Genomic DNA, 120700 nt, shown 5'->3' with positions numbered 1-120700 from the left:
AGCTGTTCTTCGTTAACGTGATGTAAATAGGTTCTAATGATTTTCATTCAGTCAGGACTTTACGCTGACACTAGCCACATGCATTGCAGGTAGACTGTAGTAAAGCATTGATTAATGCCTGGTTTTAAAATTAGTTCACTGGACTTGTAGCCATTATTTTGTAGCCATTGTTGGACACCACACGGCAAGAACGAACCCGATCGAACCTTTATACCTAGGATTTCTGTCAGCTAATGTGTGGTCTGTCAGGTTTTGAAAATGGGCGACAATCGGCCGACAGCTCTAAGATCGTAGTGTGCGCTGGGCTTTACACTAAGGAAATGAGGAAGGGAGGTGTCAGTGGAGAGCACCGGAGTTGAGCCTTTTTTCATTCGGTGTCATCAACAGAAAGAGAAAAAGGCCAGAAGAGAGATAATGCCTATAATTGAAATGACGTTGATAGTTTTAATTTATCGTACGATTAATTGATTTATCGTTTATAGCGACAGGCCTACCCATGAGTTTAGTCCAAAGCCTTTTCTGCTAAAATAAAATCTTTAGTGTATGTCAGATACAGACACATTGCACATTGATCTGTTTAGCTAACGTAAGACTGTGTAGCAGACAGGCTTCAAGGTGTAGAAGTTGTATCAGTACTGGCATTATGCTGTACTTGGCTAACGGGAAGCGTGTGTTTGCGAGACGGCGGTAGCCACGCTAAAAATAGAATGGGCAACAGCCAATGAAACGTGGCCCCTGTGGTATGGTCCATGATAGAATGTCAGAACTACAGAGATGTTGGAACTCTCACTTACTACACAGGAGGATTGAGGTGGCAATTAAAAACTACAATGATGGTGGAACTCTGAGTTACTACAGAAGGAGGCTGAGCAGAATGTTAGAACTACAGACATGGCAGAATGTTTTGGGCATTGTATAACTCAGCGGTCCCCAACCTTCTTAGTCGCGCGGCCCGGTACTGGTCCGCAGCCCGGTGGTTGGGGACCACTGGTATAACCCAACCACTGTTACACATTGGATTAGTTTGGCCATTTAAAATTAATCTTACTGAAAATTTCAAAATAAAAGCCTCAATATTGTTCTCAGGTTAATGCACCGTCATACGCGGTGCAATAATATTAGCCTGTATTATCTTTTTCTCTCAGGTTAATGCACTAACATTAGCACAAACATTAGCATTTCACTGCCCCCCACTAGTGCATTAGCATTAGCCTTTTCCCTAAAATAAGCTATTAGATATTTTACTTATTTATTAGACATGTTTAACACACTGAATGGAGCAAGTCCATGTAGGACAACATGCTATTGATATCCCACATGCTATTGACAGCATTCACACTAATATTAGCATTTTGGCTAATTTGAGTGGATTCATTCATTTTAATATACTGAAGGGTGCAAGTCCAGGTTAGTTAACATTCTTGTGATTCCCCACATGCTATTTTGTAATTGTTAGCTAAACTTAGCATTGATGCTAATGTTTAGTGTCAGAACACTGGGTTCAAACCGACAGGCACAATTTGGCAGGCTCCGGTTAAATTTCTTCAGGAATTTTCTAGTTTATTACTAATGTGTACCTTGTCATGCTATTTTCTTTTAATTTTCTACAAAAGACTGGAAGAAACAACAAAACATTGGCAGCAATGAATTTTGGGTAATACACTTCGCTGAAATCCGTAAAAATGTGGAATTCGTGCAAGGGCGGAAATAGTACCCAAAATGGGCAGGGCGAAGGGCGGATGTGGAGAATGTGAGACAAACACTACGCACAAACCAGTGGAAAAGGGGCATTAGACTAAGTTCTCTGAAGCAATAAATCACATTAAACCACATCCTGTAACTTCTTGCTCTAAGAGAGCTGGTAATAGGAACAACAACAAATTAAGCTAGTGAATTGTTTTTATTAATCAATACAAAAACATGACTGTAGTCACTAAATTGGTGCACTATGCCCAACAAAGTATAATGATTATCCACCTACTCCTCTCCCCACAACCCACAAGAATAGCTCAAAATAACTTTCACACACAAAGTCAAGGTTTGCACATAACTAAACCTAAAAGTTACAAATTAGGAAATAAATCCAAAGGCTTTACAAAACTACCTAACAAACATGCCCAATTAGTTCAACAGGTAAAGATGAAAGGAATATTTATAATCTCTTAACTGCATCATCAATTTCTGACATTTGTTCTTTTAGCTGGTTCCACTGTTCAGGATTCAAGGAGATGCCTAAAAGCCACAAACAAAACAAAGGAGAATAACCATGTGTGCAAAAGCAATACTAACATCCAATAGTAATAATTTATCTGTAACATAACCGAAACTTTCTGATGGGATTACCTTTCTTCCCTGGCTTCATCTCCCCATCTTGGTTCATCCAGTATTCCCTGATGTCAATCAGGACTTTGCCCTTGAAATCTCGAACGCTGACATATCTCATCTTACCGATCTGCATGTACAAGAATAGAGTCAATCCTGCTTCAGAACTTAAACACGCTTCCTTTTTTAAGTCCAGAGTCAAAAAGGGTATTGCATGTTCTGCATGAGCAGTTTGTGATCATGTTAGAGGCCAGGAGTCATAGACATAGATTTCTGTGGAATTATCAGGAAACATCAAAAACCATGAGAGCTAGGCAGCAGTAGGAGTCAGCCATCCATCTGCCAAATGTTTGTTTTTTTGTGTTGAGCTGCCAGGAAAAATTTGGACTGCATCTTTTCAGGAAAATATCCAAAGCTTTCACTCCACCATCCATCTATTAAAACGGTGATGGATAGCTCTGTGTCTAATTTATTTGGAATTGATGTACAGCTCACAAAATACATAATCTCCCCATATTCAGGGTGTTGTCCTTATTGTTTTTTTCTTATGTCTATTTTAGGTATCTAGCATAAACTGATGGCCAGACAGAAAACTAAAAAGACTTGTATTATTATTCATTCAGTTAGTCATGAACACAAATAACTAACATACAGAGAACCTTAAAGTGTCACTCACACAAAAAAACACTTGATTTAAAAGATGCAATATGTTTTCATTCTGTGTACATAAAAGCTGTTAATAATAAATATTTCACACAGACTGATAAATTCCACTACATTTCAGAGTTGTGTTGTTTCTGTCTGTAGTAATCAGGTCAAACGCTGGCGCCGTCTTGTAATGATGGTAAGTCAAAACATGCACAACTAAAGCTGAGTACACAGAAGCGGAGGATGCTGTAAGTTTCAGCAAAGACTTGAGCGATTTATGTGCAGTTCTGGAGGAAGAGGCTGGATGAAGTGATGAAGAAAAAGGAGCTGGTTCTAATGAAGGAGTGCAACCTTGTTTATTTGAGCCATATAGTTCAGGAAGAAACAATGACTCCATTTCTGGGGAGGAAATGTTGGAGCTGGGCATCTGTCGCCTCCAAATCACCGAATGGTAATAAACAGATCTGTGTATATAATAATTATTCATCCTTAATTCTGGTTTAATTCAAGTAATCCAGTTACTTTAAAGTAACTGGTACAAGTTCTGCATATGTTCCAACATATAAATGTTCTGAGCATGGCGTTCAGTGACCAGCCCTGCTATTCCTCTTATTTCCAAGTTTTGAGTTAATTTTTCTACTTCTCACAACCATAAAGTATTTCTGTTAAAATCTTGTACAGTATAGAGGGATTGCAAGTAGTTTTATCACACCAGTGACACTTTAAAGTGTCTCAGCAGGTATAAAATCCCAACTGCCATGCTACAGTAAAACAGGTTCATTTCACTGCCCACTGTGGGTTTTCTACTTCCTTTTTGACCTTCATAGCTTTCAATTATCTCATAGGGACTGAAAGTAAAGTATTATGAGAACCATCTCCCTTCTCCCTCATGTATCAGTACACAGGAATCAGACACCTGTCAGAATCCTGCAGAGAACTAGTTCAAATATTAAATTTATTCCACAAGTCACCACTTGCTATGCCATATATATTCACAATATATAATATAGGTTGCCACAGAGAAACTGTTTAGATATTTTTACTTGACCTTTTTAATTCAGGATAGCAGAAGACAACAAGAAGTCATTCTGTATCAAGGATGTACATATGAGACAACACTATGTGCTAAACCTACAAATGCATAACTAATCTGTGTTGAGGCCTTTCTGCTTTTCAGATCTGGCTTGGATACAATGTCTACGGGCTCAGTCTGAGTAAGGTTGATTCTTTAGGTCTAATCTAAACTCTAGCGCACATCTCTCCTGTGAGGCTGTGTGTGGGGGGTCCACTGTAATGGATCTAAACCCAATACTGTAATACTGTGCAAGTTTTAGAACTTCTGTAAACAGGTTTTCTCTATGATTACAAGTTGAATAACAAACCATGGACCATCACAAAATTTACAATCCACAACCTGAAAGAGCGCATGCATGCTGATGTATTTTTTTCAAAACTTTATTCTTTTGACCTTAGCATACAGGAAAAACTTTAAAATTATAAGGAGGCTCAAATCACCACTTACTACCCTGACTGTGTCAGTGCAACAGTCTGCAGTTTCAGTGGCCATCTTCTTGTGTGTATCAGCTAATATTTGTGTTTTGTAACTTGTGATCTTACTGCAACTCACCTGGAACATGTTGTCTCCATCACCACTGCCTTTGGAGGAGCTACCAGGTTTTGAGCTCTCTCCACTTTTTTGTTTCTTGGCTGGTTTTTCTGGTGCACTTGGCTTCTTTCTTTTTGCCTAGGAACAGATGTTACCTGTCATTATATCCAAACATAGCAACTACACAGAAATTATTTCAAGCTCAACTTGTGCACAATGGTTGAGAAAAGATTTGTCTAAAAAAAATAATATTAATAAGAACAGTTAAGGTAACAGAAACTACAAAAACACACTAAACCAACTGTGTATAGATGTGCACATCAGTTATCTATATATACACACATAAATACATACACGCACACACATATATATTACATCAGACAAGTTAACAAATAAGTTTGCATTTACGATCAAACCTTAGTCTCTACTTCACTGTCAGAATCACTTCCAGATGTGGATGACAGCACTTCCTTTGATTTGGGCATTCTGCTGAAATAAATTTTAAAGTTCAGATCTATTGCATAGAGAAACACACTTCAGATAGGATTAGTACAATTAAAGTTACCTCTTAATGTATAATCATATTTAACCATGAGTTATATTATAATAATCATCCTGGTGGATCTGAGTCTAACGATATCCAACTCTGCTCTCTGTTGTTGACTCAAGGTGTTTGGTTTTAATGTGATCTATGCTGGAACAAACTGCTAGGATGCACCAACTTATCTGAATTCTAAGAATATTTCAGAATAAAAAATAGGAAGGTAGTTGGGAAAAAAAAACAACTTGCATTTTTAGACAGGTCAATTTCACTTTGTTCATCTTGTTCCTAAGGTCAGTCATACCTTCAGCTTAGCTCTATGTGTGCGTGTTCTCTTCCAATCATTTGACCCTGAGCCTGGGTGTGTGCTCCTGGCTCAGACTGATCATAAGCCTGAGTCTGGCTGCGTGATAGTGAGCTCAACCTAGACCTGGCTGGCTGCCTGAGCCCTGTGATTCTGAGATGGTGCCTTGGATCCGAGTCCTGTTCCGCTTCAGATCCTCAAGATATATTGAAGTGACTTCAACGGGAAAATGACTGCCGGGCAGAGGGCACACGGCTGCCAGTTGGCCCCGTAACACATGCTACTGCCATTGTGAACAGGCTAGCCCTGGGAGCTAAATTTACAGCTAGCTTGTCGGGTATTTCACATTAGCTTTCTATCCTCCTTCCCAGTTTTACGAATAAAACTGGGAAGCAGTTTGTTTATCTGGTAAACTTAAAACAACTCAAAAATATGTGGAGGAGAAAAATCAAAATGTAGAAGCTTACATGATGCGATGTTGTAGCGCGGATCTTTTAACAGGAAACGGAAGTCTGACTTGTTCTTCTTCTTTGCCCTGGCTGCTCCTACGCAGCTATGTCGCCCCCAATCCAGATGGTGACCATCATACAGACCAGATGATGGACGACAACTTTTACTTTTACATATTCTGCCACTTTTTTCATTGAAACTAAGTCTATATATGTTTGCAAATCTGTTTTAATTCGTTTAGATCACAGGTGTCAAACTCCAGTCCTAAAGGGTTGGTGTCCTGCAGTTTTTAGATGTGCCACAAGTACAAAACACTGGAATGAAATGGCTTAATTACCTCCTTCTTGTGTAGATCAGTTCTCCAGAGCCTTAGTGACCTAATTATTCTATTCAGGTGTGGTGCAGCAGAGGCACATCTAAAAGTTGCAGGACAGCGGCCCTTGAGGACTGGAGTTTGACACCCCTGGTTTAGATGAGTCAAACTTTTATTGCTTAAAAATGCCAGGTGTTCCCCATTTGTTTTACTGCATAAAACTAATAGACAAGGGTGGGGCATAATCCTCCCAAATTTGGAAAAGTCTAGAATTGTGAAATGCTGATGTCTGATCAACATCTGATCAATGCTGAATCAATGTATGCTGTTTGGTCGCACCTATTCATCGGCGCTCTGGGTGGGAGCATTTTATTATTGAGGTAGGGTTATCACATTTTAAATTAAGCACTGTTGAGAATAGTGGGTTGTGATTCCTTTTTGTACATTTTCTTACTTGTCCATAAAAATTATTACTGACTGTTTGTGCGTGATATCTTGACACAAAAACGTCTACAACTTACTACAAGGAGTGGAGTGGTCCTCCCCCACTATTTACATGACTGGGATCTCCCAACCACACAGCCACCTTGCTGTTGGCTTGTTTGCTAAAGATGTTAATTCAATGTTGAATTATGATCACAAAGGTTGAATTTATGGTTAAGGGTGACGACTGATGATGGATAAACCATTAAGCAATCATTCAATTCTAGCTAATTAACTGATGTTGAAAAGATGTCATTGAATCAATGTTTTGTGGTTGAATTTTAATAGTTGGTTTTGCTGAATTGAAAACATGCAGGTCAGTTTGCCTTGAGGACCAGTGTCTAATTAATTTTGAATCCAAGTATGCTATTTGTTGCACCCCTCCTCACCTCCTTCTCATCTCCCCCTACTCCCCTCCCAAACCTTCCCCACTTTTCATCCCCCCCACCAGCTCCTCCCAGCCTTCCTCTCTTTACACCCCCCTTCCTCTCCCTAGTCCCCTAACCTTTCCCTCTTTATTTTCCCCGTACCCCTCTCCCTTCCTCAATGGATGTGCCTCTATTCCAGAACAGCTGAGTTGGATGATTGCATGATCTCTTCTGTAGCCATCAAGAACTGCAGAAGGCTGTTAATCACCCACAGATTCAATCCAGGTGTGTGGCAGAAGGGAAACACCTAAAACATGTAAGGCAGGTGAAACACTGATCTAAACCTGCTAAAGACTGATTCAGTCTGTTGATTCCTGGATTGGTAATTGGTTAAACTAAATTTGACTATTACTACTTGTGCGGGATCTTTATCAGAATATGGACATTTTTGAATGAATTTAATCATCAACTTATTTGGAAATGTTTGATTAATGGAAGATTGAACCAGTTATTTGATGGAAGTTTATCCTGTAAATATTATAAATAATTTTTCCAACTACAGTACAAATCACCTTTTGCTCTGTTTTTCTGTCTTTAGTGTGTTAAATCAACCCTGATCCTCTCTGAGTTTTATCTTTAGATCTTCTGATAAACAGCTATTTATTTTTAATATTGATTCCCTCATTTTAACATGAGTGCAATATGAGTTTGAAACTGGAGGGACGGGCTGAGCGTTATGAGTTTATGCTGCAGGTTGATGGATAAATGTAATTGTATATGTCAACTAACATTAAGATAAATATTAATGAATATTCATTAGCGTGTCCTTATTTTAACTGAGTGTACATGGGCAACTGTACGGTTTGTTTGTTGTTAGACCTATAACCGATATACTATTTAATATTTCAATGACTTTCAGAACTTTTCAAATGTTTATCATCTTTTTATCGGTGCCTTCCTCACTCTTAATTTTGTGTTTTTCAGCTGCTGCTCTGCAGTTTGACCCAAAGCTGACTGACTGCAGTAAAACTGTCGAGAAGTGGCTTCATTATGCGCCAGAACGGGAGGAAGGAACCAAAGTTGGGTTACCCCAACTTGTCCTGTTTCCCTGGTTCACCCAGTACAAGGCTTAACTTCATGGACGCTGTTCTTCCATGGACAGTAGACTGATATTTGACAGTCAAAGGAGTCAAATATGTTTAAAGATCTATCCCTCTTTTCTTAAATAAAATGTTATCAATGCCATGTTATCATTTTTAACCTTTTGTACACACATTTTTGGAAATATGTCAATGTAAGATAATTTTGAACGACATATACCCATGATACCCATCATCTGCCAATAAACGTGTGTGTTTAACACCAGTGAAGAAACTTTTAGTGGTATGTTATGATGTAGAACTATCAGACCAAAAAATTCAATCAACATTGTTTCCTAACATTGATTCAATATAAAATCAACATAAATCTGCATGCAGATACACAGTCAGATGATGGTTGAATCAGCATTGATTCAATGTAAAATCAACACAAATATGCATGCAAATTGACATACAAAAATGATGGTTGAATCAACATTGATATAGTGTCAGTTATGGTTGCAACCCTAACATTGATTCAACATGTAAGTCACCGACCAATTTCAATTCCGTTTCAATGCCAGGCTTCAACATAGATTAAATGTCTTTGCCTGACATTGTTTCAGTGTTGTTTCAGTCATGTTGTGCTATCTGGGTTGTATTTGTATGAAATTGAGTTTTAACTTAAAATGAGTAGATTCTCGTTGTTGGCCCTGTATATTACTGAGGTTTTTTAGCTTCAAAACGTGTTTGATAACGTTTTACGTTTGATTCTCAATGTTTGATACTCAATGTTTGATATTCCATCCATCCATCCATTTTCTGTTCACCCTTGTCCCTAATGGGGTCGGGAGGGTTGCTGGTGCCTATCTCCAGCTACGTTCCGGGCGGGAGGCGGGGTACACCCTGGACAGGTCGCCAGTCTGTCGCAGAGCAACACAAAGACATACAGGACAAACAACCATTCACACACACACTCACACCTAGGGAGAATTTAGATAGACCAATTAACCTAACAGTCATGTTTTTGGACTGTGGGAGGAAGCCGGAGTACCCGGAGAGAACCCATGCATGCACAGGGAGAACATGCAAACTCCATGCAGAAAGACCCCGGCCGGGAATCGAACCCAGGACCTTCTTGCTGCAAGGCAACAGTGCTACCAACTGCGCCACTGTGCAGCCCATGTTTGATATTGTCTAGCAAAATGTTTTGACATCAGGCTACATGGGTACTGCATTAATATATCAATGCATTAAATATTGCCAACTAAGCTGTAGTTGGCAATATTTTGTTTGCTGCTTTGCATGATAATTTATGTATCTAAAACAAACAGTATTTTACATGAACTTCTAAGTTATGCAAAACGTCTCCAATTAAAATTGTTTGAAGGCACAGAATCAATTCGGTACCGGTGCACATTCTCAGATGAGAAACACTCACCTGGTATAAATAAAATTTGTATCTATTGTAATTACACCTAAGAGAATTTAATTTAATCAAAAAATGTCATGAATATGTGTGTGTGTGTGTGGGGGGGTGTGTGTGTGTGTGCGTGTGTGTGTGTGTGTTATATCTAAAGTTGGGGTGCACCAATTGCAGTTTTTCAGCCATTCGCCGATTATCAATCTTTAAAAAGCCTGACCTGCCCTTTTTGATTTTGGCCGATACCAATTTTTTTTTTGTCTGAAATGTTCCTAAATGGCTGCACAGTGGCGCAGTTGGTAGCACTGTTGCCTTGCAGCAAGAGGGTCCTGGGTTCGATTCCCGGCCGGGGTCTTTCTGCATGGAGTTTGCATGTTCTCCCTGTGCATGCGTGGGTTCTCTCCGGGTACTCCGGCTTCCTCCCACAGTCCAAAAACATGACTGTTAGGTTAATTGGTCTATCTAAATTCTCCCTAGGGGTGTGTGTTGTGTGTGAATGGTTGTTTGTCCTGTATGTCTCTGTGTTGCCCTGCGACAGACTGGCGACCTGTCCAGGGTGTACCCCGCCTCCCGCCTGGAACGTAGCTGGAGATAGGCACCAGCAACCCTCCCGACCCCATTAGGGACAAGGGTGAACAGACGATGGATGGATGGATGTTCCTAAATGTAGCAAGAAAGACACTGAGTTGGCAACAGTGGGGTGAATATTGTTAACTGCACACATGCAGACATGATCTGGTGGGCCAGTCTGTCAGTCAAACCTCTCATTGCAGAGCAGAAGAGGACAGTGGCTGATTTCTAAAGCTTTGCTGACGAAGATTAGATCAGTGGATAAGATTGGCTTCATTTAAGCATAGGCTGATCACCAATACCCCAAAGTTAAGGGCCGTTAAATCAGCCAATAAATGTATCCTATATTATACGTGGATATAATGAGACATCACTATCAGAGATGCAATAAGTTTATAGTAGGTGTGTGAATAATCTAATAATCTGACTTTTGATTGGAGCCAGTCCACATTATTAGGAGAACTAAAGGGCCCTAAAACCAAATTTCGCTTAAGGTCCATGGAGGCTTGGGCCGGCCCTGCTTTTAGCTCAAAAATGCACAATATATCTATAAATAATTTTGGACTATTGATAAGAAGTACTGAGGTATTCTGTTTTCCAATGAAAATAGCATCTTTACCGCACAGTGGCGCAGTTGGTAGCACTGTTGCCTTGCAGCAAGAAGGTCCTGGGTTCGATTCCCGGCTGGGGTCTTTCTGCATGGAGTTTGCATGTTCTCCCTGTGCATGCGTGGGTTCTCTCCGGGTACTCCGGCTTCCTCCCACAGTCCAAAAACATGACTGTCAGGTTAATTGGTCTCTCTAAATTCTCCCTAGGTGTGAGTGTGTGTTGTCAAGAAAACTGGTATGGGGTTTGAGATCTATCCAGGTACACGCAGAAAAAGGTGCATGAAGGCCTGAAAGAAATAACGCAATCTTGTGTTTTGATTTATAATGATTAAGTTGGACATGTATGAGTACAATTGGTAGAATGTGTATGTGTATAAGTAATCACTGAATGGTTCTGAAATATATGAATAATGATCTGTAATGATAACACCAATGAGACAATGAGATGATTATGTTTGATGATTTAGGATAAGAGAAAGAGGTGATTAATTCTTAATGAATATCAAAGTTGTGATGATTTGAAAATTGATGCAAAAGGTTTTTAATATAGGTTATGGGTTGACTGTGTTTAATGATTAATGACATAAAAAATAGTGAGTGGAAAGAGAAGGGGAACTTGTGAGTTCCTGCTGTCGCAAGCAGTTCTGAACAGATGGCCAGAACGCACAGGATGGGTGGTGCGGTATGGTTGGCTAAGATCAACACGCTGAAGGAAGGACGGGACTTTCCACCCCAGTCAGCAGACAGGAGGGGCCGAAGGGGGTTTCCATGAAAATCAGCAGATGTTCAGGAAACCACGTAAACTACAACTCCCCATACACATACATGGCAGAGAAACGTATAAAAGCAGACGAAAAAGGAGAAGTAAGGGTTCTTTGTCCGCGGCGCTGAAGGAGTCGAAACGGGGAAGCAGAGGAAACAGCAACGGACCGCACCCTGGAACCACGGGAGACTTGATACTCAGCGCCGCCAAGAAGGGACAAGTCCCGAACGCCCAAGCCCGAGTTCCTGATTCGACCGTCGGTCTTGCCTCAACCCAAATACATCGCAACAGACTTGGAGAAAAGACAAAGGTCCCGGAGGGATAAAAAGCTGGGTCTTTAAAGGATTTAATCCCGTTCTACTTTGCTACTATTCTAAAGAGGATTTTTCCGCATAAGGATAAAGAGTCTGACCAAGGCTCCTGGATGTTCCTGCTGCTAAAGATCCATCAGCAACTGGGTGTGAGTTGAATTTCCCCCCAAAATCTATCTCAGAACTTGTGACATAAGTTAGGGAAAGGAGACGGCATGGTATGGTTATACATGTAGATCTTATTATACTGTTCTCAAATTTATATACAATTGATTATTGATTTGTATGTCACATATCCCTGCTTAAGCTTGCTTAATAAATGCATACTCTAAAATTCTAATGAGGTTGGTGGACATTGGAATTAATTGTGTCGTTTAATCATTCTTCAGTTCTTCTAATAAAGGTAAAATTAATGTACATGGTTCTAGAAAAGAGGAGGCTTCATAATTTCCTTTGGCGATAGTAAAATAATGACCCAGGGACTTACATCCAAGTCACTAAATATAGTCTAGCCGGTTCCAAGAGCGAGTTATATTTTAGAAAGCGAGCTACCGTTAACAGAAGTGGTTATTGGAATTATGCAGCTGTGAGGGCTACTCAGCTGATTGTTTCTTAACTGAAAAGGGTCGTAACTTCTGGATTGGAGGTAGTTAGAGCTAGACGAATCGCTTTCGACACCAGTTTGAATAGATTATCTCTTATAGATCTCATTTAGGGTAATACCCAGGTCTTAGAGATTTTCCGGACCTGTTAGACAGAGAACTGGTCAGTAGTCAGCCCCGGAGGGTTGTGATGAAGTGGGTGGGGCTAGCTATTGCAGGATAACGGACAGTGTGTGCATGGTTGTTTGTTCTGTATGTCTCTGTGTTGCCCTGCGACAGACTGGCGACCTGTCCAGGGTGTACCCCGCCTCTCGCCCGGAACGTAGCTGGAGATAGACACCAGCAACCCTCCCAAACCCATTAGGGACAAAGGGTGAACAGAAAATAGATGGATAACATCTTTACCACCTTCAACACAAGCACAGCAACAAATATTCAGAAGATTAGACTCCAAACAAAACTCAGATGACCTAACTTTCAACCAGTATTGAAACGCACCACTTAAACACAAATCTGAGGCTGTTGGATATATGGAGTGAAAATAGTCTCAAAATTCTTGTGCACTTGTAACCTGATATGTGCGTAAATGCAGTTTTGTCTGTGTGTATCAGACAACTCGGGCAAACTTATTTAACATTTGTAGGGGTAGGAAAAGGTTTGAGTTTGTAATTATGAGATTTGTGAGTTTGAAGTTAAAAAATCTGTGTGTAGAAATTTTATATTTGTAGAAGGTACATTTGTGTGTGTGTGTGTACTTATATTTTGCTTTCATAATTTATTAATATTTGTGTATGCATACAACCACATATTTACAAGTACCCGGAGTTAAAAAAAAAAAAAATTCTTACGGTTTATAAGTCATGTTTCACATATAAAACTATCCAAATTTACACACAAACATCCTTACACGGATTACAAATCCAGTATTACATATGCACAGGTATTTTGAGACTATATTCTCTCAGCCAGCGTGGGATGGAGTCCATCAGTCTGTGGGACTGTTCAGGTGTTATGTGAGCTCAGGTTGCTGTCATAGTGACATTTTCTGAATTGTTGAGTCTGGAGTCTCACAACTTCCTCTTCATAATACCCCACAGATTTTCTATGGAGTTATGGTCAGACAAGTTTGCTGGCTAAAAAAGAACAGGGGTGCCATGGTTCTAAAACACCACTGTGTTAAGCACTGTGTGTGAGTACCAAGTCCTGTTGGAAAATGACATTTCCATCTCCATAAAGCTGGTCAGCAGCAGGAAGCATGAAATGCTCTAAAACTTCCTGGAGGGGTAGGGTTAGGTGGCTGTGTTGACCTTGAGCCCCAGAAAACACAGTTGACCAACACCAGCAGATGACATGGCACCCAAACCGTCACTGACTGGGGAAACTTTGAATGGACCTCAAGCAACATGGATTCTGTGCCTCTGCTCTCTTCCTCCAGACTCTAGGACCTTGAGTTCTACAGGAAATGCAAAATTTTCATCAAAGAACATAACTTTGGACCACTGAGCAGCTGTCCAGTCCTTTTTCTCTTCAGCTCAGGTGAGACACTTCTGATGCCAGGAGTGGCTTGACACAAAGAATGAAACAGCTGAAATCCATGTCTTGCATATGTCTGTGTGTGGTGGTTCTTGTAGCACTCCAGCTGCAGTCCACTCTTTGTGAATCTTCCCCACATTTTTAAATAGATTTTGTTTCACAATTCCAGTGTTGTATAGTAACGAAGTAAAAATACTTCACTACTTTACTTAAGTATATTTTGGAGTACTTCATACTTTCCTCGAGTATGAAAATTTTTGATGACTTTTACTTTTACTTCACTATATTTCCGAACTTAATTGCGTACTTTTACTCCGATACATTTTCAATGTGTGGTTTAGTTACTCGTTACAAAAAAGCGAGAGAGAGAAATGCAAGTGTTTTGATCCCACCTACTGATTAGCGAGTAGCAAGTAGGCTACCGAACAAAGTCCGTAGCCTACTTGCCTGGGCTTGTTCATCACCACCAATAGGATACACCTGTTTCGCTTCTCCCATTAAACACAAAGCAAGTCTCGCAATCAGCAGCAGTCACATGGAGGAGGAGACGGAGACCACAACGACTGCAACTACGTCGGACACGGCTCCAGGGGAACCACCAGCTGGTGATGAGAGCCCATGGCCTTATTTAAACACAATACACTCTTTCGTGGGTGTTAAAGATTGGTCGTACCGCATGCAGTTTATGTTATTCCTGCCCAAAGATGTTGAAATTCTATCTTACAAAAACTCCCCGTCCAACTTGAAGAAACACATCGAGGTAACTTCTTATGAAATGGTTATAATCCTCCTGTTTCAGTAACTATAGCTTGGTCACTAGGCACTACTGTATTGTGAAACGTTGACCATAAATGAACTTTGTTTGGCATTATTTCAGTTCCACACGTGGTGTATTTAGCTTAGGCCTAATGTTGACTGTAGCAGGCTACCTAGACTCCTCTGTTCAAGGGGGGACAGAAGCCATAGCGATAGCAATTTAGACTAAATTTAACGAATATAGGAAAGGCATGCAAGTTCAAAACCAGGTTTACAGATGCCAATAAGCTGCATTTCCCTCCCAATTATTTTTTTCTTTTGCATAATGACCAGTTGTGTGCACCACCTACTGACTGTAGCATTGACTGATTCACTGATTTGTGAAGTAGAGTAATCGTAACAGCTCTTTTTCTTCATGTTGGCCGCATTTTCTGTACTATTTATTTTTCTCATTTTCAGCACTGACCTTACTTGAAGGGAAAACTTAAGGCTTACAAAAACTTTGTATTTTCTGTCCTGGAGGGTATACTAAGAAGCTGGTTCAGTTGTAAAGCAGGTTAAGTTAACCTTGTGCTATAGGTAAAGCACCTAATTTTCTTAACTAAATGATGCCTGCAGGTATATCTATTAGCAGGTTTAATTTTGCCTGCACTTGATGGTGTGCATTATTTTAAGTGTATTTGACAAGTTTACCAAAATATAAAAAATGTCATTCAAACTGCATTTGCTTTGTTTTACTTTTTACTTGTACTTTTCATTACATTACTTGAGTACATCCATTTTTACAGTAATTTCCATACTTAAGTACAAGACGTTTCAGATACTTTAAGACTTTAACTCAAGTAACATTTCAGTCAGTGACTTGGACTTTTACCAAAGTCATATTTTGGAGAGGTACTTATACTTTTACTTGACTCTGAGATTTCAGTACTTTATACAACACTGCACAATTCTTTTCAGGGTGTGGGTATCCCGACTAGTTGTACACTTTTTCCCTACCACATCTTTTACTTTCTTTCACCTCTCTGTGAATGTCTTTGGACACAGAGCTCTGTGAACAGCCAGCCTCTTTAGCAATGACCTTTTGTAACTTGACCTCCTTATGCCAATGGTCATCTTTTGGATAAGTGTCAAGTCAGCAGTCTTCCCCATGATTGTGTAGCCTACAGAACTAGACTGAGCGACTTCAGGAAGAACCGGCCCAGCCACGCTCCACTGCTCATCAACAGCTCGGCTGTGGAGGTGGTCAGCAGCACCAAATTCCTGGGGGTGCACATCACAAACGACCTCACCTGGACTGTGAACACCACGTCTCTGGTCAAGAGGGCACAGAAACGCTTGTATTTCCTGCGGAGGATGAGAAGAGCACACCTGCCCCCGCCCATCCTCAAGACGTTCTACAGAAGCACCATAGAGAGCATTCTGACCAGCTGCCTCTCTGTGTGGTGTGGAGGCTGCAGCGCCTCCGACTGGAAGAACGTGAGGAGACTGGTGCGGACAGCAGAGAGGATCATCGGGGCCCCCCTTCCCTCCATTCAGGACATTTCATCCCAGCGCTGCGTGTCCCGAGGCCGAAACATCGTCAGTGACCCCTCACACCCCCACCATGGACTGTTCTCCCTGCTGCCCTCTGGAAAGAGGTTCCGCAGCATCCGGTGCAGGTCCACCAGGTTCCGAAACAGCTTTTTCCCACTTGCCATCAGACTGCTGAACTCTTAACTGGACTGCACTCAAAAACTGGTCTCCACTTCATACCTTGCACATGTACATAGCTAAATAACTTCTATTTTACTGTCATTCCTGCACTTTATATTTTATATTTATATTCATATTTTATATTGTATTTTATTCTGGAGTAACCTCATAACATTGGAACCTCAAAACATTGTTCTGAGCCATATGCAACGAGATTTTGTTCTGTATACACCCTGTGCATGCAAAATGATAATAAAGTCAGTCTAAGTCTAAGTCTATTTAAAGACCTTTGAAGGTGCTTTGAATTAATTCGCTAATTAGAGTGTAGCACCAGGTGTCTTCAATATTGAACCTTTTCACAATATGCTGAATTTGGGGTTCTCATTAATTGTCAGTAATAATCATCCATACCAAAAGAAAAACATTTGAAATATAACAGTTTATCTAATGAATGAATATGATATACGCATATGATATATGATATGATTCAAATGTAACTTTTTAAATGGAATTACTCATTTAAATCAACGTTTACCAATATTCTAATTTCATGGCCAGCAACTGTATATTAGGAAGGTGACAATAAAATACTTAGACTTACAAGTTGTTTATTTTGTATCTGGCTCTATCTGTAAACCAGCTAATGGAAAACCTCTGTGAAGCCACACATCAGGAAGACCAACTTTCACATGTAGACATAACTTGGCAAAGTAATTCTGTTAAAGGGCATTTTAAATAATCCCCAACAGTGTAGGAATTTAGAGAAATCAAAGATTATGAAGATTTTTTTTTTGATCAGTGTATTGTAAGATGTAGTACTGGGGAATAGATGGATTGCCCACCCACCATCTACAGGAATATGCTTCCAACTCTTCAAAGCTCCAAAGAGGGAAAACTGGAAATAAGTAGACCTGCAATGAGTTTTACAAGTCACCAATAATGTTACAATCTCAGAAGTAAAACCAAAAACATTCTTTTGCTTTAGACACATCAACATTGAGTGGTAGTTTCCTGCATATGCAGATCAGATTGATAAACAGGAACATGATATGGCATCTAAATAAATAAGAATACAAATATGACTGGTCATTTAAAATGGAAAAGCAATCAGTTATAAAAATGAATGAGAAACTCTTTAGTTGAAAGAGCTTTAATCAAACAGTTAAGTGTAATGTACAGAATTGCACGCTAGACAACGGAATCTATGCACTCCAACAGTGTTCATGTTTATGATTCATTTGTGGCTCTTCATGTCAAGCAACAGCCAGCAATGAACAGAGAGAGGTGCGTCTACTTTTCAGGTCCTAATCCTCTTGCAAGGTTGTCGCTGGTTTCAGCAGCGTCCTTTAAGACTTGCATCAGCATGGCATTCCTCTGCCTCGTCTCTTCCATCCTCACTGGGTTTGATTCAGGGAGGTTCTGGTGGGTAGTGGACATAAAAGAACCCAGGTAATTCATGATAAACTGAGTTCATTTGATTTGAAAACAAACAAAAAAAAAAACTAAAAACGTACAATTATAAAAAACAGAACAAAAGATTTTTTTCTTCAACAAAATATTTGCTAATGTAAAATGTAAGGTAAAAAACAATCTGGAAGCACAAAAACCTTTAAATTACAGACCTTTGTACAGAAGACTCATGTTCACTGATAGAAAACTCCAATCTAACGTTTTAAACAAGAACTTGAAAACCCTTACAAATAGTCAAAGATTATTTCACTTCATAAATGTGTGTAAGTGACAGTCATTAAACAAATGAGATTTGGTGTGTTTTAATTATAAACTGACAGTTCTCATCTGTATTAGGAAATAAAGAGCCCTATTTGGCAGGCTTGGATCTGCCTAAGATTCCTTCCTCAAAGTGAGGGACAATTGTGTGATTTTTGACAATCAGGAGGACATTTAGGACTTTTCACAACTGTTACTAATTGCACTCCTACATTTTGAGTATGTTTGATACAGTTTTAATTGTGAAAGAATACCGACAGTATGTAACAGGTCTGTACATACAGTGCGCATGCATAGACAAGTCAATCATTCAAACACAGAACTGTGATTTAATTAGTGGCTGGACTAAGATGTGAAGAATAAACTCCCTTGATTTTCATACCTGACTAAAAAGATCAAGGCTTAAGTTTAAATAATGTCCTGCAAACTGCAAATAGGCAAAGCGTTAAATCCACTGACTGGCTGTCCAGGTAGGAAAACAAGCCTCTTAAACAAGGTTGTAATGATTTTCATTCAGTCAGGACTTTACGCTGACACTAGCCACATGCATTGCAGGTAGATTGTAGTAAAGCATTGATTAATGCCTGGTTTTAAAATTAGTTCACTGGACTTGTAGCCATTATTTTGTGCCCATTGTTGGACACCACACGGCAGGAACGAACCGATTGAACCTTTATACCTAGGATTTTTGTCAGCTAATGTGTGGTCTGTCAGGTTTTGAAAATGGGCCGACAATCGGCCGACAGCTCTAAGATCGTAGTGTGCGCTGGGCTTTACACTAAGGAAATGAGGAAGGGAGGGTCAGTGGAGAGCACCGGAGTTGAGCCTTTTTTCATTCAGTGTCATTAGCTGAAAGAGAAAAAGGTCGGAAGAGACGATAATGCCGATAATTAAAATGACGTCGATTGTTTTAATTCATCTTACGATTAATTGATTTATCGTTTATCGCGACAGGCCTATACAGCATCACTAAATTTTTCATCTGGGTTTTTTTTTCCATATAAAAGAGCAAGGCTAATATTTGTTTTCTTCCTCTGTTTTTGTCCAGAGGTGTCCATCCAGGTTTTCGTTATACCTAAAAGAACAAAAGAAATTTAATGAGCTTTATTGCAGGATGTTTGCTCCTACACAGACAATTCTGTTACATTTTTCATTCCCTCTACATTTTTTAGTGAAATATCTCAATCTAAAGCACAGGTGTCAAACTCCAGTCCTAAAGGGTTGGTGTCCTGCAGTTTTTAGATGTGCCACAAGTACAAAACACTGGAATGAAATGGCTTAATTACCTCCTCCTTGTGTAGATCAGTTCTCCAGAGCCTTAATGACCTAATTATTCTATTCAGGTGTGGTGCAGCAGAGGCACATCTAAAAGTTGCAGGACAGCGGCCCTTGAGGACTGGAGTTTGAGACCCCTGGATTAGGGTATTAAGACAGTTTATGCAATGAGATAAAAATAATTTAGTCTATTGGAATTTTTTAAAACATTGTCTATGGTATCCACAGCAGAGTTGACGTGTCATACTGTAATACTTTTTTTTTTCCTGAAAAGAAAAATAGGTAATGTTTGACAATGGCTCGTTTATCAAAGTAAATTTTTTTCCAACACCTAAAAATATGTTTTTGCTGAATACATTAAATAAAATGTAATAACATTCTCATGACTGCTGCAGTTTTAGATCTATGACCTATTACAATTCAACCATTTACATGCGCCCCTGTTTGTCTGGAGGGGTCTACCAGCAGCTACTGAGTTTTCCTTCCCTTGATATCTCAGTCTGACAATTCTACATTTCAGAGGTGCCAACATAAAAGAATTATGTAGAGTTAACCCCTCTGTGCTTTTTTGATCTTTAAAACAGTCTACAGCCAAGTTGTTACAGAGGTTAATCAAAAGTAGCAGGGCTTATTTAGTAATATAGCAGCAAATTTGCTTATTTCATAACGTCATAACCAGTAACCTTCTCTCCTCTGGTCTGTTTAACAGCTACAGTCTCAGATCAACACAGCCCTCCAGCTTTGTCAGCAGCAAAAACAGTAACATTATACCTATCAGGGAAACATAGATTATATTTGCTTTGCTTTGCCCCCACATGATGACAATGATATAGTATGATCCAATGAAATATTAGATTAGATTAATATTGGTTGGTGCTATGTTGTTGTACAATTTTTTAAGATCTTGTTCAATATGCCCTTTTTTTAAACTTTGACCCCTTGCCTCTCCAAAGGTCTCTGCACAGCCCCGCACTGCACAACTAATGCGGACGCGGCTCCGCTGGTGCGAAAAACTAAACTTTACTCATCCTGCGGTTTTAACAAATAGAGCTGGAAGACATTTCCTCCTGTACCCAGAAGGAGAGCGGCGGTCTGGAGGAGCGCGGCGGCTCAATCAATCTGTCCGTTTCGAGGCAGCGAAATCACACACACACAAAAGAAATCCTCACAAAAGTGCACGCCCGGACCGTGCACAGGGTAAAAAGCTAGCAGAGTTTGGGCGTGCCATGGTGACGTAGGGGTTAGTGCGACCCGTATTTGGAGGCCTTGAGTCCTCGACGCGGCCGTCGCAGGTTCGACTCCTGAACCCGACGACATTTGCCGCATGTCTTCCCTCCTCTCCTTCCCCGTTTTCTGTCAGCCTACTGTCATATAAGGGACACTAGAGCCCACAAAAGACCCCCTGGAGGGGTAAAAAAAAAAAAGCTAGCAGAGTTCAATTGATCGGTTTGTATCCAACAGAATCAACTAACTGATGAACTAGCGCAGATTTCTCTGCAATTGTGGACCAGGAGGAACTTGTGAGGCACTGTGCGTTCCGACCCCAGCAGGTCAAGTGCTTGTAATTTAAGTCGAGTCGTTTAATTTAATTTATTATAAGTATTGGGGCCACATGGGTTCTGTCACTACGGAGAAAAAGTTAGATGCATTCATCTGCTTTGTGTGTGATGGGATCTGGATTCACGCTTCAATTAGGTGAATACCAACTAAACCGCATAAAAATGCGACTAAAAGCCTATGTTAATATGATTATAATTTGACGGGCAAAAATAGAACATGACCGATTTTTTAATGTCTATGGTTCAATGACGTGCGGTCAGAGAAGGCAGGTGAGTCAGGGCCTCACCTGTCATCATGGAAAAATAATATATAATGATAAAATAATTTATATTGCTATTTTCACCCTGTGGTTTGTACTATAAAGTACCTATTTTTCATTTAGCTTAACCAATTCTGATTATTTTTTGTTCAAAATCGCTGAATTTTCACATTTTCCCATTCAAATGCTCAGAAGCGAAGCCGGTGAGGCAGCAGCGAGTTGAGCCTCACCTGGGATTGATCAACCTCTCACTAACTGCACTGGCTGCCATTCTATGGTAGCATGCTCGTCCTGTCTGTGTGTCGCCAATAAAATGGTTAAAAAACATTTAATGTATGAAATGATTTTTCATAAATTAGTTTATGTATATAATGTACAGTGTTTTTTTGTCACCAACTGTGTGTGTAACGTGTTTCATGTGCTGAGGAGCGATCAGAAACGGCAGAGAACAGATTCGAGTTGAGGTAGGCAGTTCTCTTGTCTCATGGCAGGGGGCGCTCATAATCCCAGACATTGTGACTCCACAACTGCAGAGTAAGAGACAGTAACAGCGAGCCAGCCATACAGTAAAGTCGAGTGCAGAGATATATTTATAGTTTTCTCCTCTTATCACAGTGTAGGAGCCATTTATCCTTTCCTATGTTTATCGCCACCAGGGGGCGTATTTCATTTTGAGTTCTGAGTGTCTGAAGGGGGATGGGGTTTTTAAGGTCAACCCTGATTTTGCTCAGGTGTTAATGGGAAGAGGCAACAGTTTTCTACTGTGCTTGGTTTGGATTGATGTCAAATTTATGTGGATCTAAATGGAAATAGTAAGACAATGAACATTGTTCTGACAATAAATGCCTTTAGAAAAATACTAAATGTTGACTAAGAAAATTGCCAAAAATTTAAAAAGTTAAAATGGAATAAAAATGAGTGTGCCTCACCTCCTGTGATTAGTAGAATAATTTCAAAGTGATTTTAAGTCGATAGGTCACATGACCCAGAAGCTATTGAAGAAAAATACAAACTTTTGACTAAAGAAATTGATCTAAAATATAAAAAGGGTTAAAATCGACTAAAAATGAGTGTGCCTCATCTATACGGACTCGAAAAATTTCACACTGATTTTGAGTTGATAGGTTACATGACCTAAAAGTTATCGAAGAAAAATACTAAATTTTCACTAAAAAAATTGACAAAATTTTTTAATGAGTTAAAATGGAATAAAATTAGTGTGCCTCATCTCCTCTGATTAGTACAATAATTTCAAAGTGATTTTGAGTCGATAGGTCACATGAACCAGAAGTTATTGAAAAAAATACTCAATTTTGACAAAAAAAATGTCAAAAATATACATTTGAGTTAATATCAAATAAAAATGAGTGTGCCTCATCTATACGGACTCGTCGAACAATTTCCCACTGATTTTGAGTCAATAGCTTACATGACCTAGAAGCTATTGAAGATAAATACTAAATTTCGACAAGAATTTTTTATCAAAAATATAAAAAGGGTTTAAATGAAATATAACTGAGTGTGCCTCATCTATACAGACTAGTAGACAATTTCAAAGTGGTTTTGAGTCAATAGGTTATATGACCTCGAAAATATTGTTGAAAAATGCTAACTTTTGACTAATTGCCAAAAATTTTAAAAAGCATTAAATTGGAATAAGAATGAGTGTGACTAATAGAATAATTACAGTGATTTTGAGTCAATAGGTCACATGACCTAGAAGCTATTGAAGAAAAATATTACATTTTGACAAAAAAATCTTTTAAAAAAAAAGTGTTAAAATGGAAGATACATTAGTTTGCCTCATCTATACAGACTAGAATTATAATTTCACAATGGTTTTGAGTGAATGGGGCACACGACCTAGAAGCTATTAAAGAAAACTTTATATTATTTAATACTAAAATTATTTAAAATGTTGAATATGACCTTAAAATTGTATAGTGTGTCTCATGTAAAAGCATGAATTAGTACTTTTTGTGTCAGTTGGTCACAATTCAAGGAATTTATTAACATTTGTTTGTCAGAAGTGTTTAGTTCGGAAATTTGTTGACGGTCCCTAAGTGAACCTCCAAGAGCTTGGGGAGGGAGCGGGGGAGACATTAGCGTTCATAAATCGGATCAACCTTGAGCTAAACGCCGCTTACTCAGCGGAACGCGAATATCGAATATCCAACTTGAAACTAACTTCACTGCGGTGTATTTTACCTCCGTCTCCCTCTGTGCTTTTTTACCATTTTATTACCATTTTCTCGTAAATAATACCTGGAGATCCTCATGGATTCCAGCTCTAAACTGAGGCTGAAACAGAAACTCCAGATAGGAGAGAGGCAAGGTTGAGTTTACATGAAATCACCTTCAGCATCTCTTTCCTTCGCTGTTCTCCTGGAGATATCACAGACCATAGTCCATATCCGAGCCCCATGGAAGCAATCGCCGCGGTGGAGATCAGAGTTGTCCGCATCCCGCTCATCCTGAACGGTCACTTTTTGTGGCGTCTGAACCGCCGTGCTCGCTTATCTTCTTCTTCTTTTGTTGCGTTTTATGGCAGTTTACACACTTTGCGCATTACCTCCATCAACTGGACGAAGATGTAACTTCAGAAATTTAATTTTTTTTACTATACATCTTCAAAAATAAATAAATAAATAAATTTACTAAATTATATTCATACTTACACACTCACACACATACTAAATCCTCTCAGCTAATTTTGTATCTTTTAAGTATTTAATAAGTGCTTGAATTATGTCATATGATCGATGCTTCCCTAATAAATTATCCATAGTTACTAAACTCCCCATTACTCTTTCCAGTTCTTTCCTCTCTTTTGTATATTTCCTACAATAAATCAACACATGTTCTACTCCTTCTGTTTCCCCGCAATAAGAACAATCACCTGATGGATGTTTCCCTATTATTTTTAAACCACTATTTAAACTAGTATGCCCAATACTCACCCTGTTAATCCATATTTCCTCTCTCCTATTATGCTATTATTTCTTATGATTATCTCCTTCTGTATTTTATGTAAATGCCTTCCTCTTTCTTCTAAATTCCATCTCTCCTACCATATATTATTTATTTTATCTTTAATAATTACTTTTATTTCTGCTCTACTTAGTGGGACATCATATTCAATTTCTCTTGCTTTAACTGCTTCTTTAGCCAACTTATCTACTTTTTCATTACCTACAATTCCTTTATGTGCTGGAACCCATGTGAATTGTTGCTTTTGTTGCTTTAAACCATATATCAAATAACTAACTTCATATAAAAGATCTTGACGGCTTTCAGATTTTCCTCTTATAATACTGGTCAAGCAATACATTGAATCTGAACAGATAACTACCTTACTAGGCTTCACCTCCAGCACCCATTGTACTCACTTATACTCTGTCTGCTAGCTTTTATAATGTCCGAAAGAAGCAGCTGTACTTGGCGGTGCGGGGGAAGCCAAGACGTTAGTGATGTGTCGGTCGCTAACGATCCAGCTCTAAGAGCCGGCTCTTTAAAGTGAACGATTGGAACCGGCTCCACAATGGGAGCCGTTTTAGGATCCTATTTGGGAGCCGGGTTTTTTTCTACAGTATATCGCTGTCTCTCCGCCTCCCTGTCGTTGTGCTTGTGCTCTGCAAGTGCCAGAGCCGAATGTTTTTCCCCACATCGTTTTTTTTTTTGTCCTGCGGTGCCTCACTGTCTCTCCTCCCCCTTCTCCCTCTCCTTGCGCGTTTTGCTCTTCTGCCAGTGCTAGAGCGGAGAGTTTTTTTTCCTCGGTCGGTCCACTGCCCTCATGTCAAGAATGTGCTCCACACATCTGACCAATCACACATAGTTTCAATTAATAATGTGGCAGGAAAACACTGAAAAAAAAGTTTATCTCCACTTTTTTTGTGGAAACGGCAGGCAGTTGGCCAAGCTGTATAGCGTTCGTAGGCAGGTGTTTATGTACAGACACTCACTCAGCGGTCAAGAAGCACGAAAGAAAGAAGGGGAGTCAGTGTGAGAACTGAATAGGTGAAAATAAATGAGTGACAGAAAACGGAGCAAGATTTGGACTCATTTTAATGCTACATCAAGCTCCAGGGCAGAGTGCAGACTGTGCAAAGTCAGCATTTCCTATCGTGCAGGCTCGACAAACAACCTGCACAGCCACATGCGGACATCACACGCCTCGGTATTGCTGGAGGAGTCGAGGCCAGAAAGGGAACCACAACCTTCTGAAAGCGCGAGTGCAACAAGTACTGCAGCTGCTTCTTCAGGTGCAAGAACATCAACTGCTCCTTCGGCAACAATGTCTGCCCCCATTCCTACATCCCAGCCTGGATCCCACCTTCCTGCATCCACAACCCAGAGCTCTATGAAGCAGTTCCTGCAGAAGTCTCTAACTCCAGCAAGACAGAGCGCAATCGATGCGGAGCTTGCCAAGATGGTGGCACGTGATTTCCAGCCCTTTTCCATTGTAGAGGATGTCGGATTTAGGAGTTACTGCCATTCCCTCAATCCCATGTATGCCCTCCCCAGCTGAAAAACCCTGTCACAGAAAATAATCCCAGGCCTGTATGATGCAGCACGGGCCTCCCTGCAAGAAAGGGTGAAGAGAGCCTCAGCTGCTGTTGAAATGGACACACCATCCATGCCTGGCACATACCATTAATCTATTTGTGAGAAATGCTCTGAGGGCTATGAAGCCCACTGTGGACAAAGTGAAGGCAATAGTGGAATTTTTCCACCGAAAAACTTAAATCCACCTAGCGGCAGATGTCTATGGCAGAGCTTAAGCTCAAACAGGAGTGTGTCACCCGCTGGAATTCTACATTCCATATGGTCCAGCAAATGCTTGAATCAAAGGATGCAGTTATCCCAACATTGGCAGTGATCAATGCACCTGTGGCTCCTCTCAGCCAAGAGGAGTGGGAGGCTCTGCAAGAGGCCTGCAGTGTCCTGGAGCCCTTCGACCAGGTCACAGTGGAGATCAGCGCAGAGAGGTATAGTGTTCAAACATCATCTCATTGAACTTTACTATAATATTACTATGATACCTATTAAAATTTATTATGATGTTATTATCATTGTAATTTTTTTATTTGTTAAATTATTTATTTGACAAACAGGTTTAGAAGTGGCTGAAAATAATACTACTAAATAAATAAAATTATTAGTATGTAAAGCAATTTAGAAATGAAACTTAAAATAATATTGCTAAATAGGCTATATAAATATTATATAATATATAATATTTTGATGCTTCTTTTGTCAGGTATGTTACCGGCTCCAAAATGCTGATACTGTGCAGGGGTCTTCAGAGAGTGACAGCAGAGCACCAGAGCAGAGTAACCACAGAGAGCGTGAAGGAGTTGGTGAATTCTCTCTGTTCAAGCATGGACAAAAAATTCCACCGGATGGAGTACAACACAGTTCTGTCTGAAATCACCATCCTCGACCCCCGTTTCAAAAAGGTGGCCTTTAATGACAACCGAGCAGTCGACGAAGCCCTCCAAAGAATAAATACAGCAGCATCAAGGTATGGGCAGTCATCTCACCTGCAAGGGGGTCATGGAGGAGAGGAGGGAGCAGCAGCACGTGAGCTGGAGCATCAGCATCAGCTGTTTGGAGGTTTTTTGAGGAGCAGGCAAGCGGAGACACTGCAACCAGGAATCCTACAGCTGATGCTATTCTGGAAGTGAGGTCCTACCTTGAGGAGCCTCTTTTCCAGCGGAGTGCCAACCCACTGAGCTGGTGGGAGACAAAGGCACTGGTCTATCCACATCTCTCTCACGTGATGGCACGTAGACTGTGCATAGTGGCAACATCCATCCCCTCAGAGAGGATCTTCTCTAAAACTGGACAGATCATAACTGAGAGAAGGAACAGGATCAGCCCTGCCAAGCTTAGACACCTGGTGTTTCTCAACGCCAATCTGTAAGTCTTTGAGTGATTTAATACAGTGAGTTCTTCATCTCTAGTGGTTCAAAACTTGTGTTGTTCACATGTTTTTTATCCTTCATAGTTTTATACTTTAATTTAATAGCACTGTATTTGATATTTGTATTGTGGCACCTTTTCTGTTATGAAGCTGCTTTGATACTTTTTCATATTGTGGTGAGTGTTTGTATTTATATTTAACTGTTTAATTTATTTTAAGTTATTTTTGTGGAAGTGGTGCTATTTTGTGATAATTTAATTGGTTATAATAAAAGGTTTATTTATAAAGCATTGTTATGCGGCATTTTTACTCATCATAAGTGCTTAACAATGTCAATAATGAAACAAAATATTATAAAATTAGGTTTAAGCTATTAATTAATTAATAATGTCAAAATATATATGGGAAGCCGTTTGGGAGCCGAAAGAGCCGGCTCTCCACAGTAAGAAGAACCATTAGAGCCGCATCTCGAAAAGGAGCCGAAAATCCCATCACTGCAAGACGTTTTTCTCCCTCTTCTGCCTTCTGTGGCTGGTGTCGATAAACGTCTTGATACAATACTGCCCCCAACGGGAATGGAGTGTAAATCGCCTTGACTAAGCCTGTAATCCTTGTAGCTGATTACAATCGGTGTACTTATCATTATAAACGTCATAAAGGTCATTGTGTTTGTGAACTCTCTCATCACGCAGCTCGGAGATTTCACAAAGTACAACCATAAAAGGAGTATTACTCCAGGTATTATCTGGAGTACAATCTTCACAAAGTACAACCTTTATGTACTCTATAACCTGGACAGAGAACACATTTCAGTGTGTTCCTTCTGAAGGAACAAAATTACTTAACTCTGTTCTGGCAGCTTCTACCAGACCACATTCCATATCTGAGCCAGATGATGTATCTTGATACATCAAGAACATGATGATACATCATGATGTATCAAGAACAGTTCTTGTTACATCAAGAACAGGAACAGAGTATCAGAGTTCTGGCTCAGTTCTGGCTCTGTTCTTTTCTGGCAGAACAGAGTTCTTGATGCATCATCTGGGCAGAATGTTTATGTGGCTTCTGACAACTATTATATTAAAATTCTGCAGTAGGCAGTGTTGTAGTAATCGAAACCGGTCTTGGTCTGGAGATGGTCTCGGTCTCGTCTCGGACTCGACAGCATTTGGTTTCGGTCTTGTCTCGGTCTCGGGTGCTGAGGACTCGGGATTTTATTTCAAGACCAGTCAAGACCACAACTGTGGAAATATAACTAAACTTACAACATACTGTCCAGTTTCTTTGTTAACATCTTTGTTTTCACTGCATGCAAAACACACCGATTAAAATCCAAGCAATAACGTGACTTACCAATTACGTGTTTGTAACTCTCCTCCACTCCCTCCCCACCTTTCACTCGCACGCAGCGCTCCGAGACATGCGTAGTGGTTTTCTTTGAGCGGCAGAAGATGTCTGTCTAATCTTCAGTAATAGAATTGCGCTGCAATAATCATAAAAAATCCGACGGCGACAGCTAATTCAGCAGCGCTTCGCTTTCACAGACGGTGGGGACTACGTCTAACTTTTTTCGTCACTTAGAAAAGAAGCTCAAAGAAAGGTTAGCTCTGTTGACGTTATTTAGCAATGCTGGCTGTACCGAGACACATAAGCATTTGTGATTTATAGCAGTTTATAGCAGATGTGTGAATGATCTAATGATCGGGCTGCTGATTGCAGCCAGTCCACATTGTTAGCAGAACTACAGGGCCCCAAAACCACATTTTGCTTAGGGTCCGATGGAGGCTTGGGCCGGCCCTGGGTGTGACATTCATGAACAAGCCGAGTCTTCTGAACTTTTCTTTACAAAGAAGATAGGACTGGAGCCTCACTGAGAGCTGTTCTTTGTTCTTGTAATGCTCTGCGTACACTGCAGTAGCTATCACTATTTTATTTTATTACCATATATACATTGATATAGCAAATAAATAAAACACAAGAACGAAACCATGCATGCACATTTCTCTTTGATTGTTTTTGTCACCTGTCATGTGGCAGACATTACAGCACTTTGTGCTGCCTGGCTTCATGCAGTGGGAGAGAGGGCGAGAACAGTCATGGCGAGTGCCTTGTGCTTGGTTACTTCTTGCTTGTTGCTCCTTGGTTAGTGTTCACAGTTGAGCGTTGTTTACAGTTAGTGCATTGGTTCAATTGCTATGTTTAATGGTGCAGACAGTGGTGGTTTCTGACATGAATGATATGGGCCGTTATCTTGTTAGGGATGGCATGAGACCACCGCAGATTGTAGCACAGAGATGGAAGCAAAGCAGAACAAAGAGTTTGTTCTGCTTTAATATTGCTTAAATTTATTTCAGCTCTAAGTATTTAATATCTAGGTGTTTTATGGGAATATGAATCTTTCAAATCAATTTGAGAAGCAATTTTGATAATATTTCACATTTTATTGTGTCATGTACCCCGGGGCGCTGGTCTTGGTCTTGACTCGGTCTCGACTTCCCTCAGTCTTGGGAAGTCTCAGTCTCGATACACTCTGGTCTTGGTCTTGTGTTGGTGTCGGGTTAATTGGTCTTGACTACAACACTGGCAGTAGGAGAGTCCTATGACCTCCCAAGAGTTCTTCGCTTTAATCATTACAAAGCATAAAATGTCACGAACAGAGATCTTCTCAAGTAAATAATTTCTCTGTTTGTTTATTTACTTCAAGATTATCCATCCATTTTCTTACACCCTTGTCCCTAGTGGGGTTGGGAGGGGTGCTAGTGCCTATCTCCAGTGAGACATTTCGGGCAAGAGGCAAGCTATACCCTGGACAGGTCAAAAGTCCATCACAGGGCAACACAGAGACAGACAGGACAAACAACCATGCACACACACACACACACATACGCACCCCCCCCACACACACACACCTAAGGAGAATTTAGAGAAACCATTCAACTTAACAGTCATGTTTTTGGACTCTGGGAGGAAGTTGGAGTACCCAGAAAGAACCCATGCATGCACAGGGAGAACATGCAAACTCCATGCAGAGAGTCTAACCTAGGACCTTCTTACTGCAAGGAAACAGTGCTACCAACTGTGCCACTATCCATCCATCCATCCATCCATCCATCCATCCATCCATCTTCCGCTTATCCGGAGTCAAGTCGCGGGGGCAGCAGCATAAGAAGGGAGGCCCAGACTTCCCTCTCCCCAGCCACTTGTTCCAGCTCCTCTGGAGGAATCCCAAGGTGTTCCTAGGTCAGGCAAGAAACAGCGTGTCTGGACACCCAGCGTGTCCTCTTCCCCTGGAAAGAGGCCCCGGGGAGACAGTCAGTCTTTCATGTGTTATTATTATTATTATTATTATTATTATTAATAAAGAGAAAGAGATTACAGAAATGTTCCCTAAGACAAACCACAGCAGTTGGACAACTGCACATATCAAAGTTTGTGTTGTTTCTTAACATCCAATATATATATATATATATAAAATAACCACTGTAGAAAGGAAAAAAAATACTCTTACATACAATACAATGTGATTAAAAAAACAGAAAATGAAATTAAATTCAATTAAAATCAATGTTTGCTGAAAATATGATTTTTATAACAGAAAGGTACGTCAATGTACCTCACAGGGTATGCACTCAATAGCTAGGGCTACTTTTGCAGGATTTGCACAATTAAGCTAAAACTTATCTGCATTGTTGGATTTGGTTTCTCTCATCTTCAATAGTCTGCTATGTGGTGTAGTTTTTAAGTTACATAGTCAAAACTTAACCACATTAATTTGGGTTATTTTTGTAAGAGAAGAAATGGATCTCATATGTCATTTTCAGAGTCATATGCTATATGTTTAGTTACTAAGCTAAATATTTAACTCCAATCTATATATTTAGTTCCAATTTAAATTTAGCAACAAACTAAATATTTTGTTAGTAGCAAAATCTTTAGCTTGCAGCTAAATATTTAATTACAGACTACATATGTAGTCTACTAATTTAGCAAAATGTCTTGGCACCTTTGTACCATATTTTGGCACATAAGATGCCAAACCCTTATGCGCCAAGGTTTAGCTTGCTAAGTATTTAGCTAATAGCTTGCTGAGTATTTAGCAAGCTATTTAGTTATAGTCAAATATTTGAAGCAAAATGCTCAGCTTCACATAAATATGAAGCAAAATGTCTATCTTCAAAAATTTGTTTGAAGCTAAGTTTTTATTTAAGAAGCTAGATATTTAGTTACACATTATTTTTTGCTCTTAGCAGGATAAATATTTAGCTTATTGCCTAAACATGTTGTTTGCTGTAAAACATTTATGGTAGTTGCTAAATAAATATTTAGCATCGGTGTAAATATTTATTTAGTCTGATTTAGTGGTTATGTTATGAACATAAGTGAACATAACATTCAGTTATGTTCTCAAAGCAATTTGATCTTATATTTTTCTAAATAAATATTTGCTTTGAATCTAGTTAGCTCACCAACTAAATATTTAGTTTGAAACTGTAACATTTATAAATAAATGAATAACATCGTTAAAATATGACGTTGAAAAATTTATCCCAATTTTTTTCTCTCTTATGACTAAATTAAGCAAAATTATTTATTTTAATTTTTAACCAGCTCTCCATATAAACGTCTGTAGCGGTTTGGTGACCAATCAATGGACCAAAACCGAGGTTAAAAGTAGGTCCAAAAAGCACACTACTTTTGTTTATTTTCTCTCCATAGTCGCTGTATAACGTTGATGTATGAATGACACCAGTAGTCCCGATTAACTAAAATATTACTGGCGCAGGATCAGGAGCTAGACCGCACCCTGCCTTCTTGTGGCGCATGCGCGAAGGCAGCATTTCCGGGTACGACATGTAATATGAAGAGGCTGGTGTACTAGTGAGGCATCGTTAGAACGCTTAAAAATACCCAATGATTCCTATATGTCCAGTGGTCTCCTTCACCTATGGTGAGTATCATTAAAAGCTTGGACATTACTTAGGCTGATTTCTTCTGACCTATGGTTGTCTAAAAGCTACTGAGCATCACGAATAAACAAGCTAATGGCTAGTCCTTGAAATGCGCTCATCAGAGCCTGCTGTGTCTGTCCTCTGCAGTGCCCAGCCGGCTTGGTGAAGATGCCAAAATGGCTACCGGCAATTATTTCGGATTTACGCATGGCGCCGCAGCTCAGTACAGGTAAGGAACTTGTAGATTTTTAGCTGTTTGACACCAACACACCTCTTTATGGTATTAACTGTGAATTTATGCATGATTTATGTAACCTGGGTGATTTATCCCCAGTGCTACCATTGTCCCAACTGGGGGAGGGGGCGGTTGTCCTTCTGCGTATTTGGATGAAAGCCAAAGTTGAGATTTGAATTGTACTCTGCGTTAACTAATATATTGCACCCTCGGATAATTCCAAAATGCATGTTTCCACGCCAGAGACTAAATAAACCGGAGAGTCCCGTTCATATAGCTGTTAATTATTAGATCTAATGCATTTTATTTCCACACTAAAACATTCAATTATGTTGTCAAAGCAAATTTGATCTTAGCTTTGTCTGACATGCATAGCTGTCAATAGAGCTGAAAGGAATCCAGCTCAGCAAAACATGTTAGAGTGAAGGATCTGGCTCTGATACAGATGCATTCTGATAAAGATGAGTTGCATCTGTATGAGAACATCTAACAAAAGGTCACATCTAAAACCTTCTTCTGCAAAAGTGCAAAGCTTTTAATAATGCTTAGTTAAAAAATGAGAAGGTGATGGAAAAAGGTCTGGACTAGTTTCATGTCCCAAAGTTTTGTATTAAAACCATATTCCAAATAATTTTTGAAAAGTGGTCATTTCTGAGAAGAGGGACAGAACATTTCTGTTGGATAAAGCACAGAATTTGAATACAATATACACAAAATAGGATTTCTTCAAATAACTGAAGAAACTAGCCTGGGGAATGTCAGCATAACAATGTATGTTTTCATGGTGTTCGATAAATATTTCTTATTTTAAACTATGTAGTAGGTGGATGGTGTCTGTAAAAGCCCTTATCATATTTGAATACACAAGCTTGTGGAATAATTACAATTTCTTTGGGAAAATCTGAACCCATTCTGTTTCTTATCTCTAGAATAGATCATGGATATTACCATTAAATGTTGAGCAGACACTTTTTTTTAGTGTGTAGAATAAGTGTTGGTTCAGCTTTAAGGGCATGATTACTGCATTTCACAAAATATGTAATAATTTTAAAAACAGCAACTGAATATTTTGCCTTAATACATTTTGCTTACATTCATGTCCAAATAAAATGTTAAATCAGGGAATGAATTAGTGAAAGAAATAGATTAATATTCCTGGTTCTTTAAACCTTAGAGATCAGCAGCGTTTTTCTGAACATTGTCCACTTTTATCACAAGCCTTTACCTTCCTTTCTTCTGAAATGTACCCAGAGTTAGGCCTAGGTTAGCATCCTGATTGTGCCTTGTCTACACATTTTGTTATATAAAATCTCTTTATGTTAATACTAATTTTGTAACATTATAAAATCTTTTGAATCCTTTTTACATTTACTCATAGAATAAAAGTTTCACAAGTTATGGAATATGTTTTGTGTCATAAATTTAAAATGATCCAGTTTAACTGGGACAACTACTTCTATGAGCTTATTCAGGGTTAGGAAGATTTCTTAGAATGACTCTAACCTCTTAGTCAAGCAACATTTTACATGCTTGGTCTAAAAGAGATGGAGAAAAGAAACCCATCATAGCTAAATATGTGAATTACATGAGACCTGGCACTGACTTTAAACAAAGACGGTTCTTCAATTTATTCTTGCATGCGAGAAGCGACACATCAGCATATTAACATCCTGGTCTGGTTCGAACACAACCAGACCTATTACCAAGTTTTATACACAGTTAAGACACACCACAGTAGACGTTACTTAATACTGACCTCCACCAAACTGAATAATTGAGGTCCCAGATGATTTTATTGCACCCTTGTGCTTGAAGCAACAACCTTATCTGATCTGCTTTGTTCTTAAACTGTCATTTCATCAACATTCCTCTCAGTAGAAACTACAACTCGGTCAAGGCCATAAGTTTTCACACACATGAAGAAAGATAAACATACTTATTTTCCTCAACAGACCCCAAGAGTTCTCAAACCAGACACCACATTAAGATGAACAACAGAAACAGAATTGGGACAAAGGGCATCCTGGCAGAGGCCAAACTCAATGCTGTGCTGAGAATGCAGACTCAGCTCTTGCATTCTTTATACAGGCCCTATAGATGGCCCTATAGAGCATCCCTGGCAACTTTTTTTCTGCAGCAACCCTCGACCAAGAGGTCACAGATCTGGTTAACATTTCAGGATGAAAGCTGCAATGCTCGTCCTCTGTTCAAAGAAAGGTTGGCCCCTTCCTTCCAACTTACCCAAAGAGACTGATAAGTTGGAGCACACTGCTGAGTGATGTTGAAGAGACATGCCAAATATGACAGCCTCAAAATTCCCAGAGCCTTCAGCATCTTGTGATGTATCTTGTCCACTGGCACCCTGTTGTGTGGATGTTAATATCCTGGAGACAGAGTAGAGAGCACCAGAATCCTAGGTGTTCAGCAACTTTTCAGCAAGTGATTGATTGGGGATCCAGCCCATCAACTGCTCTTACTCCACTGTGTCTGTTCAAGCCCACATCATCACAGCCACCCTCCTGGACATTCTAGAGTTCTTCATGCTTCTTTCTGTTGACAAATGTCACGCAGATACTGGTAGTATTTTCATCTATTCCAGCTGCTCAACATTTTTAAAGGAAGCATAGCCAATATGATCCAGGAGTACTTTCTATGCTATAGAAAAAGTAAAAGATTTTTTGGCAGTACTGTCTCCTTTAGTCGCTCAATCTAGGATAGAACTACAGCTAAACAGATAAGATAAGATTTATTTGTCATTGTCATCAACAGATTACAACGAGATTGAGATTTGCTCGAGTTAAGATGCAGGTTATGTGTATATACATAATATACAAAGAAAAAGAAATAAATAGTACAAAATGAGAAATAAATAGACATCAGAAGATGGTTGCAGCGCCTGGAGGTGTCGCAACAGAATTTACATTTTTAACAAAGTGGTTTCAAGAGCAGAAGTTCTTATGCCTTTGAATTTAGTGACATGATTGCCATCGGGTAAAAACTGTGTTTTAGGCGATTTGTCCTGGTTTTTATTGCTCTGTATCTCTTGCCTGATGGCAGCAGCTGGAAGAGACCATGGCCAGGGTGTGAAGAGTCATTTAAAATGTCCAAAACTTTCTTGTGGAGCCCAGAAGTGTAAATCTGTTCCATAGTGGGGAGGGGGCAGCCTATGGTTCTCTCTGCTGCCCTAACAACCCTCTAGAGCGCCTTCTTGTCCGCGTATGTGCTACTGCCATACCAGATGAGGTCCACTGGCCCAGATGAGCTCTGGGCCAGTGGGCTGAAGAAGATTTCAGTCTTCTCCTTATGTCAGAGTGCCTTATTTGTTTCTTATTGATATACAGTACAGACCAAAAGTTTGGACACACCTTTTAATTCAATGAGTTTCCTTTAATTTCATGACTATTGACTTTGTAGATTCACACTGAAGGCATCAAAACTATGAATAACACATGTGGAAATATGCACTAAGCAAAAAGGTGTAGAACAACTGAAAATAGCCCTTATATTCTAGTTTCTTCAAAGTAGCAACCTTTTGCTGTGATTACTGCTTTGCACACACTCTGCATTTTCTTGATGAGCTTCAAGAGGTAGTCACCTGAAATGGTTTTCACTTCATAGGTGTGCCCTGTCAGGTTAATAAGTGGGATTTCTTGCCTTATAAATAGTCATGAAAATAAAGAAAACCCATTGAATTAGAAAGGTGTGTCCAAACTTTTGGTCTGTACTGTATATTTGTTTTGGACCGAACAACCTGAATGTGATGGCTTGAGGATTTGGCTCATAATGTACATATTTCTTTTTTTAACCTCTTGTAGCAGTCAGCTTTCTTTCATCTGGACTGATCTGAGGAGTTGGACAAGGTCACTGAGTCACAGCTTGCTGCATTCTAGCATCACCTAATATTTGACTTTGTGATTTAGATTTTCGAGAACCCTATGTGAAATGTTGACCTTAACCATCCAACAAAAGACAACAATTTCTCACTGTGAAGCTTTTTAATCACCTTTGTGACCAAATTACTAATAACATTTGTGTCTTGATCTGCTGAAAAACAGGCCTTTGGTTATTAGTCTAGGTTAACTGGGTGTAGTAAACTGCAACGGCCAGAAGAAGGCAGTGACATTGACCCTTGTCGTGGATTTAGTTTTTTGGCTCAAGGAAGTCTAAAAGCAAGCCAAAAAAAATTGCAAGATTGAAATTTCTGTGAGCCTGACTGGAGAGGAAGACTAAATGTATGAAAGAATGCTGCAAGCTAAAGAAATGTTAGCAAGCACAAAAGGGAAGTTTAACTGTAGGAACAGAATAGATGTGCTCAGTCATCTGAAAGTTGCAGTAGCCAGGTACTTCAGTACCTGACTTTGAAAGCCCAGCCTTTAGAAAAATGAAAGATTGAGGATTTTAATAAGTGTGCAGACAACTCTGAGATGTCTTTCAGCTCCATTATGAGCAGGCGGCTTCCTGGTGACACTTAAAGCACCAAATGGTCCATAGTTGGTAACACTTGGATACTTTTAGCACCCTGTTGTTATGGAACAGCTGAAGTAAACTGGAGACCTCAGGGTTTCTCTCAGCTATGTCTCTTTTAGTATTACGTGGTTCTGTGTTTGAAGCTGACCTTTGACCCTGTTGTCCTTCCAGCCAGCAGCCAGCTGCAGGGGTAGCATACACTCATCCCACCACTGTGGCCAGTTACACAGTTCATCAGGCACCGGTGGCAGCACACACTGTTGCAGCAGCCTATGCACCCACTGCAGCTGCCGTTGCTGTGGCAAGACCTGCGCCTGTTGCCGTGGCAGCTGCAACTGCTGCCGCTTATGGAGGATACCAGCCAACCCATACTACCAATGATTATGGCTACCCACAACGCCAAGCGGAGGTCCCGCCACCCCCTCCACCAGTCACCTCACAGAATTACCAGGTACTCAACACACATGTCCTCTTTCTGGGATACCTGTGTTGTTGATGTGATGGATACCAGAGGAATTAAATTATTGAGCTTTTAAATTTACAAAATACAAGAACTGCATTTAAGTTTGATGCACTTGCATAAATGTTTTGTCTTTTATGTCTTCAGATATTCAAATACAGTAGGTTCACCCCCAGATAGGTCACTCTTCCACAGGGTTTCATTTGTCCTTTTTGGGGTTGCTTTAATACAGACTTTCATATTCCAACCATCAGATTTTTCCAATTCCAATTAGGAACTTTTTATATTCAGAGTTGGATATGGCTAACAACATTTCTCTGATATTAGACATTTCTCTGGGAACAAGAAAATAAGCAACCAGACTTGAAATTCAGATTTTCTTTGCAGGACTCTTACTCATATGTTCGCTCCACGGCTTCAGCTGTAGCTTATGACAGTAAGCAGTACTACCAGCAGCCTTCTGTCACAGCAGCTGTTGCTGCTGCACAGCCGCAGCCCAGTGTTGCAGACTCTTACTATCAGACAGGTATGTTTTAAAATGCTCCTTATGTACATTTCTCTATGTATAATGCTTGTTTGATCACCCCTGAAAATGTACATTCAGCAATTTCTTCATGTAAGCTACACACTTGTTTTCTTTGCTGACCAAAGATGATTGTTTGAGCTCTCCATCACTGTAATTGAATCCAAGTAAAGAGAAATCGCTTAAGTTAGAAATCACTTCAGTGCTTCACTATAGCATAGCTGGGACAGTTTCTTTCCAACCATTTTGTATATTGTGAGCATTTTTTTCAGTAATACTCAGCAATTTGCTCTTTCTTTCTAGAAGAGAAAGCAACAGTCTCTGGTTTTAGTTTTTTACTAGCTGTGTTTCCATTACAAAATGTGCGCAAATCTGTGTCTCTTTTCTGCCGATGCTGAAAAACACAATTTGGCAATTGTGGTTTTTCCATTAAATAAGACATGAAATTAAAATCACACATAAATAAGCTTTACTTGATAGGTCATTAATAATCACAACAGCGATGAATGTAAACAGTTACATGAAATATATTCATAATTCAGCTATGGGGCTAAAGATTAAAGCTGATCTGATAATCTTGACTTCAGGTATACATTAAACTTTTATTACTTTTTTTGTGTAGCTCCCAAAGCTGTATATAGTCAAGGTGTAACATCCTATACCCAGAGCCAACAGAATCGCCAGGTTACTGTCATCAAGCCAGCTGCTGCCAGTCCAGCTTCATCCACCTTCTCCATCTTCCCGGTGACCTCCACTGTTCAGCCAGTGGCAGCTGCAGCGGCTGCAGCCTCAGTTGTTCCTTCTTACTCCCAAAGCCCAACATACAGCACCAATGCTGTCACCTACTCTGGTAAATGATTGTCAGTTTGGATTTTATGCAATTTGTCTGGGTAAAGATGATTCTCTGACCTGGTTTTCCACAGCCATAAACCCCTAAGAAAGAGACGGTCAAAAGAATAAATTTACACTGTTATATGAACTGCACACAGACTTCTTTCATTGTGTCAAAGTGTCATTTTGTCAGTGTTGTCCTATGAAAAAAATATACTTAAATATTAAATATCTTCAGAAATGTGAGGGGTGTACTCACTTTTGTGATACACTGTATATTCAGGGCATTGGAACCTGTTAGTATAAAAAAATGCATATGTATTGGAAACAGTACTGTTTTCCAGTTTTCTTTCAGTAGTTGTTTCCAATTTCAGAATAATCAGAAAATGTAAATTCTTCCAGATACTAATTTAAATCAAAATCAGTGGAAACTGAGGTCTTCATCTCTCCCTACTTTAGCTCATAACTTTACACAGCATCCCCTCCACTGAGCATTCAAATATTGAAGTGCAGCTGGAAGTTTAAAAATTGCAAAGATTCTAGTGAACATCCAACAATAAAATCTGAAGCATGGTACTAACTGCTTCAGAGTTTGAGTAACATTACAACCCGGACAAAGCATCTAAAGCCGATAGCTCAAAACTATGAGTAAAGCTCCTGTATCAGCAGTGGTGAGGTAGTAAACATGCTAGATGGCATAAACCCACTTTATCGCAATTACATATTTTTCTGATATCATGCAGCCTTAGATGAGTCTGAGTAGTTTATGAAAGTAACACCACAACCGAATCTCATTTACAAACTTCAAACTATAAAATAAATACAACCAACTCTTCTTGTCACCTATTCCTGTTTCTGAATAGGTGCTGAGATGGCTAATTGGTTCTACCTCTAATTTTAATAATGATTATTAATTGTCACACTGTAATATTTTTTTATCTTTGTGAAAGATGTATATCCAAATTTACCTTCAACATTTTTCTTACTACTGCTTTTCTGAAATTTTACCATCTTGACAATGTTAAGAGGTAGTTTTGGTATTATAAAATGAATTTGACTTCATTGTATCAAAATAGGAACAAATTGGAATGAATGTAATTGAATTGGAGTCTGTATTCTAGAATCTGAATTGATTTTATGTTTTTCTGTAAATGACAGATGAAATGCTTAGATGTGACTTTTGAAGTGAATTTGTGTATTAAAAAAAGCATTGAATCCTACAGTAAATGAAAAGACTTCAAGATTTTTTATTTATTTATATATTTTTTTGACTAGGAACATCGTACTCGGGCTATGAAGCAGCTGTGTACTCAGCGGCCTCCAGCTACTACCAGCAGCAGCAGCAGCAGAAGCAGGCAGTTGCAGCAGTGGCAGCAACAGCTGCCTGGTCAGGAAACACTTTCCCTAAGAAACCCACATTCCAGAGTAAGCAGCTTCGACCCAAGCAGCCACCCAAGCCCACTCAGATACACTACTGTGATGTCTGCAAGATCAGCTGTGCTGGCCCACAGGTAAGCTCACTGAAAACAGACTGTATGGTCGCCACAACATAGAACATGAATAAGAAACTCACCTTAACTTTGCGGCACAGATTTATTTTTCTCTTACAAGCCTCCTTTTATTTTTTTTTGTGCTACTTACAATAATTGTCAACCTAGACTAGTTAGAGGAGTGGGCTTGTGTAGCTTAAACAGATTTTTTTTTCTTAATCAATTTTTTAATTTGTAGCAGTGTTAGTTCACTTGGGGTTCCCAAGAGCCCAAATAGAAGGCAGTTGGACTTTTAAAATTTTTTTAATGTGTTTCACCTCTGATCCAAAAGGCTTCTTCAGTTCTGAATATGATTGGAAGTAACAGGTGTAAGATCAGAATAATCACACAATAATGACAATGATATTAGTGACTTTGATAGTTAAAATCACTAATGGAGCAATTGGAAATGGGAGTGGATGTTGGAAAATTAAATATCATCAGGCAACATCTTCTGTTTAATGTCTGAAGCATATGTGAGACTGGTAAGACTGGTTGATGAAATACTGAAGGTCAATAGATTGAGTTGATGTTTGAGTGTAGAAGGCTTCTTCTATTTAGAACAAAATACTATTTTTTTTCCATATAGAGAGGTAAGCTCAGACCTATTCACACACCTTGCAAGTTTTTGTATTTGAGGCCTATTTCATGAGTTTATTTTTTAAGATAATTCTGTTGAAGTATGTTTGAATGTCTGACTTTTATTTGTTTATTTTCATAGAGGTTTCATTCATTATTACCTTTCCTTTGTCAGATTCAAGTTATTTCTGTGACCATTGTGGGTTTTTCTTTCATTAACCGAAGGGTACCTGTAATTTTGTCCACATGTAAATCCCGCAAGGCTGACATTTATTGATTTATTGATGCTCTGAAGGAACAAACTGTGAAGAAAGTAATAAAAGTAACATTTTTGATAATACTGTGAGTTTTATTAACATTAATTGAAATTTATTGACACATTGATAAATCAAATCTCTGGTCACAACTTAAAAGTTTTAACAATAAGTGCACACACCTAGTTAACAGTGTTGTCAATATGCTAATACTAAAAATAAACAAACAAAAGCAAAAAAAAAAAAACAATTCCCAGTCATTTTCTCCATCCCACCATTAGACTTATAAAGAGCATTTGGAAGGCCAGAAGCATAAGAAGAAAGAAGCAGCACTGAAAGTGTCGCAGGGCAGCAGCAGCAGCACTGCAGGAGGAGCGCTGGCCCGGAACGCTCAGAACCAGCTTCGCTGTGAACTTTGTGATGTTTCGTGCACTGGAGCTGATGCTTATGCCGCCCATATTCGAGGAGCCAAGCACCAGAAGGTTTGGATGTTGGGACATAAACCAACACTGTGTCTACTTGGAACTTGGAAAAGGTTTCACACAGACCTTCATTTCTCATTTCAAATGCTGAATTCTTCTTGCAGGTTGTGAAACTTCATACCAAACTTGGAAAGCCCATTCCTTCCACAGAGCCCAGTATGATCACTCAGACATCAGCCTCAGGTGCTTCTGCTACTGGCAAGACCTCCCTTAGCAGTTCCAGCACTTCCAGCTCTTTGTGTCTGTCTTCCAACTCTTCCTCCAGCTCTAGCGCCCCCTATCTGAAAGCTGTCAACATAGCCAGCAGCAGTGTGGTTATCAAGAATCCACTGGCCAGCAATCTCTCTGTTGCCAGTTCTGCAGCACCTGGCAAGAAAGTCAACACTCCGAAGATTAATTTTGTTGGTTGGTAAACTTTCTTCATTTTTCCTTTAATTATAAAATATTTACACTACAGGAGAACCAATTTCCTTTAAAATAGTGTTTCTCAACCTTTTTTGGGCCAACACCCCCATGTCCATTATCCCTTACCATCAAAAAATTTGTAGGCTTCTTTGCACTGAATATTATTTTATTAGTAGTATTACTATCACTATTGTTGATGCTTTGATTTTTATGGTTGTTTCTGTATTTATCATCAAAAATAATTTCCCAGAGAACAAGAAAACCATGTGAATAAGAAATATTTTTACAGGCATCTGCGAAAAATGCAATGAATGGACATTCAAGTTAAAATCAATAGGCCTAACAGCAGCCAATCAGAGTGGAAAAAAGTATTTTTGTTCTGTGCCATTTTCTGATGTTAGTTGTTAAATCTTTCACAAAATGACCAGATAAAAGATGTACAACACATACCAGTTAAACTTTAAACTATTTGCAAAAAACTGTGCTCTGCAACATTAAAACATGGACAGAACTGCAAACATATCAATCATAACTTCTCTTCAGTGTTTCTGTGAGTTTCTTGTTCTGCAGCTCTGTGCTGTGTTCAGGACAATGGGACATCAGAGTATCTTCCATAAAATTTCACCCACATGGCATTTACTGTGCAAACCAGAGCTTTCAGTGAAAAAGTAAAAGTTCCACATCCTTTTTTTTTTTTACCCCTCCAGGGGGTCTTTTTGTGGGCTCTAGTGTCCCTTATATGATAGTAGGCTGACAGGAAACGGGGAAGGAGAGGGGGGAAGACATGCGGCAAATGTCGTCGGGTCCGGGAGTCGAACCCGCGACGGCCTCGTCGAGGACTCAAGGCCTCCAAATACGGGTCGCTCTAACCGCTACGCCACCACGGCACGCTCGTTCCACATCTTTTTAATTCTATACAAATATGGGATAGAAATATGGATTATATCTTTATATAGACCTGACTATTGATTTATAGATTAATAGTTTCCTGGACAGAAATTACAAAGAACAAGGCTGGTTCTTAATTAAATCCTAATGAGTCAAATTGAAAGTGTCATGGAGTCACCAGCCTCATGACATTGACACTGTCATGAAAAATAATATTGAAGAAATACAGTACAGACCAAAAGTTTGGACACAACTTTTAATTCAATGAGTTTCCTTTAATTTCATGACTATTGACTTTGTAGATTCACACTGAAGGCATCAAAACTATGAATAACACATGTGGAAATATGCACTAAACAAAAAAGTGTAAAACAACTGAAAATAGCCCTTATATTCTAGTTTCTTCAAAGTAGCAACCTTTTGCTGTGATTACTGTTTTGCACACACTCTGCATTTTCTTGATGAGCTTCAAGAGGTAGTCACCTGAAATGGTTTTCACTTCATAGGTGTGTCCTGTCAGGTTAATAAGTGGGATTTCTTGCCTTATATATAGTCATGAAAATAAAGAAAACCCATTGAATTAGATGTGTCCAAACTTTTGGTCTGTACTGTAGATATATAATATAAAATCTAATTAAAAACAGAAATAAGTGATGAGGTCCTTACTGTTATTGTCTGTAAAATATATTTCTTAGTACTAGATGTGGTCTCAACAAACTCATAGCACTTCAACATTATTTTACCTTTTATCTGAAAATAGTCTCTGTTTGTTCTTGCTATACTGTCCTTTCTGTATTAATTATTGCTCGTAAGGTTTTGCCATACCAGTTTATTTTGCTGTATTTACTTTAGTTTCTTAGTTTCTTCTTCAATTTTGTTCTTCATTCATTTCCATGTAGTTTTCTTTGATTAGTATTATCCTCTCTTGGTTTATTGCTATGTCCTCTTTAGTTTCTTTCCTGTTGCTAGTTTTATTTTACAGTTTTTATTAACGCTCACCACCAGTAAATTTCATTCATTCACCGCCTTATCATCCTGTGTTTCAGATCATGTGTTTATTTGCCACTCATATTGGCTCTTCACTGTTTAGTGTTGGATTGTTTGTGTTTATGCCCTAATTCACATCTAGTTCGTTGCTCCATTCTACGTACTGGTTTTGATGTTTCAGAGTTTTGTGCAATGTGCGCATCATTTTTTTTTTTTTTTTTGTTTGTTTTTGGGGTTAAAACCCAAACAACTGAGTAGTCGGGGGGCGTATCGATGGAGAAAAGCAGACTGACGTAAGCATTTTAAAACAATGGAAAAAATCCCGGTATACAGATGATTAAAATTGAATAAAAGTGCTGTGGTACTAGCGTTTCATACCTCATCACTTTTAGCACCGATGTTAACTTTAGAAAATAAACGCTCTCTATTGTGGTATCACCCATGGAGGGAGTTCTTTATTTAAATTTGTTCATTTTTCTGAGTGATACACAGTGAGGGTATCGTGATTTTAGTTGCATAAAAGATATTCCGTTGTCTTTCCATGGAAGCGTGCAGCATCCAGACGTACAATAAAACACGTTTTAATATAAGTTGCTGCTTTGACATGATCACAGCACTGCCAAAACATATGTACAAAAGTCCTCAATAAAACATAAAATATTTGAAAATCAGACACCAGACAAGTGAATAACAGCAACGTCATTAGTCGGTGTAACGCTGAACTGATGTGGTGACGCTACCAGGAGCGCGGAGCTGCACCAAGAAGCTAACAGAAACACTGAAGAGAAGGAGAGCTACCATCGATACAGTTGCTGCCAAGCATGTTTTAATGGTACACAGTACCGTTTTAGCAAGTTGCTCAAAGTCTGAACTGGTATTGTTGTGCATATAAGGTGTAAAGTAAAGCAAACGCGCCTCAAAGGAATCCCAGTGCCCCCCTTTTGTAAAAATGTCCGCCACCGCCCCCTGCCGTCCTCTGAACGCCCCCCGGGCAGACGGTACTGCCCCCGTTGAGAAACGCTACTTTAAAACACTCGCCATTCCAATCAGTCTTTCATCTATACTATGCAGCTTGACTCCAAAATCCGACCGGAATGACTTTAGCTCTTCCAACACTTCAGCTATACTAGCCATATTAGCGTCCTCACCGCAAATTGGACTCGGTGTTGTTTTGGTGGCTGTCTTGCATCTTCTTGAAAAAATTTCACATTGTTTCACAGACGAAGCTTTAGACATATCAGTGTCATATTTTTTGAGCCTTACTTACAGCTTTTACAAAGGTTTTAAAAGGAAATTTCAAACACTGCCCTAGGAGTTATTCACTGTGCTGCCGTCCCGGATTTCGGTCACGTGACCCCCCCCAGAAGAGGGTTGGATATTTTGATAAATGAATTGTTGAAATAGGTTGGAGAATATCAAAGTATTTAAGACATGAAAAATGCAGCGAGAATTTTAAGATGCGAGAATGCATTCTTCTTAAGGCCCGGCATACTTCATGCAAAGTGCTGAAATTGGCTTTTATTGACGTAGTTGTGTGACGAAAACTGCTTCACTTTGTTCGCAGAGAGGCATCTTCTTCCTGAAGTCGACACCATGCCTGGGTCAAACTATTTCAACAGAGCTCTGTACATAGTGTTCTGTGATTGGTTAGAAGTTTGTTGCTGTGCTTTATGCAGAAGTGTGCTCAGACAGCAGTGTTTATTTATGTTCTATTAGTTCTATCTTCCACTATCCGGTTTTTGTATCTGCAGGAGAAATGAATTCCTTTGAGGAACTTTTATCTGACTTGTTGAGGAATTATGTACATTTGTTTGTTATTTACTAAATAACTCCTATAAAAATAAGACTGCTGAATGTTTAATAATTGCTGGACAGAAACTGTAACAATGTTGTTCAGAGAAGAGGCTGTCTGCAGAAAAGTGTGGCGCTTTCTCTGTGAACGTTTCATAACAGCAAAACAGAAGAAGCTGGGGGCTAGGGACCCCGGCGGTAGAGGTGTGACACATACAGAAGCGGGAGCGGTGTCACCCAAGTGGTCTGTGACGTTTTATGAAAGGTGTGTGCCAATATGAACGTACCACAGCCACATGACTGAGTGTCAACTGTTGGGCTTTGGATGGAGTATGCCGTAGTCTCTAAGAAGAACGCGCTTCATTGTCTTTCAAATAAAAGGAATGCAGTGAGAATGCATTCAATCAGTGAGAAGGCTTTCTTCATTCTCACTGATTAAAAAATAATAATGTACACTTGTCCTGCCTCCTAATTATCTGCAATAATGCAGAAAAGGTCTGACTGAGCTGGTTCAAAATGTCCTGCATCCCAATATGTGTATCTTTCATTGTTTCAGTAAATTCATCATTTATGGAGATTTCATTTCCAACAACAACTCGGTATAAACATAACTAATACAAGGAAGTGTAATTAAATACATTTTGAAAATATTTCTTATGTTTTCTCATTGGATTCAGTTTTGGATGTGCAGTTCATATTTGATGTTTTGTACATTTCAGCTGGAAGTAAATTACAGACGACAGGAAAGATGGAGGAGATGAGAGAAGAAATCAAAGGCGATACTTGTAAGCCGTCCGCACCCTCTTCTGCTTCCCCAGATGCTAAGGCTGATCTCTGTGATTCTCTGTCCACATCGGCACTTATTGCTTTGCAGAGTGACGTCCAGCCTGTTGGTCATGACTATGTGGAAGAAGTAGGTGTTTATAAAGAAATGCTTATGCATAACCAACCTACACTTGTGGTTTTTATGTGTGTTGGCTCAGAGTGGATTTTGTGAATGTTTTCCTGCAGGTCAGAAATGATGAAGGCAAAGTCATTCGTTTTCACTGCAAGCTGTGTGAATGTAGCTTCAACGATCCCAACGCAAAGGAAATGCACCTGAAGGGACGGAGGCATCGCCTCCAGTATAAGGTTGGTCGCTGGCTAACTTTGCTGCAGTGAAATTTTGCTTCAATCTCTGCAAATTCCTGGAGAATTTAAATTTGACTCAATGTATGAAGATGATTAAGGACTACAAAAGCATTGCCTATTGACCGATTAAAACTAGTTTGTTCACATCAAACAAATTACAAGAACAGTAACTTAAGTTATCGGAACAGCTGAGCCATTGTCAGATCACAGCAGGGTTTCCCCCAGAAAACTTAAGCCCCGTGGTCGGGGTGCCGAAGCTGGACGCACGGAACGCCAAGGTCGTCCATCGTGTTTTTGCATTAGAAGATGTGATGAAGTAGACAGGAAAAGTAAAAATATTACAGAGTATTTATATATTACTGGAACACATCACAAGTGAAATGCTATCTAAACCCATAACTAGTCTTAAAAACATCAATTCCAAAAATACAATTAAAATGAATATGAATTATTTGCACTGTTTAATCCAAATTAAGTCAGCTGCTCCATCAGGCCCCCCATGGTTTCAGGGTGCCAGGGCTAATATTTTAACACAGACCACAGATGCAAATGAAACATTTGTTTATTGAGATTATCAGTGCTGCTAAATTTGATGTAATTGTTTCAGCATACAAAAATTAAAATATTTACATTTAAATGTTAAATTTTAAGGAGCAGGCATGTTTACTTTGTATAAGCTCAAAGAACAATATTCATAGTTACATTGTTTTGTTACCATAGTTACAGTCTGATGCTATGAGTTTAATCTTTGAGTTTGAGCTCTGTTTGTTCATAAATACAAATTAGTAAACTGCAATTATAACTTGTTTCTTTTTAGGTTGGCCAATTAAACTACTCCCATTCTTCCAGATTTCACTAAATCCAACACAGGAGCTGTTAGAGGTACTGATGCCTCTAACAGCTCCTGTGGAATTCTGCTCAAGGCGTCCTATAGTCTTGGACCGGCCCTGCATGATGAGTTAAATCCACTGCACTGCAAACGGGGGATTTAATTTAATGCTGCTAATGTGGCTTTAGTAGCTCTTCCATTTTGTGTCTGTTGAGTTTTTAATAAACTACCTTGAGCAACTTAATTATTAGTTGCTCAAGGTTATGGGATGAGTTTTTCTGATCTACGCGCAGCTGCGCGCATGAACTCTTGCTGACTAAGTGGACAAAGCATTTGATACGGTTAAAGGCATTGTGTAACCGAAAAAAATAATACGGGGAAAAAAAACCAAAACTATAAAACCAGCGGGAAGGCTCGAAAGCTCCTCACCGGGCTGAACCTGCGTGATGAGGTTAGGGCTGGTTTGTTAACCACTAACGCTCCGGCCAAACGGGAACATACATGAACTTTACAGTGAAAACAGAGCCACACACTGGGCAGCGTGTTGAGATGCAAGCTCCCCACATAATTCTTTCACAAAGATAAATCATTCTCACCGCTCCCTCAACGCACACCTCTGAAAGCGCGACTACAAGTTATTCCTGCGGTTCACGTAGAGCTAAGCAACCAGAGCTAACACAGTGGGGTTTAAACTCCTACCTTGATTTCTCGAAAGAGACATAATTCCACACAGGGGGTTGACTTAAATATCCATACAGGTCAGCCTGTGTCCAGTTTGAGTGAAAGGAGGAGCGTGCAATCCGCACTGAGGTAAATTTCAAAGATCCAGCAGCGGCAGCTTGCGAAGCAACGCGCAGAGGCAACATGCAAAAGGCACCAGCTGTGTGATCGATCTGCTCTCTGGCTTTATATGCATAAACTATAAACTTATTCATAAACTATCTTTTAGGAATAAATTTGCAATGCCAGTGAAACGCTCTGAGCAATTAAATCTGAATTTAATTTGAAAGAAAATACACTGCTCAAAAAAATAAAGGGAACACTTAAACAACACAATATAACTCCAAGTAAATCAAACTTCTGTGAAATCAAACTGTCCACTTAGGAAGCAACACTGATTGACAATCAATTTCACCTGCTGTTGTGCAAATGCAATAGACAACAGGTGGAAATTATTGGCAATTAGCAAGACACACTCAATAAAGGAGTGGTTCTGCAGTTGGGACCACCTATGCTGTCTGGCTCATGTTTTGGTCAGTTTTGAATGTTGGTGGTGCTTTCACACTCGTGGTAGCATGAGACGGACTCCACAACCCACACAAGTGGCTCAGGTAGTGCAGCTCATCCAGGATGGCACATCAATGCGAGCTGTGGCAAGAAGGTTTGCTGTGTCTGTCAGCGTAGTGTCCAGAGGCTGGAGGCGCTACCAGGAGACAGGCCAGTACACCAGGAGACGTGGAGGAGGCCGTAGGAGGGCAACAACCCAGCAGCAGGACCGCTACCTCCGCCTTTGTGCAAGAAGGAACAGGAGGAGCACTGCCAGAGCCCTGCAAAATGACCTCCAGCAGGCCACAAATGTGCATGTGTCTGCACAAACGGTTAGAAACCGACTCCATGAGGATGGGGGTTGTGCTCACAGCCCAACACCGTGCAGGACGCTTGGCATTTGCCAGAGAACACCAGCATTGGCAAATTCGCCACTGGCGCCTTGTGCTCTTCACAGATGAAAGCAGGTTCACACTGAGCACATGTGACAGACGTGACAGAGTCTGGAGACGCCGTGGAGAGCGGTCTGCTGCCTGCAACATCCTTCAGCATGACCGGTTTGGCAGTGGGTCAGTAATGGTGTGGGGTGGCATTTCTTTGGAGGGCCGCACAGCCCTCCATGTGCTCGCCAGAGGTAGCCTGACTGCCATTAGGTACCGAGATGAGATCCTCAGACCCCTTGTGAGACCATATGCTGGTGCGGTTGGCCCTGGGTTCCTCCTAATGCAGGACAATGCTAGACCTCATGTGGCTGGAGTGTGTCAGCAGTTCCTGCAAGATGAAGGCATTGAAGCTATGGACTGGCCAGCCCGTTCCCCAGACCTGAATCCGATTGAGCACATCTGGGACATCATGTCTCGTTCCATCCACCAACGTCACGTTGCACCACAGACTGTCCAGGAGTTGGCGGATGCTTTAGTCCAGGTCTGGGAGGAGATCCCTCAGGAGACCATCCGCCACCTCATCAGGAGCATGCCCAGGCGTTGTAGGGAGGTCATACACAATACTGAGCCTCATTTTGACTTGTTTTAAGGACATTACATTAAAGTTGGATCAGTGTGTAGTGTTATTTCACTTTAATTTTGTGTGTGGCTCCAAATCCAGGCCTCCATTGGTTAATAAATTTGATTTCCATTGATGATTTTTGTGTGATTTTGTTGTCAGCACATTCAACTTTGTACAGAACAAAGTATTCAATGAGAATATTTCTTTCATTCAGAACTAGGATGTGTTATTTGAGTGTTCCCTTTATTTTTTTGAGCAGTGTATATTTTTTTATTATTATAAATTTTTCTAAAAACAAAAACAAGCAACACTTGGCCTGGCGGGGGGCTAGTAAAGCATGGCGAGCTGCCAGGCTTATAATACACTGCACAACATTAAGTTTTGTTTTGTCTTTTTAATTTTTCTTTTGTAGAAGAAGGTAAATCCTGATCTGCAGGTAGAGGTCAAGCCCAGCATTCGAGCCCGAAAGATTCAGGAAGAAAAGATGAGAAAACAGATGCAGAAAGAAGAGTACTGGAGAAGAAGAGAAGAGGAGGAGCGCTGGAGGATGGAAATGAGGTACGGATTTGTTCTGCAATGGTTGTGAAACTTACTACATGTACACCATTGCGCTTCACTTACGTCTGAGCAATATAGCCTAAAATCAATGTCATGTAAACGACATCTTTAGCAGTTCACCTCAGTGATGATGAATGGATGATAACACAAACCTTGAGTTGACAGAGTAACAAAATTGACAGCCCCACGACAGCTGATCCATATCGACTGTCGTGATATGGATTGTTTATCGTATACATCAGTAAACTGTGAAAGCTGTAAATAGTGCATTCCACTTCTCACTGGTTTGGGCAGCACCATGAGACGAGTGCTATGACACGAGAGTCTCCAGGCTGTTCCTATACCATAATGATGGTGCCAAATACACCGCAGTGTGATCCGATAAGTCCATATCTCCTATTGCTGGGTTGCAGATGACATAGTACCGACTTCACGCAATGCAGATGGGGGTCAGAAAGTAAATGCAGCCCGTTTACTTCTGCTGCTCCATCTTCAAAATGCCTAAAGTCTGTGTCATGTACGGATGTTCCAACCATTCTAGTAGAAAGATAAACTTTATTTTCGTGTTCTGAAGGTAGTTGGTTACAAGGGAGTTGATTTTAAAGAAAGGACTTACCAAAAAAAGACAAGAAAAGAGTTTGCAGTGAACACTTTCTAACAGGTAAGGTTCATATCGTTTAAATTGTATTTTCAAGCACTCATATGTAAGGTAAGATATATTATTTTTACGCCCTGGCTTGGTCGAACCATGTTTTTAATGGGGTTTCTGCACCAGTGCACAAAGCAGCGTGCACCAATCATACCTCGTGATTGGAGCACACTGTTGGCCACCTCACACACTGTAGCGGTTTGATTTCTGGAGTATACGACGGCACAGATCGCACGCCTCACTTTTTATTCAAAATGGACACAGGCTGACCTATATGGGCATTTATATCAACCCCCTGTGAGGAATTATGTTTGGAGAATTCTTCATTAAGGTATAAGTCAAGTTCAAAAGCCACAGCGTTGCTCTGGTTAGCTCAATGTGAAGCACATTTATAACCTGTAGTTGTGCTTTTAGCAGTGTGCTTTGAGCATGCAGTGAATGATTTATCTTTGTTAACAAAGAACTATGTGCGGCGTGTGCAGGTACATCCCACACACGCGTGGCCATGTGTCTGTGCTGATAAAGTTTATGTATGTGTTCCTGGTTGACCGGATTGTTAGTGCACCAGTGGCTCAACCTGTGGAGGAAATATCGTGCTCACCAGTAGTCATTGGCATCACTCACAGCAGAACACAAGTTTTATTTCTCTATATACATATTGTAAGAATTAGAGTTTTTCTATGTGTTTATTTATGTTTCTGTGTCAGTTGAGTTAATACTTAGGCCTCCTAAGACCGGCCCTGTTTCGACAATACTGTGACTAAAGTCTGCAATATAGTGATGCGAACATTCGCGAATTAATGAGTTGATTCTTCTGAATGGCTCTTTACTATGAGCAATAGTGAGAGCCAATCTTTGTTTTTGTATTACTCTGCGCACTCTGCAATAGCTATTATTATTCTATTTTATGAACAATATATATTTATTTAATCATCAAATAAGCCTCCAATTAAACACTAGTGGTGGTGGGGTGTGTGTGCGCTTCTCTGTTCTGAACTTTTGTAGAAGCAGTTAATTCTATATACATGTACAATCTTGTGTTTGCATTACTGCTAATATGTTTTCGTTGATGACATTATCATTATATGATTCCTCAATTAATTTACACTTTTCAATTCATACTTATTTGTGTGGGCTTTATTTTCAGATTTTTGCCATTTGTATTTTCTCCCTATATGCCTGCACTTTTACATGATCACTATAGTTTAACTTGGTGGAGTTTGGTCTTTCAATTGGACACTTTTCTTTATTAACCTGTTGTACCTGGGTCATGGAAATTTATACTGAAGGTCATGGAGAAGTCATGGAATTTTTTTTCTAAATACCAGTGGGAACCCTATATATAGCAGGGATGCTCCGATCAGACTTTTTGCTGCCTATTCCGATACCAATCATCCATGAGGCCGATCTTTGCTGATCACTGCCGATTGCCTGGATTGGCTGTTAATGTTTTGCTTTAGGTATAAATGATATTATGTTACCTTGCAAAATTGAATTTTTTGTGTGTGTGTATACATATAGTCTGTTGCTTGCTAGGACAAGCAACAGGCTGTTTAGGTGCATGTCAATCAGAGTACCATAGAATCACAAAAATTAAGTGTTACGTGGTTTTTGGGAAAAAATGGGATTGTTTTATAGCCTAAGTCTCTCTCCTTCTGTAGACGTGTCATAAATCTGGCTCACGTCCTCAAACTTTAATAACTCCCATTCTTAATTATATGACAGAATGCTGTGATTCCCTGTTTTGTCCATCTTCTATATTTGTGGTCTATCGATGCTGGAAGGAAACACGGGTGGTACGCAGGCCAACTCAATACTTCTGTTTGTGGAGATTAAACTTTTTAATGACCTTTGTCCACTTTTTCCAAAGAGAAACATAAACACAGAGTTTGTAATTGGCATGCCTGTGGCAGCCCAGAACAGACTGTATAGGGAAGTCCAATCAGGAAGGCTAAATGTCCTTCCATTTAGCTTCATATCCTGGGTTACACCAGGACACTTGAGGTCTAAGTTGGGCAGATAAAGAATTTTTGTGGGAGATCAGGGATGCTCTTTTATAAAGCCTAATGGTGTTTGTCTGAATGAATGTGAATGCAGTCAAAGGAATACAAACAACATATCGTCATTTACAGGCGATATGAAGAGGACATGTACTGGAGACGTATGGAGGAGGAGCAGCATCACTGGGATGATCGGCGTCGAATGCCTGATGGGGGGTACATACAGGGGCCCCTGGGCCCTCCTGGCCTTCTAGGAGTCCGACCAGGTCTGCCAGGTCTGCAGCCACAGGGTCCCATGGTGGGTCTCCATAAATTATTCTGCTTTGTATTTTACACGCAACCACAATGCAGCATTTGTTTTACTGTCCAGTTGAACCACTGGAGCAAAGTGAAATCACATAAGTGAATTTATTAAAATAAAGCATCTTTCAAATTTAATCTATTTGCTAAATGAACCTCTTAAATCAGGGGTACCCCAAGTCGTGCACGTTTTAGTTCTCTCCCTGGTTTAACGCACCTGGATCAAATGATGGCACGTTAGAAGGCCCAAGAAAAACACTGGCATGCTGAAAAGATTGTTACTACCACCAGGGAGAAAACTAAAATGTGCAGGATGCCGCCGGCCCTCGAGGACCGACTTTGTGCACCCCTGTCTTAAATAGAAGCTCTCTGGCTGAAAGATTGCAAAAAGCGACGCATTATATGGAAAACCCCCCTCATCTCCAGGCAATGCACCAATCAATAGCTGACTCCAAAAACCAGCCCCGTGTGGCCAGCCTGATTGGAATCACAGCTGTCGGGGCTCTAGGGATCGCAGCGTGACTGGGCTGGAGGTGCTAAGCCTGTTCTTAGTTTGAAGCCAGGCTGGGCCCTGCATTTCAAAAGGGGCTAAATTATGTCGTTCTGGCATAGTCAAAGCCTACACTTGTGTGCAATTCAGTGAAGGAATATTTTCGCAGAGTATGAATGTCTTTTGCTGAATGTTGGAGAAATATGTTTCTCCAAAATGGCTGATTCAAGGGTGTACTCACTCACTCCAGGAAAATCCAAAAGCAATTAATTGTTTCAGCCCTACTTTATTGCACTTAAATGGATGAGAATAAACATTTATTTTGTCTAGCTATTTTTTTTGCAATTTAAATAACTGAGTCTACTTTAAAATCTGCATCCCTTTCAGCCGCCCCGTCGTCCAGATTCTTCTGATGACCGCTACATCATGACCAAGCATGCAGCCATTTACCCATCTGAAGATGAGCTCCAGTCCATTCAGAAAATTGTGTCAATTACAGAGCGAGCCCTCAAACTTGTCTCTGACATAATCACAGATCAGGAACACGACAAAGAGGACGATAAAGAGAAGAAGGAACCGGCCAAAGACAGGTTCGGCATTTGTCTTAGACACAAGTGCTCTTTGTCAGCCTGTTAAGACCAGTTCTCTGGTTTGACTCTGTCATTGTCTAAAGTTGGAGATGAGTTTTTACTCCGCACTTTCAGTGTTACTCTTAACAAATGCTAGTGTAACATTTAAGAGCTACTTGTTTGTCTTTTTGTGCACATTTCCATTGAACATGTTTTTTTCCCCAACTCTCCAGAGTGCTAAAGGGTGTGATGAGGGTTGGTGTCCTAGCTAAAGGCCTGCTGCTCCGTGGAGACAAGAATGTCAACCTAGTGCTGCTCTGCTCTGACAAGCCCACAGAAAGCCTGCTGGCCTGCATTGTGGAGCACCTCCCCAAACAGCTAACGGTACTGCTTACATACTGTTTACATGTCTTCCAAATGAGTATGCTGAATCTTACAGAAACAATAAATTTTATTTGTAGGTGCCATTCTCGATACTCAAGGTCAACTTACATAATCAGGGTTTCCGCGCGGTAGCGAAAGGTAGTAAAAGGTAATAAATTAAATGAGCTCAAATTAAGGCCAGTTAAAGGTAGTAAGAATGCAGGCCGGTAACTAAAGGTAGTAAAAGGTAGTAAATTTTTAATCATCCCTTCAAAATATTTTTAATTTTCCATTGATGCTCACTTATTTTTTTAAGTTTGTTTTACTAAAATCTGTATAAAAAATTTTAACTACTGTACTGGCAGGACCTGAGCTGTCACTGATAGACTCCAAGCTGCTGTGCGCATGCGTAGTGTTGGAACCGCCTAACGTGTTGAGACTAGTTAGTCATTTTGCGCTTGGCCATGGGAAAATATACGTTTTCAAAACTTGGGCTCAATGATCCAAGATTCAAAGACTAGAAATGACTGAAAGGCATTTTGTAAAGTCTACCAATCCAAACTGAATATGTATGACCTTTGTTTACCTCGAAAGAGCCCAATGAATTGTAATTTGACTCAACTGTGTCAAATTACACAGTTGAGTAGGTCATTCCATCACCTAAGTAGGTCATTCCATCACCTAGGTCATTCCATCACCTATATCTTCTTACCACAACCTACACCAGATTTTTTTGTGCATCATCAGGGAGCACTAGTGGACAGGTGCAGGAACAGCGTGAGGTGGTGATCAGGTAGTGTTGCTGAAGCTGCTGTTGTTAGACTGTTATATCTCCTACACAAAAACTCACTGAGTAACCAACCTAATTGATTGATCATCAACGGGTGCCCTACAATAACCCATGGTCAAATGATGACATCACTTAAGCCATGCTCACTGAGAACAGGAAGTGTCATGTTTTACTGTGAATGCTCTCTGTGCTGCCTTTTGTAAATTAAGCTGGACCAGCAAGGTTTTGAAAATCACACTAGAACTCCCCCTGGCGGATATTTTGTTACATTGTTTGACGCTAAAAAAGAAAATAGAGATCCAAGATGGTGGAACGTAACACCAAAGAGTTCATAAAATTAAGTTTATTACCTTGATACGTTGTGTTTCAGACAAGATTTGTTTGTAAGTATTGTTTAATTGTGAAAATAACTGTCTCTTTGTTTTGTGTAATGGTGGTGTGAATAATTTGTACGTTTAAGTCATTTATGGAAATGTTTTTCTTTTTTTTTATATATATATATATATTTATTAATTTTTCAGAATATAACATACATAAATCATATATGAGAGTATGAAGCATATATATATACATATACACATATTCGATAAGGAGCCATCCACAGACTTACATTTATCACATTTTGAAGATGTCGAAGGAAATATTCTGTGCAGTTTAATTTTAGAATAGTGAAGTCTATGAAACACCTTGAACTGAATTAACTGGTGTCTTGCATTGATAGAGCACGTCTGAATCCTCCCAAGATCCTCCTCCCAGACCTCACTCCCGATCCGCAAACCCAGCTCCTCCTCCCATGCAGCCCTCAAGGAGTCTGTGGTAAAGTTAATTCGCTCTGCAAAGACATCAACAAAACTCGTGATTAACTTTTTCGATCCTGGAGAGCCCAGCAGAATTTTGCGTAATTTATTTTCTTCCAGGAGAGATATGAAATTCGGAATATTAGTTCGAACATAGTTTCTAACTTGCAAATATCTGAAGAAATCCGTATCCGGAAGAGAAAAATAGCTCTTCAGCAAACGAAGCAAACTTTTTGTTAATGTACAAGTTTTTCAGAGTATTAAGGCCTTTCAATCTCCAATTTTTAAAGGACGTATCCTATAGTGATGGGGGAAAAGCATGGTTACAGTAAACTAGGGCATGAACTGAGGTTTCCGGTAACTTACAGTGCAACTTAATTTGTTTCCATATTTTCAAAGAATTTAAAACGATCAAATTATTTACCCCACTAATTGCGGGAGATATCGGTGCTGCGAAGAGAAGAGCTGGAAGAGAGCTGTCAGTAACACCACTTCTTTCAATAGCCACCCATGGGGGGGAATTTGCAGACAATTCTTGAGCATCACCTTCCTGCCAGTATACCAGGGCTCTTGCATAAGCTGCCCAATAATAATGCTGAAAACAAGGTAATCCCAATCCTCCCATCTCTGTTGGTTTATGTAAGTGAGTTTTTGATATTCTATGGGCTTTAAAGCCCCAAACAAAAGGCAGGATTATTGAGTCTAATGATTTTAAAAAAGCCTTTGTTAAAAAAATAGGCAGACCCTGAAAAAGATATAAAAATTTAGGCAAGGACACCATTTTAATAGCATTTATATGGCCCATCATCGACAGAGGAAATGTTCTCCATTTATCAGTGTCTTTCCGAAGATTCTCCACTTTTTTCAAAAAATTCAATTTGAAAATTTGTTTAGGGTCCTTTGGCAGAATAACCCCAAGATATTTCAGTTTGTCCGTTATTTTAAATAATAGGTTATCTAAGAAGTCGGAACACCTAGTGACATAAATTCACTCTTCTGCCAGTTAATAGTATGACCTGAAATCTCACCGAATGACTGAATAAGGTCTAGGAGAACTGGCACTGACTGCTCAGGATGTGACACGAAGACCACAACTTCATCAGCATACAATGAAATGTGATGGTCAATGTTTCCCAATTGAATCGGTTTGATTAAGGTTTTTTTTGTAATACTAATGGCGAGGGGTTCCATAGTGACCGCGAAAAGCAAGGGGCTAAGGGGGCAACCCTGACGGGTCCCCCTGTGTAGTAGAAAGGGCTCTGACTTGTCCTGGTTTGTAAGGACAGAGGCAGATGGGTGAGCATACATTGTTTTAATCCAAGACACAAATTTATCACCAAACCCACACTCCTCAAGTACAGTCAGGATGTAGGGCCACTCCAATTGGTCAAATGCCTTTTCAGCATCAAGGCAAAGAGCCGCTCCCTTAAACCTACTGTCATATTTATGATACATAATGTTCATTAACCATCTGAAATGTTTTTCTTTTTAAGCTTGCAATAAGAATGGCTAATTTGCAATGTTCATTAGCTAATACTAAGCCTTGTAGATTACAGTTTACGATGGCCAAAGTGAAGGCAGTGGTCAGAGGCCACTCTTCAATAAACAAGTAAAAAGAAAGAAGCTTGATTATTGGAGCGTTGCTGTCTAGCTGTTGAAAAATCAAAGACTCACGGCGAGGACAGCATAATAAAAAAAACATAATTGAAGTGGGCCACAACCACAGGGGGATATTCAGCACATCAGTCATGAGCTTGTGGTCAGGTAAAGCAGATGACATGGAGAGCAAGGATAATGCAAGCAATACAGACACAAGTTCTAAGTCTATACACACTTACATCCAAACTTTCGTCCACAAGTTCCGCAGCATTAAAGGCACAAGCAAAAGCAGAGGCTGCACGTGCACAGCTGGCGTAATCAGAAAAAGAAGTAGCCATAATGAAGCAGAAAAGTGAACTTGTGGATAATTTGCATATTTTGAGTTATCAGAAGACTGTTGCAGCTGCACAAGCAGAAGTTGCAGTTTATGAAAAGGAGGAGGATCTCTCAAAACTTTAACAGGACTATCCATCAGTGGGACCACCTGCCAGCCCAAAACAGCGTACGGCAGAGTATGTTCTAAAACACTCCGACATTAACTTTGAAGGTCTCTCATTGGCAGCAGATCCATTCACCTGTCACAAGGCTGGACTTGAACAGTGCATAAAAACCATGAGAGAAGAAATAGACAATAGCAGCTCACACATTGCAGAAATGCCTAAGCCTAAAGTTTCGCACATAGCACAACACATAAAGACCAAACCCCCCTAAACTATATCCGTTCGACACTCCTCAAACATCAACAGAGACACAGGGTTTACTAAGTACCTTACACAGAGAGAAATGTTAAGTTCAGGACTTTTGCAGTTTGATGACCACCCAGAGAACTACTGGTCGTAGAAAACATCATTTCAAAATGCTATTAAAGATTTGCACGTTACAGCCCAAGAAGAGCTAGATTTAATGGTCAAGTGGCTTAGAGCTGAGTCTGGACAGCAGGCAAAAAGAATCCGCTCAGCCAACCACTTTAGTCCAACTGCAGCACTGGACGTTGTAAGACAACGACTGGAGGAATCTTACGGTTCTCCTAAAGTAGTAGCAAACGCACTGTTAAAGATTGAACATTTTCCCAAACTCAACAACAGAGACAACATAAACTTAAGAGAGCTGGGTGACATTCTGCCTGGAAATTGAGTGTGTAAAAGATGGAGGACACTCATATTTGGACACGGCTCGCAAATCATACTGCAGCAAATAGAGCGGCTGCTCCCTCCGTCTTTTATCAAACGCCTTTTCTTTTTGTTGCACCTTTTATCGCTTAAAATGAGTCCATAAACTATCTCTACTGCTTCTACATCATCATCCTTGTTTGACTATTCTAAATTCACGTATGGTATTTTGGGGTTTTATGGGATTTTCTTCTGGAATCGGGATGTTTGTGAGTGGAATCGGTTCGTGTGTGGTGTGTTGCTCCTGCCGTATGGCTGGACTCACGAACCAACCGAACCTGTTGGACTTTTATCGGCTCTGTAGTCACAGAAGTTTGGAAAATTGGCCGACAATCCTTAAATTGTGTAGCGTGAACCAGACCTAAAACTCACAAGCTCTTTTCCTCTCGTCTCGACCACTACCCCAACACTCTCTGACTCTGGTCGCTATGGTAACGTTTACATGTCCCTTCAAAATAAGATACAGATGCGCCACAAAAACGAACATTTTACTTTTGTGAAAATTTTAACTCACGATAACTAATGGGAGCCCTGAGCTTGTTTCTCTTCAACGAGACGGTCCCATCTGGGAGTGACGAGAGACAATGACACCCGAAGTGTCTTACTCATTTTGCTGCTTGTGGGCTCAGTGTTGGCGTGCAAGACGTAACTGATAGAATCCGGTTAAAGGATTTTCAAAATAAAAGATCCTCCAGACTCAAATAAAACATAAAACGGAAATATTTAATTATTTCTCGCGCAGCCTGGTACCAATTTTTCCACGGACCGGTACCGGTCCGCAGACCAGGGTTTGGGGACCACTGCACTAGTGACAATCCACCAGATACAGCCACTATGCCAATCCCAGCATCCACATTAGCTTCCACAAACTGGTTTAGTGATCCTTCCTTTTTGACACTACATGACATTGAGACATCACACTGTGATAATTTTTCTCTGATTGACCTTGAGATATATGTAGAGATCAGGCCTAATGTGAAAACCTTTACTAAAACATCAGTAACTCAGCTGGAACCATATCATTTTGAAAGATTCTCTCATTGGATGAGATTGTGTTGCACTATTGCATCACTAAAACATGTGGCAACATCATTCAAGAAAAAGGACACAGAAAGTAAAGTCTGGAAGTGTTTGAGTGACAGTAACACTGCAGACGAAGTATCTAAAGCAGCCAAGTTTATCATTCACACAGTACAAAGGGAAACATTCAAAGAGGAGCTTAGGTGCATAAAAACAAATCAACTACTTGGAAAAAAAAAGTTGTCTCCAAAAGTTGAACCCTGTGATTGATGAAGACAGACTTCTCAGGATAGGACGCTTGGCAACCTAACAAAAGAGGAGAAACATCCCGTCATTATTCCAAGGTCTCATCATATATCTGTCCTTCTTATTAGATATCATCATGAGAAAGTAGTGCATCAGAGGCGTCGCATAACAGAAGGAGCACTCAGAGGAGCTGGATTTTAGATTATTGGCAGTAAACGGTTTATTTCTTTATACATCCTAAATGAAGGATGAGACTCTAATGATGAACATTCGGGTTTAATGGGAATAAAGCATTACTTTCACTGTAAGAGCTATCAATGCGAACAGAAAAAAACACAGGCTAAGCCAAAAAATCTTTACTTCTACAACAGTTTGCAATTTCAAAACACATACAACTTAAAATGACAGTAAAATGTTCAAACAACTTTAGCTTGATGAAATAGATGCACAACTTTAGATTTTATAATATGTGTCATTAACATACCCTATGCGTCTATGAAGGGTTGCTTTAATCATCTCCTTTCATTAACATTTAAACCGAAAGTTGTCCCTTCAAACTAAAAGCATCAAACCATAAACCAGAAGTTAACCATAGCTCAAATTAAAGGTAATACACATCAGGAAAGGGATACAAACGAATAAATAAAGCCTTGTGGGCCACCAGACTTATAATACACTGGGGCAAACCCTGATATACAGTATATTAAGTGTTATTAAGATAAGATAAGATAAATCTTTATTGTCATTGTCACAAGAACAATGAAATTTAAAAAGGGCCATCAGTCAGTGCATATGCTTAAAAACAAAAAAATAACTCTCACAATTCACACACAATGTAAGAAATAACAAATAACTCGTAAAAAACAAACAAAAAAAAAAACAACAAACTAATAAATAAGAATAGCCACATTCTCACATACATCATTCATGATGATTAATGGTTGTATTTGATTGCATTTAGTTTTGTTATTGCTATCGGGTAAAAACTGTCTCTGAGACGGTTGGTTCTTGTTCTGACTGCTCTGTATCTTCAGCAGTGTGAACAGAGAATGTCCGGGGTGAGAAGTGTCTTTTGTGATGTGTTGTGCTTTTCTTAGACAGTGGTCGCTGTGCAGGTCCTCCAGTGAGGGGAGAGGGCAGCCAATGATTTTTTGGGTTGTATTCACAACCCTTTGGAGAGCTTTCCTTTGAGTCGTAGTGCTGCTGTTATACCATACACAGATACAGTAAGTCAGTATGCTCTCTATGGAGCACTTGTAGAAGGACACCAGCAGCTTCTCCTTGATGTTGTTCCTCCTGAGAACCCTCAGGAAGTACAGTCTTTGCTGAGCTTTTTTTATCAGCTCGAAGGTGTTCATGTTCCATGTGAGGCCCTGCTCAATGTGGACCCCCAGGAAACGGAAATCAGCTACCCTCTCCACACATTTTCCCCCAATGGTTAGTGGTGTAATGTCCGTTTTTTTCCTCCTGTAATCTATTATGAGTTCTTTTGTCTTTGAGTTGTTGAGGAGCAGATTGTTCTCCCTGCACCACACTAACAGCCGCTCCACCTCACCCCTGTAGGCGGACTCGTCGCCTCCTGAGATGAGCCCCACCACTGTGGTGTCATCAGCAAACTTGATGATGGTGTTGCTGTGGTGGGCAGAGGTGCAGTCGTATGTGTACAGACAATAGAATAGAATAGAAGTACTTTATTCATCCCAGCAGGGAAATTACTTCACAGTTACAGCATAGAGACAAGACACAATAACAACTACCACTGAGTAGTAGATGTAGATAAAATAAAAATAAAATATAAAATGCTATAAATTGTAAAAATATGAATGCTGTTAATATAAAAGCAACTTAAGAGCAGTCCTTGCAAAGATTAAAAAAAAATGCAGATATGTATATGTAAATATATGTACAGCAAGTGTGCCACAGTGCAGTTGTGCAAAATCGGACTGATTAGTGCAGAACAATGATTTAGCTTTTATTGTACAGTGAGATGGCATGTGGCAGGAAGGATTTCCTGTATCTGTCCCTACCACAGCGGAGCTGGAGCAGCCTATGTGAGAAGGAGCTCCGCTGTCTGTCCACTATGTGGTGGAGAGGGTGCTGTTTATTGTCCATAATAGATAGAACTTTCTTCAGTGTCCTCCTCTCCACCACAGTTTCCAGGGACTCCAGCCTTAGTCCCAGTACAGAACCAGCTTTCCTGATGATTTTGTCTAGTCTATTAGAGTCGCTGGCTCTGATGCTGCTTCCCCAACACACAGCAGCAAAAAAGATGGCACCGGCAACAACACTGTGATAAAAGGTCTCCAACATCTTGCTGCACACTTTGAAGGATCTCAGCTTCCTTAAAAAATAGAGTCTGCTCATCCCCTTCCTGCACACAGCGTCAGTGTTAGATGCCCAGTCCAGTCTGTTGCCGATTACAACTCCCAGGTATTTGTAATCCTCCACCTCCTCCACCACTTCCCCTTTGATCTTTAGTGGCCGTGAAGGTATCTTCTTCTTTCTGAAGTCAATCACCATCTCTCTGGTCTTACTAATGTTGAGCCTCAGGTGATTCTGGTCAGACCACTCCACAAAGCTGTCCACCAGTGTCCTGTACTTCCCCTACCCTTCATCTCCTATACACCCGACAACCGCTGAGTCGTCAGAAAACTTCTGTAGGTGACATGACTCAGAGTTGTACTGGAAATCAGTGGTGTACAGGGTGAAGAGGAAGGGAGAAAGCACAGTTCCCTGTGGAGCTCCTACGTCACTGACCACCACATCAGACAGGACACTGCCCAGACGGACAAACTGTGGCCTGCCTGTCAAGTAGTCAGTCACCCAGGAGATCACTGAGTCGTTGACACCCATCCTGAGCAGGGGCTCAGCACACTGCCCTGTGGAGAGCCAGTAGGCTCTGGGCAGTGGGCTGAGGGCAGTGGATGTATGTTTTCCCACCCTAACTCTCTGCTGTCGGTTGGTCAGGAAGCTCAGAATCCACATGCAGGTGGAGTGAGGGAGGCCCAGGTCCCCCAATTTGTCCACCAGTCTGTGAGGGAGGATGGTATTAAAAGCAGAGCTGTAGTCTACAAAGAGCATCCACACATAGCTCCCCTGCTGCTCCAGATGTGACAGACCAGCATGGAGGGCTGTGATCACAGCGTCCTCTGTGGATCTGTTGGCTCTGTAGGCGAACTGGTGGGGGTCAAAGCCAGGAGGGAGAAGTGCTGTGATGTGACCCCGGACCAGTTTTTCAAAACACTTCGTCACCACAGGGGTTAGTGCCACTGGCCGATAGTCGTTGAGGCAAGAGATGTGAGGTTTCTTGGGTATGGGGACTATGTTGGAAGATTTCAGGCAGGATGGGACTGTAGACAGGGCTAGGGACTGGTTGAAAATCTTGGTGAAGACTCCAGCCAGCTGATCGGCGCAGTCTTTCAGGACACGTCCAGGGACGCCATCAGGTCCAGCAGCCTTCCTTGGGTTGACAGCCCGCAGTGTGCGCCTCACCTCGTGCTCCTCTGCAACGAGGAGTGTGGTGTTGTGGGTCGCTTGGTGTAGTGTGGCTGCCTCTGTTGGCTTCACCTCAAAGCGGGCAAAGAAGAGGTTCAGCTCCTCTGCCAGCGTGGCGTCGCCTTCCGCAGCTGCGAAGTTGGTCCTGTAGTTGGTGAGATGCTGGATTCCCTGCCACAACTGCCTGCTGTTATTGCTGTCAAGATAGCCCTCTATCCTCCTCCTGTAGGCAGACTTAGCCATTATGTATAAATACATCTTCCACTTATAAGGCATCAACTCGTGCTAGATGCAGGTTGGTAAAAATTAAATATGATGTATATATTTTTAACATTTCTTGCTTGTGAATTCAAAACAAAGTAACGATGGAAAAAAAATCAACTCAAAAGCTGTTCATTATATTTTGTCAGTTGAGAACAATAATTTATATGCAAAAATTCTCATTAAGGGAGCAAAGGTTTTCATTTTGTGGATAGTCATGCTTCACCGGTAACAGAAATGTGAAAATGCATTATAAGATGGTAACCCATTATTTATTTAGATAAGCGTTTCATAATTTAAAATGTTAGCCCATTATTTCAAGCATTTCCTAGGTAGATTTGGGAAATGGCTAAGTTTTATTTTATTGAATAATCATGAATACATACTTTTCTGCATGCTCATAATTGACAGAATGGGTTACAATTGGTAGACTGCTACTTAGAGAAGAATGTACAGTAAAAAAGAAAAAAAAACAGCAGTGTTTGCCACAATATTCTAGTAAGGGTTAGAGCGTCTTGATTTGCAGTTTTTAACCCCTTTACCTTCAACCCCTAAATCACCAAAAACACCTGGAAAGGTATACCCAAATTAAATCAGCTGCTGTTCTTGAACAATTTGGAGTACATGCAAAAGCTTGGTCTCTATATGAAGATTACAAGCTAAATTTTCTATTTTTGCAGTCAAAAATACTTTAACTGTAAGTAGTTTGTAGCTATTGCAATATAAAAGAAATCTAAAAATTTTGCTTCACCCAGATTTTTCATTTTTATTTCTTGTAAATGCACATTGAGTGTTGAATGTATGGACTGGAAAATACAATAAATCTGTAGAATAAAGTATTCTGCTCATGGATTTCAAGACTGATGAAAGTAGCACAAAAAAGAAATGTCATTTTTGACATGTTTATTTTTGAGGATGTACAGGTGTTGTCCAAGTGTGCCATTTGGAGTCTCCATTTGGAGTCTCCAGATGTCACACTTGGACAACATCTGATATACAAACTTCAAGTGACTGTAACTCCTCAGTGCTTCAACATACAGTCATCAACGAGGCTCTAATGAATGATAATGACCAGAGGAATCCTCTGGTAGACACAACATTACTGATAGTGGAAATTATAATTATATAAATAATATAGCATATCTGGGGGGGCAGGGAAGGTCAGCGTACAGTCAGACCTCCTCCCCCTTCTTGCAATACACTGTCTGCCCTCGCACCCCCACAACTCCCCCCACTTCCAGCACTCAACGGTACGGAACGGTGAAGAAATTCATCCGGTTTTGACACGTTCTGACAACATGTCTCTCCGTGGCTCTCTGTTGGTGAGAAAAAGTCCTATAAACACAGTCAGGCTCTGCGCATGATGGCGCAGAGCCTGACTTTGACGCAGCAAAGGTGCACACATTACGCGTGTTTATGCATGCAGCTGGTGGATTCATGTCAAAACAAACCCCAAAATGCTTTGTATTCTTAAGACAGGACACGTGTTGGCTACACATCAGTGGCTTTAGATTTAGTCTCCAAGTTGACCAGTCAGAAATATTCCTGAAAGAATACAGACATGTCAAAATGAGCTCAAGTCGCTCTCTGGGTATTATTGGCTTGGAAAAAGCCATTTCATAACATTATTGGTCGAATGCAGTGTCAATCAAAACGGGGGTATTAATGGTTTTAATTAATACTATTTGCACCATTTGAACTTCAGGGTCTTTGCAAACATTGCCTGAAGTAGATGTAAACCCTGGCTCCTATGATCACAAACTGGCTGCTTAGTTGTTGTGTGTTCACAGACCCAAAGTTAGATGGACAGTTACCTGTCCCACCGATCAAGCTGAGAATAGAACCCCAGCACCACATACAGTCATAACCACTGGTTACCACAAACACAGTGAAACTAAATATGAATATGATATGCTATAATATGGCGCAAAACCAGCTGGCTGGAAGGTAAAATTGATTTTTTTTGTCCATTTAGTGTCTGTTTATCCATCCATCTTCTTCCGCTTATCCGAGGTCGGGTCGCGGGGGTAGCAGCTTCAGAAGGGAGGCCCAGACTTCCCTCTCCCCGGCCACTTCTTCCAGCTCTTCCGGGGGAATCCCGAGGCGTTCCCAGGCCAGCCGAGAGACATAGTCTCTCCAGCGTGTCCTGGGTCTTCCCCGGGGCCTCCTCCCGGTGGGACGTGCCCGGAACACCTCACCAGGGAGGCGTCCAGGAGGCATCCTGACCAGATGCCCAAGCCACCTCAACTGGCTCCTCTCGATGTGAAGGAGCAGCGGCTCTACTCTGAGTCCCTCCCGGATGACTGAGCTTCTCACCCTATCTCTAAGGGAGAGCCCAGCCACCCTACGGAGAAAACCCATTTCGGCCGCTTGTATCCGCGATCTCGTTCTTTCGGTCATGACCCAAAGCTCATGACCATAGATGAGGGTGGGAACGTAGATCGACCGGTAAATCGAGAGCTTCGCTTTTTGGCTCAGCTCTCTCTTCACCACGACGGACCGGTACAGCGCCCGCTTGACAGCAGACGCTGCGCCAATCCGCCTATGGGTGGGGGGACGGGTTCTGACTGTCGTTTGTGCTTACGGGCCGAACGACAGTTCAGATTACCCACCCTTTTTGGAGTCCTTAGAGGGGGTACTGGAGAGTGCTCCTCCTGGGGACTCCCTTGTTCTGCTGGGGGACTTCAACGCTCACGTGGGCAACGACAGTGAGACCTGGAGGGGCGTGGTTGGGAGGAACGGCCTGCCCGACCTGAACTCGAGCGGTGTTCTGTTGCTGGACTTCTGTGCTCGCCATGGACTGTCCATAACGGACACCATGTTCAAGCATAAGGGTGTCCATATGTGCACTTGGCACCAGGACACCCTAGGCCGCAGTTCGATGATCGACTTTGTCATCGTTTCATCGGATCTGCGGCCGTATGTCTTGGACACTCGGGTGAAGAGAGGTGCGGAGCTGTCCACTGACCACTACCTGGTGGTGAGTTGGCTCCGGTGGTGGGGGCGAAAGCCGGTCAGACCTGGCAGGCCCAAACGTGTTGTGAGGGTCTGCTGGGAACGTCTGGCGGAATCCCCTGTGAGACGGAGCTTTAACTCCCATCTCCGGCAAAACTTCGAACACGTCCCGGGGGAGGTGGGGGACATGGAGTCTGAGTGGACCGTGTTCCGTGCCTCCATTGTCGAGGCGGCCGATCGGAGCTGTGGCTGCAAGGTTGTCGGTACCTGTTTATATCTACACTTTTCTCTTTGTCCCTGCAGCTAGTATCACCAGACAAATATGAGGTCAAGGGATCGATGGAGGAAGCGGCTATCATCCTAACATCTTGCATTGAGCCGAAGATGCAAGTGACAATCACTTTAACTTCACCGGTCATCAGAGAGGAGCCAGGCCGGGAAGGAGGTTGGGAAACGCATCACAGCCTTCCCATTGCACTTTTTTCTTGTCTTTCTGTTCTCTCTATGCAAACAGTTTCAGTATGTTGGTTGATATTCCCAAAGAGCATTGTTCTGCTGGCACTACTCAAAGATTCACATGTTGGATCAATTTCCATCTTTCTATAGATTTTTTTTTCATTTGGATTGTGAGAGCTCTTTCTTCTCTGGGGTTTGCAGAATTGCTTGTTTTCCCTCTTTGTTCTTTAAACAGATATGTTTTTTCAATGATATGCATGACCTCTATTACTGGTCTGAAGCTAAGAGCCTCTGAGAGATCCATAACTTGGTTAGTTTACCTGTAATCCCATTGTGGTTTTATGGGTCACATTAGATTGTTTTTCAAATGAAATAGAGGAAAGTGCCAGCAGTGTTGCTCTTCCATCTTCTGCTCTGTGATTCCTACCTCTCAAATGCTTTCTTTTATCCTTGGAACAAAGCATGATCAGTGTTTGCCTTGTTTTGAGTCTAGTTATTCCAAGGTGAGATTCTATTTTGTTTCCTGTGTTTCAGGGGATTGTTTCCATGTGTATTGTTGGCTATACTCAATGGAAGACATGATTACATCTTTTCCCTATATTTTGTTTGAGATCAGTTTAAGAGAATCATTTCTTGACAAATAAGTAGACAAGCTGAATTTGTTTAAATGCTTCAGTGAAACCGGAATTGTGTAAGAGCAGAGGAAATTGATGTAATTTTCCCACAGGAAACAAATCTTCTTTTTGTGTGCTGGTGAATGGTTCACCATGCTTACGTCCCCTGTTCTGAAGTGCTCCCCTGAGTTGACCTCTTTTATTAAAAACACTCAAATTTGAGATTGATTCCTCTCTAAGACAACTCTTTGCCATTTTAGTTTCAACTGGCAATAAAAGATGAGGATAAATGATCTTAACACTGATAATTCAATTCAAATAGAGAAAATGATCAAGCCAAGGAGTGGAAAATTGATTGTTTTTCATTATTCTTAGGGGAGTATTGTATAAAGTTCAGGAAAGAAGGTTTCTGTAGAGGAATCTATGGTTGCATCGGAGCACAAGCTTTAATGACCGCTCAGATCTTATTCCATCCTACTGATGTTAGGTATGCATGCAGTGATATCTAACCCCTTTGTTTTTGGCTAATCGTCATTTGTTCTTCTTTGGCAACCATTGCTTCCTCCTTTTTTAAAATTTGTAGTTATACACAGTTTTGCATAATATTGAATTACCCTTCATACACACACCACACCCACCCTCAGAGGATTGTGTCCCAGTAGTGAATCCCATATGGCCCAACAGTCTCGGAAGGATTTTTGACCAAGGTTTTCTCACATCCCAAAAACTTTGCCACACCTGCTATTCCCATGCCACTTTTTATCAGGTCATTTCTTCTTAGCACTTTCTTGCTGTTAAATTTTTTAGTTCATATGACTGATTGGTAGACATTCAAACCTTACTGTGAATAAATACTATCCACAGAAAAAAAGTTTTATTGAAGTTTCAGATTTTTACCTGATAAAATGGTTTTGGCCTTAATAGTTCTTATTCAAAACTCTCAAGTTTTTTACTAAACACATAAGTGAGTCTGTTGAATCCGTAAATTCATACCCATTTGAAAATTAGTCTAAGTACACAGCCAGCTGCCATCAGCTTTTTTCCTCAGCAGGGTCATTTTTTGTCAGACTGTATTTATTTTGTTAATTACTAAGTGCAGAATAAGTATAAAGTTTTGTTAGAAAGAAACATTGGTATGTGTGGCAATGTGTTTGTTCTATGCCAGCCTCGCTGACCTGGTCAAACACCCATTCCTCATGATCGTTTTGACACTTGAAATCCATTTTTAGATGTAACCTCGGGTATGGTGAAAGACCCAGCGGACGTCTTGGACAGGCAAAAATGCCTTGACGCTCTGGCTGCTCTGCGCCACGCTAAGTGGTTCCAGGTTCGGAACATCATTTTACTTTCTCATTGTAGCCTTATGAGATGTATTTTTTAAATTGAGTTTTAAAACCTTTTTTTTTTTTTTTTAATAAACAGGACAGTTCATATTTGAACCAAGAAAAAAAATGTATATTCAAGGATGCCACTCTGATAATCTGATTTATGTCCTTTGTATATATTATAAATCTCAGCCTATCTGAATCCTTCATATAAATAAACTCATTGAATTGGCATCCTTGTATTATTTTCAGCATTTTTCGACTACTACATGAAATTCCATAAGGCTGCAAAATAACTTGCACAAATGCCTTTATGTCCAACGTTTGTATTTTCATTCTTAACTTTTTATAGAATAGGGATTGAGAGAAAAGGGAACATCTGAGTACTTTCCTGTGATTTTGCTACCTGAGCAAAAAACATGGGCAAAGGAACTCTGATTTCTTTGCCTCTTTCAGTCCCTATACTCTTCTATCAGGTGGACTGTTGTACTTCTCAGTCCCTGTTTGTGAGAAACTACAATCAGTATGGGGTCAGGGTTTAGAAGATGGCAAGAAAAGTCCTAATTCTTGTGCATCTTGTAAACTCACAACTCCTTTACTAACTGTGAGGTACAAGACTACTGGGAATGGCAGCTAAATGCAAATGTTTGGCTTAAACACATCAAACTGTATTAAAGCTTCCATTATGCACAGTAGTGATTGGACCTCTATAATGTAACTGAATCACTTGTTTGGTCCATTTATCTCTTGTCAATCTTTGTCACGCCATAAACCTAACTGTATTGCCTCAAAAGGCTAGAGCCAATGGTCTTCAGTCCTGCGTGATCATCATCCGGATCCTGAGAGACCTCTGTCAGCGAGTCCCCACATGGTCACCTTTCCCAGGATGGGTAAGTTCACAATAATGCTGATTGGCGATTAACTCATTAAGTTAACTTAATGAGTAACTGTTTGTTTTGTTTTTTTGTCTAGTTTGTAGTTTATCTTTGCTTTTCTTCATTATCATAACTCAGCATCTGAAGGCCCCCGTAGGTTTTGCTAATAAATATAGCTTAAAATGGCTTAAATATTCAGATTTCACTTTATGGACACTCTTTATGTTGCCTGTGTTTTTGTCCTGTATATTGCATTTTTCCCCAATTAACATTTATCATGATAATAATATAACATAATTATTGAAAATATTCTCCAGTCTTATTTGCTCTTGGTCATATTAAAATCACTATTGCATTTTCTTCTAGTTTAAAGTGTAACTAACCACCAAATTAACTTTTTTCGCTGATAAACTGTCTAAATAGGTGTGATGGAGACCATAATAAATGATTATTGATATTGTGTTTAATTTATTTACAGAACAAATGCTTTTTGTTTCAGTTCTTTATTTCAGTTATGGTGTGACATTTAGTTAAACATTCTTTCAGGCTGAGGGACTGACCATCCTTCCTGTACAGGGAGAATATGTCCCTGTACAGAATGTCAGTTTTTCAGTTTGAGGTTAATTGATTGAGTCTTATTTTCAGGTGTGTCTCTTCAGCAGGGTGAAGCAGCAAAAGTTCTAGGTGCTGCTAAAAAGCTCCTTTCGCATACCATTTTCAGTTAGGAGGATTAATACTATGAGGAGTTATATTAAGTTAAATTTTTTTTTGATTGATCTTAGTTTAGTTCTAATGATTTGCATCCATGTAAATATTTGTTAGTACCATTTATTATTTTGTGATATGTTTGTGTAAATGTGTGTTTGTTGTTTTGTTTACTTGGTACAAGTGGTGAAATTGCTCAATTCATAAAAACTAGCTTCTCTATCTCACTATGACATGGGTGTTGGTTCAAATGTGACCTGCAGCTCCAAATAAATCCTTCTCGGCTGCATTTTGTTGTCACGCTTCCTTCCTAAAATGCTGAGCCTCCGCTGGTCAAAGTGACAATAGGTTATTTTGAGTTTTAATCTTGTTTCTGTGCAATTTTTGACATTTTCTTGTGTAAATTTATTTAGTTCTACCTTATTTTGCCTAAAATCAACATCTTAGTACTAGTTCCTTTGGTCAAACAGTGTCTAAGCAGTTGCTTATTTGTTTAAAACGGTACGGCTTTACTTCACTCGGATACCTCAAACACGTGTGCCACATGTTTCTAAAAGATTTCTATTGATTTGGCTGATATAAAAGCATCCCACTCCCCGCTGAGGTCTGTAGGTAAGACTGGAACTAACAGAGAACAGTGTCAGTGCAGCCAGTGGTGAAGTGAAGCCGGTTGAGTTGACTGTGAAATGCAGCCCATAAGTCCAGGAGAATCAGGATGGAGAGAGTCAACATCAAATGACATCAGGTAGTCTCTGTGCTGTGAGTGGGATGGAAATAGGACTGAACATTACTAAGGTTAAGATAATTTTGAAGGTGGATTGCAACTGTTTCTGGATAAGAAGGGCTGATTGGAGATGTACCTGTAATTGGAAAGGACTTCTGAGTCAAAAGTGGGGCTTAAAAAAAACAGCCCCTCGTCCTATGTGATTTCTTTCATCCAGACTCTATTGGCTCTACGGTTATTGAAAAACGATGCATCCTGGAGGATTAACAGCGTTGAAGTTTTAAATTTTACCCAATTGCTAATATTTGCCCGTGACAGATGTAATGCGCCAGTTCGACGGTATGAATCTTACTGGAAGTTGCCTGTGCTGTAAACAACCGTCTCCCACTGCGAAGAGAGAAGAGCAAATCTGAACGAGGTGGCAGTTAATTATATATTGTAACCCAACACAGACTGAAGAGCTTTATTCACTTCCTCCACTGCCATTGCTAATCTTAGCAATGGCAGTGGCCTGTAATTTTACAGGCAGACTACAATTCTAAAACGGTGTAGAAAATCAGTCATTGTTCACAACTTCTCCTTCTATTCGCTGATTGGCCCGTTCAAAAATTGACCAGAGACAATCCAAGTCAAGGGGAGTGTAAGGGACCAGACTCAAACGAGGACAAAAAGTAGAAAAAGTTCAATTTAATTATTCCAAAAATAACAAGCAAAACATGAAGAATGAATGCAAAAAATAAGTCAAAGAATAAATAACAATTTTGGGCCCAATTTAACTGAGGTCAACTGAACACTAACTGAACACAAACAAAACTGACCTGCAAACAAAGAACAAAAGGCTTAAATAGGGGTGGAGTAATCTAAATCTACCACATGAGGGAGGCACGACATAACAAAAGAACAAACAAATACAAAATTAACTAAAGCATTCTATGAAACAAATAAAGCAAAACTAACTCTTACTTAGCAGAAACAATAATAAGTGAATATTTAAGTGACAAAATTAACTAATTAAAAACAACTTGAAACAACAAAGTCTCCCCCTTCAGTCTTTCAAAAAACAAATGGTATGCTCCAGGTTTCCTCCTCCAGCTGGTTTGCATCAGCAGCACCTCAAACAAAATACAAGTGTAAATAAACCATTCAGACAGACATTAACTTAAGTGTGCACCCATTAGAAAATATATGTCTAAATGAAATAAACTTAAACATATAAACTGTAACTAATATAAAGAAAAATACTAACACGATGTGGTGGTGGGAGGAGCGTCCACCACAGGGAGAAAGCCCAGACTGTGCTGGAAGTGGGATGTTTTATTTTATTTTTATTTATCCACCAAACACACATTCTCTTTCCAATCCCATAAGATGTTTTTATTGTTGTCTTCACGCAGGCAATGGAGCTGCTGGTTGAGAAGGCCATTAACAGCGCCTCGGCCCCTCTCAGCCCCGGTGATGCACTGAGACGTGTCTTTGAATGCATTTCTTCTGGAATTTTACTTCCTGGTGAGATGTCTTTGAATGTTTTCCGCAGTTCTGCTTCACAAAACCATGGTGGTTTTGTGACGTGACGACTTTAGTGTTTTTCATGTGGGAGTCAAGCGAGGAGGAACATTTCAGAGAAAATTCTTGTTAATTAAAACAACATGCATATTGGAGAACAATTTTACTGATCAGTTTTGATTCATTTTTATCTTATCCAGTCAACTGCTACTAGGAATGCGTGATGTACGATATACGGTAGAAATACAGAAATTTGGCCTATGTTAGAGATCTGCAGTGTAAACAACTAACCGCGGTAATGCTTTTCCTACGTCAAAACAGAGCCAGCTGGAGGGCTGGGCAAAGAGCGCAAGGGGAAGAATTCACTAAAAAGGCAGGTCCAAAACCATCAATTATCTGGACCTGGATCAGGTCTAACGCAGTCTTAGCGCGGCAGCATGTGTCACTGTCAGACAACGGGAAACTGAGGGGAAAACTTCCATACGGGGTCAGCATGACCTCTGCTGGGACGCACATGGGGTAAAGCTCTCTGAGTCCAGTGGACCCCATTTTTTAAGCCTCCCACCTCCTGCAGCCTTGTAGCAATGCTCAGGAAAAATGGCAGATGTCACGGTCGGACAAGGCAGGATTTGATGCAGGCATCCATTACATTAAAGTTGTTGTGTTTATTTTTCATTTATTTATTTAACTTTAATTTAACCAGGTAGTCACCATTTAGATTTCCTCCATTCCACACACAGATTACATTTCTCTGCTCCTGGTCTGACTGGTCAACCCTCCCACGGTTTTAAGTGATGGGGTCATTTAGACCCCACAACTGTTTTACTCTGTGCACTGTCCAACAGGATCATACTGTGTGCTTTTACAAGTAGTTTTTTTTCTTTGTGGTTTCACCCCAACCCACGGTGCATCCTCGTTGTCTGATTGTGGTATTTGCTGTGCTCCTCCTGAGCATCGTGCTAAGACTGCAAGAACTGCATTGGACTCAACTAGCTTTACTCTGTGTGCATCGTGATGGGGTCCCACTGACCTTGCGTGCGCCTTTCCCCGTCACTTCCCCACTGTCTGACAGTGACATCTGCCATGCTCCTCCTGAGCGTCATGCTAGGATCATGGGAGGTTAAACTCGAACCATGTCCAGATAATTAACGTTTTTGCACCTACTTTTTCAACGAGCTCTTGCTTTACTCTCTGTCACGCTGCTTCCTGCTTGCTCTGTTTTGGTGCCGGGTGGTTACGTAAACAAGAATTACCGCTTTTAGCCGGTAGACTGAAGATCTCTGTTGTAGGAACAATTTCTATTGTTTCTACCATATACTGGGTATATTGCACATTCCTATTGCGATATGAATTTTATGCCACATCGCACATCCCTAGCTGCTACTATGCACGATGGGCATGTTAACAAAAAGGACCTGTCCAGTTGGAGTTTTATTGACCCCGCGCTCATTAATGTGGGATTCCACGCGTCAACACAACTGGTTTTGTTTCCCTGTGCAGGTGGACCAGGGTTATTGGATCCATGTGAGAAGAAGCCTGTGGATACCCTCACTGCCATGGGAGAGCAGCAGAGAGAGGACATAACCTCCAGCGCTCAGGTATACACTCATTCTGATAGTTTGCTTCAGACATTTGGCTCTTTGAAAATCCATTTTTATCATACAATTGTAAATACTTATACTAAATAATGACAATCGATTAAAGTTTTGGCCATAATGAGCTGCTCTAATTTCAGCACATCTGAAATACCAGGGATTTATAAATGATTTAATTCATTCCAAATAGGCCTGTCGCGATAAACGATAAATCGATTAATCGTACGATAAATTAAAACTATCGACGTCATTTCAATTATCGGCATTATCGTCTCTTCTGGCCTTTTTCTCTTTCTGTTGATGACACCGAATGAAAAAAGGATCAACTCCAGTGCTCTCCACTGACCCTCCCTTTCTCATTTCCTCAGTGTAAAGCCCAGCGCACACGACACAATCTTAAGAGTTGTCAGCCGATTGTCGGCCCATTTTCAAAACCTGACAGACCAAACATTACCCGACAGAAATCCTAGGTTTAACGGTTCGATCGGTTCGTTCCTGCCGTGTGGTGTCCAACAATGGGCACAAAATAATGGCTGCAAGTCCAGTTAACTAATTTTAAAACCAGGCATTAATCAATGCTTTACTACAATCTACCTGCAATGCATGTGGCTAGTGTCAGCGTAAAGTTCTGACTGAATGAAAATCATTATAACCTATTTACGTCACGTTAACGAAGAACAGCTGAAAAGTTACCGGGTTTATCAACTGCGGTAGCAATTTCGCTCCAACTCCTCCTCTTGTCATTTCTATATTCTTTGCATGTTGAATAAACATTAATGTTGTTTCCACGTCGGCTGGACTTCGGGTTGCGCCGTGTCAGCTGTTTGGGATTCCCCGATGTAATTTCCCCTCAGAAAACACGGAGGAGAATCCGGCTTTCTGATTGGCTGCCTGTCGCATTCAACAGGCTGCGTTAAGCTCCCAGTCGGGGAAAAACCCTGATTTAGATCGGAACGGCAACGATGATCTACCGTAACACACCACACAACCTTAGAAAGACCAACGTGCTAAGATTGTCGTAAGGGGAAAAATAGGAGCAAAAAATCATGTAGCGTGAATTATTGCATCAGGTAGTCGATGTGCCCATTTTCTCTATTTAAATCTAATTATTACTGAAGGGCAACATAATACACAGACTTCATAATCTGCACTCTTTTGGTTGAATGCAGTATTTATTTCCACTTTGGCTTTATGTTGTTTAGTTTTTATCAAGTACATTTTTTGTTAATGGAGACTGAGAATCCATTTTGTTTTTGGTTGTTTTGTTTATTTTGTTTATCAGCTCCAGTGTTAAATATTCTTTTGAAAATAAAGTGCATCTATCTTTGGCAGGAAATCACATGCATTATTACGTCATTTCCATTAAATCAGTGTAAAAAGGTCTTCAGACAATATTATCGTTTATCGCAATAATTTTTTGAGACAATTAATCGCTCAGCAAAATTTGCTATCATGACAGGCCTAATTCCAAATGACAGGTTGTCCCTTTTTTGCAACTGATACGAGATGGACTGATTGAAGCAAAGTTAGGTATTTTTACCACATTCCAACACAAATCCCTGTTCCTCTTTAATAAATTTTCACTTGAAAGAATCAGTTCTGCTGTAAATTAGATTGTTAGAAGCCACTGATTTAGAGAAGTTCTGAAATGTTTATGTAACAGTAAGACTACACCTCCCTGGAAGCCTCCATTTTGATTTTACCTGCTGGAGGAGTTCAGTAATCTAAAGCTGCAGTAGAGTTTGAAAACAGAAACAATCAACTTCACTTTACTCAGAAGTAAATAAGTGAACCAACATCCTTAAACTTTAGCACAGGCCTCAGGTCAGACCTAAAACACATTAATCCCACCATTCTGTTTTACTTTGACTCGTCTCTCTTTCCAAACCCTGATGGAGCGATGTTTGTTTGAACACATTGTCATTGTTTTGCAGTTTGCTCTGAGGCTTCTGGCGTTCCGTCAAATTCACAAAGTTCTGGGTATGGATCCCTTGCCGCAGATGAACCCTCGCTTCAATGTTCGCAACAGCCGGAAACGCCGTCATGACAACAGTGATGGAACAGACAGCTTTGAAGGGGAAGGCAAAAAAGACAAAAAAGATTTTGATAATTAAAGGTTTTCTGTTGTCACTTAAGGGAAACCCTAGAAAAATGTCCTAAAACTGTTGTTCGCCTGTTTCGTGTGTGCTGTTTTTTTTCTCCCTACAAAGCAGTGTATCTGAACCGAACTCTGTATTACAAACACAAACGTTGAGCTCCGTGTTCTTTTAGTTGTAGATTTTCAGAATGCTGGTGCTTGGCAAAGTAAACGAGCTGCTGTGCTTGTTGTGTAGAAACATTGAAGGACAGTAGCTCTACTGCTCTCACCTCACCTGTCTGACTACATGAGCCGAAGCTCAGAGGATCACTGTATCCACGTTTGGACCATCAGCTTAGAGGAGTACTGACTGTCAATGACTTCATTCATCTGTATAGTTCTATCCAGAGTTTTGTGTTGTTGCTATTGTGACGCAGATGGGCCAACTGAAAGTTTTTCTAAATGAATAACTCATCTAAAATGCAAGTGTTGTTTAATGCTGTGGTCTTGTTACGTTTTGGTGCTTAACGTCACTTAAAAGTATCAACAAAGCAGTGCATACCAGAATTTTAGCTCTTCATTTATCTTTGTAGTTAGTGGAATTGTTTCATTTTTGCATATGTATCTGAGAGTATTTCTAATCTATTAATAGAAAAAAATAGCTTTAATTTTGAGATTTTTCTTTTCTTAAAGGAATGAACATTTCACATCCTATACTGTCTGTTTTTATATTAGGTTTTTAGTTAAATGCAACATTAATGGCTTGCCTGTCAATTGTTAGAAGCTGAATTATTTCAAGGCAAGAAATATGACTAGAGCGCATGACTGGTTGTGGAAGCAGTGATGATGTAAATGCCCTCCATCATGGCTTCTTTTGTGAATGTTTGCTGTATCTTGTTCTGCACCCCAGTTCAAGTGGCAGAATAAAAGCATTTTTAGATGGTTGAATATTTGTAATAAGCTATTTTTTCTTGTTTCCTTTTCTAGTTTTCATTTTTGAATAATCATGTAAAGGGGGTTCAGGTGTTGAGGGTTACTGGCCTAATGCAACTTGGGCTAACTGATTATTTTAGTAAATAAGTGGACACAAAATTGGCTTATTCTCCAGATTTTTTATTTAACCTATTGAGCTTTTTATACAATATTAGAAACGCATGAAAAAATACAAATGAATTTTTTTTTTTTAAATCATGTTTACATTACAGTTAATTCTAGTTATTAAATAGTACGATAAGCTCAGTTATTCAAAGTATTTTGAAAAGTTCCTAAGGAAACCCAACAGATTGCATCAAGTCAGTGACGTGACAGCAGAAAATGTAAGTAATATTTTATTGCCTAATAGCATTCATTTAGTGAACTCTTGATCATTTTAGGAAAGGTTCCATCTGCAGCTAAAATATCCTAATATGAAAAGCTCAATCTTTTCTGCTTCACTCAACATTAATACAGTGTAGAACTGATCTGTTTCTCATCCTTGGGCAGAAAAGACTTGATGTAGCGTTCTTTAGCACATCTGGGCTGCAGTAATCTTTGGCTCTATCTGCTCCTCAGGCTGTCAACCACACTATAGAGGGAATGAAATCAATCAATCAAATTTTATTTGTATAGCACATTTCAGCAGCAAGGCATTTCAAAGTGCTTTACATCATTACAAACACAGAAACACAATGCAACATAGAATCAATAATCAAAACACAGCATTAAGTCAAGTTCCATCAGTAAATTTGTAATTGATTACATTTCAAATACAATCCTAAACAGGTGGGTTTTTAGTTGAGATTTAAAAGAAGTCAGTGTTTCAGCTGTTTTACAGTTTTCTGGAAGTTTGTTCCAAATTTGTGGTGCATAGATGCTGAAAGCTGCTTCTCCTCGTTTGGTTCTGGTTCTGGGGATGCAGACCAGAACCAGAAGACCTGAGAGGTCTGGAAGGTTGATACAACAACAGCAGATCTTTAATGTATTGTGGTGCTAAGCTGTTCAGTGATTTATAAACTAACAACAGTATTTTAAAGTCTATTCTCTGAGCTACAGGGAGCCAGTGGAGGGACTTTAAAACTGGTGTTATGTGCTCTGTCTTCCTGGTTTTAGTGGTTTTATTGCTGTTGCAATAATCAATACGACTGAAGATGAAGGCATGGATGAGTTTCTCTAGATTTTGCTGAGACATTAGTCCTTTAATCCTGGAAATGTTCTTCAGGTGATAGAAGGCCGACTTTGTAACTGTCTTTATGTGGCTCTGGAGGTTCAGGTCAGAGTCCATCACTACTCCCAGGTTTCGGGCCTGATTGCTGGTTTTTAGTTGTAATAACTGAAGCTGTGCATTGACTCTAGATCTATAACTCTAGATCTATAATTCTAGATCTATAACTCTAGATCGTTCCTCTTTAGGTCCAAAAATAATAACTTCAGTTTTGTTTCTGTTCAGCTGGAGAAAGTTTTGGCACATCCACACATTTATCTGTTCTAAGCATCTGTTCAGTGATTGGATGGGTTCTGAGTCACCTGGTGACATCATAATGTAGAGCTGTGTGTCATCTGCATAGTTATGGTAGCTAATATTATTTCCTGTTATAACCTGAGCTAGTGGGAGCATATAAATATTGAATAAAAGGGGTCCTAGGATTGAACCTTGGGGTACACCACATGTGACCTTTGACCTCTTTGATGAGAAGTTTCCAATTGAAACAAAGAAATCCCTCTTCTTTATGTAGGATTCAAACCAGTTAAGCACTGGACCGGAGAGTCTGACCCAACTCTCCACTCGATTCAGTAATATGTCATGGTCAACAGTGTCTAAAGCTGCACTGAGGTCCAACAGAACCAGCACTGTGGTTCTCCCACAGTCAGTATTTATATGGATATCATTGAACACTTTGACTAGGCCAGTCTCTGTGCTGTGGTGAGCACGAAAACCAGACTGGAAGGAGTCAAAGAGGTTGGTTATTGTTAGGAAGCTAGTTAATTGTTCCAACAGCTTTTTCAATAACTTTGCTGATGAATTGGAGGTTGGAGATCAGCCTGTAATTCTGCATTAGTGATTTGTCCAGATTGTTCTTTTTTATAAGTGGTTTGATTACTGCTGTTTTCAAAGCCTGGGGGAAAACGCCTGATGAGAGCCATGAGTTACTATTTGGATCGGATCAGCAGCAATAACAGGCAGAACTTTCTTAAAGAAATGTGAGGGTAAAACATCCAGACAGCAGGAACTGGAGCTTATTGACTTATAATTTCCTGTAGGGTTTTATAATTAAGTAGTTGGAATTGGGTCATTTTTCCTGTATTTGTTTTGTTTGGGCACAGCATTGGTACTGACTTTATAGTGGATGTACAGATGAATCCTCTGATTTTTTGAATTTTCTCTGAAAAGAAACTGGAAAACTGGTTGCAGGCGGCAATACATTGGAATTCAGGTGGTAACGTCACAGGAGGGTTTGTGATTCTGTCAACTGTTGCAAATAAAGCTTGAGCATTGTTAATGTTTTTATTTATGACATCTGCAAAGAAAGCCTCTCTTGCATGTTTTAGTGTTAAATGATAGTTACGTAGTCTTTCTTTATAGATGTCACAATGAACGTGGAGAGTTTTACGCCATTTTCGTTTTGCTCTACGGCAGAGTTGTCTTGCAGATCTAACTGTTTGTGTATTTCTCCATGGAGATTTCTTTTTACCAGACGCAACCTTCATTTTAATTTGGGCAATGGAATCAATAATATCTGAGACTTTAGCCTGAAAATCATTTACCAACTTATCTACATCATTACAGCTTAAGGGTGAGGAAGAAGAGTAGATTTGATTAAAAGTTTCTGCTGTGTTTTCAGTGAGAGAACGTTTTGTGATGGTTGCTGTTTGTATAAGTGGGTTAAAAGATAAAGAACTTTCAAAGATAACAGCGAAGTGATCCGACAGGCGACATCAGTTACAGAGACATTGGAAATATTCACACCCTTACTGATAACCAGGTCCAGTGTGTGTCCTTGAGTGTGTGTTGCTTGTTTGACATGTTGTGTTAGACCAAAAGTCTCTAAAATATTAGCGAGCTTTTTTGCCCCTCTGTCTTGGGGGTTGTCAACATGAATGTTGAAATCACCGACAGTTATTAAACAATCATAATCAATACATATAAGAGATAGAAGCTCATTCAAGTCAGTAAAGAAATTTTCCACAAATGTTGGAGTTTTGTATAGAGTTAATGTCAAAGTTCGTTTGTGGCCTTTAACCTCAATTCCAAGATACTCAAAAGAGGTGAAGAGACCCAAAGAGATTTTACTACAATTTATGGTATTCTTAAATATTGAAGCCACGCCTCCTCCTTTTTTGTGTTTTCTATTCTCACTGAAGAAATTGTAGTTAGGAGGCGCAGATTCAATTAGTACGATCGATTAATTATTATCATTCAACCATGTTTCTGTCAGAAACATAACATCTATATTATGCTCAGTGATAAAATCATTAATTAATAGAGTTTTAGCACAGAGAGATCTGATATTTAAAAGAGCTAGTTTTAGTGACTTGGAGGCCAAAAGTTCTTCAGTCTGATGTTTGAATTAAAACAGCTGTATTTTATGTTTCTGTATCTTGTAAATTTTCTTTTAGTGATCCGGACAGGTAATGTCCTGTTCTGCAGTGCCGGGGGGCCAGACACATTCTGGGGTAAGAAGGGTGTAAAGATAAAGTCTGGACTCAGACCTCAGAGACGCAGAGTGGTGGATCCTCTGGGAAGTTAGAGTCAGGTGGCTTAAATGAAAGTGAGGTCTGCTACGTGAGCGCTAAGGAGAGACGTCCCAAGTGCCAGAAGACATTTCTTCATGGGTATCTTGTGAATCCTGTGAATGAGTGGGTGAGCAGAGAGGGAGGGGAGAAGGAGGAAGGGAACCAGTCGCTCCGTCTCCAGTCGATGTTGTATCAGCTTGTTTTTGTTCCTGATAAGCAGAGTGTTTCTTCCTAGTCAGAAATCCTTAAGCCTGTTCTTCTGAAGCGATGATCACGTTGCTGTCCTTGTTGATAAAATGAAAAAGATTTGCAGTGAGTAGCTTTATCCCATGTTTATTAAGATTGCGTACGCTTCTTCCAAAAAGGTGAAAGCACTGCCAATAGATCCAGAGGTTATGGATGAAGGTCACTTCATGAGCTGGCAGGGCAGCTTTTAATCAGCCATTTGTTTATCATGTCCAGCCTGGAGTGTTTTTCGTCTCCCCATGGAGGTGATGGAATTGGACCACTGAGAAATAACTTCATTTTTAACTTTCCCATAGTGTTCAGTAGAATATTAAAGTCCTTTTTCAGAATCTCAGTTTCTGCTTTGCCAGATCGTTGGCTCCAACATGCACAACTAAAGACTCAATATCTGGCTGATCAGCGGTTAGCGAAAGAACTTTACGAGTTAAATCAGATACAGTGTCACCAGGAAAAGAAATCACTCTTGTTTTCTTGGGATTGCAAACGTGACTGATTCCATTTACTGCCTCATCTCCAATAATAAGCACTTTTGGCATACCTTTTGTTTTCCTGGTAGCCGCTTTGTCCTTTGGGGTTTTAGGGGGTGGATGTGTTGGTCTTGCCTCATTGTTGATGTTTGAAGGCGAGGTTTCACTCAGAGGCTCAGGCTGGAGTACAGAAAATCTGTTTTTCAGTGGGATTCCCACAGAGTCAGAATGTTTTGAGGCTCGGGCTGGTCGCTTTGTCCTGGGGAGCAGGTTCAGTGGAACCGTTTTGGTTGCAGCTGCTTGTTTGTTTTTCTTTGGTGGAGCAGGTGTTGAGGTTGAAGGTGGGTTTCAGCTCAGAGCCGGCCACACTGATTCGTCTAGGTGAGGGGTTCTCCCTGTCAGTCGCCTCATCAGATCTGCAGTGTGAGACTTTTGCTTCGGCTTGGCACCCAGAGCGTTCCAGGGTGAGCTGCTTGATGCGAGGCCTACGACCTCTCCATTGATTTGAGGAAGAGTTGTCTCATTTCCACAGTTAGCGTTGATTTCAAAGTTCACCTCCAGCTGTTTGATCTTCATTTCTATAGACTGAAGTCATTGTATAATACTGCTAATGTCCTTGGGGTCGGCCGGAGGCATTTTGTCCTGGTTCAACTTGGAGATGAAGAAAAATAAGGTAAAAATAAAAGTAAGAAAATCCCCCAGTCCTTAGGTTTGTAGTAATCCAGTTATAATGTTGAAAATGTGAATATAACTATAAAAACTGTCACTTTAAAAATAGCTCAGGCAAAGTTATCTGTAAAGATGGGAGAGAGCAGGACAAGCTGCTCCTCCTTCAGCTGCCACACGAGTAACCAAAAAGACAGATGTAACGTCTGTCTGTCTTGAGCCATCATCAACCTTTCATCACCAGAATGCTGGTGAGAGACCACATTCTCTCTCACCATATCTTACAGTGGAGCCATTTACTCATCCTTTATGAGTTTGTTGAGTCTGTTTGAGTCCCTCACTTTCATTGCAGCAGCCCAGAACACCACTGCATTGAAGATGGAACTAACCACTAATGACAGATGAAACATGAAGAGCATCCTACTGCAGATATTAAAAGGATCCAGGATTAGTTGAACACGTTGGCCTAAATATGTTGCAATTTTCCTACTACCTAGAAAATTGCTGTTTGTGATACGCCAAAACTCATAATTACTTCAAAGATGTACATCTTTTGTTATATTTTTCACTCATGGAGGTCGCCATTTTTTCACTGATGGGTTGATGACACATAATGGTCCATTCTGTACTGGAATCTACAGAGTAAACACAGGAAGGCCAATTTTACCTGAGTAGTTTATCATATTGCGTTTGACTGGTGGAGCAGTGTTTCTCAACCTTTTTTGGGCCGGCCCCTGTCCATTATCCAGGTCCCTTACCATCAAAAAATTTGTAGGCTTCTTTGCACTGAATATTATTTTATTATTAATATTACTATCACTATTGTTGATGTTTTGATTTTTATGGTTGTTTCTGTATTTATCATCAAAAATAATTTCCCAGAGAACAAAAAAACCATGTGAATAAAAAATATTTTTACAGGCGTCTGTGAAAAATGCAATGAATAGACATTCAAGTTAAAATCAATAGGCCTAACAGCAGCCAATCAGAGTGGAAAAAAGGTATTTTTGTTCTGTGCCATTTTCTGATGTTAAATCTTTCACAAAATGACCAGATAAAAGATGTACAACACATACCAGTTAAACTTTAAACTATTTGCAAAAAACTGTGCTCTGCAACATTAAAACATGGACAGAACTGCAAACATATCAATCATAACTTCTCTTCAGTGTTTCTGTGAGTTTCTTGTTCTGCAGCTCTGTGCTGTGTTCAGGACAATGGGACATCAGAGTATCTTCCATAAAATTTCACCCACATGGCATTTACTGTGCAAACCAGAGCTTTCAGTGAAAAAGTAAAAGTTCCACATCCTTTTAATTCTATACAAATATGGGATAGAAATATGGATTATATCTTTATATAGACCTGACTATTGATTTATAGATTAATAGTTTTCTGGACAAAAATTACAAAGAACAAGGCTGGTTCTTAATTAAATCCTATTGAGTGAAATTGAAAGTGTCATGGAGGCACCAGCCTCATGACATTGACACTGTCATGAAAAATAATACTGAAGAAATAAATATATAAAAATTTAATTAAAAACAGAAATAAGTGATAAGGTCCTTACTGTTATGGTCTGTAAAATATATTTCTTCTTAGTACTAGATGTGGTCTGAACCAACTACATGACACTTCAACAATATTATTCTACCTTTTATCTGAAAATAGTCTCTTTGTTCTTCCCATACTGTCCTCTCTGTATTAATTATTGCTCATAAGGTCTTGCCATACCGCTGTATCTACTTTAGTTTCTTAGTTTATTCTTCAATTTTGTTCTTCATTCATTTCCATTTAGTTTTCTTTGATTAGTATTATCCTCTCTTGGTTTATTGCTATGTCCTCTTTAGTTTCTTTCCTGTTATTTTGTCGTTTTTATTAACGCTCACCACCAGTAAACTTCACTCTTTAAGCCAGTGGTGCCCAAAGTCGGTCCTCGAGGGCCGGTGTGGTACTTGCGTTCTGTTCCCCTGTGAAAATCTGTTCCCCCTGTGTCGGGAGCACGCATTGCAGCCAGAGAGGCGGATCTGACCATTTTCACGGCTCTTCTGATCGATTTCTCGGTAAAACAACTCATATAATCATATCAAAGTTGTCATGTCAACAAAATTGTAAAATAAACATATAAACGAGGTCCTGTGTGGAGGTCTTCTTACGCTGTTTTGTGTTATTTTAAAAGCCAAGAGAATCGGTCTTTTTCCAACTTTTGTCACTTAAGCCTGACAAATAAGTCAGTCACCAAACACAGGTTTCCAACACGTAGTGTCTATTTATAATTTTTCATTGCTGATATAAGAGGATTGAAACTGGATGATAGCAGGGCACAAAAATTAAGACTTCCTGAAAAGACGAGAGTGTAGACTTTCTGGTAAATCCCATTCTAATGTAAAATATGACAGATTACTGGATTAAGGAAATTTCTAGTATACTCCATGTTATCACACATGCCTGCAATAAGTAATTCAATTTTGGGGCACAATTAATTTTTATTATATTAGCTTTGCCCCATAAGGCAAAGCCAATAAGAAAACAAATTATAGGGACCATCAGGCTATGTCAGATTTAAATTTATCAAGCAAAGGTTCCAAGTTGAAATGGATTGTTTTCGCCAAGGAATGGGAAAAAATAATTCCCAGATATGTAATGCCGCCTTCAGGTCTGGGGACAGGACCGTCTACAGTACAGCCCGAGCTAACTTGAAGAGCGGCATCAGAATGGCTAAGTCTGACTACAGGAGGAGGATAGAGGGCTACCTTGACAGCAACAACAGCAGGCAGGTGTGGCAGGGAATCCAGCATCTCACCAACTACAGGACCAACTTCGCACCTGCGGAAGGCGACGCCACGCTGGCAGAGGAGCTGAACCTCTTCTTTGCCCGCTTTGAGGTGAAGCCAACAGAGGCAGCCACACTACACCAAGCGACCCACAACACCACACTCCTCGTTGTAGAGGAGCACGAGGTGAGGCGCACACTGCGGGCTGTCAACCCAAGGAAGGCTGCTGGACCTGATGGCGTCCCTGGACGTGTCCTGAAAGACTGTGCCGATCAGCTGGCTGGAGTCTTCACCAAGATTTTCAACCAGTCCCTAGCCCTGTCTACAGTCCCATCCTGCCTGAAATCTTCCAACATAGTCCCCATACCCAAGAAACCTCACATCTCTTGCCTCAACGACTACCGGCCAGTGGCACTAACCCCTGTGGTGACGAAGTGTTTTGAAAAACTGGTCCGGGGTCACATCACAGCACTTCTCCCTCCTGACTTTGACCACCACCAGTTCGCCTACAGAGCCAACAGATCCACAGAGGACGCTGTGATCACAGCCCTCCATGCTGCTCTGTTACATCTGGAGCAGCAGGGGAGCTATGTGTGGATGCTCTTTGTAGACTACAGCTCTGCTTTTAATACCATCCTCCCTCACAGACTGGTGGACAAATTGGGGGACCTGGGCCTCCCTCACTCCACCTGCATGTGGATTCTGAGCTTCCTGACCAACCGACAGCAGAGAGTTAGGGTGGGAAAACATACATCCACTGCCCTCAGCCTTAGTACTGGCTCTCCACAGGGCAGTGTGCTGAGCCCCTGCTCAGGATGGGTGTCAACGACTCAGTGATCTCCTGGGTGACTGACTACTTGACAGGCAGGCCACAGTTTGTCCGTCTGGGCAGTGTCCTGTCTGATGTGGTGGTCAGTGACGTAGGAGCTCCACAGGGAACTGTGCTTTCTCCCTTCCTCTTCACCCTGTACACCACTGATTTCCAGTACAACTCTGAGTCATGTCACCTACAGAAGTTTTCTGACGACTCAGCGGTTGTCGGGTGTATAGGGGATGAAAGGGAGGGGGAGTACAGGACACTGGTGGACAGCTTTGTGGAGTGGTCTGACCAGAATCACCTGAGGCTCAACATTAGTAAGACCAGAGAGATGGTGATTGACTTCAGAAGGAAGAAGATACCTTCAGGGCCTCTAAAGATCAAAGGGGAAGTGGTGGAGGAGGTGGAGGATTACAAATACCTGGGAGTTGTAATCGGCAACAGACTGGACTGGGCATCTAACACTGACGCTGTGTGCAGGAAGGGGATGAGCAGACTCTATTTTTTAAGGAAGCTGAGATCCTTCAAAGTGTGCAGCAAGATGTTGGAGACCTTTTATCACAGTGTTGTTGCCAGTGCCATCTTTTTTGCTGCTGTGTGTTGGGGAAGCAGCATCAGAGCCAGCGACTCTAATAGACCAGACAAAATCATCAGGAATGCTGGCTCTGTACTGGGACTAAGGCTGGAGTCCCTGGAAACTGTGGTGGAGAGGAGGACACTGAAGAAAGTTCTATCTATTATGGACAATAAACAGCACCCTCTCCACCACATAGTGGACAGACAGCGGAGCACCTTCTCACATAGGCTGCTCCAGCTCCGCTGTGGTAGGGACAGATACAGGAAATCCTTCCTGCCACATGCCATCTCACTGTACAATAAAAGCTAAATCATTGTTCTGCACTAATCAGTCCGATTTTGCACAACTGCACTGTGGCACACTTGCTGTACATATATTTACATATACATATCTGCATTTTTTTTATCTTTGCAAGGACTGCTCTTAAGTTGCTTTTATATTAACAGCATTCATATTTTTACAATTTATAGCATTTTATATTTTATCTACAACTACTACTCAGTGGTAGTTGTTATTGTGTCTTGTCTCTATGCTGTAACTGTGAAGTAATTTCCCTGCTGGGATGAATAAAGTACTTCTATTCTATTCTATTGTCTGTACACATACGACTGCACCTCTGCCCACCACAGCAACACCATCATCAAGTTTGCTGATGACACCACAGTGGTGGGGCTCATCTCAGGAGGCGACGAGTCCGCCTACAGGGGTGAGGTGGAGCGGCTGTTAGTGTGGTGCAGGGAGAACAATCTGCTCCTCAACAACTCAAAGACAAAAGAACTCATAATAGATTACAGGAGGAAAAAAACGGACATTACACCACTAACCATTGGGGGAAAATGTGTGGAGAGGGTAGCTGATTTCCGTTTCCTGGGGGTCCACATTGAGCAGGGCCTCACATGGAACATGAACACCTTCGAGCTGATAAAAAAAGCTCAGCAAAGACTGTACTTCCTGAGGGTTCTCAGGAGGAACAACATCAAGGAGAAGCTGCTGGTGTCCTTCTACAAGTGCTCCATAGAGAGCATACTGACTTACTGTATCTGCGTATGGTATAACAGCAGCACTACGACTCAAAGGAAAGCTCTCCAAAGGGTTGTGAATACAACCCAAAAAATCATTGGCTGCCCTCTCCCCTCACTGGAGGACCTGCACAGCGACCGCTGTCTAAGAAAAGCACAACACATCACAAAGGACACTTCTCACCCCGGACCTTCTCTGTTCACACTGCTGAAGATACAGAGCAGTCAGAACAAGAACCAACCGTCTCAGAGACAGTTTTTCCCCGATAGCAATAACAAAACTAAATGCAATCAAAAACAACCATTAATCATTATGAATGATGTATACTTCCAAATTATGGCTTTGGAATATACATTCCAAGAATGTGGCTATTCTTATTTATTATTTTTTTGTGGGGGAGGTTTGTGTGTGTTTATTTTACCAGTTATTTGTTATTTCTTACATTGTGTGTGAATTGTGAGACAGTTATTTTTTGTTTTTAAGCATATGCACTGACTCATGGCACTTTTTAAATTTCGTTGTTCTTGTGACAATGACAATAAAGATTTATCTTATCTTATCTCTCTTTTCAGTCCCCCAAGGATTTTGATTCTTTCTTGTGATTTTTTAAAAAATAAAAATATAAGTGTTTGTGATACTATTTTAGAAATACCTGCAATATTTGCACTTATTTATGACGATAAATGTGACTTTTTATTGCTCGCTGTATAGATCATGGACTATAAACTGCCATCAGTTAAAGCTGAGGCAGCTGTTTAGTACAAGTAAGAAAATTTTTGACAATTTTTGAGAAAAATCAGCAATAAACTCCCAATTTTTAGTACAAAAAAGCACTGGGATTGTTGCTTTTGCGTGAATTTCCACAGTAAATTTGAATTTTGAAGAAACCGGAGGGACCAATTGATATAATTTGGAAGTAAACAGATAAAAACCACATTGATTTGACTGATAACATAATTTTTAAGCACGTTTTAGTGTTTAGTCTAGAATCTAGAGGGCCGCATAAAAACCTATGGCAGCCCAGATTTGGCCCACAGGCCTTGAGTTTGACACATGTGCACTAGTGGGTCTTTGTCATTTTATAAGATGAGGGCAATAACTGCTTCCGATAATGTTGCTCATAAGCTGCCTCTATTCGAGCCTCTTGAAACTTCTGGAGGAGTAAGGAAGAAAGTTCCTCAGCAAAATTTCCATAAAATTCTATTGTAAACCCATGTAAACCTGGTGCTTTATTTGCTGTGATGTTTTTTTTGCATTTATTATCTCTTCCTTTAAAAGTGGAACTTCCAAAGATTCAATCTGTGCTTCTGAAAGGGTTAGGGTTTCTATGAGAGAAAACTGTCAATCTCCTGAGCGTTTGCCAGCAGTTTTGAGAAACAGAGCTTAATTGAAGCAGCCAGGAACTATAAAAACCTGCATGTTGGCCACATTGCAGGTTGGTTAGGTGTGGTTGCTGCTGAGACCCATGGCTGTTGTAAGCAGGATTGTCTAAGAGTTAAATGTTGGAGAATAAACACCCGGTTGGTCTGCACTATTTCTCTGCCTCAAGACTTTTCTGTAAACCAGCTGCTAAGGGCCATTCTAACAGGTAACTAGACTGAGCATTCACAACAGGCTGCTTTAGCTACAGCATAGGAATGAGCAGCGACATGAGATTGTGATTGACAGCACTAAAATTCTCCTGTCTCTGATTAGATGTTTCTAGATAGTACTGGGAGAAAGCAGAGGAAATAGATTTTTCACAGATTATCTCTCATGCCATACTGTCACAACATAATTGTGGAGGGCCCCCTGTTGGTCAGGGGCCATTGGAATTGTCATAACTTTTCCCCCCTAAATGGTGCCCTTGTGAGAATATAACAGATTTTGACATGAAAAGGTAATTGATCCTGGATCAAGTATTATAAATGGTAATGTAGAAAATGAATTCCCTCATGGAGGGATTAAGCAGTCTCCAAACATCAATTAACCCTAAGACCTTGCACATTTTTAAAAGAACTGAAACCAAACAAGAATGATGCTGTGTAGGTATGCTTTGGGCCAACATTATATTCATAAGGGAATTTGTAAGGCTTCTGAAATCAGTAATAGGAAAAAACACTTTAGCTTTAGGTGTTATTATTCAGACAGTTGAGAACTTACTATTTCTCAAATATTCTCTCAACTGGACCTAATAATGCAATCTAATCGTAGGGCAATTGGGGTTCTTTCAGCCATCTTAGAGCAGAACCACAGATACTGAGTTGCAAACATCTGATGACTTCATCCACAGAGCTACTTTGCCCGCATAATCAGGATTCGTCTGAAATGTTGCCCAACAACTCTTTGTGGAAATTTTGTTCAGACTTTTGGCAGCTACAGAAATCTTCTGGGGGTGTATAAAGCAAAACACCCTCCGACCAATAGCATCACATTTTTCTGGTGGGGAAGTGGCTTTGTTCCCGAAGTCACAGCTGCCAAATCACACACGGTGAGTGTGGGACTCCCACAGATGACTCATTACACGTATCTCTGACCACTGATTGCTCCACAAAGGCCAAGTACAGAGGGCAAAAATTGTAGCAACAACAACAAAAAAAACAGACTGGATATAGGTGTAGGAAATACTGTGTGTGTTGTTGGGGTGGGTCTTGCTGCATATTGTGAACTTATTGGTTCTTCCGTGGGATTAATTTTTTTCACTGCTGATGTTTTCAGTTATATTTTAGTCCTTTGTGCTTCAGTTTGATCTCTTGAATATGATTTCATCAGTTTGATGTGCCCAGAATACGTCACCAGGGAGGCGGCCACGAGGCATGCTAACCAGTTACATGAGCCACTCGGTCAAAACTAGAGCTTCTGACCATAGATGACACTTCATAACTTTGGCTAAGAACCAACTGATGTTTTTTAATATAGATATGACAACAAATTCAGGGTTTAGAAGTTTTTTCTGTTTTTTTCATAGAATTGCATAGAATTTCCATAACAGAAACACTGAAGGTACCAGTAAAACTCATTTGAATCTATTTTTCTTGTCACTAGGTTGAAACCTATATGGTTTGTTTTACATTTTCCACAAATACGTAGTTACGGTACTAGGTCTTTCACCTAATTTTTTAAGCCCTACCTCATCAAGGTACAATACTCATTCCTCCCAACAATTTGAACTGAAAATCCATATAAACAAGTCTTCATGTGGCCTCATGTTGTTCCGATTTGCTGCAAATGATTGGAACCTTTATGAAAACCCACTACATCTCGACTCCTTGATTTCATGTCCTGCTGTTTTCAAAAGGTTTAATTTTTTTGAGGAGTTTTGCAGAATGAACCCATTCATGTTCAGAAATGTTGTTGCTCCACCCCTTAGTTCAGCTCACTCTCCTTTTAAGTGCTTTAGCACACTTTCAGGCTAGGTTTTTCTAATATTTTGTCTGGTGAAATAAAGGTTTAACTGGCCAAAATATTAGAGTCCCAGAAGAAAATCCATCCTCTTTCTGTAAAAGATTTATGTTTTATTATTTTAAGAACTAAAAATAGAAATAGAATGGTGTTTTTCTTTTTAAATGCTAAAAATAATAACTTAGAAGTTATAATTTTTGCCATTTTTAAAAAGGTCACGTAGTAATTTTCTTTAGTTGAACTGAGAGCAGAAATGGCTCTTTGGTTTGTAAAGATAGCATGCCACTGATTTATATCATTCTTATCCTTGCAGGTGACCTGGGGGCTGATGCCCATCTCCACTAATCATTGGGGAAGAGGCAGCATGCACCTTGGACAGCTCATCCTTCCATCCCAGAGCAACACCTAAATAATCTTATTAAAGTGAACTTTGGGATTAAAATTGGGAGTACTACTTTTAAGTTGACAGCATCTTTCTTCCCTGATGTCTAGACTGAACCTGCATATCAAGCTTACACAATCTAGGTGTAAGCTTTTACCATGAGAGTCATTGTGAAAAGAAAAGTACAAGCTCTCCAAACTCTTTACAAGGTTCTACATTTTTTTAAAAATCTGACAAGTAGCTGAGCCAAACTCAAGAAGCGGTGTATGAAAAAAAACTACATTCATGCTTCTCCTATAGGGATTTCAGTGGAAAATTGCTCCCTGGGGCTGCCAGTCAAATGTCCTGGACAAACAGCAACTTTGAACACCTCTAGAAAAGATGGAGTCATTCTGGTTCATCCTCACTGAAAATAATACTAATGACTTAGAGAGAAACTGAAAGGCATTCTGTGGATGGAGTTAAAAATTAAGGTGATGGCAAAAGGTCTTCCAACCTGTCATGGCTTAGTCTTCAGAACTGTATTCACACACAAAACAATAAAAATATTTTGAGATTAAAAATAAAAGGACATAGGACTTCCAGTGTCATGGCAATTAGTATGGCAACATAGAAAAGAGGTCCTGCATCGCTACATATCAACATCTTCATCATCACTTTTATTAAAGACACAAATGGGTCCATAGAAAGATAATTTAAGAAAATTAAAAAGTAAACAATCACATAAAAAAATAATAATGGCATATACAAGTCACTGATTTACAGAAAGGCTGCCACATTCCACATTCTGGACATAGACCTGACTGAGCTTTGTGAAATATCTGTTAGTATCTGGATGATGATGTTGTTTGTAGAAACACGTATGTAGCAGCTCCCCAGCAGTTGAATTAACCAGCCAGTCTCAACGGGTGAATTTAGCGTTTTTATTTTCTTCGGGTGATTCGTCACCACAGTCACCGTGAAAACTAAAACAAATACAAATTAGAATACAAACATAAACTCACAATACAAACAACAAAACAAAACATACCTCGCTGCTTTCACTGGGGAACACCAAGTGTTGATTTCTTCATGCTACTCAGCTTGACAGTTCAAATCGTTGATTGACATGACGATTCTACCAGCTATTAAAGGGCCTGCCCTCATTAGTTACGGCAGCCCAAGAGGTACAACAAATAAAACCCCAAAATATTACAAAGTGTAAATACCATCAAACAAAACAAAAATGACAAAAATGCTAATCAAAACAGACAAACATCCACAAACAATCTGCATCATACTTAATTTAGAAAATTCTTAATTTACTTTAGTCTACTATCCGTTACACTCCCACCAATAATGCATGAACTATACCAAAAAATCGTGCATTATTTCAAAATTTCCCTTAAAACCATGCAGATTGTTTAAAACATGCTTGTCTGTGTACATTCAGTTTACAAGTCACTTTCTAATAACACCACCAATTTTTGCACTGGTCTTTCTATCACTGAACTCTTAGAAATAAAATCCCTTCCTGATCTTTGTTCTCCTGTTCTCTACTTCACTTTTCGAACTAAACCATCACTATCAACCATTGTTTCCACAACACGACCCAACTGCCACCTATTTCTTGGGAGAAAATCTTCTTTAACAATTACAACATCATTTACCTTTAGATTGCGCCAAATTACATGCCATTTTTGTCTAATGGAAATATTCTGGAGGTATTCTCTCTTCCACCGACTCCAAAACTGTTCAACCAATTAGTAGTTACAATCTCAGAGGCACATAACCCTCTTGATGCATGATCTGCTGGATTTTCAGTGGTGTCAACATGATTCCATTGATTTGGATATGTGTTCGCTCTAATTATCTGGACCCGATTTGCCACAAATACATGAAACCGTCGCACTTCATTATTAATATACAACACTACTTGTGAATCTGTCCAGAAAAACTCTGTGTCTATCTTCATATCAAGTTCTGATTTTAACAGAACCCTCAACCTAGCAGCAACCACTGCAGCTGTAAGCTCGAGACGAGGAATGGTTGTAATTTTCAAAGGAGCAACTCTGGCTTTAGCCATGATTAAAACACAATGAGTTTCACCTTTGTCATTCTCAAATCTGAGGTAAGAGCATGCACCATATGCTAGGCTGCTAGCATCTGAGAAATGATGTAGTTCTGTTTTAACAATTTTTCCAAATCCTTGGGGATGATAACATCTTTGTATCATTAACCCTTTCACATCCTGAAGGCTAAACTTCCACTTCTCCCACCGTACAAGTAAGTCTTCAGGCAGAGGGTCATCCCATCCAATACTTCTGTGGCACAGATCTTGTAAAATACATTTCCCATTCATAATGAATGGTGAAATAAATCCCAGCGGATCATATAGAGATGCTATTACTGACAAAATACCACGGCGGTTTGTCCCTCAGATCAATGTGAAAGCCCAAACAGTCACCTTTGACATGCCATCGCATACCTAGGGTATGTTCAGTAAGTGTTAAATCAGGCTTGAGATCAGCAGAAACCACACTTGTGGCTCTCTCAGATGGATTCACACAATCTAGAACTTCAGACCTATTGGAATTAAATTTGTGGAGTCTCAAACCACCTCCTTTGCACAGTTTCTGCGCTTCAGTTATTAGTGTGGTGGCATCATTAGTTGTAGGGACACTTATTAACACATCATCAACATAAAAATTATTCTCCACAAATGCTGCTGCAGCTGGAAACTTTGATCTCTGCTGTTGTGCCAAATATTTCAGACCAAAATTAGCACAGCCTGGAGAGGAGGCAGCACCAAAAAGGAGGACTTTCATCTGAAATTCTTTAGGCTCACTCTCCAAATCTCCTTGCTCCCACCATAGAAACCTGAGGTAACAACGATGCTTTGATGAAACATAAAACTGGTGGAACATCCTTTCAATGTCACAAATAATAGCAACAGCTTCTTTTCTGAAATGCAGAAGGATTCCAATTAAAGAGTTAATCAAATCTGGACCAGTCAACAAAGTGTCATTCAAAGAGGTACCACAAAATTTAGCTGAGCAGTCAAACACTACTCTTAACTTATCTGGTTTCTTTGAATGATACACCCCATGATGAGGTAAGTACCACACACAACCATCATTGATGTTTGTCTCAGGAGCTAGTTCAGCATCACCACAGCTAATGATTGACTCCATAAATGTTTTATAATGATTGTTGAACTGATCGTTTCTTTTTAACCTTCTCTTTAGATGTTGTAAACGAACAATAGGCAGCCTCTTATTATTTGGCAACACAGGAAGGCAGGGTGTTTTAAATGGAAGGGGCATCTCCAAATGTCCATCATCTTTCTGTGTAATATTTTCACTCAGAAGTTGTATAAACCGAATGTCATCTTGGGAAACACATTTTCCTTCTGGACCCTTTTCATTGAAATCCGACTCCAAAACTCTTAAAACATCAGAAGCTAATGGAGCGGGCATTTCTTTCACCATCACTCTATGTACAAATCTTTGGTTACCTTGCCGATCTAAATGTGGATTGGCTGCCCCGATAATACTCCAACCAAGAGCAGTCCTCTGAGAAAAAGGTTCATTTTCCCCACCAACAACAACTTCCAAGGGAGCCAAAGCAGAAGGACAGTCAAAACCAATGAGTAAACCTACTTCACAGTCTTGTAAAGCAGGCATTTTGCCAGCCAGATGTTTAAGGTGAGGCCACTGTAATGCTGTACTTCTACTTGGTATGCAAGATGTATCAACAGGAATGAAGTCGCGTGACTTCAGCCGCAAGCATACAAGCGTATGTATGCTTGCGGCAACCGTATATAATTATCAGAGAAAAAACTCCGAACCTGTAAGTCACATTTTGAGTAGAAACAGGTGTATCAACAGAAACCATGGTACCCTTAGGTAAACTGGAATAATACTTGATGTGGTAGAAATGTTTCGGGTGAGTGCATGTAATAAAACACTGTGAGAAACCTGAGGTGTTTCTTCTGGAGATTGAACACTGCTGACCAACATCCTGACATCTCACTCTGTCTTTGTGTAAACAAGTAGGATGATGTCGTCTACACTCTCCACAAACATGCCGCGTTTTACAATCTTTCAATGAATGGCCTTTCCTTAAACATCCAAAACAAAGATGGTTCTGATATATAAATGATCTTTTGTCTTCCATTGATTTAACTGCAAATTTGGGACATTTAGCTGTGTGATATGTCTGTACAAACCAAGCAAGGCAGTTTAGATTTCAGAACATGACCAGTTTCTTGTTTCTTGAACTCCGTACTGGTATTAAAAGCCTTAGCTTTCCTGGAAAGATCATTTGAAGAAGTTTTAGACTTTAACAAAAATGGAGAAGCAATAGGATTACATGCTATACGTGCTTCCTTTTGTATAAATCTAGAAAAACATTCAAAAGATGGATATTCTCCACACGCATCAAGCACTTCAACAACAACTCTACTCCATTTACGTACAACCCAGTCTGGTAATTTCTTTAACATCTTATGATTTTCTTCACAATCATTTAAGATGGACAGTCCTTTAACTTGAGGCATAGCCTCTTCACAACTTTTCAAAAAGTCAGCAAAATCTCTGAGAGATAATGGATCATTTGGTGCAATCTTTGGCCATGACATACGTTTATCCCTAAATGCTTTCTGAATTACAAATGGGTTTCCATATCTGTCCTGTAGAACTGACCAAGCACCCTCATATGAGTCCTCAGAGCTTCTGTAAAAGAAACCTTCCACAGCCTTTCGGGCTTCTCCAGAGAGATTACTTTTCAAATACTACATTTTTTCCCCAACAGAGATGGATTTTGAATCAATTAAAGTTGTAAATGATATCTTAAAGTCCACAAATTTCAAAGGGTCACCTGAGAATATGGCAGGTTCAGGAACAGGAAGGCGACTTAAACTCAATGAGCTCGTTAAGGCTTCAGCCAAGTTCACTGCAGGAATCTCAGAGCAAGCTTAAGGTGGTAGAATTGATGCAGCCCTTGCAGCTGACTTTCTTGGGTGTTTTAAAATTTTCACTGATTTAACCTCAGGCTTAAAATCAAGATTTTCCCCTTCTACCCCATCTTCAAGTCTGCTATAAACATCAAGCCGAGCTGCAGCCATTTTAACTTCCATATCTGTTTGCATTACCTTTAACCTGCTCTTCTCCTCATCAAGCTGCTGTAGCACTTCAGCTTCCTTCTGCTTCATTTCTGCCATAATCTGGGACTCATGACGCTTCCAGTCACATTCAAGCTTACTGACTCTCACATGTTGAGCTTCAATCTCCAACATGGATTTAACTTGTACCTTTTTAGCTGCAAGATCAGCTTCTGCCATTACACACCCTTGAGAAACTTTGGAGCTGGTAATTGATGAACCACATGTACATGAAGAACATTCAGTAGAGATTTCTCCAAAAACAGACTGATATTCGTCTCCATTTAAGACTTCTTGCACCATTTCCTTTTCAATTTCTTGATTAAATTTTTCTTCAACAATACCCCCTTCTAAACGTTTACACACAAGATCATAAATCTCATTTGTTAGTATAGTACAGGCATCTAGTTTCTGCACAATATTTGGAGTATTTAAAGAATTACGTTGAAGAAACTCATAATTCTGTTTCACTTTATCAAGACTGTTTTGGATCTGCTGATTTATTTCATCCAGATTTTCCTGAGAGCAAAAACCCTTTAATTTCTTCCTGGCTTCTCTGGCGATTTGTTTCCAGGATGCATAAGATTTAAGAAATGCCTTTATCTGTTTTGTAGACTCTGCTTCTCTGTACTGCTCTCCCTTTTCAGTTAACTTTCTTGTGCGAGGACCTGAAACCAACTCTTGTCCTTTTGGCTTTTCTTCAGTGCACACATCTTCAGCAGAAAGTCCTTTTTCACGTGGCAGTGACATCTTAACTCTAAAACCTTACAGTGATATTAAACCCACAAACTTAACATTTAGTTACAAAAACACCATTCTGATATTTTCCCTTTTTTTTATTGCATACCTTATAAGTAATTTGGCATATAATTTGACCAAACATAGTCCTTGAACTCATTTAATTTCATACATATTCAGGTGACGTCGTTTCCAAGTTATTTACGCGTTGTTTGATCAGTCAATTTCTCACCGCGCCAGTGGTCATCTGTCAGATTCAGTTTCTGTTGCTAACTTGGATCCACCGCGAAGACAGCTCCTCATGGTGGCGTTGACTCCGACGCAGCGCCAAACCTCGGCCGATGTCAGATCCAAACGTCTCACCGTCAAAAGGAAGGCAACACACGGAAGCCTCGAGTTTCCACTGTAGCAGCTCCCCAGCAGTTGAATTAACCAGCCAGTGTGAATTTAGCGTTTTTATTTTCTTCGGGTGATTCAGAATCACCACAGTCACCGTGAAAACTCGCTGCTTTCACTGGGGAACACTACGTGTTGATTTCTTCATGCTACTCAGCTTGACAGTTCAAGTCGTTGATTGACATGACGATTCTACCAGCTATTAAAGGGCCTGCCCTCATTAGTTATGGCAGCCCAGGAGGTACAACAAAACCCCCCCCAAAATATTACAAATTGTAAATACCATCAAACAAAAACGACAAAAATGCTAATCAAAACAGACAAACATCCACAAACAATCTGCGTCATACTTAATTTAGAAAATTCTTAATTTACTTTAGTCTACTATCCGTTACAACGTAACCTCCACATAAACCTGTACATAAGGTTTCGTAAGACAGCATGAAAGTGAAGACACCGACACCAACAAATAACTGACTAGTACTGGTCCATCTCGACATCCTAAGCAGCATTCTCATGACTCCGGCAAGGTCAGATATAAAAGCCCACCTAATCCAAGGTGTTAATGCGTTAAAAGTTACTGTCTCTCAAGAAAAATGAGTAGGAATAAAAACAAGAAGGGACCAGTCCAGTCTCAGAACTCAGAAATGCGACAATTACAATTACAACAATTACTACAATTAGCTCATTAAGAAAGGTGGTGAGTGAAGTAATGGCGGAGGGCATGCGGGACCTCAAATCAGAAATGAAGAAGGAGTTAGCGCAAGTGAGAATGAGCTTAAAGGAGGAAATTAAAGTCCTATTGAACGAACTGACAAACGAAATAAATCAACGGGTTAGCGCCGCTATCAACAAGACCGAGGAGATGGGTAAGCGTCTTGGAGAAATGGAGCAGAGCATGGCAGAGAAAGAGAGTTGGGACATTGGAGTGAGAGATGCTATCGTCCAGCTGCTAAATGACCAGAAATTACTTCGGGAGAAGATCACGGATTTGGAAGGACGCTCACGCCGGAATAATTTGCGGGTATATGGCATCCCTGAAAATGCAGAAGGTACCTCAATGCAGAGGTACGTGAAAAACATGCTTAAAACTGAACTCGGGGACAGTTTGGATCTAGGCAGTGAGAAGAAGCTGGGGATAGAGAGAGCCCACAGAGCGCTGGGTGCACAGCCTCCATCGGGTGCTCCACCTCGGTCCACGGTGGTGCGCTTCCTGAAATTTAACGTTAAAGAACAAATTCTCCGCACGGCGTGGAAGAAGCCTATATATATATACAAGAAAAACCCATATTCTTCGACCACGATTATGCTGAAAACATACAACTGAAGAGGAGAGAGTATGCTCTGGTTAAGAAAGCACTCAAAGAAAACGCTATCTGGTTCCAAACCCCGATGTGCCAAAGAAAAACAAACAAGCAGCTGCAACCAGAACGGCTCCACCGACCCCGCTCCCCAGGACAGAGCAACCAGCCCGAGCCTCAAAACATTCTGACTCTGTGGGAATCCCACTGAAAAACAGATTTTCTGTACTCCAGCCTGAGAGTACAGTGAGTGAGAGATGCTATCGTCCAGCTGCTAAATGACCAGAAATTACTTCGGGAGAAGATCACGGATTTGGAAGGACGCTTACGCCGGAATATTTGCGGGTATGTGGTATTAAAAAAGAGGTAGTTTAATGCTAGCTTTGGACAAAAAGTTTTGGCTCTTTCCTCTTTTCTCTCCCGAGTCCCTGGCGAGTGACGCTCTCCGTGGGCGACGTGCAGCGACGGCGTGCTGCTAAAACGAAACAACAACAAAGCGTGTTGACGTCACAGATCACAGAGTTTAATTCCATACCAAGCAATGAACAACAAAACTGCAGAGGAACAGAGATATGCATTTTTCTCATAAAAATAAAGACACAAGGGGAAGACAAACGAACATAAAACACAAAGACAAAAAAGGCAAAAAATAGCGGCCGCTCTCTCTCTCTATCTCAGCCTTGCCCCAAATTTTATAGTGAGTGGGTGTTCCTTCAATTTAATATATGCAGTCAAGGCGTTCCGTTCTTTGACCAATTAGAAACTCCCTCAGAGACTCAGAAAAACTTGGAAACTCCCCTCATTATGGCAAAGGTGTCTGGTTTTTGTCTAAGTAAAAGGGCGGACCACTTTGTGGTCATCTCTGTCTGGTACGGGCAGAGGCGCCAAAGAGTCTCTTGCCCCCTATCGGAATGTAAATTTATTACTCTGTCTTCAGCGGGGGAGGAAAAAAGGGCCCTGCTTCGGCCTGCTTATACAGCTGAATTCCCAAATGCTCAACAGAAAACTGTTCCAAATAAGAGTGTTGGCTATACCTTTACACATGTCGTAGATTAGCTGTATTAAACACTAAAATTAATCCTTTTTCTTAACAATGGCATCCCTGAAAATGCAGAAGGTACCTCAATGCAGAGGTACGTGGAAAACATGCGGGGACAGTTTGGATTTAGGCAGAGAGAAGAATCCCACAGAGCGCTGGGTGCGCAGCCTCCAGCGGGTGCTCCACCTCGGTCCACGGTGCTACGCTTCCTGAAAGTTAACGTTAAAGAACAAATCCTCCGCGCGGCGTGGAAGAAAACTATACAAGAAAAATGTATATTCTTCGACCACAACTCTGCTGAAAACATACAACTGAAAAGGAGAAAGTTTGCTCTGGTTAAGAAAGTGCTCAAAGAGAACGCTATCCCGTTCCAAACCCCGATGACCAAAATGCTCGTGCACTTTGGACTCCTGCATGGTCATCTACAGCAGCGTGGAGGAGGCTGCGCTGTACTTGAGAAGACGTGGATTCACGTTGTGACCGGTGCCTGCAAACAGATCCAAAGGTATCACAGTGGAGACGATCAACAATCTTCTGCCAACGGATATAGTGGGAGAGCGCCTGGCCTGTGAGGCCAAACAATGCAAAAGTGCCACTTCCTCATACACACAAAGCCAGCATGCCAGTAACCTTCCCATTCATACTTAGTGACAGTCACGCCCACATCGACACTCCCACCACCCATGTGTACTTATTTCATTCATATGGCTCTTACAGAGCCTCAGTGAAAACGTGTTTATAAGTGAGAATTACTTATAAGCACATTACTTCATTCTCACTTATAGTGTTTGTGTTTTTCTTTATTATTACCTATTGTTCCGTATGTTTTACTGCGTTCAACTACTTCACCTAATTGTGCTAATTCATATACCAAAACGTTCTGCTTTTTCTGGAGATTTCTGCTATGACTTTTGCTAAAATTCACTACTGTACTTTTTGAAATATTTGTGCTTTTGTGCAAATGTGAAATACATTGAAATTCTACAAAATTCCATTAAATTCTGCTAAAATCTTCTGCTTTTTTACAGCTTACTACTTCTGCCTACTTCAACCTACAAACTCCATTCAACTTTTAAACAAGTCACAAGATTTTAAAATATATTCAAATGTCTCCGCTTGTTCTTCCAAGACTATTGCTTGTTGCAGCACTTCCAGTAGAGGTTCCAACAAAACAATTTAGGGAGTGGGATAAGCATTTTTCAAGGTTTATATGGAGCAATAAAAGGTCAAGAGTAAGATACTTGACCCTGCAGCTGAATGGGGATCGGGAGGGAGAATGGGTCTGCCTTGCCTGGTGGCAGACAAGTAATAACGTGTCTGCCCAGATTAGACCTCTGGTGCTGGTGTAACCCAATTTATGAGGCTAAATGGAAGGATATTGAGCTTTCTTTGTTGGACTTCTCTATACAGTCTGTTCTGGGATGCCTGGATGGGCTGCCCCAGATATACCAATTATAAAATTTGTGTTTGAGTTTATCTTTGAAAAAATGGGCAGAGGTGGTAAAAAAGTTCAGTCTCTACAAACAGATAAGAGTATTGAGTTGGCCTGAGTACCACCCACGTTTCCTTCCAGCATTGATACGCCTGGGGAGTTAGTAAAATTTGAGGATTTGTGCCGGACTTATGACATGGGCAGAGAAGATTTCTTCTGTTATTTGCAGGTCCGAAGTTTCTTCAGGAAGAAAATCAAAAGACATCATTGGAAAACATTACACAAATTTAGCATTTATGAATAAGATCTCAACTGATTATATCAGACAACGATAGGAAAAGGAAGCAAATGCAATAATTTTACCTGAGGTTTGGCTGGAGATCTGGAAGAATTCTCTGTCCACTACAAATTCTTTAACATGGCGCGATTTCTGCTGGAAGAATCTAATCAAATTTTTTATTACGCCAAAGCAGAGATCGAAGCTGGGTGGTTCACAGTTCTCTTGCTGGAGGGAATGTGGTGTGGTCTCTGCAGGCTGCTTTCATATCTTTTGAGACTGTCCGCAGTTGAAGACCTTCTGGAAGGATGTTAATCGAGTAATCTATAAAATTCTGGGTATAACTTTAGTCTTTTCATTTCCTGCTATGTACCTTGGAATGCTTTCTGAGGGTCTCAGTAATGGAGATACTTACCTGTTGGAGATATTTATGATTGCAAGCAAGAAGGCTATTACTAATTGTTGGCTCCAACCTAGACCCCCTACTCTGAAGATTCTTGTGAATATAATAAATCTGATCCACACTATGGAAACATTGACTTTTACAATACGTCTCCAGAAGGAGAAAGGAGAGAGACTTTGGAGAAAATGGGATCATTTTATAGCCAAGGGTGTGTAACAGTTAATTTTTAATTCCACATCACCCAGACAGACACCTGTGAGTTTTCCTCTTTATTTATTGTTTGTGACTCCATACAGTGAAATGTCTATAAAATTGTAATGGTCATTAGTGGGACTGCCTGCTACCTGCCCTAGCCCTCATGTTTGATTGTATGTACTTCTATTTTTCAAAACAAATCAAAATAAAGTATTTAAAAAATTTAAAAATAGAAGGAGACCTGCTGACTGAGAAAGTATTAATCTATACATTTTCCATGCCGACACTATTTCTAGGTTTCGGGGTTCCTGCTGCCATCTTCCAGAAGTGGGTGACTGGCAGGATATACACTAGAAGAGGCAGGCCTCAACTTTTCCAGCCATTCACACACTATTAACACATACAAGGGTAAACTGGAATAGCCAATCAACCCTGTTAGGTGTTTTTACGTAAACATGTTAACAAAATGTACTTTTTACTAATTCTATTTTACAACAGCTTTGCACAGTATCAATTTGAATAACCAGGCAGAGGTTAGTTGCAGTAGTATTTTTATTTTTCACTGGTGGTAAAATGGTGAAATATGGACAAATTCTTTTGGACAACAGGACCAGAATGTATTTTCTTGCTAAAGAGTTTGGTATTACATGATGAGGCATGTAATCACTGAGCCAATATCACATCATACATACCATGAGTGGGAATAATGGATGTTGAGCATGTTGTACCAGTATGTCATGTATATCTACACAAGACTACTGGCTGTGTTAGCCAAGGGTGTAGGAATAGTGAAGTGTGCCGCCTTTTTTAAGAAAGCAGTCATGTTGATGGGTTCCAGGCTGGAGCTGACGCTGGCAAACCCCCAACTGGTCATCAAAGAGCAGGTCATTGTCATACACTTCAAGCTTCATCTCATCATTTTCCAGAGCATGGAAGTAGTTGAACTCCTCTTCCCACCAGGGGTTGGCTGTGTCTTTACGTACAGCAGTCTTACCCAGGCTGGTTTCTCCACAGAACACTTTGACATAACCGTCTGCTGTTCCAAACAGGTTAGAGGGAAGCTTGCTGGCCCGAAGATCGAAAAGCCTTAGCTGGGCTTGAGCCAAGCTGAGAGCACACAGGACCAGCAGCACAACATGAAGTTTGGAGACCATGACTCAAAGGAGGCTGAGGGGGAGAAGCAAATTTTGACTTAAGCCCATGTTCAATTTAAATTAAAAGTATACACGAGATTAATGAAAGGTACAATCTGGAAGAGTAACTAAGACCCAAAATTTTGAGGATAAGATTGAAAAAACAATTCTGTCATCAGATGTCTATTGTTTTGGTTCAAACTTAGAATTACAAAGATCAACTAAACATAATACTTGTACTTTTCAGAGTACATAAGCATGCTCTTTTTATGCTGTCATTGCTTTTGTATCTAAATGACTTGTAAACTAAATAAGTATAAGTGATATTCAAGGCTTATTTTCATCATCATATTCATCATGATCTCACTCCTATGGACTCGTGTGCACATTCTCTGTTCATTTGATTTAGTTCAGGATCCAAAGTAAAATTATTTTGAGAGCTAACAAAAACTAAATTAATAGGGATGTCTTACCTTCAGGTGGAACACCTTGTTTCTCATTTCTACATGAAGCTCTTATATTTAAAGACCAGTGGAGCTTCAATGTGGTTGATAAAATCCCTCCCTTTACACAGACGGCTATTTTCCCAGAATTATGCAACATGACAAAAATAACTGAGACTGGTGGGATTTTCAGATGATTTAGCAGATGGATTAGCTTTCTACAACTCTAAAGGACATTTTGTGGGATATATTGTAGATTTGCAACAGGTGTTAACATGTACAAGTAAAGTGCAAGCTTACAAGTAAAGCCACAATGCTTTTTGTTGTGAAGTGAATAAAATCCTGCTACTCCCTCTGGTTGACATGGTCTGTCACACAGTACAATTTACTATCAGCAGCATCTAACCAACTTTTGAATATGCAATGAAAGGACATAACTGTTGAAAAAAACACCAGGTGATGGGATGCATCAAGGTAATTACATATGCAACTACATATGTAATTACATTGCACATATGAAATGTTCAATGTAATGAACAATGTACATTCCATAGTCAAAACTCATCACCCTTCTGTCCTCAAACAAAAGAGGGAAACCCCTTTTTTAATTAACAGGGCTGATATGATGTCAGCCTTACATTTGCAGCTATAACATCTTCAACTCTTGAGGGAAATTTCTCCACAATGTTTGGGAGAGTGATAATGAGAATTCCTGATTATTCTTTGACAGATGCATTGATGACGTCAGACCCTGGTATTGGAAGGTGTTGGCGGGTTGCAGTAACAAAAATATTTTGTAAATATTTGTTAAAACTATCACTATGTCAACATAGTTTAATATAAGACAGATAATCTGTGAAAGGATGGCGCTACTATTGCTGCTTCCAGACAGAAACAATCAAGGAGACCCAGGAGGAAGGTCTTGGAGCTGTCAAGACCTTCCTCGTGTGCATACATGAGATCATGTATGCACTGCATAACATGCTAAGGGCGGAGACACAACTTAATGCTCCAGGAAAACTGTTTATCTGCCCTCATCAGTGGCTATGTTAACTAGCCTGAAGCATTCATGACACATTGTGTCGTGGTGAACCAGTTGTAGTGTAGCAGAGAGCAAAGGGGAGGTTATGAGCAGTGCTTACATGAGAGTGATTGACAGCGCTAAGCGAAAAATACATTATCCCCTTCAAGCCATAGTCACAAAAGTTAAAAATATAAGCTAACCCTAACTTTATGAGTTTATATGTAATGTTAACTTTCAAAAGTTAAAGCAGCCACAAATGTAGATTTTTTAAAAACTTTTTTTTATATGTACCCTTTGTAAAGTACAGGCAGAAGACTGAGGAAGGTTGGTCAGTTGTGCAGCAGTCTAGCACAATAAAGGAGAACTTTTTATGTGACATGTGCCATATATGTAGGGACAGAGTGGTTGTTTTTGGTGTGTGCATGCTGCTATAAAGCCACCACATAACAGAAAGTTATGTGGTGGCTCAAAACACTGTCCTGAGCTGTATGCAACGAAATTTCGTTCTGTATACACCCTGTGCATGCAAAATGATAATAAAGTCAGTCTAAGTCTAAGTGTATTACACTAGCGGGGTGTACACAGCTGCAAAGAATAAAGTGACTTTTTATTCTTCTTCTCTTAATGTCTTCATTTGGGTCGGGTTGTGAATGGTTGGAAAGATATCAGAGGGAAATGACGTGTCAGGAAATGATCTTGCGGAAATGGATGAGGGTTGTCATGGCGGGGAAAATGAAGGGATATGGTATATTCAAAAAGCTAAACACAAACGCAAAAAATCAAAACAACAAACAGAATCGTCTGTTTCTGAGACTGAAGGAGAAACAGTTGTGATGACAGTTTAAAATAGTCCTGAAACGGTCAAAAAGGGTGTGTCCTTTGGTAAGTGGAATCTGATTAAACTTACTAAAGAAATTAACTCACTGATTGGAAGAATGAAATATGTTAAAGTGTTGAGAGATGGATCTTTATTGATCATTTGTACTGATGTTAAACAAAAAGAAAGGGCACTGAATATAAAAAAAGATCCTAGGTGAAAATGTGAGGGGGAGAATGCTAGATGACAGGAAATATGTGTGCGGCGTTATTTCAGGTATTTCTCCTGATGTGCCAGTTGATGACATTAAATCTAATATGTCAGGAGGGAAAGTAGTTGAAGTCAAATGGTTGAATAGAAACAAAAATGGAGAAAGGAGTGATAGTTTTTCTATCATGCTAAAGTTTGAAGAGAAAACTCTACCAAACAAAGTGTTTGTGGGATATATGAGTTATGATGTTCGATCATTTATTCCTCCGCCACTGTGGTGTTTTAAATGTCAAAAATCTGGACATGTTGCGACAGTATGCAAGGGGAAACAGAAGTGTAGGAGATGTGCTGGGGATCATGAGTATGGGAAATGTGAGGAAGGAGCTCCTTTGAAATGTTGTAATTGTGGAAGTGGACATAGTTCAGGTTTCAGGGGATATGTAGCTAGTAAAAGAGCTGTGGAAGTACAGAAAATTAAAATTACTACTGGGATCACTTATGCAGAAGCGGCTAAAAGTGTTTGTTCAACCAATGATGCATCCAAAGAAAGTGACAGGGGTAGATGAAGGAAGTTCTAATTGCCTGGAATGCAGCAAGATTAAAGATGATATTCTTCTCATGAAGAAAGAGGATTTGGTTTTATTCATGGTGGAGGTTATAAATTGCACTGCTCAAACACAAAGGAAAACGGAAAAAATTCAAATAATTGTGAAGGCAGCACAAAAGTATCTTGATTTTAAGAATGCTAGCTGGGAATCAATTAAGGAAAAACTGAATGAGACACAATCTTCTCTACTTCAATCATGCAGTGGTGATCCTTCTTCTTCATGTTAGTTATATTCCAGTGGAATACAAGAAGTCTCATTAGTAATGATCTAGAGTTTAAGAAATACATTTCTGATTTGCATTCAAGAAACTTGGCTTAAGCCCCAATTAGATTTTGTAATTCCTGGATATAGAACAATTAGGAATGATGGAAAGGAAAGACAAGGTGGGGAGGTGGCAACTTTTGTGCAACATGGTATAAGATATAAAGTGGAATCAATAGGGCAAAATTTTGAATCAATAGCTGTTAAGATTTGGATAGAAAATGGTCAGATTTCACTGATTAATCTATGTAATTCTAGCAAGAAGTTCAAGATCTTAATGAAGTAAATGAACAGAATGAAGGAAAGACTGTATGGTGTGGTGATTTCAATTCACATAATATTTTATGGGGGAATCTAAATACAGATGCAAATGGATTGGTCATTGAAGAGTTTCTTGAATTACATTCACTGGTTTGTGTTAATGATGGATGTCCTACTGTGTACCTGTATGATTGTGTGATCATTTTCCTATTATAACATCAGTTGGTTCTGAAGTAGTTAAAGAAGAGGAAGTACTGATTCCAAGATGGACACTAAGTAGCGCTAACTGGGAATTATTTCAATATTTACTTAATAACCAGTGTGATAAACTAGATAAAAACTTGTTTTCTGATGTGGAGTTATGTAACTCAAAGATTGTGTTTGTTATTGTTAATGCAGTTGAAACTGCAATTTCTAGAACAGGGGGAAGAGGAAATAAAAAATCTATTCCATGGTGGAATGAGCAATGTAGTACTGCTATAAGGGGAAAAAATAAAGCTTGTAAATTGGTAAGGAGATACCATACTTTTGAGACATCAATTCAAAATAAGAAAGCACAAGCTATAGTTAGGAAGACTATTAGAGCAGCTAAGAGGGCATGTTGGAATCAGCATTGTAATTCTATTGGAAGAGAAACCAAGTTATCTGAGGTATGGGGAGTTATTAAGAAAATGAATGGTGTTAAGAAGAACTTTTCCTTATCTGTTCTTAAATTTAAAATAACTGTTAGTAATAAAGAAAAGGCAGAGTTATTAGCAGAAATGTTAATTAAAGTACATAATTCAGAAGATTTAACTGAAGATATAAAGAGTTGTAAAGAGAAGATTTTAGCTGAAAATCCAGGAGTCACTAATAAGAGAACAGTTTCAAATCAAGATCTGGATATTCCTTTCACTCTGTATGAACTGAAAAAAGCTATTTTTAATGCTAAACAGTCAACACCAGGAAAAGATGGAGTTTGTTATATAATGCTTAAACATTTAAATGATATATCTCTTACTGTTATTTTAAACTTTTGAATCTGATTTGGGAGACAGGGATAATTCCTGCGGCATGGAAAGAATCAGTTATAATTAATGTGTTGAAGCCAGGTAAAAATGCAACTGACCCTTCAAATTATGGATTAATAGCTCTTACATCTCAATTAGGGAAAATAATGTAGAGAATTGTAACAGATAGACTATCATATTTTCTTTAAAGTAAAAATGTATTCTGTCCTTTTCAAAGTGGTTTTCGTAAAGGGAGAATTACGATGGATGCCAGGGCCGTGCAGAGACCTATGGAGGGGCGGGGGCTCAAATTTAAAAAAGGGGCACATTGAACAAAAACTCTGTACAACATAGCAACAACCCATATTAATCAAGAATCTAATTGGATCTTACTGTATCATTGCCATCATGCGGGGAAATGCAAAGCAAATATAGTCGATATTTTCCCCAACAGGTATAAAGTTTCTGTTTCTGCTGCCGACAGTCCTGGAGGGCTGAGCTGATCTGAGACTGTAGCTGTTAAACAAATCAGAGGAGAGAAGGTCAAAGGTTATGAAGTTATGAAATAAGCAAAATTGCTGCCATTTTACTAAATAAGCCTTAATAATATCTATTTAGCCTCTAGAACAACCTGGCTGCAGACTGATTTATAGATCAAAAAACTCAAAGGGGTTAACTCTATATAATAGTTTGATATTAGCACCTCTGAGACCTAGAATTATAAGACTGAGATATCAAGGCAAAGAAAACTCAGTAGCTGCATTTATAGCTAGCATTTATAAAAGGATTTTTTATTATTATTATAAAAAATTAAGAAATAAAAACAAAATTATGAGTAAATTGTAAACTGAAATCTACAAAAGAAATTGTGTGATAGTAAAAATAGAGAAAAAAAGTGTAAGAAATCTGAGCTGCCAAGTAAAAAATAAAGGAATCAATTTGCAATGAGAGAGTCAATATTGTATAAGTAAAAGAAAATAAAAAAGTTTTCAAGTGAGAATCAAAGGTATCCATTAAAACTAAATGATTGGTGGGAAAAGATATAAATATTGACTCAATTCTAATCAAAGTATGATGGGTTCCTTATCATTTAGGCCTTTGGGTTTAACTGTGTTGAGTGTTTTAATCCATTGTTGTTCCTGGATCCATCTTTCTCTTTTTGACCAATTGAGATTGTGCATAAGTGGTCTGACTCTAAAAGAGTCCAGTCCATGTGATTGGAAATGTTGGACCAAGGTGGTTTCCGCCTTTCTGTTGTTTCTGATGTTCGATCTGTGCACTGTGAGGCGTGTGTTGAGTGAGTCCCCTGTTTCCCCAATGTACTGTTTCTTGCATTTTTTGCACCAGATGACATAAACTAGGTTTTCGTGTTATTTATCATTTGTAAAAATGCTGAGCAAAAGAATAAGGCTCTAAAATTACAAATGGTGTGTAAAAAAGAAGTGATGGAAAGAAAGGTAGTTGGAGAAGAAAGAGGAGTAAAAGGCATAATATCAGGGATTCCTGTAGGAGAAAACTTGGAGGAGCTAAAGAGAATAATAAAAGGAGAAGAGATTACAGGCTTTTAGGAGTGGGCAGAAAATGGACAGTACATCTACTACTGGATTTCAAAGACAGAGTTCTGCCTGATAAGGTGATGATTGGTTACATGAGCTTTAATGTAAGAGTTTATATTCCACCACCTCTCAGATGTTATAAGTGTCTAAGGAATGGACATACTGCGAACGTTTGTAAAGGGAAACAGAGATGTGGTAGGTGTGGAGGTGAACATCCTTATGGTGAGTGTGGAAATAATCTTGTTAAATGTAACTGTGGAGGAAATCATACTGCAGCATATGCAGGGTGCGTGGTAAGAAAAGAGGCAGCTGAAATTCACAAAGTTAAAACTGATAATAGAATTACTTATGCTAAAGCAGTGAGAGAAGTGAAGAATAATGATAATGATCCAAAAACAAATTATGAAAGAATTGCAGACAATAATCAATGTAATATTACATTGGAAAAATTGATTCCTTTTCTTGCATATATCATAAATTTCTTAGAACAAGCAAGAACTAAAACTGAAAAAATAAAAATCATAGTCATAATTCTGCCAGATCTTTCTTTGCATTTCTCTTTAATGTATAGAAAAAGCAGGTTGGGCTTCTTCACACAGTCACACAGAGAATTGACCAGCCGTCTTTACATTCTGGAACCTCCTGTGGACATGCCCTTACAAGGGCATGTGACTGACCACAACTAATCAATTACATATGGAACCGATAACACATGAATGTTTTAACGTTTTTAGCTTCCAGGCAAACATCCTAAACAAAGTTAATAATATACTGCAAAAGATTAATAAAGTACTACAAAAGAAAGAGAAGTTAAGTAAATATAAAAAGAATAATAATATGAGAGTAATAATATAAAAGAATAATATGAAAACATAACTTGCAAAATAAACTCATAAGTAAATGAACAGGAGGATAATTTTTCTAACAGTGTTCCCTCGCCCGGACGCGGGTCACCGGGGTCCCACTCTGGAGCCAGGCCTGGAGGGGGGGCACAATGACGAGCGCCTGGTGGCCGGGCTTTTACCCATGGAGCCCGGCCGGGCTCAGCCCGAAGAGGAAACATGGGTCCCCCCTCCCATGGGCCCACCACCCGTGAGAGGGGCCAAAGGGGTCGGGTGCATTGTGTGATGGGTGGCAGCCGAGGGAGGGGACCCTGGCGGTCCGATCCTCGGTTGCAGAAGCTGGCTCTTGGGACGTGGAATGTCACCTCTCTGGTGGGGAAGGAGCCAGAGCTAGTGTGTGAGGTCGAGAGGTTCCAGCTAGAAATAGTCAGTCTCACCTTGATGCATGGCTCTGGTTCTGGAACCAGCCTCCTTGAGAGGGGCTGGACATACTTCCACTCTGGAGTTGCCCAAGGTGAGAGGCGTCGGGCAGGAGTGGGCATACTTGTTGCTCCCCGTCTCGGCGCCTGTATGTTGGGGTTTACCCCGGTGAATGAGAGGGTAGCCTCCCTCCGCCTACGGGTGGGGGGACGGGTGCTGACTATCGTTTGTGCTTACGGGCCAAACGACAGTTCAGATTACCCACCCTTTTTGGAGTCCTTAGATTGGGTACTGGAGAGTGCTCCTCCTGGGGACTCCCTTGTTCTGCTGGGGGACTTCAACGCTCACGTGGGCAATGACAGTGAGACCTGGAGGGGCATGGTTGGGAGGAACGCCCCCCCCCGATCTGAACTCAAGCGGTGTTCTGTTGTTGGACTTCTGTGCTCGCCATGGATTATCCATAACGAACACCATGTTCAGGCATAAGGGTGTCCATATGTGCACTTGGCACCAGGACACCCTAGGCCGCAGTTCGATGATCGACTTTGTCATTGTTTCATCAGATCTGCGGCCGTATGTCTTGGACACTCAGGTGAAGAGAGGTGTGGAGCTGTCCACTGACCACTACCTGGTGGTGAGTTGGCTCCGGTGGTGGGGGAGGAAGCCAGTCAGGCCTGGCAGGCCCAAACGTGTTGTGAGGGTCTGCTGGGAACGTCTGGCGGAATCCCCTGTGAGATGGAGCTTTAACTCCCATCTCTGGCAAAACTTCGAACACGTCCCGGGGGAGGTGGGGGACATGGAGTCTGAGTGGACCGTGTTCCGTGTCTCCATTGTCGAGGCGGCCGATCGGAGCTGTGGCCGCAAGGTTGTCGGTGCCTGTCGCGGCGGCAACCCTCGAACCTGTTGGTGGACACCTTCGGTGAGGGTTGCCGTCAGGCTGAAGAAAGAGTCCTACCGGGCCTTTTTGGCCTGTGGGACTCCGGAAGCAGCTGATGGATACCGGCAGGCGAAGTGGCATGCGGCTCGGGTGGTTGCTGAGGCAAAAACTCGGGCGTGGGAGGAGTTTGGAGAGGCCATGGAGATGTCATGTTGAGATTAATTTGTCAAACCCACATGCGCAAAACACACTCTGGAGACGGGTAAAGGTTATGGTGATTTATTAAATACAGTGCTAACAGGTATGTACAAGGTGGTCCGGAACTGGTGCTCGTCTGCGTGGTTCTGGATCTCTGGGTGGAGATAAGACAGGTAAGAGGGGTTCAGAGATCATGGGAATTGCAGTCCAGCCAGAGACCTACTTGCCGGTGAGCCCGTCTGAGCACGGAGAGGTGAACCGCTAGGATCCGGAGCTGCAGGCTGGAACGAGGGCGTGAGTTTCTCTAGAGGGTGGACAGGTGAGTGGAGGGAGATCTCAGACAGGTGCCGGAAAGGATCCGCTTGACCAGGGATCTGCCGCCGACAGAACTGAGGGCTGGTCTCAGGGACGTGGCCACCAACGGGTAGACTCCGCGGGGTCTCGAGGATCTTAGGTAATCTGACCAGGTTCGTAGAAGTTTGAAGAAACTCAGGGCTTCACGGAACGACAACCTAGGAAAGGCAGCACAAAAGGAGGTTACTCGGAGAACAGGTGGTCGGAGGTGAGCTACAATGATATTATCATCACAGGCTAACACTCTGGCACTGGAGTGTCGGCGGCTCCATCCTGATAAACCCCTCCAAACAATGGTAAATGGCAGCAGGTGTGCCGCTCCAGGTTCACGCCCTCCAGAAGGTCCCAGGATGTCCCCTGGTGGAGAAACTAGAGACCCCCCAACCAGCCTTCCCCAGATCCTAACAGGAGAAAGACTTCCATACGGCTTCGAGGCGATTCTGGTCCACCATCCGGCGTCTCAGGGGGGGGAAGCGGTGCAGCACCAACACTGTTTATAGTGGGGATGGTGTGCTGCTGACCTCTTCTCGGGATGTTGTGGGCTGGTGGGCAGAGTACATCGAAGACCTCCTCAATCCCACCAACATGCCTTCCATTGAAGAAGCTGAGCCTGGGGACTCTGGGTTGGGCTCTCCAATCTCTGGGGACGAGGTCGCCGAGGTGGTTGAGAAGCTCCTCGGTGGCAAGGCTCCGGGGGTCGATGAGATCCGCTCAGAGTTCCTTAAGGCTCTGGATGTTGTAGGGTTGTGTTGGCTGACGCGACTCTGCAATATTGCATGGACATCGGGGGCAGTTCCCCTGGATTGGCAGACCGGGGTGGTGGTCCCCCTGTTCCAAAAGGGGGACCGGAGGGTGTGCTCTAATTATAGAGGGGTCACACTCTTAAGCCTCCCTGGCAAGGTCTATTCAGGGGTCCTGGAGAGGAGGGTCTGTTGGATAGTCGAACCTCGGATTCAGGAAGAGCATTGTGGTTTTCGTCCTGGTCGTGGAACCCTCGGCAGGGTCCTGGAGGGTGCATGGGAGTTTGCCCAACCAGTCTACATGTGTTTTGTGGACTTGGAGAAGGCGTTCGACCGTGTCCCTCGGGGAGCCCTGTGAGGGGTTCTCCAGGAGTATGGGGTACCGGGCCCTTTGATACGGGCTGTCAGGTCCCTGTATGACCGGTGTCAGAGCCTGGTCCGCATTGCCGGCAGTAAGTCGGGCTCGTTTCCGGTGAGAATTGGACTCCGCCAGGGCTGCAATTTGTCACCGATTCTGTTCATCACTTTCATGGACAGAATTTCTAGGCGCAGCCAAGATGTTGAGGGGATCCGATTTGGTGGCCTTAGGATCTCATCTCTGCTTTTTGCAGACGATGTGGTCCTACTGGCCTCATCAGGTCATGATCTGCAGCTCTCACTGGAGCGGTTCGCAGTCGAGTGTGAAGCGGCTGGGATGGGGATCAGTGCCTCCAAATCCGAGGCCATGGTCTTGAGCCGGAAAAGGGTAGAGTGCCTTCTCCGGGTCAGGGGGGGTGTCCTGCCCCAGGTGGAGGAGTTCAAGTATCTCGGGATCTTGTTCACGAATGGGGGAAGAAGGGAGTGGGAGATCAACAGGCGAATTGGCGCAGCGTCTGCCGTCAAGCGGGCGCTGTACCGGTCCGTCGTGGTGAAGAGAGAGCTGAGCCATAAAGCGAAGCTCTCGATTTACCAATTATGTACGTTCCCACCCGCATCTATGGTCATGAGCTTTGGGTCATGACCGAAAGAACGAGATCGCGGATACAAGCGGCCGAAATGGGTTTTCTCTATAGGGTGGCTGGGCTCTCCCTTAGAGATAGGGTGAGAAGCTCAGTCATCCAGGAGGGACTCAGAGTAGAGCCGCTGCTCCTTCACATCGAGAGGAGCCAGTTGAGGTGGCTCGGGCATCTGGTCAGGATGCCTCCTGGACGCCTCCCTGGTGAGGTGTTCCGGGCACGTCCCACCGGGAGGAGGCCCCGGGGAAGACCCAGGACACGCTGGAGGGATTATGTCTCTCGGCTGGCCTGGGAATGCCTTGGGATTCCCCCGGAAGAGCTAGAAGAAGTGGCCGGGGAGAGGGAAGTCTGGGCCTCCCTTCTGAAGCTGCTACCCCCCCGACCCGGATAAGCGGAAGAAGATGGATGGATGGATGGATGGATGTAGGAATAGATAACTTTTTAATTAGTCCTGTGGTTGTTATTCCTGTTATTCCATCATGGATCTTTGGACAGGCTGAAGTTGATTTAAACTTACTGAGAAAAGGGAGACAGTTAGAAAGAAAGGATGTGGAAAGTTATATAAAAAGAGAATATTCAGAGTATTACAAATATATACAGATGCTTCTAAAATGTTAGATGGTAGAGTAGGTATATCATTTGTAATTCCAAATTTACATATTATGAGAAATATAAGAATAACAGATAAATTGACAGTGTACACAGACGAATTAATGGCAATTTTAATGGCTTTAGAGTGGATTGAGGAAACAAGAGAGAGGGAGGTTTTAATTTGTTCAGATTCAATAAGTATTAATAAGTATTCTAGAGTTAAATTCAGAATCAAGGCAAGATATTATATTGGATATAAGTCACTCAATATTTATTATTAAAAATTATGGTTCTCATGTTAAACTAGTTTGGATTCCTGCTCATATTGGTGTAGTATAGTAGGAAATGAGTTGGCTGATAGTTTTGCTAAGAGTGCTGCAAAAAAGAATATTGTTGATTTAAATATTAAAATAAGTAACAATGAGGTAAAAAATATTATTAAAATGTATATCAAGAAGAAATGGCAAAAACAGTGGGATAGAGGAGGCAATGTTAGGTTTTATTATAGCATCCAAAAAAAGTTGGGGAATTAAGGAAATGTAATAGAATTAAAAAGAAGATGTTATATCTAGAAAAAGATTTTAACATACAGGATTAAATAGTACTCTTAAAATAATTAATAAACATAATACAGGTTGTTGTAACTATTGTGGAAAATTAGATACAGTCCAACATACGTTTTTAGAATGTAATAAATATGTTCAGCAAAGAGAGGTGTTACTTAGAGATTTAAGTAGGAATAAAAATAAATGAGATATTAGGGAATTGTTTCAGAGATCATCTGGGGATGTAGTTTTTAGCAGTATTTTTTGTTTTCTAAGAAGAACGGGCAATATGGGAAGATTACAATAGGTAAACGTCTGATCCATACTCCAATCTGGAAGGTGGCGGTAATGCACCTATAAGTTGTTCGCCAACCGCCATAAAAATAAAAAGAAGAGAAAGAAGAAGAAGAAGAATGTCTTCATTTTGGAAACCGTCTAGAAAGACTGATATCTCGTTTTTCTTTTACCTTCTCTGTTTTTCTCTGGTTTTAATAGTCTGTTTAGCGGTTTATGTGTTGCATAATTCAAACAGTGAGACAGCTGAGAAGCAGCTGAAGTTAGAGAGGGATTCTTTAGTCTCCAGAGTTTATCAACCGCGCAGTGACACTTTACTGACGAAGGAGGTTGATATCTCTGCAGGAACCATGTGGGACACAACACTACAGTACTTCAGGAGCCGCAGCCAGCTTACAGGAAGCGACGCTGTCCAGCTCAAGTGGTCGCACGCGGTCAACAGCAGGAACGCGCTTGCTCAGGCTCTCAGCAGTAAGTCTACATCATTCTCCATTCACAAATACACCCTGGCGCAGGGGGGCAGCTCAAGCTCGGTCCTGGAGGGCCGGCATCCTGCATGATTTAATTCTCTCTCGGGTTTAACGCACCTGGATCAAATGATGGCTCGTTAGAAGGCCAAAGAAGAACACTGACATGCTGAAAAGGTTGTTACTACCACCAGGGAGAGAACTAAAACATCCAGGATAACAGGTGTTATGCCGAGAAACGCATGCCTGCGGAGAATTTCATGCCCTGTCGCGGGAGCGCGCATCGCTCTAAACTCTCGCATATTGATAAGAAAACGGACTGAAATATGACCGAAGAGGAAACTTTAAAAGATATTCGTAAAATTATCACGTTTCTTAACCATGTAAGCCCTAAAACGGTGGGCTTATTTCGCAGATTAATTGAAATAAATACGGTTTTTACACCTTTATTGAGACATACGAGTCGAACGTTTTTCAGTCAGTGTCTGATGTAAATGTTCTCCGCAGATGTTTGAAATTTCCCGATTTTTCTTTTAACACCATAATAGTTTCAAGCATTACAAAACAGAAACCCATTATGTAGAACATTTTCAAATATCGGCACCTCATAATTTGCTGTGCCAAAATATTAATCCCCTGTTAACTCAGCTAAATAGAGAGTTAGGAAGGATTTCACTTTTCTACATAATCATTCCTGTTCTCTGAGCTACTGGTATTGTTTAATACCAATAGGACAATATTTGTGCAAAATAGATAGGGCATGCATATATAGGCAGGCTCAAAATCCATATTGCCAAAAAATGCATCCCCTTCCTAGCTAGAAGAAAAGAAGAGTTAAGAGTGAAATAACTTTTTCTACTTAATCACATTTGTTCTATGAACTGCTGGTATAAGTTGTATATCAATAGAATATATTTGGGAAAATTAAAGAGGGCTTGCATATGTTGGCAAGCTAATAATTTGCTATGGCAAAAAATGCATCCCCCTGCTAACTTTTCTACATAATGACACTTGTTCTGAGCTACCGCTATAAGTTTCATATCAACAGGACAATAAACAGGGGATGCAAATATTGGCAGGCTCAGAAATTAAAATGCATCCCTCCTACATTAATAGACTAGACAGTTAAGGATGATATAAAATGTTCTACATAATGGGCTTCTGTTTTGTAATGCTTTAAACTATTATGGTGTTAAAAGAAAAATTGGAGAATTTCAAACCATCTGCGGAGAACATTTTCATCAGACACTGACTGAAAAACGTTTGACTCATATGTCTCAATAAAGGTGTAAAAACCGTATTTATTTCAATTAATCTGCAAAATTAAACCCACCATTTTATGACTTACATGGTTAAGAAACGTTATAATGTTACAAATATCTTTAAAAGTTTCCTCTTCGGTCATATTTCAGTCCGTTTTCTCATCAATGTGCAAGAGTTTAGAGCAATGCGAGCTCCCGCGACAGGGCATGCAATTCTCGACATAACACCTGCCCTCGAGGACCGACTTTGGGCACCCCTGCCCTACAGCCTAAGCTAGTAACCGAATGTCCTTATAAAACAGTTCGATGGAAACAGTTTATGGAGCGTGAGTAGGAATGAACTACTGGGACTGTCAAGAGACAGGGAGAATTTACAAAAAGCCCAGTCACTGGTTCTGGAGGAAAACAAGACTTTTCTCTCTGATCACTAATCGAACGAGATAGTGTTATAATCAATGGCCTGGCCTGTAGATCCAGGCCAGTGATTACACCAAGCTTAACAGCAGAAAGTTAAAGTCATCCAGGTTTTTATGTTTTAAAGACACCCATAACCTTAATAACCTCACGTTAGATATGGAAACCTATCTCTTTTATTGGCTATAAAAGGCAATCCTGATACAATTATTGATAAAGGTTCAAACTGAAGTTCTGCACAGTGGCCTTGGTAGCACTGTTGCCTTGCAGCGGCTTGAGGATTCCAGTGCTAACCCGGGCTCTTTCGGCATGGAGTTTGCATGTTCTCCCTGTGCATTCGTGGGTTCTCTCCGGGTACTCCCACAAACATGCCTGTCAGATTAATTGGTCTCTTTAAATTCTCCTTAGGAGTGTGTGTGTGTCAGAGTCACTTCAAATTGAGTCACCAGTCCCCTCGTGACTCTGAAAGGTTAAGCGTGACAAGTGTGATAATGGATGAAGTGGTGTGGGCTGTGATTGTATCCTCAGGTCCCTCTCATATGATTGAAGCTGATGTCATCATGAGAGATCATGATCCCATGGAGCCAATCATGGCTCACCCCCCTGACACAGATAGTGACATCACACTGAAAGAGTGGCTAGAGAAAGTGAAGATGACCAGCAAAGGAATAAAACTGGACTTTAAGAGGTGAGAGCTGTTTTCTTTGGGTTCTCCTTAATATTATGCATGTATATGTGTGTGATGCTAATCCTGCAGGCTACCTCCATCCAGCTTGGAGGCTGTGTCTCCATCCCTGGCTTTGCTGGAGGACCTGCTGGCTGAGCCAGACCGTCCACTGTGGATCAATGCAGACGTCCTCAGTGGACCCAGTGGACGAACCGCACCTGTGGACTTCCGGGCTTTCCTCTCTCTTGTCTCAGATCTTCCTGCTCAGACTGTGCTGTCTCTTGGCTGGACAACAGGATGGACTGTGGGAACTAATAACCCAGGTGAAATCCGTAGGACACTGTCTGTGTCTCTGTCTGTGTTTAATGGAAACTAAAAGAAAGGTCATTCTGATTATGCAATACAATATTTCTGGGGCAGTATGAAAATAGAAATCATATCAGGTATGGCAGGTGCAGGGTTATTAAAGGTCAAACATTATGGACCTTACCAAGCTCCGCCCACAACCAACCCACGTGACTGCAAGTCTCACAAACAAAGCCTCGCAGCGCGTTGTTTTTATGTAAACATGACTCGATTAGTGCATCATTTCTACTGGATTTTCACAATATGTCGGCTACTACAATGGACAGAGGAACTAACAAGTTCATGTCATCATCTGGGAGGAGGTTACTGGTTTCTCAGTCACAAGCTGGTTGCAAACCTGAGGCCAGCAGGTGTCAGTCAGTTATGGTAGATCTGAAATTTGGTTTGATGACTGAAATATGAGAAGCTACAGGAGGAACCAAAGAGCTCTGTAAAGGTAAAGGTAAATCTTCTGAAGTTGGGATATAATTAATTTAATTTCACATAATTACCACAGTAGAAGCCATTTGTTTGTTAAAATTTTATGAAATATATTTGTTCTATTTGATGTTTGAATGACGTAAACTCACAAACGAACGAGGTAATTAGTCCAACGTTTAGAAACTACAGCGGCTGTAATGCGCCACAGCAAAGGTAAAATAACCCGAACAGGTGATCAACTCAAAACCACTCCTACCTTTTTACTCTCTTTCTCTTTGTAGTTTAAGCACACCTGTTACCGTGGCAACCGCCTGCGCCCCGCAAGCTGAGCAAAGATTATGTTAAAAACATAACATTCAGTCCGTTACTATATCAAGTTTCCAGGCTTAATATTTATTTTAATCAGCGCTTCCCTGAACACAGCGATGGTTGATTGACTAGCTGTACTTGGTGCTAGAGTGGCTAACACGAGTAACAGTTTAATCCAAAGCCTTTTCTGCTAAAATAAAATCTTTAGTGTATGTCAGATACAGACACATTGCATACTGATCTGTTTAGCTAACGTAAGACTGTGTAGCAGACAAGCTTCAGGGTGTAGAAGTTGTATCAGTTCTGCCATTATGCTGTACTTGGCTAACGGGAAGCATGTGTTTGTAAGACGGCCAAGCACGTGACCACGTAAAATGGGCATCAGCCAATGAAAAGCGGCCCCTGTGGTAAGGTCCATTCTGTTCAGATGTTACCTATGAGAAGGTGAAAACAGTTTTCTACTGTGCTGAGTTTGGTGTACTGGTGGACTTTATTATAAATAGAAACTGTAAGGTAAATGAACACTGTAGATGTGAAGGGGAAAAAAGACATTATTATAAGTGAAAATGAAGGCTGTCATGGTGAACTTTAAATGAGTGCTACCAAGAAACATCATCAAACTGTAGCAAAACATAAAAGGTTTTAGTCGCTATATCTTAATAATTATCTTATTGATTCCTATTCATTGTGGCTACAGAATGGTACAGATAAACACACTCATTCGAAAAATGTAATTTTATGGTTTTTATGCCTTCTATATCTGTTTGCTCTGGATTTTAAACTGGACCCAACTGGGTTTGG

At 40.5% G+C, this 120700-nt stretch overlaps 5 protein-coding genes and 3 long non-coding RNA genes across 11 annotated transcripts in view; 4 read left to right on the top strand and 4 right to left on the bottom strand.

Moving 5' to 3' along the window:
- Nucleotides 1-1881: 1881 nt before the first annotated feature.
- Nucleotides 1882-6044, bottom strand: sub1b (SUB1 regulator of transcription b). Of its 2 annotated transcripts, none has more exons than XM_028034995.1 (5): nucleotides 5889-6044; nucleotides 4993-5065; nucleotides 4598-4714; nucleotides 2344-2452; nucleotides 1882-2232 (listed from the first exon to the last, which is right to left on the bottom strand). In XM_028034995.1, the coding sequence occupies exons 2-5, from the start codon at nucleotides 5059-5061 to the stop codon at nucleotides 2153-2155; spliced, it is 375 nt and encodes a 124-aa protein (XP_027890796.1). In that variant the 5' UTR covers nucleotides 5062-5065; nucleotides 5889-6044; the 3' UTR covers nucleotides 1882-2152. The 2 variants fall into 2 exon arrangements, with proteins under 2 accessions (XP_027890796.1, XP_027890797.1); XM_028034996.1 differs by having other exon boundaries at nucleotides 4993-5062.
- Nucleotides 5803-12103, top strand: LOC114155215 (uncharacterized). Its single transcript, XR_003597699.1, has 3 exons — nucleotides 5803-5816; nucleotides 11385-11389; nucleotides 11629-12103. It is a non-coding gene; the product is annotated as an uncharacterized LOC114155215 (long non-coding RNA).
- A 5406-nt stretch (nucleotides 12104-17509) lies between these two features.
- On the bottom strand, nucleotides 17510-23765 carry uqcc3 (ubiquinol-cytochrome c reductase complex assembly factor 3). Its single transcript, XM_028034997.1, has 2 exons — nucleotides 23554-23765; nucleotides 17510-17794 (listed from the first exon to the last, which is right to left on the bottom strand). The coding sequence occupies exons 1-2, from the start codon at nucleotides 23668-23670 to the stop codon at nucleotides 17666-17668; spliced, it is 246 nt and encodes an 81-aa protein (XP_027890798.1). The 5' UTR covers nucleotides 23671-23765; the 3' UTR covers nucleotides 17510-17665.
- LOC114155210 (uncharacterized) lies at nucleotides 21375-22947 on the top strand. The gene is made up of 2 exons (XR_003597693.1): nucleotides 21375-22772; nucleotides 22904-22947. It is a non-coding gene; the product is annotated as an uncharacterized LOC114155210 (long non-coding RNA).
- Nucleotides 23766-31936: 8171 nt separating the features above from the next.
- Nucleotides 31937-77820, top strand: zfr (zinc finger RNA binding protein). Of its 2 annotated transcripts, XM_028034974.1 has the most exons (20): nucleotides 31937-32074; nucleotides 32223-32304; nucleotides 36949-37228; nucleotides 37625-37763; nucleotides 38383-38610; nucleotides 39867-40102; nucleotides 41235-41435; nucleotides 41540-41840; nucleotides 46226-46419; nucleotides 46518-46637; nucleotides 50150-50295; nucleotides 53077-53242; nucleotides 54122-54324; nucleotides 54537-54687; nucleotides 67302-67443; nucleotides 69298-69395; nucleotides 70188-70283; nucleotides 73092-73203; nucleotides 74701-74798; nucleotides 76730-77820. In XM_028034974.1, the coding sequence occupies exons 1-20, from the start codon at nucleotides 32038-32040 to the stop codon at nucleotides 76907-76909; spliced, it is 3210 nt and encodes a 1069-aa protein (XP_027890775.1). In that variant the 5' UTR covers nucleotides 31937-32037; the 3' UTR covers nucleotides 76910-77820. The 2 variants fall into 2 exon arrangements, 1 of the variants encoding a protein (XP_027890775.1); XR_003597689.1 differs by lacking the exons at nucleotides 69298-69395; nucleotides 74701-74798; nucleotides 76730-77820 and having other exon boundaries at nucleotides 73092-73114.
- Nucleotides 77821-92838: 15018 nt separating this feature from the next.
- Nucleotides 92839-92981, bottom strand: LOC114155217 (uncharacterized). The gene is made up of 2 exons (XR_003597701.1): nucleotides 92943-92981; nucleotides 92839-92877 (listed from the first exon to the last, which is right to left on the bottom strand). It is a non-coding gene; the product is annotated as an uncharacterized LOC114155217 (long non-coding RNA).
- Nucleotides 92982-103370: 10389 nt separating this feature from the next.
- Nucleotides 103371-104541, bottom strand: LOC114155204 (protein C2-DOMAIN ABA-RELATED 1-like). The gene is made up of 2 exons (XM_028034994.1): nucleotides 104443-104541; nucleotides 103371-104003 (listed from the first exon to the last, which is right to left on the bottom strand). The coding sequence occupies exon 2, from the start codon at nucleotides 103988-103990 to the stop codon at nucleotides 103604-103606; it is 387 nt and encodes a 128-aa protein (XP_027890795.1). The 5' UTR covers nucleotides 103991-104003; nucleotides 104443-104541; the 3' UTR covers nucleotides 103371-103603.
- An 11550-nt stretch (nucleotides 104542-116091) lies between these two features.
- fam151b (family with sequence similarity 151 member B) overlaps nucleotides 116092-120700 on the top strand; it is a 9071-nt gene continuing 4462 nt past the window's right edge. Inside the window, exons 1-3 of one of the 2 annotated variants that reach the window (XM_028034987.1) lie at nucleotides 116092-116465; nucleotides 118639-118825; nucleotides 118910-119127. In XM_028034987.1, coding sequence (XP_027890788.1) covers nucleotides 116114-116465; nucleotides 118639-118825; nucleotides 118910-119127 — 757 coding nt within the window. In that variant the 5' untranslated portion in view covers nucleotides 116092-116113. The remainder of the gene's footprint in view (nucleotides 116466-118638; nucleotides 118826-118909; nucleotides 119128-120700) is intronic. The other variant, XM_028034988.1, reaches the window with a different exon arrangement.

This window comes from Xiphophorus couchianus, chromosome 12 (genome assembly GCF_001444195.1).
Source record: "Xiphophorus couchianus chromosome 12, X_couchianus-1.0, whole genome shotgun sequence".
NCBI classification, from domain to species: domain Eukaryota; kingdom Metazoa; phylum Chordata; class Actinopteri; order Cyprinodontiformes; family Poeciliidae; genus Xiphophorus; species Xiphophorus couchianus.
The sequence above is the reverse complement of the archived record's forward strand: the minus strand, read 5'-3'. Positions and strand labels throughout refer to the sequence as shown.

Bases quoted from the DNA above. Each gene is read 5' to 3' on its own strand.
- LOC114155204 (XM_028034994.1), bottom strand. From the start codon at position 103,990: ATGGTCTCCAAACTTCATGTTGTGCTGCTGGTCCTGTGTGCTCTCAGC.
- sub1b (XM_028034995.1), bottom strand. From the start codon at position 5,061: ATGCCCAAATCAAAGGAAGTGCTGTCATCCACATCTGGAAGTGATTCT. The intron at 2,453-4,597 runs GTGAGTTGCAGT...TTGTACATGCAG, and splicing joins ATGGAGACAACATGTTCCAG to ATCGGTAAGATGAGATATGT. The intron at 2,233-2,343 runs GTAATCCCATCA...TGTGGCTTTTAG, and splicing joins GATGAAGCCAGGGAAGAAAG to GCATCTCCTTGAATCCTGAA.
- zfr (XM_028034974.1), top strand. From the start codon at position 32,038: ATGATTCCTATATGTCCAGTGGTCTCCTTCACCTATG. The intron at 41,436-41,539 runs GTTTGGATGTTG...TTCTTCTTGCAG, and splicing joins GAGGAGCCAAGCACCAGAAG to GTTGTGAAACTTCATACCAA. The intron at 54,325-54,536 runs GTTCGGCATTTG...CCAACTCTCCAG, and splicing joins AAGGAACCGGCCAAAGACAG to AGTGCTAAAGGGTGTGATGA.
- uqcc3 (XM_028034997.1), bottom strand. From the start codon at position 23,670: ATGAGCGGGATGCGGACAACTCTGATCTCCACCGCGGCGATTGCTTCC. The intron at 17,795-23,553 runs GTGATTTCATGT...ACTACCCACCAG, and splicing joins GAAGGAAAGAGATGCTGAAG to AACCTCCCTGAATCAAACCC.